Source organism: Nipponia nippon, unplaced genomic scaffold, assembly GCF_047370975.1.
Source record: "Nipponia nippon isolate SJK-2023a ecotype South Korea unplaced genomic scaffold, ASM4737097v1 scaffold_9, whole genome shotgun sequence".
NCBI classification, from domain to species: domain Eukaryota; kingdom Metazoa; phylum Chordata; class Aves; order Pelecaniformes; family Threskiornithidae; genus Nipponia; species Nipponia nippon.
In genome coordinates this window covers 47,225,652-47,369,830 of record NW_028262413.1, presented here as the reverse complement: position 1 = coordinate 47,369,830, position 144,179 = coordinate 47,225,652, and the positions used below count along the sequence as shown (strand labels likewise).

At 48.8% G+C, this 144,179-nt stretch overlaps 1 protein-coding gene and 1 long non-coding RNA gene across 4 annotated transcripts; both read right to left on the bottom strand.

The window, feature by feature from the left end:
• Nucleotides 1-35,431: 35,431 nt before the first annotated feature.
• LOC148050324 (uncharacterized) lies at nt 35,432-96,295 on the bottom strand. The gene is made up of 3 exons (XR_015701413.1): nt 96,038-96,295; nt 61,458-61,540; nt 35,432-38,001 (listed from the first exon to the last, which is right to left on the bottom strand). It is a non-coding gene; the product is annotated as an uncharacterized LOC148050324 (long non-coding RNA).
• Nucleotides 96,296-98,673: 2,378 nt separating this feature from the next.
• On the bottom strand, nt 98,674-143,862 carry SMAD6 (SMAD family member 6). 3 transcript variants are annotated; one of them, XM_087745085.1, is made up of 5 exons: nt 143,461-143,862; nt 142,085-142,872; nt 139,742-139,798; nt 137,842-137,919; nt 98,674-99,623 (listed from the first exon to the last, which is right to left on the bottom strand). In XM_087745085.1, the coding sequence occupies exons 1-5, from the start codon at nt 143,712-143,714 to the stop codon at nt 99,082-99,084; spliced, it is 1,719 nt and encodes a 572-aa protein (XP_087601211.1). In that variant the 5' UTR covers nt 143,715-143,862; the 3' UTR covers nt 98,674-99,081. The 3 variants fall into 3 exon arrangements, with proteins under 3 accessions (XP_087601211.1, XP_087601212.1, XP_087601213.1); XM_087745086.1 differs by having other exon boundaries at nt 142,085-142,836; XM_087745087.1 differs by having other exon boundaries at nt 98,678-99,623; nt 142,085-143,603.
• Nucleotides 143,863-144,179: the final 317 nt, after the last annotated feature.

The window sequence follows — 144,179 nt, the reverse complement described above, 5'->3', positions numbered from 1 at the left end:
AGCTAAGTGGGCTGGGAACTGTGGAGCTAATCCGAGCATCCCTTTGCGAGATCTTCCAGACCAGGGCTTCTGGAGCTGCTGAATCGCATTGGCTTGGGCAGCATCTGATCAATTCTGAATTATCATCTTCCCATCTATTAGCACACTAAATGATTGCCCTGCACCTAGGCATCTGTTTCTATATGTCTTACCATGCCTTGCACAGACTTGTTTTCCCTTATCGATTTTTATCCTCAAGCTTTTCCGCGGTGATTGATTCCAAGGGAAACGTGCAAATGAGGAGTCAAACATCTTTATGACCTGAGAACTTATCGAAGGAATTCACTGTTCTTAATAACCTCCCTCCTGCTGTTGGGTAAGCATTTAACAGTCGATACGCTTTGTCAGGAGGAGCAGGCTGGTCATCCAGAAGGATGAAATACTTTCTTCTTTCATTTCATCCCACTGCCTGTAGGCAGCAAAAGAAGGTGCCTTGGTTTTATGCCTCTTTATAACCTGTTTCTGGTTGTTTCCCCCACGGCCCCAGCTCAGGTGCTGCTCTGTGGGGTTACGTGGCAGTAAGTCCAAAAGAGCAAGCTCATTTCAACGGGGTGTCCTGCAAAGCTGCCAGGAACAGGTAGGCTCCTTCTGCTGCCTGAAAACAGCTCTCTGGTATTGCACGAGGTTGGAAGATGATATTGCGTATCATCAGCATCGGTGCTTCAAGCATGGCAGGAATCAGCCTCTGGGATAAGGTGCTGAAAGAAGAGAGAAAACATCTACAGAAGTATCCTGCAGCGTGGACTAATCCTGTGGCATCTACAGGGGGTGGCTACTGAGTGCTTCGGTAGGTTCCAGCTATGCAAAACTGCCCCTGGTCAAGAAAATCACGGTTTTAAAAGCTATTGAAACCACCTTTGCTCAAAATACACAGTTAACTAGGGATGGTTGCATAAAAATAGCAGAATTTTGATGGAGGCAGGAATCTATCAGTTAAATCTGCTCAAACCCAAGACACAACCACCCAAACCAGCCATGGGAACAGCTCCCATCTCTATATTGAGCCAAGCCGTCTCTCAAACGTGGACCTCACCCGGTTTATGGCACGGGGAATCGGCCTCCTGCAGCACAGGCTCCCTTCCTCTGTCAGCCACGGGGAGAAACACCCAGGAAAAAATCCCAGCAAGCAGTAATAGCTGAAGAACTCACAAACCCTCTCAAACTGCTCAGGATTTACCCAGCTTTAATTGACATCACGGTTTGTAAAACCGTGCTGATATTAGGCCATTGGGGACTGTTGATTTTTAGGAGTCCCCAGTGGTTCCCTATTTAAAATAAATGGGACGCTATGACCCCGAGTTCCCCCCGGTCCTAAAAATTGGGAATTACCGCGTGATGTCCCCTCCGAACCACATCTCTTTTAAAGGCTGCTGGCATTGCAGACAAGGTGCTGGTAGTACCTCAACCTCTGGGCTTTTCCTTGGCTTATTAATGTTAAATAAGAGTTGCATGCTCTTTGCAGTTACAGCTGGAGCCGGAGACTTTCAGAACGAATCTGCTGAAAATGAGTTTTATATACTGACTGGCTGAATGGATAATTAAACAAATAACAAAAGTGAAATGCAATTTTGTTTTACCTCCTGGGAACATTATTGTTAGTTTATTCTTTTTATCAAAAGACTTAAGGAAAAAAAACCAACTATGCAATTTAACAATATTGCTTTTGTAAACAATTTGAAAATCCAATAACTGTAAAACTTATGACATGTTATTAAAATGTCTTATTTTTTTTCCCCTACAAGTGAAAAAGCAATTCCAATCTCAGATGCTATAATTTAATTATACACTTTAGGTTCTAAAGATACCATAATTCTTAGCACTGAATACATTCAATTTAATGTCCTTCTGGCATGTTTAAGAAGCTCAGACATCGCTGAGCACATCGGTCCGGTTTCGCAAAAACTTTGCTTTCTGGGAGCCTCGCTCTTCCCAGCTGCGGGAGGTTCAGGGCGGGCAGGAGGCCAGCGCACACCCCCAGCGTCCCCGGGCCCGGCCGGGGTGATGCACAGCCCTGGCTGGCCACCGGAGGAAGTTTTTGGTTTTCTTTCTAAAACATCTAACAGGCACGATGCCGGAGGTGGCAGCAGGCAGCACCAGCAAAATAAATTCAGCATTGACTTGGGAAAGGGGAGTGAAGGGGGTGATGAGCCCCAGCCCAGCTCATAGGACCTTTGGTGGGGATACGATGGGATGGAGAAACAGGACACTCACTTTCCTCCCCCATCCCCGAGCAGCAATCAGAAATGTTACCCGGGGACTAAGATCACGGTGCCTAGCAAGTCTCTGCTCTAAGCCCTGAGCTGCGGCGCTGCGGATGCTGCCCCGGCAGCAAAGTGCAGCACCGTGGGCAGCGTGACTTCAAGGGACAACCACACGCAGAAGCGGGGACATGCTCACCCATGCCCACCCAAATGCCAGGGCCCCGCGTCCACGCAAGTGCTGTCACGATCCCCGACCCGCCTGTGCCCGGGGTCTGCTGCCCCACAGCCCGCTCCCTTTCCACCCCCTGTTGCAGTGACTGAGCCAATACAGACTCGAGAGCCTTCAGCCGTGGCCTTCAGCAGAGCAAGAGCAGGACCTACCCTGGCAGCAAGAGTGTTTCCAACCCAAGAACTAATTTGAACAAAATTTAAATGCTAACAAATAAATAAAGGCAAGCTACAGTGAACTAGTAATAAGATACCTTTGGAAGTTCATTATGCTGGATTTCCAGGCAGTTAAATAGTTTAATGCATTTCCCTTTGGCTTGCATATCAATCTCTCAGCCTGTCTGAAAATAGCGTCTAATATCTTCCCCCGTTATACATTATTGGCGAAATGCCTCAGTGGCACCAGCAGTGACTCTCCCACCAGGTAGGGGCTGTGATTCATTGACAGCAGCGGCGTGTGGATAATTGATGGCAAGTGATTGTCAGCATGTGATGATTATCTCTTCGGGTTGTCTGCAAAACAATTAATGGCAATGAAAAGAATTTATTTAATTAATCATTTCCTGTAAATAAATGCATCAGAATAAAATAAATCACTGCGTTGTTTCTAAAAATGGTTTGCTGTAAGAGGCTGCCACACGTTAGCGTGATGGAGCTGATGGCGTGGAAGAGGCACCAGAGAGGCTGAGACATTAAGTGGATGCCAGCAGTCCTTCCTCCAAACTTTGGAAATGTGGGAAGTTTCTCAGGGAATGGGCTTGCTTTAGCTACCGAGGGACCCCGAAGTGAGCGGGACGCTGGGGACTGGGTGGCTGAGCCACGGAGCAAGAGCTCCTCTCCTTGGGTATGAGCTCTCCCTGCCTCTCTCCTGGGGGAAGCAGGTTTAACTGAGCACCGGTGCGATGGTCCTCACTGGTCTTGTCTCCACCACAGCAGAGCCCCAGGACTCCCACAGGGACCAGCACAGGCTGCTGCTTGGCTGCTGGACCCGCTGGGTTATCTCTGCTCTAACCCACCTCAGTACAGACTCTCTTTTGGTCCTGTTCAAGCTCCATGTTGCCCTGAGGACTCAAATTTGCACCATACAGTAGATCTCAGTCCAGATTCACCTGCAGCAGAGCCCCGTTAGCTGCTTTCTGTGTTCCTGGTGCTCAGCCTTCATCCCACACAGCGCTACCGCAGCATCACCTAACTGCAAAATTCCCCTCAAAGGCATAAATCCTGCTGCACACAGATGTTGCCCCCTTCAAACGCTGTATGTCCGTGCTGGAAAGCTGCCGATGCTGCCTGGGATGAGTAACTGAGAAAGCCCATCCAGGCAGGATGGTGCGATCCTGCATCCCGGCATGACATTTGGGTGTTTGAGATGCTTGACGGGCTCCTGCCTCCCAAAAAAGCTCATGATAAAGCATCTCATAGGGATGAGCCTACCTTTAGCTGCTGCCAGACTACGGGGTGTAAATCAGGGCAGAATTTGGCCTTCAGAGAAAACAATGGGCAATAGAAAGAGAAAACAGGTAGGTGTTAAAAATAATACCGAGGATAGATTTCCATACCACCCATAAATAATCCCAACCAGAAAAATACACAGGACGTATCATAAACCGATAGCATTTTAAGAATGCTGAAAGTTTCTAGAATTAATTTTCTTCATTTTACTTTATTAAAATTGCTTTCATTTATCTCCTGTGTTAAATATTTTATTTTTCCATATTAATGGCTGCAATTTCTACTGCAGCTTGTTTCTGTCATTAACACTGTACAAACTTAATATCATTAGTAGTTTTTTCCCTTAATTATGTGAGTGGAGAAGAAAAACATCAAAGTTTCCGTGAAATTGGAATAGTATATCTAAATTGCCTCATGTTTATTTTAACATTAACAGTAAATGAAGCTAATGGGCTTTTATATTATTAAAAGCAGCCATTTGTGTCCTGCCTGCTGTAATATATAGCAAAGCTTTAAAAGATGTTAAATAATTAGTTATTTAATAGGGATGTGCAAAATAGATCAAACAAAAGGCAAACTTCCTGGTAGCAGAAGCTTCGGTTCAAACCGGGGCCCCTTTGTGATGCCTTAAAATTGGGTTTTTCCTACGCACATCTTATGTCCCACTGTTAATCTGATTGCTTTAATTTACAGCAGGCCCAGAGGGTTCCTGGCTTGGCAGCCTGGGGGACACGGAGTCGCATGCCCAGCGGCGATGGTGATGATGGCATCGGGAGGATGCGCGGCTGCGGCTCCGCATCGCCCATGGGGGCTCGGAAATGGCTCCTGCCCCACACGAGGTCTTTCGCGGTGAGCAGTGACCTTTCCCTGTCCCCGGCCAAAGGCTTCTGCACTCCAGGAGGTGAAGGGGGTGATGCCGACGGAGAAAATGCCGCTGGTTTTCACAGCCACAGCATAAGGGCAGGAGCCCCCAGGGCACCCTTGTGCTTTGCGGGTGCACGTTGTCTCCACACAAGCCAGCACTTGCCAAGCATACGTCAGGAGCTATTTACTCCAAAATTCACACCAACAAATGCCTTCTCCTTTCCCGGGAAAATCCTCTGCATTGTAGCAGCAACAAAACCTTAACAGCAAGATAACAGATGTAACGATGAGGAATGGTAATGCTCTCTCCATCACTCCTCCATCAGAGGAAGCCTGTGGATTTCAGCACAAGGGCAGATTCAAGAGCAAGTTGCTAACTTGTGGCTAAATTACACCACTTTCCTTTCGGGCAATATTGCAAAAGCCTGCCCATCGAATGGGAAGTGGTTGCGTTGTTTTCCTGTGCTCCCATAAGGCAGCACAACCTCAATTCTTTTTAACAGCCCATGCTCCTACAGAATAACAATTAAATACCTCGTGGTATCGCCTCTCACTCTCTCACACTCGTACTTCGGCACCTGAAAAACACTGTTAACAGCCTGTATCTTCCTTTCCCATTTGTTTCTGTGCTGGGGAGATGCACGGACTTAAATCAGCTACAGCCAGCCTAAAGAAAGGGTGTGCAAATGAGAGCATTTCTCTCTTTCAGCCTATTAGTGCTATTAAAAAATGTGCCTGGAATTAATAATAATAACAAACTGCTGCAGCTTAAATAAAATCGATAACAAATGGCAGATTTGCAGAAGGCCTTGGGAAAAGACTGGAAGAGGGAAGGGAGGACGTGGGGAGGGACGTGCTGGGAGAACACCTGGGAATGACAGAAAGCACTGGCGCTCCTGAGCTTAACTTAAGCAGCGCTTAACTCCCAGGCGTTATTTTTTGTTTGCTGCTCACCTCACAGCATCTTCGCAAGGGCTTTTTGAGTGGCGTGCTCCCCCGACACCAGCCTCTAGTGTAACTGTAAGTCTTGGCCGGCGAAGCAATGCTATTTCCTGTGCCTCGGAGAAATGGAAAGCCGTCGGGATAGGGATCCCTCTGCTCCCTGCAACATGGGCTGCACATGTAGGACTGGGAAAAATAAATAAACTGGCCCCATATTGCAAGCCACAGGAATTTGTCATCTGAGGAGCACTGGAGAGGGGAGATATCACTGTGTGGTTGTCACTCCCATCTAGGAAAACTAGTTCACACCAGCAGACTGTGAGTTTACACCAGGCTATAACGTCTCGGTTGTTCTTTCATCACCCACGTGCACATGGCTGAATTTTATAAAGTAGCCCCCAGAAGTCAAATGCAGCTTCAACAAATGGGTACAGCAGCCGAGAGGCTGGGGATATCAGCGTGGATAAAGATGAGGGATTATGTTGAGTATTTTTGCTTTAGCCTTCGTCTGGGTCAGGGAAAGTAGGAGGTAGAGTGGGAGAAAAGAGGAATTGCTTGGGGAGATACAAGGTCTCTCTAAAACATCCAGATCTTGCACCTTGGGATGACACTAGACTTGGAGCTTGCAAGCCCGAGAGTTACCTGATTCAAAGCACCGGTTTTACACCCTGCTTGGACCACAGGGGTTCAGCAACACCACGGTCTCCCTTGGTGTGAGCCAAGGTCACACTTGCTGACGTCCAAACTTCAACCCAACACACCTCCAGCAGCAAAGACAACACCCAGGAGCAAAAGTGCAAACCATCACCCATGAGCGTGAAGCAACGCTGGGCATCTGCTTCCCTCCCCAGCTGCAATTTTGGGGAGCTTCTGTGCTTCCATCCGCATCCATGCTCTTCACCCTCCCCAGTCCGTGACGGGTACCACCGTTCCTTCATCTGAGACGACAGCATCCAACGAGCCACTGCGGGAAGGCAGGTTTGTCCCCCCTCCAGCCCGCACCTCCGGGCAGAAGGGACGGGAGGAACGCGTCCCGCTGGCCGAGGGAGAATAATTACAGGGAAGTGGCAGCTTTCCTTCTGCTTAACTTGCTTTGGAAGGAACAGTTGGGGGTACTACAGAAACTAATGTAAGGTAATGTAATCATTTACAGAAGATTTGTGGTAAATGAATGTTTGGCCTCTGTCCAAGCGCGCAGCCAGGACTCATTACGCCGGAGGAGATGGCAGTGAAAGCTTTCCACGGCCACTGTTTGTCTTTCATTTCATCTCATGTCTGACCCGCCTGACCTCGGCGAAGCCGGCAAAGACTTTGCTTTTCGCTGGCCGGATTTCAGCTGCGGTAAATGCGATTTCTAAATGACAACTCTGTAAATGCTGGGCGTGCTGGACCTTTCACACAGTAATGAGCCACGGCTTTTTCAAACTCCAGTACTTTAGTGAAGAACAGATTTTTTTTTTAATTTTTTTTTTTCCACATGAAAACAGCAGCGAGGGCCCTGGGATAGGGTAACTTAGCAACTCCACCGCAGGGATTAGGAAAATTGACTCCAGACCAAACTAAAACAGCAGAGTTTCCTGTTTTGAGCCACTCTGTACTATATTAAAATTATTTATGAAAAGGGTAAGAAGGAGGGGAAGGATGGGGAGCAGGGGCTGCTGCTGGGGGAGACGAGCCTGGGGGGATTTTTTCATCCTGCTGCTGAGCTTGCAGCGGAGAGGGGTGGCGTGTCGGGGGCTGAGCCGGGTCTCAGCAACAGGACCATGGGTCACCTGCCCATGCAAAGGTTGGGTCAGCAGCTCTGCCCTGCTGACCTGGTTAGCGAGGCAATGGGGAAGCATCCCAAAACCTCCCGGCACTATTGTATGGGGTGGATCCACCGTCATGGTGAAGGAGGGAGAAGCATATGGATCTGAGCTTCTGGGACAAAACGGACAGAGCCCACAAGCACGCGGCAGTCAATGAGCAAACACCGTCCCTTTGACGTATTTGCTGATCTCTCGACTCCAGTGCCTGCATTCAAAAGATTTTTTTTTTTTTTTCTATTTGAAGGAGAAAACTGCAAGACAAGCAGTGGATGCAAACAAGGGCTGCTGTCCTGCATCACCCAGATCCCCCCTCGGCCAGGACAGAAACACCGGTGTAGCTTCAGCACCGCACCAGGGCTCCGCTTTGCGCAGCAGCATTGAACCAGAGACCGGAGGGACGCGAGCGTGGAGGTTTTGAGGGAGACCTTGCTCCCACGCTTCCCCTAGCTGTTTCCGTTCTGGAGACATGCAGGGAGAGCTGTAGCTCAAGGTCCCCCAGCTGCGGACATGTCCTGGGACCCACCGGCCGCGGGAACGCCCTGGCCACCCCCGGCGAGGTGTGGGTGGCAGGGCACAGCCCCCGTGCCCCCCGTGTTTCTCTGTTGGAAGCCGTTCCCTGCTCCTCCCGTGGTGCCCCTGCTGACAGCATGAGGCAGCTCCATTTTTTTGGCACTTGCTTTTTTTTATTGTTACAGATTTCAAAGAGCTGCTTTTGTTTAAGGATTTTGGTAAATGGAATTAAGCACAAAACATTGCTGGTTTCAAACTTCCCGAGTTCGCACGAGGGGAAAAAAAGCCAATGAGACCGAAAGGCAGCAAGCAGCTTGCTTAAAATCATCAGCAGGTTTAAAACAGCCCCAGCCCACGATTGCCCATGTCATGGGCCTTGCTGTGAGCTACTGCGAGTCTCTTCAGGGTATCTAAATGATGGTTACTGCGCTGTGAGTTCCGATGGAGCTCCCTCTTTTTCTAGCAATGCACAGACACCCTCAGAGTCCCGTAGCTAAAAAGACCCACAGATGAGGTATTTGCTAGAAAAGCGTAATTGCTCGTTGGCCAACGTGGGCTGAGGACCTTGCCGGGGCGGTCGGAGCCGACCTGACGATGGCTCCCTGCTGGGGTGGTCGTGGGCTGCCCCTGGGCTGGGTGGGGATGAGCACATCACCGGCTCTGCCCACGGACGTGGGTGATTTCTGTGGTCCTTGAGGCTGGGTTGAAAGCTCTGCCATTGGTCAGCGCCTGAGAGGACACCTGAAAACTGCTCGCTTTTCCACGTGACGACTTATCATTTAAAAGGAGACGTGCATTGGACATGCAAGAAGAATATTCAAGACACGCCTTGGACGTGCAAGAAGAAAATTCAAAAGGCAGAGAAAAAATACCTTGTCAGAGCCCACTTCTCCTGCCATTTATCTTCTAGTCCTTAAGACATATTAAAATAGATTTAAAAAGCCACTTTAAGTTTTTGCTCTTTAAGGAACGCATTAGTGCTACATAGGCTTTTGTTTTAATTAAAACAGGTATTGAAATCCTCCATGAAGCTTCAGTGGAATTGTTACAGACTGCAGTTTTCTTATGTGCAGCGCAGCGAAAATACACTGTAGCCGTTATCTTGCAACAAGGCAGAAGTCTTATTAATTTAGTTCAATCAAATCAAAGCCGCTTTAATTTACAAAGCAATAAAATCTGCAAGCATCACTTTAGATCAAAGAACTAAAAACAGCCTACGCACAAGTGGAATGTTTATTTTGTACAATGGTCCATAACTGCATTTATGTGATTTAAAAGCTTTTTGAAGCACGTGATAATATTACATGCATATAGAATTGTGTCCTTGTTGTGGATCATTACTCCCCACAGAGACCAAAAAGCATTTGCTGTTCAACTCCTACCTAAAATATTTCCTTTTACATTTTTTTTTCCCCCTTGCTTTAAATGGGATGTGTATGGTAATTTTTTTGCGGGGTTGTGATGCAAAATCATTTACTAAAAGGGATGGGAATGCTGTATGGCATAAAGAAGATTCAGGCAGGTTTTTGGCTTTGGATGAAGGGAATATTTGATAGTTTTCTGGTGCTGAAGGAGATGCTTCATTCAAGGGGCGACAATGGCTGGGCACCTCTTAAGAACCCAACTACACCACAGCTGCTCGGAGGTTGCAAGGAGGAGCCCAGCACCAAGCAAAAAGCTAATTATGCTGCTCGGGGGCCACATTGCCTCCTACTGATACCAGCCGTATCTGGATGAGGTTTCTGCACTATGCAGAAACAACACGATGGGGAGAGCGGGGTGGTCCCGTCCTGCTGGGATGGACTCGGATGCATGTGGGATGCTCCAATCTCCCTGAGTTTGAGGGGCGTTTGATCTGGGGAGAAGCCTGCTACGGTTACCAAAAAAAGACTAGAAAGAGCCCTGTGTTTTTAGGTTTCAGCTGTGTGTCTGTAAATAATTTGGTGCAACAATGCCTGCTCTACTGTACTTCGGAAGGAATGAAAAGTATTTGCACGTTAACAAAGGAATTTAATGGATTGGAAAATGACTGTCGTTTTGAACATGAGGCTTTCCACTGTATTTGAGAAATCGCACCAAGTGCTGAAAAACTGGATGCTGTTTCTCACCTAACTGTTAAATCCTTCCAGATGTGGGGAGAATGAAATATCTGTAAAACTGAATAAGCCACCCCAGTGAACGGCCAGCTCTTCGCCAGCATTGTTTGTAATACGAACATCTAATTTTCTCCATGTTGCATATTTTTATAGATTTGGGAATATTTCTGCCAGAGTTTTTTGGATGATGCTTTACACCAGTATCACCGATGTTTAACACTCGGGGTTTAAAAAAACCCACCGAAACCCAGAACTAAACATTTTCTCATCTTTCTTTTCCTTGACTTTTTACTCAGGCCAGGAGATGGTGGCAAAAACACAGACTCTCACGGAAAATAGTTGAAATACAGAACTGAGTGTTTGTAAAAAGAGAAAAAAAAATAATACTGAGAAAATCAATTGTAGTCGAAAGATGGAAAACTAATGAAACTGCCATGGCTTTCTAAGAAGAAAACCAACTCAGCCAGAGTCCTCCGTGCCATGGCTGGGTTTATGCAGCAGTAACTCAGACTACCAGAGGTTTAATAAAGGAGAATATACTACCAAAACTGCTTTTTAGCAGTTACCCAGCAAAGTCAGATGTTTCTGTGGATTGCTATCGACCACCCCATCCAGACCCAGTGCCAGGCGAGCCGGTCCCCGGGAGCCGTCCGTGGGTTTCGCAGCCGGAGCAGTCGGCTCGCGCCGCCCTCTCTTGCTGACATCCATGCAGGAGGAAAGGCAATTAAGCTAACTGGATTTTTTAAATTTTAGAGTCACTGTAAATAATATGGAGCATGAGTTATGCGATGAGGGCGACAGTAATTGCCGGCTTCTTCACTTTTTATTACCGACAGCACACTGGGAGCTGTTTTATTGGCCCATTTGACTGTATAACAGCCCTGCTGGGGTACGTCTTACCCTCCCTAAATCTGCCTTCGGGGCCGGGCTCTCCGGAGTCTCCCGCAGGCTCCGTTTACCTGGCTGTCATTGCTTCCCGTCCCGCCAGCACCGAGGATGATTTAAGCACTCGTCAGGCCACGAGCACTAACCGTATTTTCCATAGTAAGACCTGCAAGCACCGTTGTTCGCCTGGAGATGTCTGGGTATTTTAATCCCCGTTTCTCTGACGTATTGACAGCAAGTGCTGCTGCTGCCTAACGTCCAGGCCTGACTGCAATTAGTGCATCCTACAGGGTTTCATCCAGCACGAGACGAGGTCCCATTCAAGGATCTGTTAAAAATCATCTCTGCTTCGAAGCCAGCATCCATTCAAATCAAAATCTTTCATTCACTCCCCCTGACTTGACTGTGGAGTGAATGAAACCATCAGCACAATCCTTCTTCCCGCTTACCCCGGTGTAAATAGAGGAGCATCCCACCGCTGCGCCTATAGCACCACATACATCTGCTGTATCTGTTTCCCTCTACCATGTGCCCACGTTTGCTCCAGAAAAAGCTCTTATCACAGTGGCCAGGATGTAAACGACACACTACACACAAGTACCCAGTCGTTTATAATACTCAACCCTCGTCCTGGTCTGCTACCTATTAATAAAAAGCAGGAGAATTTCCCCCCCCCACACACGCTTGTCCTTGAATCTGTTCCTTTTCTTGTTGCTGCTTAAGATGGCTTTATAAAGAAGAGGAAACTTCAATGGCAGCAGATGGCAGATAAGTAGGAATGGTAAATAGTTTTAATTACTGCATAATGTAAGTGAGACAATAAAGGGGAGAGAGTGGGAACAAGCTGCTGCCATGGCAGCCCTGGAACTGTTGCGGGACCCAATTTGTCTGGAAGGCAGCATGTGTTGCTTTTAGTCTTAGGAGGGCTTTAAAAGAGAATGCCGAAAAATATTAATTGCATGGCTCATCTGCCCATCCATCTTCACAACCGAGTAACACGCTTCCTTAATTTCAGGGGAATCGTTTTCAAATGGGAATCATGCAAATGAGTATTTTAGCTATTCATTTGTTTTACTGCAAGCGCTTTGTGAGCAAATGGCCTACAGCTTGCAATGAATTAAAAGACACGGGCACTGGAGACCGATTTTTAATACAAAGTCTTGACACAGAGACGACCCCGACCGACAACACAGAAAATGTTGGCATAGCAACTTTGGGCATTTTCATGCAAATTGGCTCCTATATAGATGATACGAATGCAGTGTTTTCCTTCAACTAATCATCATAAAATTAGTTTCACTATATTTAAATGCTTCTACTTAATGCATTATATCCATATGCATGAAATTGCCTCAGCTAATGCAGTACATAAAATGCCAAAGATACAATGAATAGCCAAATTGCAAACAGTTATGTTATCTCCCATAAAAACTCCTTTTTTCTTATTGAATGTGTGGGCCCCGAAGGCATTTGTCACAAATTGCTATTAATGCACACATACACATACGTGCGTGCACCCACACACAAAACACCTACATTTAAGTAACATTGAGGCTGTTATGCAACCTAACACAAGCCAAAAATCTAAATTCAAGCCGGGCTCTTTGCTTATTGTTGTCTCCATTGTACGTATATATGTACTTATGAACACGCTTCTGATTAGCTTCACAGGGGAGATGACCCTGATGTTATATTACTATATATGCAGTTTTCTAAACTTCAAAGAAATGACATTTTGCATGAAACTACCCCTGCGCAGGTCCCTGGACTGCATCCCACTGGTTCTTGTAATACTCAGGTCTGTTGGACCTGAGGAGAGGGAGAAATTGCTGCTGCCACTTTGAATTTCCTTGCTTTTGATGATTTTATTCCAAATCCTGCTACTAAACTGCACTTAGGGTTTTTTTTTTTTACTTAATTTATTTTTTTTTAAGCTGGACAATAGCGGTCTGAAGGGTGGGTTTATCCTGCACCTGCCCTTCTTTAACACTTGCTCTTCAATTTGGGACAGGATCTCCCCAGTGCCTCTGCCTCCTCCCCTCCTTGAAACCAAGTTTCCCTGAGCACGACCTGACAGCAGAAGAATGACCCCGTCTGCATTAAAAGCCTGACCGAGCAATTGCCAGAGTCAATGAAACGGACTTCTTGGACCTCAACTGAACCCGGTCCGATGCTCAGATAACGGAGGTTGGTGCAGTGCTTGCATACAAGACGTCTCTTGGGCTCAAATATAAATAATGACTCTGCTGTGCTACAGGAGCATATGGGGCTTGGTCCTGGGTTGCACAAACTGTGATGTGCACTTAGACCAGAGACAGAGAGGAGTTCATGTTTGCTTCCCGAGAGGCTCTTAGATGTCTTCAAACAAGACGTTCTTCTCTTTTGGAGGGCTCAATACGCCAGCCCAGGTTTTCAGTGTCAGGCAGGACAGACTGCAAACATATTTTGTCTGTCTAAAACACTAGGGACAATAAATCATTAAGAAAACTTTACACCATGCTAAATGCTCCTGAGGGAGTTATATATTCAGAAGCATTCAGCCGTTCATCTCCTTCTCCAGCAAAGAATCCAAAGGGAAATGAATGGTAAAATCTCTCTCCCGCCTTGGAGATATTTCGGAAGGTGCCTGTATCTCGACTTCTGAGGGTGCAAGTGTCACCAGGGAAGGGACAAATGGGACCATCACACCCACATTTGGTGCGAATGGCTAATAGTCTCTCACTCTGCGCTCCCCGAGTAACGCTCTCCAAAAGTGCAGCGGAGAGCAGAGGAGCAGAGCCAGAGTTCCACAGCTGAGAAAGAGGTCTCAAAAGACCAAATCCAGTATCTATACACAGGGGACGCAATGTTGTGCATCCTCCTCATCACAAAATATCTGATTGATGGCATATTTTAATTTGTCTGTGTATTTTGCCACAGTCCTTAGGGCCCAAATGCACTTCCAAAAAACCCTGATTTTAATTGAATCAGGTTTTCTAATGCTATCTAAATATGGATGGTCCCAAGCAATCAGCAAAAGTAACCCCCAAATAGCTGGCTGGCTGCTTTTAAGAAATCTCAAATTGTTGAACAACTCATCTGATTATGATGTCCAATTCCAGAATTCCCTCCCTGTGCATCTCCTCGGTGGTTTGGTACCACTTGCACAGAGATAAAACACCTTACCTCATCACTCAAGGACTAATTGCAAGATGATTTAATTAAAGTATACCTCTCCTTCCCCCAAGTTAGTTGTATTTCATATTGCTCTAGTAGGAGTAATTTGCAGAAATTAAGCATTGCATGTCGTCGAAATGGTACAGGTGCAATGGAAGAAAAAAAACCCTTCATGCAGCAGCAGGCAGTGCCACCAGAGCTCAGTGAAATATCTGTAATGACTCATTAATTCAGCAAATGCTGCACTTTGCAGCAAACATTCAAATTATCCACAAAAAGGCTGTTTTAAAAACTTGTAGGTTATTCATAATTGCTCAATGAACACTTCATGCAAATGTATTTTAGCCCATTGGGCAAACTGTTCGCTTTGAATATTTGCTACATAATGCACAATTAGCCCCAAGAATTTATTACAGCATGATATCTTTAAGGCTAAAAGCAGGATGAGGAGAGGAAGTCAATGCGGATAATGAGAGCATCAAGAGCTCTTTTGGAGAGCAAGAAGAGGCACAGAAGCAGGATAAATCATCAGGTTTTGGCCAAATGGTTGGGGAAGAAGTCGGGAAGAAATGACTTCATGGGTACAAAACCATCACGGCTGCTGTCACGCGTGTGTGCCCCAGGGATGCTCCCAAACCTGACCTGTGAAAGCAGATTTACACACCCACAGACGTCTGTGCATAACGTGTCCACATTTGCCAGACATTAAACACTCCAACCAAGCCCCACGGACGCCCATGATGAAGGGCTTTACACAGCCGAGGGAAAGGGGAAATGATTTCTTGTGGGGGCTGGAGAACATCCCCGCTTGCACCATCCCCTGCTGACAGCAGAGTCGCAGGGGAAATAATCCCAACATTTACAGCTTTGCTTTCTACCAGGGCCAACAATTTTTCAAGCTGTTAATTCACTTCATCTTACGATTCACAAGTGCGTGCCTCCCAGATATTGGCAATCATAATTTTTATTACTAGTTATTGTAACAGTGAAGTCATATTTGTCTCCATTTCACCCTGGAGAGTCACGCAGCAACAAATTAACATGGTAAGCAAAGCAAGATAGGCAGATACTGATGGGGTAAAGCTATCGCTGCTCTCCGAAGGTGTCACTTCTTGCAGATAAAGCGGCAGCATTGCCGGTGCCAGCTGCAAGTCCTCTGAAGCCACTGCGTCACGGATACACAGGGGTCCGTGCACGCTGATGACCAGAGATGGGAAGGGGGTATGAGTTCAGTCCCAACGCACAGACCAGGGCAGAGCAGGGAAAGGCTCGTGGGACGCTGGGGGAGCAGGAGGAGTTCCTGGTCCCCGTTCGTCTGACGCAGCTTGTGAGCCAGCGCAGCGGGAGCTTTGGCACCGACCCTGCCCATCATTGAAGCCTCTTCTTTGCTCTCTAGCTGACATGACACTAATTCCCTCCTCTTTTGCTCACATGTGATAATATACATTTAAAGACCATAAAAATTAGAGCCAAATTTTGCTGAAAGTGAAAAAGAGCATTTCTTTGACTTGATATAAAACACGTTTTTGTCTGCAGACGTGCACCAAGTAAAAGAGAACTTGGCAGGCACCTTTTAAAATGAAATTAAATCTTGACGCAGGCTGCAGGACAGGCTTCGTCTGGAATTCCACAAACACCTCCTGCCCAGGAGCAGGGTGCCCAGTCCCACACCCAGTTCCCTGTTTGCCCATGCAAATTCCCTACTCCAGGCAGGCATTTCTGGATATGGAGAGAACATGCCTGTCTTCCCAAGGATCTGATGTACAGATTTAAGTACATTTCACAACATCCATTTTGTAGGGTTTGGGAATGCACTCTTCCAGACCCTACTGACTGCTGGGCTGGGTTGCATCAGATGGCAGTCAGCTCTGTATCCAGGTAATTCACATAATGAATGTATCATCATCATTTTAAGTAGGCAAGGAATGACTTTTTTAGGAAAATTTCACACAATCAGGGTCACTTTATGTATTATCTCATAGGCCAGAGCTTTCCTTGGTTGAAGAAAGCATGACCCTTCTGAAACGTGCTGGTCAGGCTCCCTCCAGCCCCAAGCATCCCATGGGAGCTTGTCACTCATCAATGAATTGTCATCGTCACCATGGAGGAGCAACCACGTGTCATGGAGGAAACGGGAGTCAGAGCCCGTGTGCTGGCCAGACCTTGCAGAGGAAGACGATACCAAAAAGGATGGATGGCATCCGTGAGAAAATGAAAAATAGAAACAAATGGGGAAAGACAGCATCTACCTGCCCATGGCTCAAGGCATGGCAGGAACCCACTGCGCTGTGCTGTGCACACTCCTGTAATGCTGAAAACCATGCCAGGTGGCTTTGCAACCTGAGGTTTAATTTTTTTTTCACCTTTTAACAATTGGGAATGGTTCATTTAGCTGCTGCTGCCTTAGGAATATAAAATTAATTGGTCTTCTCCTAATCCTTTAGCCTGGCTGTGCCCTGGCTCTCACCGTGTAGCCAAGGCAATGGGATGGTGAATGAACCTGGAAAGGGGAGGACTGGAGGGGCTGCTCTGCAGGGTGGGCTGAGACCCCGAGCTCTTCCACCATCCCCACTACGGGGCATCCAATTGCTGTTGGATGCTTCAAGTGAGATGGGATGCTTTCCTCCCTGGAAAGCCTCTTTCTTGATAGGCAAAAATAGGTAAAACTGTAGGTAAAACTGAGCCAAGTCCCTCCCTCCCTCCCACCCCTCTGTGCTTGAGCCGGTCCAGCCCAGGTGAGGGGATCGGGGCAGCTCCCAGAGAGGCATCGCTGTCACTTACTTACGGCATAATTTGATATCTAGTAGTTCATTAATTTTTTTTTTTTTTTTATTTCCTCTCTCCCCTCCCCCAGATGGGGAGCACTTATGCTTATCTTCAGCTAAATAACTCAGGTCATAAAAGGTAATACCATGGGTAGCAGAATGTAAACAAACGCATTCTACCTCAATAAACATGCTAATTTCCAGCTATAATATTCACAAGTAAAATATCCATCACACAGACCCTATTTGGCGAAGGCAGCAGCCCTCATCAGTCAATGAAGTAGGCTCCTGCCAGTTCACTGCAGGAGGCAAATAGTACAACTTAACTCACTTGATGATGCCCTTGGGGGGAAAACATGAGCCTCATAAATGAGTCTGGAAATGTGATAAAAGGATAATCTTGCATAAATGAGTCTATATCATCATTACCTGCACAAACAGAAGAGCGTGGAGATTGTTTGAATGATGTGGCCGTATTTAATATAAATTAAGCTGGGGAGTAACCATGCGCAGGAAGCGTTCGTGGTCCGACTCGCGCCGGTAGATGCTGGGGATTGTGGAGCTTGGATGCTTCCCTTGATTCCCCCCTTATTGCCTGCTGCCGTGGCACCGTCCCCCAAATCTGTGAGCACCCATACTGTGGGGCAGGGCTGAACCCGGGGCTGAGCCTGTTCAGATGGGACGGCCGAGGTTCTCGGGGGATCGGACCCATGAGGCCAGCGGCAAATCCTGGCGCTTCACCTGTGTAGGCTCCTCCTGGCACTTGGCCATATCTGGATGTGGCTTTATCTTCTGTTCCAACCAGAGGATAAACAAATGAGCTCCCAAAACGACATTAGTGAATGGAAACAACCTAAAAGCACCTTGCTATGGAGCCAAAACCCCATAGAACAAGCAAAATACCAAATAGCCTTCTACAATACAGTCAAAAATACACAATGTTGGGGGGCACGGCTTCATCTCCCCCTGCGTTTGCCAAGGCAGCCCAGAGCTGCAGCATGTCCTGCAGTGCCCCAGGCTCTGCGGACCATCATGCCCGTGCCCAGCTAATCTCAGGAGAGCCCCAAGGTCCATCCCGTGCTGGTGGGAAGCTGGGGTACAGCTCCCCAAATCAAAGCCTTTAGTGCACACGTGCAGCATCGGTGCGGCACCATGCAGAAGGCTGCTGGGGGCCAGTGGTCCCACGGCCAGGGGGGAACGTTTTCCCAGCCTTCCCCAATAAAGCATCTTTCCCACCACCCACGCAAGCACTGGCACTGGGCTGCTTGCGGCTGGGTGGGCACAGCCCCTTCCCAGAGACAGGCGAGGACGGTGCCTAGCTGAGCATCCTGCTGTGTGCTTGGGGAAGGGCAGCAGGTGACAGGACAGCTTCCAAGCCATTGGTTTATGACGTTTGGTTTTCAGCCAGTTACTTTGGTTAAATGCCTAAAAGAATAGCCAAATAGGATTATTTTTCCAAAGGATGCAAAATCTTTCATTTCAGCTTTTCAAGCGAGAACGCTGATGTTAGGGAACATCCAGTTCATCCGAGTTTAAAAACAGGCTGCTTGGATCATACTCTGCTGTGACACTGCTAGATAACATTGCTTTTGGGAAGGATTTTAGTCCTACTGGGTCAAACGCTTGAGCAAAGGAAAAAGAAGCAAGGAGAGCTCAGTACTCCTGCTCCTCCCCAGATAGCCTGGCCCATAGGACCTCTGTGCCTCAGTTTACCCAAATACCACAACATTGGACTCACACGGGAGCTGTGAGAGTTTAAAACAGTTTGGTTCATCTGAAAGCATAGCATTTGGAAGGATAAAGCCCAAAGCCTTCGAAAGGATAAAATCAATTGTGCTTCACTTTACCTGTCAGGTTAATCTCTTGGGTATCACAACCCATCCACACAGCGATGGTTTGCAGGGACCCCCCCCGGAGCTGCCAAAAATCTTTCACAAACACAAGGCACTCACTTGTCTTGTTTGGATCAGTCTCTTCGCAGTTTCAATGCGTCTCTCAAAAAGAAATGTATTGCAACTGTTCCCTATATCAACAACCGCACGGCTGATTTAAGAAGAAGCATTTGAAATGCTTGTTGAAAAGGCACAATTAAAAACACGATTCTTAATTATTTGGACTATATATTGATCTTATGGTTCCATCTGTTGCTAACTGCTACATAGTGTAAATGAAAACCCTTGCTCACATCAGACCTGTCACATAGCATCAGCCTGGGAAGTGTGTGCAGCTGTCACCGCCGGGATGGGGAAGCGGAGATTTGCTTGCTGCTTTGCAGGGTGAGGACCGCTGTGATGCTCCTCTCCAGGTGCGCTGTGAAAGGGCAGCTAAGCTCTGCTGCTGCTGGCATCAGGCAGGTGCAGGGGACAAACCCCGTCCTCCCAGACATCCCCAAACCATGCCCTGCAGCCACCCAGAGACGCAAAGCCCCGAGGCCACACACTGTCCCCTTTATTTCTGCTGCTCAAAGCCCTTGCTCAGGTTTAACCTGGCTGCGCCAGTGCAGCTTTGGTAACTGAACTCAACCAAGGACACACTTTCTCTGTTTTGGTTAATTCCTAGTCTGGGATAACGACGAATGTGGGTGTGTGTGTACATGTATTTATTACCCGAGGCCACAGAGTTCAAAATACAGCAGAGAAGCCTGGAGAAACCGTAAACTGCACAATAGGGTTGTGTTTTCTACTGCATGGGCCAGGAGACAAAATGTTCTCTGTGCAGCATGTCATTGAATATACTCCATTTCCAACCTCAACATCTCAACCCACTTTGCCTGACGGGATCTTCCCGTTACAAGTCTTGCACAAACACAGCGCAGGTGCAGCCAACAAGCTTTTCATATTCTCTTTTTTTTTTTTTCCAGCTGCAAATGAGCCATTCATGTTTGCAGCTATGATCCCTCTTTTAATTACACAGTGCATTAAAGGCTACAACATCTGAGAAACTCAGAGGTCCTTTGAAATGAGATGCTAGGATATAAATTAGCCTCTATTTACAGAGGATTCAGAGCTTTCTATTTAAGAAACCCATATTTGCACCTGGAAAAACTCATGACTGCTGAGGGACACCTCAGGTGGAGCCATCAGCTGGTCTCAGCCAAAGGTGAAGGACCTGAGACAATTCGGAGCAGCTGAGAAACTTCACATGAGCCACCATGGTATTGGAAAACACTGTGGATTAGCACAAAACCCACGCCCCAAGGAAGCAGATGGAGCAGTTGCTTAGGGGTTAATTTTTTTTTTTTGTTAACTGACTGTGCTCTTGGAAAGAAAAAAAGAAATCAATAAAATAGAGGAGCAGAAATCTTAGTTGCAAGTCTTGGCTGAGAAATGAGATGTCTGTGCCAAAAAGTGACACATTTAAGCTGGTGTGTAATTTTGATCTACATGTTTAAAATACTTTTCTCCTTTTTTTTTCTCCATTTTTCAATTTACAATTGAGGGTTTGAATGGGGTGGAGGGAAGGAAAGTACATTGTCATTATTGAAAACATACATTTCTAATCACAACGATTTCGGTCCATAAAATATGTTGGCTGAAAGCGCTGTGTTAAATAATAGGGGGTGGAAAACATGACTCACAAGTGCTGTGGACATATAGCACTTGGAAGGCTAAAACGAAATGCTAACACCGGTCTCCCACGGAGGTGCGAGGCTTTGAAACAAAAGCCCAGCAGCTGGCGCGGCAGCGCGGGCAGGGGCGGCTGCGCGGGGTTAACCTCCTGGCCTGCCGAAGAGCTTCGGTTGCTACTGTTGATGCTTCGGTGACCCTGGTTGCATCTGCAGCGGTGGGATCCCTCTACTCCATCTGCTCAACACGCAGGAATCATGCTCATGGGATGAGGACCTCAGACGGCATCATAACACACACCCAAGGAGGGATGCTTGGGGAGCGACCCAGGCAGAAAGAAATCATACGGACGCATTCCTTGCTACCTATTATTATTATTATTATTATTTTTAATGCAAGCTGCACAGACAGTCACCAAATGACACTCATTCGGGTCACTCTTTTACAGAAAAAAATGAGGCTTTTCCCTTGTAATTCCTCAAAACTCCCATGTCAGCAGTACCCGTATGAGTGTTAACTCAAAGGTAGCGGGGACGTCCCAGTCACGACCCCACGTGCAGGGTGCTGGGACAGGCTGCGTGCCACCGCAGCCACTGCCCAGACCCTCCCAGGACGCTACCCACAACAGTGACAGAGCTGAGCCATGCACCAAACCCAGAGTAATTTCAGGTCAAGCACTGAGAATTTTTTTTATAATAAGGAACCACTTGCAACATGGAGTGTTGCTGAAATAAGATTAAAAATGCTGCGCTCTCATCCTTTTATAAATCTGCAGTGGCTTTTACCAGCCTTTTCATTCCTCACATCATGAGCCAAACCATGTGAAAGGGGAACTGCTCATTCTTTGTCCTGGCCATTCCCCAGTGCTAATTCCCACTTGCTTAATCAGGGCCGTTTGGGCAGGGTGTTATGTGCTATTTCTTGATGGGGTCTCAAGGCAGAGGGAGCTCCAGTTCACGCACTTTGCAGATGATTGATTACTGCTGTGTCCTCCTCGGGCTCACCTTGGGCTGCTGGAACATGAAAGCTGAAGACACTGATCCGTCTTCATCACCCCTTTGTGTTTCAAGAGATTCTGTCACTTGCTGTTAGGCGGGTCAAAAAATTTGTCCAGCCCCTTCCCCTCTTCGAGCTTGGGGAAATGTTTGTGTTTGCACCAGTCCCAGTGATTCCGATGCCATGAAGGGCAATTCTGGAGCAAGCAGGGCAGCTCCTTGGTCGCAGCTTTACAATTGCATCTTCCCATTACAAACCTGTGGCTGCAGGCCCCTGGACACACAGGAAAAAAACCCCTAATACATTTCTCTGTCCATCCCAAACTCTCTTTGGAGTTTGCCTTGGTTTCCTAGCAAGGATGCACACCCGCTTTTGCTGGGACATCAGTCCAGTTTGCTAGATGAAAGAAGAGAAAGGCCAAGGGGATTTTTCAGTTTTGCCAGCAGGACTTTTCAGCAGTGACTGCAATGGCTGTTGGGCCCAAGAAATACCTCTCTTTCTCATCAATGCATTAGGAAACCAACCCTTCTCCTTCTATTCAATGCATATCGTTTGTCTTGGCATCATGTCTCCTTTCCTCTTGCAAATTTTATGCTGAGGGATATTTATATATTTTAAAAAAATGATCCTGTCTCACAATATCTACCATTTATGATGCCCTTTGCACGCCTGCTACTTTCTCTAACCAGGTTCCACCATAACTTTTGGAGGGCCTGCCACCGGGTGCAGGTCTGTGCTGTCCGTTATGACAGGATGGAGATTGCTAGACATGGACCTAGCCCAAACACGCTGTTTGGATCGGGATCCCAATCTGAATTTCGCCACTTGGGCCCATCTCTAATTTTATTATTTCCGTTGAAATAAATTATGGACTTAATTGGAATTTCTGATTTGATCTATCTACTCCCCATGCTGCATAAATACCCCTCAGCATTTATTTTTCCTCTTGCCCATAGCTCATTATATTTTCCTGTCTTGGGATTCCTTTTTTTATAGCAATTTTATCCCATCTGTTTGGGAAAGTCCTTGAGGAAATGAAGCTATTCGGGGGCTCCGCTTCCTTCCCCGCTCTCGGGGGCGAGGGCTCCCCGCGAGCACGCTGGGACGAGGCAGCTCCCCGGGGAGACACCCGCCCTCGCTCCTCCACATGCACAGACGCTATTAATTACCATGTAAATGACTCTGCGCAAAACCTCACCCCCTTTCTCACAAGCAGCCCGGGAAGCCGGTACACGGGCTCTCCGCAGCCGCATCTCCCAGTTTGCTCCATGCTTTAAGGCATAGGCTGATCTGTGTGGGGAAATTGTTACTTCGGGTACCTAAATACCAATTTTCTCACCTATTGCTGCTTTGTTGCAGGAGCTTCAAGCCGTCTATCAGACACTGCTCAGTTAAGCTGCACACTTCAGTTCTAACGTCCCAGTTAATGCGTTTTATAAAAGATTTCCCTGTGCTTTAGGAAGCTGGCAATACAAGGCAGAGGGTGGTAGGGATATGAAGGCAGATGTATGACACAGCCTTAAAAATCCCCTAAAATACCAGTTACCTCATTCCTGCGCATTCCCTTTCTGCAGAGGCACCCCGGGTTGGGGACGGACCTGCCTCGCTCTCTGCCACCACCGCACCAAACTCCACATGGCCATCACTCGATGCCATTTTTCCAGCAGGTTATAATACTGCTCATTTATAAAGCACCATTTATTGCACTCAAAGCATCTGACCTCCTTTCTCGCAGCGGTTTCTCCAGCCTCAGCTCCTGGGGTCCTTGCATCCCTAAATCCTCCCTCTCACCCCCGTCATCTCATGAACGCACTGGGGCCTCTGCCCATCTCAGGCCTCCCCAGGTCTCACAGGAATTTAGCGAATGTATCTGTGGAGGCTTCAGCCTTGAATTTAACCTCCAGAGCATCACTCCTGCTCTTCCTTAAGGCATCGGCATGGACCATGACTAACGCTCCGCTCCGCATCCCCAAGCAACCTGCCCAGGTACCCTGTGGTCCCTTGCACCCAGGGCATGTCCCTCCCATGAGTTCTTTGGAGCTGGGGCAGAGACCGTCTGTACTCACTTCTTCTAGACTGCCTACTCCACCAACCCCTTTGTTTTGGTTGGAACCTCTACTTTCTGCTATAATAACACTAATTGCCCCCCTTCAACCACCAGCAGCACCCAGAGCCAGCTAGAGGCAGTTTTTGGCCGAACACGCGTGTAATAGCTCAGGCTTGCCAGCAGATTTGCCTTGTACAAACTATACATTACAACCTATCGTGCATATTTTACAGAGGCAAAATTCCAGCTGTCGTAGCCGAGAAGTGCAGGAACGGGTCGGGAGACTTTCTTTTTAACAAATGCATTAAAGTAATGGAGATGAAGCAATTCCAGCAGACCCACACTTCTCAGTCTTTAATCTTGATGCACAGCTATTATGGAGACCTTACTGGGTATCTGGTGTTTCTGTCATTTTTCTTAATGAAAAATTAGCGAGCATAAGGAATAACTTGTCAAACTATAGGGGAGCATTTCATGCATGACATATTTTTGCAGACGCTGTAACAGCAAGAGAAGCCAAAACAAATAGCAAGAAGTATTTTCATTGCCTAAAGTTGAATATGATTAGGATAAAGTGCACACACATTTCTAGGAGAAATTTATGTGCTGGCAATAATCAGGCAATTACAGCTCTCAAATCACCGCCCCTTTTCCAAACGAAAATCAAATTAATTAGTAAATTTTCCCCCCTCAGAACAATCTTTTACGCAAAGCTAATCCCCAGCCCCCCTTTGCCTGGAGATGAAATGAGCTCCCTGACGCTGCTGACAGCAGTTCTGGGCATCTCCCCCTTGGTCCTGGCTGCCATTTCCTCACTTTTCTTTTTTAAGGGGCTTTTCTTGCGATCCAGACAACACTGTGGTTAGGCTCGACCTGGAAACTACCAGCATGGAGGGCTGGGAAGGGTTCCTCAGCTTGGGAGGAGGCAGGAGAAGCTGCTCAGAGCTACTTGAGCAGAAGCCTTCGTGCTTCCCATAGACCCATTGTTGGGTCTTGTCAAAGTATTTTACTCCTTGTCATTTACTTGCAGCAACTCAGATACTCCCAGGCCCCACTTGGGGGTGGGAAACTGAGACAGAGACATTTGCATCACTCACATTGACCTAAAATCCCTAGGGACGCTCCCACAGCGAGCGCGGTGCTGCTGTGCTGGCACCTTGCAATGCTCTTACCATGCTCCGGTGAGATGGGTAAGCCAGCTAAAACCTGATTCTGCAGCTGGCAGAATCAAACCTGGCTGGCAAACCTGGTTTGGGGCAGCCAGGTTCCTGCAGTCAATGATTCATCCAAGAGGAAGAAACATGATGTGATCCCTCAATAAAAGCTGGGACCTTCAGGGAGATCCAGCACACGGCCAGGGTTATCATGTGCGCCGTTGCCTTCATAGCAGTCATTTGATGGCCACGCTCTGAAAAGCCCATATGTAAACGATGTCCTAGACTTTTAAAACTAAGGATCATTAGTGCTATTTTATGACAGCCTAACCTTATTGATTTTCCTGTCCTATTACTCCCCTTCAGTGACTCTGAAGCATAAACAACAAAATCATCACGGGGACTGTTTACATGACCTGACTGCCTGGTACGGATTGCGCGGCTGCTGTACCAGCATGGCTGCATGCCCATCACACCGGACAGAAGGTACATACTAGGTTTGCTTTGCTGGTCCCGGTCCCTTTACTAACTTCTTCCCTTTCCAGCAGGAATGCTTTGGGCCAGGAGTAAGCTCCGGGGATGCTCCAAGCCTTGCTGCGAGACTGCAGACTCAGTGGTGGAGAACATATTGTATTTAACAACAGTGCCCAAACAACTTTATGCTGCTGAGGAGCCAGTGAACCCAGAACAAGTCATTAACGACCCACATGGTCGGTGGGGGGATTCGTCAACTGCTTGGTACAAGTGTCCCATGTAGGCACAGAAACTTCTTAAAACAGCTGCAAATGCTTTGAAACTGTGCTGGACAAACAAGAAGACAACAACCAAGACATGAATAAACATCCAACTGACATGGAGAAACATCCAACTGCCCCTTCTGGTCCAGCATTGGCTTCTCTTTGCATTTCCAGGTGCTGCGGGGAAGGGGTATACCTCTCCGGGACCAGCACATTTAGACCCATCAGCAAGAAGAGTTGATCTAGTGGAATATGTCCCCGCTCATTGCAGGGGGGTTGGACTAGATAGCCTTTAAAGGTCCCTTCCAACCCAAACTATTCTATGATTCTAAGAGAAAATGGTTGGCCCTTCACATTGATTTTCGTGGGAACAAGAGGCACGTGACCTCTTCCCGGCATGCCCAATGCTGTTAGCAGCAGCCAGAGCTGAACAGCATGCCCTTGTTGAGCCATGAATTGTGCCAGGTGGGGTGGGACGGTCCCACCAGCTCCCCAGGACAGGCGTTTCAGTCCAGCATTGCCAAAACTGCTGCTGAGCGATGGAGGGCAGCTCCCAGTCCTATTAATTAGTCTCTCTGATTAACTTCCCATGCTTACAGAAACCTTCGAACCAGTGCTAAATTAGATTACTGAGATTAGTTTTATTATTTTCTCTTGGGTTCTTTGCTCAGCGCTGACAGAGGAGCCTTTGTTTCAGACTGGAAACGCTGCAGCAAGACACGGGGTACCACACACCGGTGCCTACCACGCCAGGTCCTGGCCAAGGCCACCATGAGCCTTGGTGGGCAGGATCCCGCCAACACCTATGGGCACTCACACAGTCCTTCGATTCCCAGCCTGAAGGCTCTCCCAGCACCCTTTTGGGTGGCACTTTTGCAGGTCAACAGCTGGCTTTCCCCGCTGAAGCAAACACTTTTGAACTCCCTTTCTCTCTTAAATGTTATTTCTTATTTCTCTGCAGCAGAAGCACGTTGCGTGGATGAGCACGGCGCAGTCCGGCTGATTGATGCCCTTCTTTTTTAAGTGTCGGGTGCATGTACAGTTCTGCTAGTAAATAAGGATCCACCATGCTCATAAAGTTTCAACACAGCCAAGCATGATGGTGCCATCTGCTACTCGTTCGGCGAGACATCACTTTATAGCAATCAGCAGCAGTAAGGTACCACGCTCGGTTATTAACTTCAGTGGTGGCTGTTAAAAGGGCTGTCGCAGCTGGGGAAGGCAGAGCCTGAGTGGGTTTCTCCATCAGCCCTCGAAGGGTATCGCTCGGTCTCGATGGCTTCGGCAGTCACGGAGCCGCTTTCTAAACGGAGCATTTCTGCAGGGGGAACGCGGGGCTGGAGTCAGGAGTAAGGGCTCAGGATAACACACCCAGACAGAAAGATTGATTGTAATTGTGTAAGATAGCCCTTAGCTCACCCGTGATTATAATTACATTAAATTGCTATTTAATGGTTTTCACATCATCTTTGACAGTAGGTTATTTTTGTAATCTTTATTTAAAATAAACTCTTTTTTTGTCTCATTGCTGAAACCCTTCTCCGCTTCCTTTTGTGCTCAGTGCATTAGGCAATCAGTTTGTCTTCATTATCCCCAGACTCCCGTATCATTTCATTATTACCACAAGATTAGAAAATAAGTAGCTCCCCCAAAAGGGCTTCTGGGTGAACAAACTTTCTGGCTAGAGTAAAATGAAGTGTAGCCTTTTCCCAATGCTACCCATATGCCACAGCCTGTTGTTTCCTAACACTACCCTGTCAGCGCAGCAGGAAAATCTGGGCTTGAAATATCCTCCCTCTGGCTTTGGTGGACCCGTTGTAGCAGGGGTTTCAAAGGGAAGGCCAGGCGCTATGGGAAGCTCTGCCTGCTCTCGGGGCAGAAACAAAATCCAGACCAACAAGTGGAAAACACTATTAATATTTCATCTCCAAAACGCTGTGTTAACGGCCGGGTGCTGTAATCCATCACTGCCGGTGGACAGCAAACCAAAGGGATAGGCGGACTGACCCAAGCAGAGACGCCATGCTCCAGCTGCTCCCAGAGCTCAAGACCTGGATTTTGGCTAACGTGCACCTCTAAATCCACTGCGGGTCACACAGACTTTTATATCTGTCTGAACCAAAACAGGAGGTGAAAAACTTCTGGGTGGATTCAGCGGCACGGGACCTGGAGGCCACTGAGCTGGAGGAGTCAGAGCATCCTCGCAGCTGCATCCCCACATCTGCTCGTCCATGCCATGCTGTCACCTGCTTCCGACTGGACTTTCCCCACGTCCGTTCCTTCCTCAGCATTGACCCAATCTCCCAGCTGGGATAGAAACCGCCTGGATCAGAAGCTTTATCATACCTTCCCACTCAGAGAAGTCAAAGGTCCACTTCTTGTCCTAAGATTCAAGGATCACTTCTTTGAGTAATTTACTACTAACTATGTAATTACTTTATTATGCTGCCTTAGTAAATAAATAAATAAATAAATAAGCACTTGCGGCCCAAGGGGTCTAGCTCTAATTACTAATAAAAAAAGCTGGGTTCAAGTAATAGTTGCCTTTTTAAAAAAATTGCAAAAAAGTTTTTTCGGTGACTCCTTGCTATGACTGCATGGTGAAGCATTTCTGCAATGAGCATGTAATGATTTACCGGGTTGAATATCTCAAGCGACTTCTGAAAACCAGACCCAGGTACCTCACTGCTCGAACCCCAAACTCAGCTGAGAAAAACTAATGGTGCATTTAGTGGCCTCTGGGATGGGTTATCTGAATTAAACACTGTCTGTGGCCACCCAAAAGCCGCTCTTGGGCTGGAGCAGGCAGCGCTGGGAAGAGCAACCGACTTTCCTCATCAGAGCAGTGTTCCCGTGGTGGCAAGAGAAGATGTGACACTTTTCCCCACTTTGCTTAACAAAATAAATCAAAAGGAAGGGATCTTGTGGTTGGCCTATTTTACACTGGAGGAAAAGGTGGCGTGGTGATGCTCGTCTCATCCAGAGCTCCCCACTGTGAAGCCCCACGGCCAGACGCAGCCCAGGATTGCTCTGGCAGGAGGAGGGTGATGGGCAGGACTGCAGAGGCAGCCGTGGCCGGGGGTTTGGTTGGGGGCCAAACCCACCCCCTCCAATGCGGAGGAAGTTACCTAATGAAGTCCTGTGACCCGGCCCTCTCCCTTATTGTCCCAAATAAACTGCTCTCGTGTTGTTTAAACACTCCACTGTCAAAACCTGATGGTTCTGGGACAGAAATGACCTCGCGGAGACACGCGGCTGGAAAATTCAGCTCGGGCAGTTTGTGTAATTAATGGTCCTGTTCCCAGAGAGAGACAATGATGAATCTCTGCATGCCGGGCATGGTGGGCAGGCCTAATTCAGCAAACCCAGTCACACTTGTCACCCGCACTTCGAGGTGTATCAACAAGCCAGCCGGACTAATGAGCCCAACTTCAACAGAAAATGACCTCATATGGGGCAGGACCCCGGCCGTGAATTTGCTCTTTGTTGTTGCAGCCACCTCCCTCCAACACGGCAGACTTGCAGCGTAATCCCCTGGTATCCCCTTGCTCTTATGTGTATTTTATATCTCTGAGAAATAGGCTTTGTTTGTGCAACGAAGGGCATGTTTAAATTGCTGGGCGACTCTATTAATAGTTTATCCAGCCAAACGGAAAAAAGTGTTTCCCACCTATATGGAAATGTGTGGGATATACACGGCTCTTTCTTTTCAAGCTAATGATTAATTTATCACTTCTCAGGTTTTTTTTCCTAAATGTGATGGAGTAATTAGCAGGGCTTTTTCCTAACTAAGTCCCAGTGACGTTGCTCTGTGCACGCTTACTAAGAACAGCTGAGCGTAGAAGAAATACCTGAGATACCAACAGGAGGCATTGAAAAAAATATTAAAATGGAAGGAGGAAGGTCCTTAAATATTTCTAGAAAAGTGTTTTTTTTTTTTTCCAGTATGCTTATCAAACCATAAGTATTTACAAAGAATAACCACAGTCCTGCTCAGAACCAAGAAGGGCAACCCCAAGCCATGACGGTATGTGTTTTCTTGATGCACCTATGCTTTCTTGCTCCTTGCTTTGGCTGGATTTGCCTCTCAGCTCCTCCGACAGGTCCATAACACTCCGTGGTACCATACTGGACTGTATCATTGTTGCATCTGACATCAAACGATTCCCGCTGGTTCAGAAGTACCCCACAATAGCAACCTCAGTTTTAGGGGGCTGATAGACCACTTCCAGCCCTCAAAACTTATCCCAGGCTGCCATATGTCATCTCTGGCCAAGCCTCAGTTCTGGGAAGGTGACACAACCACCACAGGACCACCAGAGGACCACAGCTTGAGAACTGCTGATACAGGAGGTGGGCTCATTCTGACCAAAGCAATACAAATTGGAGGTCAGGTTAGATTTAAGTCATGGGTGATTAAAAATAAACCACTGTTTCTTAAGATGGGTTAATGTAAGTTGTACACCCAGTAAGGAAAGAAAGGATCCTCTTAATTTGGTATGCTTTACTATAACAATACTCTTAATATCTTGGTTTCAAAACATCATTCAGGCGAAGTTAGCCAGATTAGCCAACTCCCAGAACCAGTGGATGTTAGAACATTTCAACCCTTTGAAATAGTTTTATTCTGATTTGGAACTAATGTTTTCTTAAGTTCCCTGTAGAACAAGAATTCCCTGTACTTTGCTCTCAAGAAACACAGAAAAGTGGTACCCCAAAAATGCACTCTGTCCTTTGGGGACCTGGTAGCTGCTAAGGGAAATGACTGAGAATCATATGAACCTTGCTCAGCACCTGCCAAGGGATCAGTGTTGCAGTCCAGGCTGTGCCAAAGCTGGGGATCCCCAGGGTCCCCAGGCGGCTCCGAGCTCCCGCAGGGCTTAGACAACCCCTGTTCTTGTGGTGGGGTGTGACTGGAGCCACCCGTCGTGTCCTTGTACTTGTGACCCTGAGCCCTGCCCCATGCAGAGCCCCGCGAGAGGAGAAGCTACAGGTTTCCACTTAGAAACCCCAAAATATTTATCTCTGAGGCATGATGAGCCAGGCCCCTGGGGAGCTTGCGGTTCAACACCAGTTCATTGAAACAGATAAGTCTCCGTGTAATATGTGCTTTGAGTAATTAACATCTGACATAATTGTGCTGGGATGGAAAGTGTCCAATCTGCAAATAAAGTGCAAGGTTTGCTTGTGTTTTGTGTTCACATGGCACTCGGACGTTTGTTGCTTTGCTGTGCGTTGTTACGCTATCTGGTACGATGCATCTGAGCTGCAGAAAACTCATCGTCACTGCTAGGTCGCCCTTCGTACGCTTCTTTTAGCCTACTGACTTCGTATCATTAAAGCCATTAGGGTAATGTAAGAGATAAGGTTTCAGTCAATGTGTTTGTCCTCAGACCTAATGAAAACACAGTGGTGTTACATTTATAGCTCCAGAAACCACAGTCTCAAATACTATATGCCCTGGAGAGACCTTATCTGCAACCCAGGAAGCAGAGATAAAAATCACATTTAGATATTAACTTCCCCTTGTGCAGGATCTCTTGCTGCTGTTGAGTCTTCTGCTCAGCCCAAGGGCACTGGTGCTCCGTGGCCATGGGGGTATCGCACCGAAGGGGGCTGTATCAAGGCTGCAGTGGCTCTGCCATCGGCCACCATGGCAAAACCCTGGACATGTCCCACCAGATTTGTCAGCGAGTCCTCCCAGCCACCACCGCTGTCTGTAGTGTCACGATTTCCACGCAAATACACCCGTAGAGGGAAAAACCCCAATAAAGCAGGAAATTCACCACCACCCCCCCCCCCCCATGTCCCTGCTCAGCCCAGTCCCCCCAGTATCAGCCGGGAGGGTCTCTCTGCCCTGCATGCTGGCAGCACGGCACAGGTTTCCAGGCTCCAATTCCCAGGAGCACTCGTAGGCATTTGCACCATCAACCTCACATACTACATTACTAAAAGATGCAGTTCTGGTGATGGAGCCATGGCCTGAGAGCTAACCCCGGACCCAAGCTGGCAACAGTTAGGATGCTTACGGGTCATTCACCCCTGCCTGAGCTCTCCTCTTCCTCGGACACGTTTGTCACCGAGGGCTGCATCATCCTACCTGCACACCGGGCAGTGCCCCGCAACTCCACTTTGCTCTTCACGTCTGCACTTCTAAACTTAACGCCCCTGCAGGTTACTTAAGGTGATATTTCTGTGTAGATAGAGATTTGCTTAATACTGCTCCTACTGTTAAAATGCAGAGATATTTATTTATCTCCCAGTGGTGTCAAGGAGAAGCGAACTCAGAGGCACAGAGCAAGTTAAATCTGCTGTAAGCAAAAGGGAATAGAAAGGGACTGAATTCATATTGCAGAACAGCAGAATGGTTTTACGTCCACCCACACTGGTGTGTATGGAAAGGGCATCCTCACAGAAACCCTTGTTTGTAATTTTGTGATCTCCTGTAGGTTTTGGAGCGGTATCACCTAGTTTTACCCAGAGGCAACTGCACTGCCTGCATAAATCATAGAATCACAGAATCATTTAGGTTGGAAAGGACCTTTAAGACCATTGAGTCCAACCGTTAACCTATCACTACCAAGTCCACCACTAAACCATGTCCCCTAAGCACCACACCTACCTGTCTTTTACATACCTCCAGGGATGGGGACTCAACCACTTCCCTGGGCAGCCTGTTCCAGTGCTTGACTACTCTTCTGGTGAAGAAATTTTTCCTAATATCCAACCTAAACCTGCCCTGGCGCAGCTTGAGGCTGTTTCCTCTCGTCCTAAATCTCCTCTTCAACCATGAACTTCCCTGCTGTTTAGCGTGAACCGGTCAGGAGGACATCTAGACAAATTCTGCGTAAGAGGAGAGCGAAGCAAAGCTGTGCACTGTTTAAATCCAGAGATATGACCGCATAGCATGTCCATTTTACAAGCGCAGAGGTGTGTGCAGAGCAGGAGCGGACACAGAGCACAGCCCGAGGGCTGGGTGCCTTGTCCCAGCCACCACAGAGCTCCCCAAAAGTGCCACAGCCGTGATGAGTCTGAGGACCACCAAGGACTTTGCCGCTGTTTACAGAAATCTTCTTTCTTACCCAAGAAGCCACAGGACAAAGAGCACGTGAGTGCTCCTCAGTCCACTGCTCGCTCACAGCCTCCCCTCTGTTCCCCGCAACGGTTTATAGCATGATATCGAGAACTGCCTGGTAAAATCCCCATGTGCTCAGTGCAGCCCAGCAGCACAGAGCTCTACCAAGGAGAAACCACGGGCAGCATCGAGATTTCAGGTGGTACCGAGGCACCTCCTGAAGGCAAGTCTATAAGCTCAGTGCTGCTTTTCATTAAATACATGTAATTAAAAAGGTATGTGTTTGGCAACTCCTGTTCCCTAAGCCTGGGGAGCATCCAGGACAGTTGTGGGCTCAGCAAAGCGCCCTGGCGCAGGTGGGCTTTGGCCACTGCTTTCATGCTTTTTTTGTTTGAGCTAGAAGAGTCCATTAAGCAGACCAGCCTTTGGCTAGATCTTGGCTTATGGGGCTCCATGACACTTTGAACTCCCCAGACTTGGCTCCAAGAGTGCCCAGGAGTGCTTCGGACATGTCCCTGGCTCACACCTTCCAGCTGCACTGCCTCAATATTTCCCCTTATAACCCCTATCTGGAGGCTCCCTGGCAGCACTGGGGCTGAAATAAACTTCATGCTCTGTTTTCCCCTTGGCTGCAAACTGGGAGCAATCACAGCCGCTGCCATCATCCGTTACCAAGATCCCTGACAGCCCGGTCGATGGACCCGCACGGCCGAGGACTGGCTCCTCCAGCTCGCGTGGAGCCATGCACCCCACGCCAAGGGAGCTGCAGGGGATGGAGCGGTTTTCACCACTCACCTGCCATGTGGAGAGGCTGTCAAGGTAGCAAAAAATGAGAATTTGCATGTTGGCTGGAGCCTTCCTGCTGTCACTCGTTTGGCTTTCAAGTTTGACAGCTTCTTGTATTTCCATGGGGTTGGCACAGCTTGTGCTGTGTCCCAATCTACAGCTCCACAGGAAAAAATACAGGATTCGTTCCCCATCACCCATTAACAACCAATGCCGCCTTTTCCCAGTGCGTTACCCTCTGTTTCACAAGAGATCGCGAAATGATGTCAGCTTGTCCATACTTGAAAATTCAAATACAAAACATCAGAACATCCAAAATCAGCTATATGAAGCTTTTTTAAAGGCCTTTGATTTGCAGAAGGGATGTGTCATGGCTGAAATCTGAAGATTGCTGAGCGTAGCAGGATGAAAACGCAGGATCCCCACGCTGTAACATGAAACACAGGCTGCTGTACAAGGCTAGCTCAAAGGGGCAGCAGAAAGGTTTTGTGCACAAAGGAAGGGGCTTTGCACCCTGCCAGCTTCATCCCCAGTTGCACAAGGACAAGGTTAGGGTGAGAAAACACAAGAAAATATTTTTAAATAATATTTTTTGCAAGTAAGCTTTGACACAACATGTAAAACCCAGGCTGTGTATTAGGGGAGATGCTGTTTTCCCATGCTGAGGCGGTACCCAGAGGAGCAGGTGGGTGGAAGGCAGCTCCCACAGCAGGCTGCATCCCATCTCCTTCCCACCCACGTATTGGTGATTTAACGCACTTAGGGCACGATTGCTCTGTTTCCTTCAACAAACATTATTCAGCTCAACGTCAAAGTGTCGGTCGCTTTATTGTGCTATCTCTTTGCAGTCCCTGCATTCATAATAACTACAGCATAGAAATCTGGGGACAGATTGGGGCACATTTTTCCATGATCAGCGGCACTGATGGAACGTGGCTTCCTATGCCTTCCCCCCCATCCCAGGGGACTCCTCGGTGTGGGGTGGGATTTCCTTCTGTGGGGCTTGGAGGTGGCCCCAACATCTACTTTCACTCTGCATCTAGAAACCCACGAGCCTCCAGATCCATCCTCTCCAGCAAATTTGTTTTAAATCAGCTGTAGGTTCAAAAGTCACCGGGGAAGGCTCCACAGACACGTGTGGTCGCAAATTGCCCATTTCCTTGGGATAAAGGGCTTAAAGGAAAACCCCAATTTTTTTTCTACCTGCTCGTGAGCTGCGTTGGGCTGTGGGATATCAGGTCTCACAGTGGATGTAGTGATGCCCAAGGGGGCTGTGGGGAAGCTGCTGCCAGCTGAACTTCTTTTGCCCTCTTCCTGTGTGGGGGAAAGCAATGGCAAGGAGTGACTATGGACCTCAGCTGAGTGGTCATGGTGGTTGGTGCTGGATTGGGATGTTGGGTACCAAAATCAAAGGGACAGGTGCTCCTAAACCACATATATACTTTGGAAAAAGCAATTGCTAGAGTTTGCACATGTTGCTGAACCTTTATCCTTTAAAGCAAAACATCATTACTGCCTGTAACCAGAAGTTAAGAGCAGCGAGGTTGTGCTGAAAGCTTTCCTATCACCCACAGAGGCATCTGGGGCCAACACGCCATCGTGTCCACCATGGGAGAGCCCACTGATGCACAGTTATGACAGGACTGTTTCCTGACAGATAAAGAAATAATAACCTGGATCCACTCATGTTATCACTAATTAGTACTTGCAGGGCTGAGTGTGGGGCTCATATCAGCTTAATCAGTTGGGACTGTGATTAGAGCACAACTCTTTGGCTGGAAATCTTTCTTTCCAATAACTTTAATACCGTATTCCTCGCTCTTTCTTTTTTAAAAACAGTAAAAAGGTGGCAGGGGATCTTTCAAACGTGCTGGAGGTGATGCCGGTTTGCAAAGCATCAGGACAAAACGCGTTTCTTCAGCCAAGCACCCAAAGGTACTGAGCACCCTCCTGCACCATGTTGCTGCTGTGTCTCCCCACGACCTCGGTTGTTTCATCAACATGCTGCGGACAAGGCAGGTAGCACCTTCCATTTCACGTGACGAACCAGTAAAAAGAGAGACTGTAGGTCTGGGGCCGGGCCTGGCTGATGAGAATAACGTGAATATTTAACTAAGAGCTGGAATATTTAGGCAGTGAAGCCCTTTCTGGGCTCAAGGGCTATTTAAGTGGGCTTGGAATGAGCAAAACGTTGGGTCTTTGCCAGCTCCCACTTGGGTGCAAAAACTCCCGGCATTTTGCCCAAAATTCTCACAGTAGCAAGGGAGGACTTCTGGTGATGGAAAATGCCAAGGAGGTCCCTGCGGGCACCAGGGCTGAAGCCCCACTGAACTTGGTTTGTGTAAATAAGCCGAGTAAGCCACGGAAAAGAGTGACTAAATGATACGCTAAGCTTGAAAACCAAAACCACAAGAAATTTAAATTGTAGGAGCTTGATAACGATACAATGTTTGTTGATTCTCCACCCTTGCCTTACTAGAAAAGTCCCACGGAGTGCAGGAGAAAATTATAGCAAGTGGAGAAAGATTACATGGAGGATTTAATGAAGAATTGTAACTTTTGGATAACAAAAAACCCTGTCGATGGAATCCTGGACTCAACAACACCAGCCCAGGTCCTCCAATAGCATCAGCAGGACCAGGAGCTCAGCACTTGCCATGCCCACTTGGGAGCGACGACTTTTTGGCCAGAAAAGTGGTACATCGCTCACCTCCCACAGAGCCTGGCCATGCGATGGTGCCACCACCAGCAGGTCTGGTAGGAGATTGCTGACATCGGGCACCAACTCACATTTCATTACACCTAAGGTTCTATTTTTGGGCAGTTCAGCCTTAGGAGCGTTCTTTTAAAGTGCAAACCTTGCCTTTGCTTTTAAACCGCAGAGGGCTGGCGTGCCTGGGAAAGGGCACAGGCTGTTCCCATCAGGCAGCCGAGGGGTTAAAAGCAGGAGAAAGTCTTTGAAGAAAAACTGCTGATGGGGTTGAAGGACTCCTTTGAGGACGGAGGACAGAAACCAGTTCCTATAAAAATGTTTTTCAATATATTTTACAGACTAGGCCCGTTTATACGAGTACCAAAACTGCCATGCGGGATGAAAGCCACTGTCTAGCTGGTCCAGCATCCTGTCTCCGAGAGCAGCCAGCGCCGGATGCTTCAGAGAAAGGTATAAAAACAATGGAGTAGTCAGACATGGGATAATCCAGCCTCTTTCATCCAGACCTCTAAGAAAGTTTAGTTTATATCCAGCAACCTGAGATTAAATGTACTTTAATAGTTTGCCTGGTTTTCTTTACTGACAGATCTCTATATTCCTGCCATGGCATTTTCCATTTCTATTTTGGAGTAATGAATCGGAGTCACAAAGTAACGATTCACTGTTTGATTTTTGGGGAAGCCTGGCAGTTTTGGTGCAAAGGGTGGAAGAAATGTTTGCTTGCAGGAGTCGGATGGGTGATGCTGTGGGCTTTAACCAGGATAAAAATAGGAACTGGTTACTTTCCAAAGGGAAAAATAAACTACTAAGTTTCCACTGACTTGGAGTTGCAAAAATGCATTTTGGATTCTGGAGCACTTAGTAAAATATTGTGGTTTAGGCTCGGTAAATAGCAGAGAGCATTAGTTTAGAAATAGCAGTGTAAATACACAGCTTAATGGGATGGTTTGTTTCAGGTTCTTTTTTGGGTCACAGACTCAACAACTTGTTTTAGTTTATGTGCAGCTTGTGTTTCAGTTTTAAGGGCAGCCCATGGCTGGCCATGTACCTTAGCTGCTCATCTGCCACTCAAAACTGAGTTCAACTGCTCCATAGCAAAAAGATATATCATATCATATCAAAGAGGAGGCCAGGAACAGGGTTAAACTGTGAATCTTTGGACAGCATCTTCACTGCGGGCTGCTGTCAATCCAGGAGGCCCGCTCCCACTCCTGCAGTCAGACAGGTTGGGAAAGCTCCCTCAAGAAAAGCATGGGGGAAAAATAAACGATAAGAGTGTGGGGTGACCTCTTCTGCCAGCCCTGGCATGCAGCGCTGAGCGCGCTATTGCCAGAAAGGGCACATCTAGGCTTTTGTTTTAAACTTCATATTTGATCTCAAAACCAAACGAACTTCCAACACATGCTGGACGATGCGCAGTGCTGCCAAGCAAAGTTGAGTTAAAAAGTCATTATCAAAACTCTTGGGCCGTCTGTGCCCACGCTGGACGTGCTCACACCGTCGGTGATGCCCACCTTGAGGGTGCCCACCGGCAGCCTACAGCTTCAGAGACCTGCCTGGTGCCAGGATGCTGCTTTGCCATCAGCTGCAAACTCCACATCAATGCAATCTTCCCTCCATGCCAAGCTGCAGCCCAGGAGAGCCGGCTGGAGAAATCCTTGTGGAGGCGAGGGCAGCTATATATAGATTCTGGGTTGTAATACAGAGTAATTATTTAAAAACCTTTTCAAGTGATGCCTCTCCTATCTCAGCACACGTCCAAAGCAGAGCTGAGAGGTGCTGGGATGCTGCAAGGCTGAGCGTGGGTTGTCCCACGGGTGTCCCCAGGGCGCACAGGCATTTAGAGCAGGGCAGCTCTTTGCTGCTGTTGGAAGCAGGGTTGTGGCCCACATCACGGGTAAGACATACAGCAGGCAGCCACCACCACATCTTGGCACATGCTCCCGCCTCTTCTCTTCGAGCCATGCAAGGCATGGCACCGAGACTGAACAGAGACAGAAAATTAGGTACATGAAGTGCACACTCATAGTGCAAAGCCCTAAGAGCTGCATCCAACACCGGGCGTGAGGCTTTTTGCAGAGGGGACCCACCAACAGCACCATCCGCAGAAGCAGGCCTCCACCAGCGTGGTGGGCACCCATGTCACCACGATGCTCTCGGCGCACAAACCCTGCGGTTCCTCCGGCTCCAGCTCTGCTTTGCCACTAGATGGCACAGGTCATTGAGAAATGCTTTATTTTATCAATATTCAGACTTATCCCAGAGCCAGATCCAAGCAGCAGCCCGAGCCCTTGTTTCGGTGGTGGCCACAGATACCTACAAGCTTGCAGCAGAGCAGGGGGGAACGGCATCCTTGTTCAGCCAGAGGATGGATGGCTCAGAAACCTGCCTGGTGCTAGCGCACCTCCGGTTCAATACCTTCCCCATCCTGCTATCTTACTTCCAGTAATGGCACTTCTTTATTTTTTGCCAGCTACAGTAATGAAATATCTTTGTAAAACTGCCAGCCCATAAACCCTGGCTCATCTATTACATAGGCCTTCTAAAATTATTTTTCATGGTGTAAAAACCCAAATTAACAGGTGAATACCAAGCTGGTTCTTTTTTTTTTTTCTATTAATTCTACATATTCCAGATTTCACGTGCATAAATTGGACCCAGGACTCAGCGTTAGACTCCTGCGTGTCCAGATCACACCTGAGTCAATACCTGTTGATAGCAAAGGGGAGCAAAACTGAAGTGCTTTGGCTCTGAACAGATATACAGCCAGTACCTATATAACGTGGTCACAGGTGAGCCTAGGTGATAGTATATCTTTGCTATCAGTCTGGATTTTAAAGCAAATTCCCCCTTGCTCTGCTCACAGGCCCCAGCTCCCAGAGACCTTCTCGGGATCAGGTTTTACCAGCAGGAACATTTATGGAGAGTGAATTTCAACATGGAATCATGGAAAATTAATTTCAAAGCACATGCCTGAGCACTTGCAAGCATCCAAGTGTTCATCTGACCAGGGACCGGGGCTGCTTCCACGCAGCTCGTCTGCTCAGCCCCACTCAGCCGAACACTAACTGCTCCCCAAAACACTTCTTGGAGCTTCAGACAGTTTAGAAATACAAAACACACTCAGGTCACCCTGAACACTGGTTACACCTGGGGGACAGTAATCATCAGGGGGGTCAAAAAATATTAAATTAACTTGATAAGTCATCTACCTGCTCATTTCCAAGTCATGTGTGCGCTTCAAGATTGCAGCCCCTGACGTTCCACCAAATTCAGGGTTTGCAGGGAAATGCAGACACAGGGATGATGCTACTTCCAAATACACAAGAGCTGTTGAATAGCATATGTCTGAGTGTTGCCAATGTTATAGGTTTGAACCTTGTAAAAACTACAATGGGAAAAACAGTTTTCTGCTCAATGTGGAAGAAAAAAAAAAAAAATATATATATATAAAAAAAGTACTTGCTATTACAGTCCTGGGCCTAGTAAATGGAAAAGGAGAAAATTAAACCTGGGAACGCTTCTGTGAAACTGAGTCTGTCACTTTGATAAATATAAATACATGTAAAAACCAAGCACCATCAGCTTTCCCCGAGCAGGAAGATTTATAAATCCCTGACAAACAGAGAGCCTGCCCAAGCGTGGGGAGCAAGCAAACATCCCCAGCCACCTCCGCCGAGCTGCATGGCTCCGGCCTCACCGTGGGGTTGCCATTTCGGAGGAGAAGATGAGCCCCAGGCTTGACTCCAGAGCGGATGCTCTGCGGTGCAATAGCAGCCACCCCATGCACTGCTTCTCTGGGGCCAACCTCCTGGTTTTATCCTGCGCTGCCAGCGATGGGAAGTGCTTCCCTCCCCGCTTGTCTCTCTAGAAACACAGCCAGCTCACAATACTAGCCTCTCTTTGCCAGTTTTGCTTTACAAGAATGAAGGAAAATGTGATTTTTGTGTGATTTCTGACCAGCAAAGCGTCCCATGGCACAGTGCCTCTCCCACTCCCTACATCCTCCCTTCGCAACCTGTGTTTGCCCTTCCAAGGTCAGGGCTGTTACACCCTGACACAGTTCAGCTGTCTCTTCCAGCTCAACCCTTTCATTTCTTCTTCCCTCAGGCTCCACTTTAGCCTTTGACCAAAGCCCTATGGACAGAAGGAGCTCTCTGGGCCTTGCAGAGATCTTTCTACATGGTCGTCTTCTCAGACCCAGCAGCCCAGCCTGGAACGGTCTTGGCAGAGCATCTTCCCTGCCTGAATTAAAAGCATCCTCTGAATCCTGACACCATGCAGGTACCTGGGCTCAGCCCCACAGCTGGCTCCTGCTCAGACAACCTGGTCTCAGGAGACCACACTTTGGATGAGGGCTGGTGGCCACCAGGAGCACTTGCCAGCAGGAGAATCCACAGTGCCCTGTTACCCCTCCCAGAGGCTCAGCATTGACCTGTGAAACCAAAGCAGCCCCTTGAAACACCATTTCTTATGTGCACACCCCGAGCAGCGCTGGGCTGGCTCTTTCTGTGAATTACTGGCACCAAACGACCTTGTATTTAAAGGCAGCTTCTATGCATATATATCCATCAATTATTTACGCGTAACATCTCAACGAGCACAAAAATTAGCTCATTTGAGCACAGTAAACAAACACTGAGTAATGCAAATTCCTAATAAATCTGCTATTCAGCTCCATTTAAATCAACAAAACAAGTCAAAACAATGCAGCTAACAAAATACACCGTCCAACAATGCCGAAGCCCAGAGTCACTCATCGCACGCTGGACTTTGCAGAAGTGCTCTCTGAAGCCAATTCACACAATAATTCTGATATATGTTGCAAATCAACGTATTTTATGAATGATTTTTGCAATTCTTGGTGTTTGATCACCAAGCAGCAAAGGAGTCCTGAGCAAACAAAGCTGGAGGGTTCATCCTGATGCTCTTGTTTCTACTTCGAGGTGATGAAGCATCATGCCACGGGACTGATGGGCTTGGTAACTGTGAACCACCTCCATTGCTTGGCTCAGGGTGCCCATGCAGCCCAGTGGAGTTTGAGGACTCTGCAAGCCTTGGAAAGCAACAAAAAGGTTGTTTTCAGGCACCTAAAGAATGATGTTTTCAGATATTCTGGACCTGTAACTAGAAATTCTTCCATCTTCGAAGTGCAAATCCTCTTTAATATAAAATACCTTTAGATCAAATATGTTTCAGGTTACAGCTGGGTTTGGAGTTTGTTTTGCTGTTTAATAACTCTCCTACCAATAACATGTAGCGCTTCACCAGAAATGTTTGTGGCATTAATTGCAACAACAACAACAAAAAAGTGAGCCAGCAGTCCAAACCAAAGTCTTCCTGGAAAGGCTTTAAAGGAGAAAATAAATAAAATGGTTCACAGGCTGCACCAGTTCCTTTTCGCGCCTGTGCGTGGAAAACGTTAAACATGTCCACCAAGCAGGTGAGGGTCCCAGCGGCACCTACCCCCAGACATGCCGGGGGCAAGCAGAGCATCTGCGGGTGCACGTTCATATACCTTTTTGCAGAATCCAGAATAAATCTTTCCTTTTTTGCCTGGATATTGCATACAAACTCCACCTTTCAAGCAGATTAAGAAAACAGATGTTAAACTGAAAGCCACCTTTGGAGATTTCCAGTTGTGCAGGCATCTTGCTAACCCAGTGGCCAGGGCTGGGGGCATTGGTGGCCCAAGGATGGCTGTGAACATGCCTACATCCCTGGGACAGGACTGCAGGCAGGGGATGGGCAGGCGGGACAGGGACCCGTGGTCTGCTGCCGAGGTGCTCCAGAGGTCCAGTCCAAAGACTCAGTCTTTGCTTTTCCACTTGTAATAATATTTGTAAGGGTAAGAGCTCAATAAGCATAAAATACACATGAAAAGGTCATTCACAGCGTAGGACGTGGGTGATAGCATAAAGAGATGTTCAGACAACAGCAATTGTTTTTTCTCATGGTCAAAACAGGCCTGGATTACAAGTACCTCTAGCAAATATAATCCCCACTTGGTACTAGAAGAGAAATCCACTCATCACTTGCCATAGCAGCCATAAACCCTATCCAGACACATTTATATTCATTTCAGCTTGAATACTTTCAGACACTCAGGTTCATTAGAGCCCAGTTGACAAATGACTGGCACTGGAAAGAAACACATAACGAACTACAGCTATAGACTCTGCATCTTCTGCAAGCTTAACTGCCAGCGAAGGTCATGGAGTACAGGCCTGTGAAGGTTTTTTGCATGCAATGCTCTATCTTCCATCAACCTAATAGCACCATTTGTTGAAATAAATCACAGCAAGAGTAAAGGCAGGGTAGAAACCGTGAGAGTGAGGGCACCGCTGGAGAGCAGAATCCACCTCCAGCCATGGTGGTAACTGGAATTACGGGATTTTTTGGATAGGCCAGGCGGGGACAGCTTTGGAGCCAGACCAAGCGTAACCAGCCGCTTCGGACTTCTCAGCCTTTTTTGTGTTAAGCATCGTTATACCCACAGACGCAGAAAACCTCCACTTGCTTTGCCAGGCTCAAGTCCTGACCATCTCGGGAGCAATTTTTCCTTTTCCTACACACCTCTGCAGCCCCTTCAGTGGGATGCCCCAGCTGAGTGCTGGCGGGAGGAACAGCACAGAGTCCTGGTGAAGGAAACAATTAATTCTGGCATCTCTTTCTGTGCTGACTACAATGGTGGTGTCATCTTTCCACCCAAAATGGGTCCTTCGGGTGGGTGCTGGGGCCAAGGGACATAGCTAAATGAACACCCATCGAATTGGGAGTACATTGCTCAAGGGGTAGCTCTTATTTCACCTGCCTCTCCAGCAACATTTTCACAGCAATGTAATTACACAGATGGCAAAGGCACAGAATAAGAAAAATCAAACAACAGACGATTAGAAATGACATACCGTCAGACACTGGGAATTGCTGTTAGCAAGAAGGTCAAAGCCTTCATTAGAAATACGCTTTTTTGAGTCACAACTGAATTTCTGTTGTCTGAAATGAATTTATTAGTAAATTATAGAAGCAAACATCACACATACAGCATCAGATTGCATCAGTTAGCAGTATCCTCAATGCTGCACTACAGCAGCACTTCACCTTTGCAGATTTAAAGGCTGTGGCTAAATTACAGCAAAAGGAAGAGCAATTTATGCAGCTTTACATTTAGAACCAATTTCAACACTTGCTCAGAAATTTCCTTGTTGCAGACACTGGTTGGACTGCACAAACCCTCTGGTGAAGCAGCCAGAATGGGATTGCAAACCGCCGCGCCGCTTCCATCCCTGGATTTTGGATGTGTGAAAAGCGGGTTGGGATTTGGTCCGACGGTGGTTGTGCACAGCAGCCACCGTGGGAAGCGGAGCCGAAACCATCGTGGAAACACCGCAGTAACCAGAGGGAGATCGCATTCCAAGTGTTTTGCTCTTGCTCGTGACTGTGGGTCCTTGCCCACCCTCTGCCCCGTGCTGCCCATCCCTGCCTGAAGCTGCCCACCACAGGGACCAGGCACCTTTCAGCCCACCCTGGGCCGTGCAGCCCTGAAGCAGCACTTCTTTAGCCACAGGGATTAAGCATCATCCAAATGAAGGACTGAGTTGGGGGAAGGCTCAACAAAAAAAGGCTTTTTTCAGCAGACTTAGGTTGCACCCAGAGCAGGATGATGCTGCAAAAGGCAACGTCCTCAGGCCACAAGCCCCCTTTTATTTTTATTACCCTTCAATAAAACCAAAAGCAAAACAAAAGGCACAATAAAGGGAGATCCAAGCCTCTCCTGATCGGATTACTTTCAACCAGCTTCTCTCAGATTTTCCCCTACCAAAGCATTAGAAGGGGAAGGGGGCTTTGCAACAAGGCAGCCCCACAGTCCAGCTGTGGGGATGAAGGGGATTGCTGTGGAGACACGGCAGCTTAGGGGAGGTCACACAAACAGCATTTGGATTGGGGTTTTTTTAATTGATGCTGCTAAACAGTTGCACATTTTTTTAACCAAATTAAGGAGCAGAAAGCACACAGTAAAAACACACAGGGACCTTTGAGGGAAAGGACAACTCTCGTTTGCACAAGCAACGAGCATGGGAGATGCTGGTACATCAATTAACCGTACCATGAGAGCCTGACCCAACCCCTCTAAGACCTTGGTGACCATAAACACCCACAGCTCAAGCAGCATGAGGGGAAACTGAGACACGTGAAAGCAAAGTGATTCCCTCTGGGTCCCTCAAGCCCAAAAGCAAGGCAAACCCCAGCCCAGGGCGCAGCCCCAGCGCCCTCCCCGCAGCCAAGCTCTAATTGTTTAGAGGCTTAATAAGTTGTAACTTAAAACTAGTTTATAGCTGTACATAGAAGAAAAAAAAAAAAAAGTCCTGTCGTAAAGTATTTATTACACTTCCTTTGGAAACGATGACAGTCCTCCAGTGAATGTTTTTATTGTTATTCATCATCTTTCGAGAGGGTTAGACAGCTCTGAAATACAGCTTTAATATGAGAGCCAAATGAGAAAGTGCAGATTTAAGGGAAACCTCGGAAGATCAGGTTTCACTCAGTGCCTGCAGCACTTACAACATGTGTTTCTGATCTGCAGCTCGACTTTGTTGTACCCAAACTGAAACTGCATTAAATTCGCTCTGCAGGAATTGCAAAAGGACAAGAAACGCGCACGAAACCCAGCTCATTTTACGCGCGCGACTCCCGCCTAATCCATCACCTGGAGACGGAAACAGGGTTTATCCTGCCGCAGGCTGCGACATCGCTTCAGAAGTAAAATAAGCAGAATTGGTTTCCCATTTTACCGAGTTTGTGGTTTGAGCAAACAAAACTAAGGATGTGATTGGAAATGGTAAAAACCCTGCCAGGCCCCTGCAGGGTGGTGCTGCAGATGAAGCCTTTGAGCACATAATCTGTTTGGAAAAATATGCCAAATTTTCCTCAATTAAAAAAACTCCATGCGTGCACAGCCCATGTCGCCCTGCCCACAAACGGCATCTTGAAGCCCAAAGCCCAGGAGGAAGGGCTCACCTCTCACAAATCCCCCCTATCCCTTCACACCAGCTCTTGGGACAAACGGGGCTGGAGTGGAGGAAAACCCATAACAACTCAAGGAACATCTTTGGGCTTAAGATACCACGATATTCTATGGCTATTTATTAATTATATGTGTTAATGCAAGAGTGCCCACCTCAGAAACCAGCTGTTTTACCAAGCCCTGGAAACAAGCTTCCCCTGGCTGAAAACCTAGAGAAATACAGTTATACACCTCTGATGAGAAACACCCATTGAATCCTATGGCATTTTATCACCTCCTTCCCCTAAGGCATCCCCATCAAAAGCTGGAGCAAGGGTGCACGGTGTGCTCACCCACGGACCCAAGCTCCACCACCCGCTCCGGCAGGGCAGGGATGGCAGGAGACAGCAAATTCCTCCATGCCTCATTTAAAGTGGGGACATGATGAATTCCTGAGCTTTATAGCTCCTATAAATACTCGGCAACATAATCATGTTACTCTTCCCCGTAACAGGCTGCAACAAATCCTATCAAAAAAGCTGTACTCAAAGCAGCCAAACCAGACAGGTTTTCTTGTTATGGGTCCGTATTTATCCATCCGGACCCTATCTCCACTTGCGGTTTGGGCAGAGGATTCCCTGGGTGAGGAGGAGAGAAAAGAAAAGAAAAAACCCATTAACCTGCAAAGGTTTGCTCATGGGAGCGCAGGGCAGTGGTAGGGCAGCACCCCAACCACACCGCCCTGGGTACCACCGCATCGCAACGCAGACCCTGACAGCAACTCCGGGCCCACACCGCCCTCCTGAAAGCCCCAAGCTCCTTTGTCTGCTTTAACAAAGGACTGGCCCTGTGGATGCTGGGGGAGGAGGAAGGATTCCCCAAGCGCTGGGCAGCAGATGCCGGAGAGCCGTGCAGCCCGTTGTCTGTTTTCACTTTGTTTAACAGCTGCCCTTTGGATCACGCTACTTCACAGGCTGCGGACGACGAGGCCGTCGCAGGAAACGCAGCCAAATGTTTACCTACCCCGCTTTGATTTATAACAGCTTGAGGAGGGCTGAAAGTCTGTATGTCAACATTCAGCTAATCCAACCTTTCCTCCTGCCAGAGAGAGCAAGCGCTGAAGAGTTAACGAAAATAACTCCTCTGCCCTAAAGAAATTGTATTTTGAATGTAGAGTCATGCAAACTCCAATCACCCTCGCTTAACACTTGCACAGAATTATTTTAACACTTGATTTTAACTTAAATAAACACGCTCAGCACTCCAGACAGGGGGGTGGGAGCTCCCTGCTGCTGGACCACCAAAAAACAAGGCAGGAGGCATCTACTCTCTGGACAGGAGAGGTCAGCAAGATCTGCATTCATCGGGGGCAGACACCATCCTGAACCCAATAACATTACTGTGGCTCCGCTCCGTGACAGCTCATGCTTTTTTTTTTTTTTTTTTTAAGCTAGAAATGAAAAGAAAAAGCCTGTCTAGTGATAGCCCAGAGTCCTGCTGCACTGCTGAAAGGATGCAGCTAATTCAGAGCCACCCTGGAGACATCTGCAAGATGAGAGGTTCCCCGGTGACTTCTCTGTCCAGGATGGTCCCAGGCCAGCGACCCACTGAGAAACGCTGCCCTGCTGCCCCAGCCGGCAATCTGTACAGGGCCTTTTTAGGGAAAGGAGGAGGAGGAGGGACTCCTCTTGCTGACCCCAGGACTGGGATGCTTGGAGGGCAGGTCTCGCCTCCCATCTGGGCTGCAAGCTCAGAGCGGAGCCAGTCGGTCTGACAACCACTCGCTCTTCCTTACTTATAAATGCTGAGAACATCAGATAATCCAGGGAGGTCGGGGTCAGCCGTTGCAATTGCTTTATCCCGGCCGCAGAGCAGCTCTGCATGTGTCCGGGTACTGGGGATGCCGCAGCCTCTGCCTTTTTATGCTCAATATTATTTTGAAAATACCTCCTTTATTAGCTCTTCTCACAACAGACCTGCTGAAGCCCAAAGGGAAAATGCTAAAGATTAGCAAGCACCAACCCAAGAGATGTCCATGCTTTTCCTGACTCCGCACAACGGCAGAAATCCAGCTTCCCATCTCCCAGCCCCTCTCTGCCGCTTCCCCACTCTTTGCAAACAATAAGTTGCTCATAAAATTTAAGGTCAGGGCCCTTGGCTCATCTCATCTTCCCTGCTTCATATTGCAGAATTACATTGCTTTACAACATCTTCCCTACTATATCATACAGAATAAGACTAAGCTCTGCTGAGCCCAATAACTGTTTGATTTAAGCGTCTTTTCCAGATAGCGTACGTATTGTTGCTGCTGTAGCTCTATTGGCAATTCCTCCATGAGCAATGGCCTCAAGCCAGAGGCTGCAGAGGGATCTTTCCAGGGTGCAGATTAAATGGTGAAGCTATTTGCCCCATACGCTGTAGATTTCACACACCCTTGCTCCATACAAGGAAGAATATTGGTTGGGGTTTTTTTTGTTTTTGTCTTTTTTTTTTTTTTTTTTAAAAGCCCTTGTGCTAGTTTTAAAACCCTGCTGTGGACAACAACTTCAGTGCCTGGGATGGACTCTTTGGGGAGCCCCCTGGCCTGGCCTGCATGGCTGGTGAGCAGTAATGCACTTGCCCCAGGCCATGCCCAGCAGACGGGAGCCACAGCTTTGAACTTTGTGTTGGGCCGAGTGGCTATTTAGCACAGTCCATTGATTTTACAAAGTTAAAAAAAAAAAAACAAAAACAAACCAACAAAAAAAAGACCCCAGGCAGTCCTCAACAGCATAGAAACAAATGTCCAAACCTTGAAATTTTTCACAAGACAACCCCAAATTCTTATTCTGTAGCCAGTTGTGCCATAGCATCGCTCCCCCTCCAACCAGTGCCCATGCCAAGTTGCCGCTAGCCCAACACTGCAGTGAGGGAGCCAGAAACAGCCCCCCCAGGAACCCAGCTCTGCCCCACACCTCCTGTTTCACCTCCTTCCAGGTTTTAGACCCATTTCCTCAACAGATTTTCAGTCAGAATTCAGCTTTCCTCCAGTACACACCAAAGCAGCATCGGTGGGGGGTTTGCTGCCGCGGTGGGTACGTCAGCCCTGCTGCAGGGAACAGCCATCCTTGGCCGGGTGGCTACGATGCTCCTGCTCCTCCATCCTTCACATGCAGAGGAACCAAGGTCCAAAACAATGACTGGTTTTCCCAGCTGGGGTCATGTGTGCTACTGGGTGCAGCATTTGGAAACAGATAGTCAGACCCCCCAGAATCACACAGTTTCTACAAGGCAAACTATTGAAAAGAGAACAAGGACTTTAGGGAATAACAGGTTGGCCTCTGGGTTCAGAGTCAGTCCAGCACCCACAGGTCACATTTTAATGTTTTTCCCGGAAAACAGGTAGAACGACAAGTTTTTCACTTTCTAAGCGGGACCTGCATTCACATGTGATCTTTTCCAAGAGTCACTTGGTGAAAAACAACCCTCACGTGATCTGCAAACCTCCCGAAAGAGCAGGTGATGGGCAACAAGCAGAGGACGAGCCCAGGGCCACGAGACAGGGTGCTCGTGGCCTCCCCAGCACCCGGCTGGTTAATTCATCTGCCACCATTCAGCCAGGGTTGCCCCCAGGGAGGTGGATCAGAGCTGACCTCCTGTGAGCCGGGCAGTGGCACAGCCCTGGCCCAGCCAAGGTACCATCACGAGCATCGCTTCCCTCCCACCACCCCAGATACTGGGCAGATAAGACCCACTTTTCAAATATTTATGGTATGTGAAAGCAAAAGGCACATTTGCAAGCAGAAAAGTCAGGACTGCTAAAATAAAGAGCGACAGAAAGAGCTGAGTTAGAGAAAGTTTAGCCTGGCTAGGGAAACAGGCAGACCCTGCAGCCTCGAAGCACAGCGGTCCCCAGTCCCGCACAAACAGAAAACCTCCGTGTCGCTCCGAATCCCTCATCCAGGGCACTTGGCCTTGAGAGCAAGCCTTTCTCCTCCGGGCGATTCAGCACGGCCTCGCTGCTCATCAGCTGCCTGCCTGATGCTCTTGCTTTTCATACAATTAAATGTCTGTCTTTGCATCATTTTCCCTGGGATAAGTAAGAGCAGAGCTGTGCGGGCTCCTTGTAGGCTGCAGGGTGACTCACTTTTGTTTCCAGGATCTCACGTGCACCAGCTGCCTGCACGCATATTTACTTCTTTAAAAAGCATTTTCCCCCGTAACTTGGCACAAAACCTGATTGTCACAGTATCTTTCCTTCTTTAAATAAACAGTGCAACGTGCGATAATTACACTCTATGATTGGAAACTTAAAACGACCAAATACAGACTTTGGGGTATTTCTCTGTCACGTCAGCTGTGGAACAGCTTAAAATCTCACACGGACCAACCGATGTGCTGCACCCCAAAAAAGGTGTATCCTTTTTTTTTTTTTTTTCCCCAAAAAGGGTTCATTCCTGAAGGAATCATAACTTGGTTGCTCTGTAGAGATGCAACATGTCCCCTACGGCTACAGTTTTTATGCCATGGCAAGACGAGGCTGAACAACACTTGTTACGCACACAACCCTCTTCAGGTATTTTTGGTGTGAAACCTCATCTCTGCAGCAAGTCGCAATTTGCATTTTTGATGAGCAAGCAAGTATTTTCAAAAAAATCCCCTTTGTACTGACAACTATCCCCCTGCCCATCACTTCGGCCGCAGCGGACAGATGGGGCTCCTTGCTGATGCAGCACCAGCAAGGGAGCGGGCGTTGCTTTTGGCCTGGGACGAGGGACCCCGAGGCTGCATCCTTTGCTCCGGCTGCTTGCTGGAAGCAGATGGCAGAGTATTTTGCATTTCCATTCAAGTCAAGCGTGAAGGAGAGCGTGTACTTTACTAACAAGAGATCAGCTACTATTTATCTTACACGGGTGACTTCATTGTTGAAATAGTACCGAGGAGAGGTTTAAAACTTCAAACAAGCCACTTTATCTAAACAGCGTTTGGGAAAAGAGCAGAGGTCAGAAAATAAAAAGGAGAAAAATTTAGATGTGCATGCTCTCGGCAAGCTGTTGTCGTTTTACTAATTTAAGACTTTTTTTAATATTAAAATAGGAAATGTAGAAGTTGACTGCCTTGCATCACTTTTTTAAACATTATATCTCAATTGTGGATTCTCAAGCAGCAGTTTGGTTTCTTTTTCTTTATCACCAAATGCTGAAACATTCGTTTAAGCAGTTGCCGCCAAGGTAAGGGCATTTTAAGAAACCAGCCCCTGGATCTGCAGGTGCAGAGATGCTCTCACCCACAGGGTCACCCCGCAGCTCGTGTTATTATTTTTAATGCTTCCTCAGAGCGCAACAGGATGGACCTGGCGGAGGATGCTGATGGATGAAGCTGTGGGCAGGAGGGAAATACCTGCTGACGATGCCTGGACGCGCGCCAGCCTGCAGGACCGCGAATGGAGCGAGGCCTAACAATGTCAGGAAGTTGTTGGTAACCAACTCGACACTTGCTAACGACATTCGCTTCCTTTATTTCCCACCTTTCGCTACCCCAGGCCCGGCGCCTCTGCTATGCAGCACTCGTTTCTGTGTAATAATAACACAATGGCAAAACCTTGGCATTTGCCTGGCTCTCGCTGCTAGAAAACAGCCCACAAGAGCAGGAGGCAAGAGCCGTTGCACTAATGCATGAGAAAGTTTCCACAGATTCTTTAAAAAAGGAATATATTCTAAAAATAGACAAAGATAGACTTGACTAAAAATTAGACAAAAATAGACTTGATTCTATTTTTGCAGCGAAGGGATACCCTAGCATAAGCTCTCCAAGGTATAGATGGTATCAGCTCCTGCCATGGCATAAACATCTGTCATTTCAGAGGTGGGTAGATTAAAGCCTCCCTAAAGGCCACCGCCAGAGTCCCTATAACGCGGGTAACGTTACCGCAGCACAGGGAATGCCGCGGGGACACCGAGATCATTGCCGCAGGGTCAGGGACTTGCAGAGGCACTTACAAAGGTTTTAAATCTTTTCCACGATTCAAACCATGGCACTGTCTGGGTCTGACCCATGATAAATCCTATTTATCATCCCTGGGGACTTAGAGGAGTGCAGACAACCTTACAAACAGGTTCAATGTTCACCGAGACCAGAAGTTTGTTGAAGACAGTGGTAGAAACAGTAAGAGAACCCCAAAAAATACTACCTTAGGTACAGTTTTCTTTTGATTTAGCTCATTCTTACATGCTACAGGATGTACAGTTATGATATCAGGCCAGTGCACAAAGCAACTCAAAACCTGCTTTTAACACTAAAAAACAATGATTCAATTTTAAATTACATTGGAGCAAGTGAAGAGCACTGATTCATCCCGCCCAAGGCTTATGACAACTGCTGATTCATCAAGTGCTAGCATCAGTTCAGAAGCAAGAAAACCAGCTTGTTAGCATTTAAAGGAAAATTTCTGAGAAAAAAAGGAATTAAAAAAAACACAACAAAGCAAAACAAAGGTTTCACTAGATTTCAGGATCTTTAGCAAAATCAAACTGGGTGGAGGGTGAAAGTAGGGATGCGCAAATATGGCCACACAAGAGAGTTTTCAACAGCTCCGTGGCGCATTTACTCACCCCTTATTTCTAGAGGTGCCTTGCATGGTCAGAGCAAACCCAATAAATCTCTGCCAGTGACTACAGGATACTGGAGAGTTTCCTCAAGGAAACCCTCCTATATCATCCTCAGTCACCCAGCAAAATTTGGCAGTTCCACTTCACAAGGTTAAAGGCAACACTGAGGTTTAAATGAAGACATCCTTGGCTGGACTCTTTTCTACTTTAATTGAAAGATTACAGCCCCCATCCACAGGGAGGTATAAAAAACTGTTTTTGTAATGATGCAGACTGCAGCTGCCATTACCATTGAAAAGGTCTGAACAAGCAAATGGGTGAAATAAAACTAGAAATGGTGTTATGCTTCTCATCTGCCCCATCGCTGCCCCTGGGCCACGGTGGAGGACCCAGAGCTTCAAAAACCATGTTGGAAGTAACACAATTATTATGGGTTTGTGTACATCCAAAGACTTCTGAGGTCTTTCCGACTGCTGGAAGACTTGGAACTGGCTTTTGCATGTTTTGGATGACCTATTTATCCCAGAATTGGCAAGGCTGGGGAGCAGTTTTCCTCACCAGGCAGGTCTGGGTCATGGGGAGTTGGTAGGAAGGAAGGAAGGAGGTGGAAACTTTGCATAAATAACAGTCCTCGCCCCTTCCAGCTCCCTGCCTCATTGATCATGCCCGTTCCTTGGCAGGGAGAAGGTGGGACATGGGGCTTTGGTTTTGTTTTGAAAAAAGTAAATCCCTTTTTCAACTGAATTACATAGCCAGAGGCTCAGATCTCCCGCCAGAGGCATGTTCTCACTGTCAGTAACAGACTTTAAAAATAAATATGCCCCATGTCTGCCAGTAACGGGTCTTCTCTAATTCACCAAGCATCCTGGACTGCCTCTACTGAACAATTTTGGGTCTCTGGCGCTGGGCAGCGGCTGCCTTTAGGGACTGCTCTCCATTACATAGGGCCTGGATAAACTCCGCTAGGTCCCTCCCAAATTCATCTCCTCCAAGAGCACTGCCCCCATTTCCACAGAAGAGGGGTGGCAGGGCAAGGAACTGCCATTAATGCGTTAATGGGGTGGCAATGAGGCAAAAAGGACACACCACTGAGGTCTGCACTCAATCACGATCAGCACCATGAGTCCCTGTGGGTATGTCGCACAATGTGCTGAGCGTACACAACATCTCAAGGTGTTTTTTGTACACACATATGCTGTAGAGTATCACATGTACTGTATTATTCTTGTAGTAGACCCTAAAGATTAATTATTAAGAGCAATTTGGCTTCCAAGAATTCTCCACACCAGGCATTTACTAGCCCAGATGGATTTGCTAAGGCAATGCATGCACTGAAGAAAGGTGGCCATGCTGGATCACACCCAACCCACACACCTCTCTCAACCCGTCTCCTGGAGCAGACCTGACAGGAGCACAGGGAAAACCCCAGGAATCACCCCCAAAAACAAAGCAGGCAGGCTTCTTGACTTCCCGGTGAGTAGGCTAGGGACAACACTGAACCAAACCAACCCCATCCCTGCCTTCCCTTCCCTATCCCTTTTCCTGCCTAGGAACTGCAGGAGAGGCCCAGGACATTGCCACACCAGCTCACACCACACCAGCTTCTGATACTACACTCTATAGCATCCCACGGCCCAGTGCTTGTTGCCTGCTTTTGCCCAGTTGCCCGAGTTTTGACATGATCAGTGAAACTCTGGGGTGAAATCTCCCATACAAACTTATTACTGTGACTCTCTTCTTCAGCTTTGCTCCAAGTCCTTCTCCATCTGTGCCGCTGCACAGGGGAACCCTGGCATCCTGGAGGCAGTTTTCCTCCAAGAGGAGCACCACTTGAAGGAACAAGAGTGCCTGAATGCGTCCAACCTCTACTTTATGCCTGGGTCAAGCGCAACATCAGCATTCAAGATGAAATCTGGTCTTTACCCTCTCTTTTCCCAGCCCCTCTCCTGCTCCAGCAGCCAGAGCCCCACTGCACCCACACAAGCCCCCAAGAATACTGATGAACTTTCAAGTGGTGTTTTTCTAATTTTTGCTCCTTTAGTTGTACCTGCCTTTTTCTTCTTTAAGCTATGCAATTCACATTAAGAAGAAAAGAAAAATCAGGTTAGTGCTACTGGTGAGCTGTCCCAGAGGTAAGGCCGGTCCTTTATCAAAAGTCCGTGCTGGTTCACTGATGTACATTGAGCCCTGCTCTGCATCTTTATCTTGACATGGGATGAAAATACTATAACACATCCATTTAACTCACACTACTAAATTCTCCATGCTTAAACTGCTTGCAAATATCCACAGACACTGAGCATAACGCTGTCTTTAAGTGTTAGCACATTTGTGTTTACCTCCACTCTGACCATTTCCCAGTTCTTTGCTCTCTCCAGGCAAGCCTGTGAACTTCAGCTCCAAAACAGCTACAAAGATGTAGGGGCCACAAAGATGATCAGAGGGCTGGAGCACCTCTCCTATGAGGACAGGCTGAGAGAGCTGGGGTTGTTCAGACTGGAGAGGAGAAGGCTCCAGGGAGACCTTATAGCAGCCTTTCAGTACCTGAAGGGGGCCTACAAGAAAGCTGGAGAGGGAGTTTTTACAAGGGCATGTAGTGATAGGACAAGGGGTGATAGCTTTGGACTGAAAGAGGGTGGATTTAGATTAGATCTAAGGAAGAAATTCTTCACTCTGAGGTTGGTGAGGCACTGGAACAGGATGCCCAGAGAAGCTGTGGATGCTCCATCCCTGGAGGTGTTCAAGCCCAGGTTGGAAGAGGCCCTGAGCAACCTGGTCCAGCAGAAGGTGTCCCTGCCCACGGCAGGGGGGTTGGAACCAGATGATCTTTAAGGTCCCTTCCAACCCAAACCATTCTATGATTTATATGCTTTGGACACCAAAACCAGTTAAAGAGTTGAAGGAATAGGTAGAGGGCAGATGCCCCTGCAGCCACACGATGCTGCGACCATGTCCTGCCATGGCTGCTCCATCCCCAGTTGCACCTGGCCCTATTTTTATATTCTTATTTAACATGGTGTCTTTTTCTCACTGGTTATATTTTTGAAGACCTCAAGTGTGATTTTGGAAAAAACACTGTATTTTCCTAGGTGATGAGAAGTTCAGCTTCCTCAGCTGATGAGTTTTCCTCTGCAGACGGAGCGCTGGAGGGGGACGGACACCACTAATACAGTATCTGGAGCACACGCGAGAAGCCAGCAAGAACAAACAGACGACCAAGCCTCCCATTGCTCCAGCGCTCAGAAGAAAGTGAAATTATAATCCCAGAGATAATAAAGAGGCTTTATTCCAGCCGTCAGTCAATCTGCCTCCACTCCTCGCCTGCCCTCCAGAGAATACTTTTAAAGGCCGCAGACTTGTAGGTGATGATGTTTTATTACATCTCAAAAAGAAAGAGAAAAAAAAACCCAACACACAGAGGAATGCAGTTTCATTTGCAGTTTCCTGAAACCTGAGCAGAAAGTTTATAAAAACTTTGGGTCATGTTTGGAGTTAGGAAACAGAATGAGAAATCACTCTCCTTTTCCTCTTTCTGTTTGCTGAGCAGCACCACCAATCCCACAACCTTCCCACCACTATTTTTTTTTTTCCAGCAGCATTGCAGTTCCAAGCTTTGCTCTGTTGGCTTGGACATAAATCAGAAAGCAAGGGTCTGAACAAGATCCTTCTTGTAGTTCACACACCCTCCTATAAAAAAAACCCAAAGGATTAAGAAAGCAATTCGATCCCCACTTCCTAAGTCTGAATTATCTGGAAACTGCTGTTACTTCAGGTCAAAAGAAAAGCAGAAAAAAACCCAGCCTCTGACTGTCAAAACAACAACAAAAAAAGATGTTTTCTGTAAAAAGTAGGAGCTGATGTTGGAAACAAGGAGAAGAGCCAGTCTGAGCCATCCTGCAGTGTGTTTTCCTTGCCCATGACCCTCAACAGGACTGTTGCAAAACTGCTTTGGGCAAGAACGCACACAGGAGAGCCTGTCCTGGAAACCCCTTGCCTGGGCTGGTTTGCACCAAGGAGAAGAGCAAGAGGGAAGGCCACTACTAATGAGACCTGGGCACCTGCACACTGAACATGACCAATGATGGGCACAGAGGGCCCAGGTGCAAAGCAGGGCTCGGGAGGCTTCCCAGGAGCAGGGATTAGAGAAGGCAGCCCGTTGCAAATGGCCAAGCAGAGACCAGGTCCTGAGCACCCTGTCCTCTTGCGGAGGTATCTGAGCTCACATTAGGCATCATCCAGTCCAGCCGCCCCACTCCATTTTCACTCCCAAATAATTCCATGTGCTCTGCAGCCTCAAACCTCCAGCTATCTCAGGGCAGATGCACAACAGCCATGAGGTGCCATCTGCATCTCTGAGCATTTCCCCCACACCCATCCAACAACCCATCAGCACCTAATACACCATTCCCATGGCTACACACACCATAAAGCAAAGATGCAGAGTCCAACAGGAGTGCCCCCTCATCACATCTCCCAGCTGCTGGCAGCACTATGCTGCCAAGCATGAAAAAGAGAATAAAAAGGCCATATGGCCTCTTCTTCCATCACTTCTTCCACTCATATCTAGCAGCAGCAGAGAGAAGAAAGCAGGCTGTAAGTCAGGGTGGGATATTGCACAAGAAGGCCGAAATAAGTTTACAAAAGCAGCTTTATTCTAGTATTTCCCAGTTTTAAGACCTGAACTTCACATCCTTCACATTCTCTTTGACATAGTTTTTTGAGTGTGGTTTTAAAGCAGAGAATAACAGAGGTGGCACGGGAACCAAGCCAGAGAAGCTGTGTCCGAGCGCTGGGGGCGGGTGCGCGATGGACCTGTGACATTTTGCTTTGGGAAGAATGTCACATTTCTCCTTCAGGCCAGGAGCACTTCGTTCTGGAGACCAGTCTGGCCAAGAAGGAGACAGAGCTACTGAGGAAAACTAATTTACTATTTCTTGTTGCTAGTAAGTCTTAAAGGCCAGATCACCAGTGGCTGTGAACCCACAGAGCTGCACTGGCTCCAGCGCTGGCTCTACCTGCTGCAGCTCAAGTCCAACAGTCAGTCATTTAGATAACAAATCAAGCTCAAAGATCTCAGCTAAATATCAACACTGGAAAATGTTAGCTTTTAAATCCTTGGCTTTCCATACCAGCAAGCTGCTGCCAGCATCAGGACAAGCTGCTGTCCCTGCTGGACACATACTGTTGACCTGCACTCACGGTGGATCAGTCCAGCCCAGATGCAATGCCAACATGGTCTGAGAAGTTAGCGGGTAGGTGGATTTTAGGGTCCCAAGTCTACGGCACTCCTGAAACCCCATCTCTGGTGCTGTGTTGACTACAACCAGGGCCACGTGAAATCCCAGCCAGCCTATTCCAGCAGGCAGATAGAGTATCCAGGTGCCTTTGGATTTTGTCCCATTTTGCCACATTTTCATGACCACTTTACAGAGAGAAAGCTAACAGACTTTAAGGACTCCTGTGATCACTTGGTCCAACAGCCCATCCTTGTGGTTTCAAAAAAAATCTGAAAATAATCAAGAAACACCCTGGGAAGGCTGCACTTGGAGAGCTCTGTGCCACAACTGTCCAACCCAAGGAACTTAATGATCCTTGTAAGAAAAAGGTATTTTCACCTCCTTTCCCCGCAGGAAGGCACACCAGCCTGGCTGCAGAGCCCACTCCTTGACATGAGCACCACCAGCCCACGCTCATCATTGCTTTCCAGCTTCTTCACGTTACACCCAATTTGTTCCCATTTTACCATCCTGCCAGAAGAAGAGCCCAGCCTTGCACTCAGGTTTCTGAAGGCATCAGCATTTTTCTTCTGAATAAGCCAGGCCAAGCTCAGCTGGAGAGCTCTTGGACATTGGAGAAGCAGAGATCTGAAGGCAGAGCTAAGCCAAGCTGGGTAATTACAAGACAACTTCCCTCAAAGTGAAGCTAGGTCACATCTCATCACACCCCCAGCAGCCACCCATGCCAGGCCATGCCCACACAAACTGCCACAGCAGCTACATCAGAAGAGTCGGGAAGCACCAAGAGGTTCACGTGCCCAATCGCTCAACAAGATACTTCAACAACATCCACAGGTTTGTTTTTTTTTTTGCAATGTGGGACCTGAAATGCCATGAAAGCAGCTTGGAGCTTCTCACAAGCAGCTCCTCTTCCCCAGGGGATGAAAATCTCCAGCTGGTTTCAAGTAGGACCGGGCAAAAGCAGATATTCATGCAAGAGAAGCAGCATCTATTTCTCTTGAAGTCCACTTTTTTCCACTACCACCCCAAATATCCAACCCACCAACGTAATGAACTGCAGAGAAAGAAAACATTTCCATCTCCTCACCCCAAGAGACGTATTACCCATTGGCCCCTGTGTTAACTCCTAGAGATTTTCCAAGTATTTTACTGTGTAGGGTTGGAAACGAACTCAACCAGGCATGCCACGTGCCTTGGATTGCTGCTTTTAGATGGACCACAGCTGTCTCTAGGAAACTAAGCTAAAAACAGTGTCTTAAGCAAGAAGTGTTTCTGACATTACAATATATTTTGCTTTTAATTCGTTTTTCATCTCAGATTATTAGTTGCCAGAAGTTTTGCTGTCTGAACAGGTCCAACCAGCTTTCACGGCATACCTCTACTGAAACCAGCTCTAAATGCAAATGGTAATTATGCATTGAGGGCAGAGATCATTAAAATAAATTACTTGGATTCTGAAGCCTATAAACTGTCCTCCTCTGCAATTAAAGTAATTTCATATTTCAGTTCACTTTGTCACCTTGTCTATCTTTCCCCAAGTTGTAAATTAAATTCAGAAATGTATATTAAAAGCCTATGAAGTTCTCTGTAATAAATGGCATTGTAGCATTGGCAAGAGGAGCAGATGCAATGCACAAGACACTCTCCAGGCTGCAAACCTCCTCAGCCCATGCACCTTGCACAGGTGCAGCGGGCCACCAAGCTGCTGGTATTGGCCCCCCAGCATGGATGCAGGGCTCTGAGGTACTGTCTCATTTGCCCTAACAGCTTCACATAACTCCTTTTTCCTACCAAGTTACCCTGCCAAAGGGCCATGTCCCTGTATCATCACTGCAGTCCCCACGGATGGTGAACACCACACTGCCTGTATTTCATGGTCCACATGGGACTGGCACTCTTGTTTCACAGGTGCTGTTTGCTCTCTTCCCAATCCAGTGAGAAGCAGCATCCATGGCCCTGGATGCATCCCTCCATGGGCAGCACTCACAGTCAAGTGGCTCCAGACAAACATCACAGGCAGGTGGCCATGTCCATGGACAGCCAATCCCAATTTCCCACAGGTGGCACTGGGGTGCTGATTAAGTTTTGGTTGGTTGGGGTTTTTTTGGTTGTGTTTTTTTTTTTGTTTGTTGTTTGGTTTGGGTTTTTTTTTCATTTAATCCAGAGCCTGATGAAGTTAAACAGGAAAAAAAAAATCCCATTGACTCCACTATGCATCGGAGTGCATATTTACAGTGTGTTAATGATGTCTCTGTACCACTCAGAGATCCACCTCAAAGCACTGCCTGGGCCATTGCAATGATTTCACCACATACCCTGGCTGCAGGGTGAACAAGAGCAGCTCGTACCTATAAACAGTGTGGAAACCACTCCATGCACACAGCACAGACACCTCTCCAACCACCACCGCCCAGCCCTTCATCCTAGCCAGGACTGGGGCACCTTCAACACATTGAAAGGTGTTAGGATGGACAGCAGAATTAATGACAGGTGCTTGCACTGGTTAAGTGAAGCCTGAGAGAGGGTTTGAATGGAATAATGGGATCCCCATAGCCTTTCAGCACCAACTAAAATGACATCCCTCTTTCCTGCTAGTGCTGCTGGCTCTGTATGAGATCTGGTTTTAGCCACAAAGGTGGCAGAAGAAAAATAAAGACCCAGGTTCACCATAGCCCATCCCACCAGATTGGTCCTGATGCTCCTATGGCAGTTTTCACTGCTCAGAGGAGGAACAGGGGCATCGGTGCTCGTCTGACCACTCCGTGGAAACCCAGAGTAAACATTTGACATCCACTAGATCAGCTCATTCATCCTGCGACAACACATCCCTTATTGTCCACCAGACAAGCTCCGCTGTGTTTCATTTGCCTGACCTTTCCAGCGAGACCCCGATTGCCTTTGGTGACGCCGCGCCCCGGGGCTGCATTCCTCCTGCGCTTCGCCATACTGGTGCATTGTGCGGCAGGACGCGCCGGCCCGGACGTCATGGTGAGGCCGAAGCATCAGACCCCGCGGTACACACAGCCCTCGCTCGTGTCAGCAGACCTGCCGTCGCCAGGACGGGACAACCGCCGCCAGCCCGCGTGGGCAGCGGCCAGAGAGGTGCCAGGACCCCACCAGCCCTGGGAAAGAAATGCCCACGGGTTTGAATACAATTAGCAACCTCAGGCTGGCAGCGCATCCATGGCATTTATTGTTCCAAGGCACAAGAGCTCTTTAGGGAGAAAAGTTTCATGAAGTGCCTTCGCAGAGAGATTAGACCATTTCCCTTCATTGCTATTATACTCCGAGATAAAACTGGCGACAGCGGCTGATGGAGCATCTGACGCTGCCTTTGTGTGCTCCAGGGCCTCCACTGTTTAAAGCTGTTCCCAGCAGGGAAAGTGACCCCACAATTTATAAAAAGGAACATTCTCCAGATCAGCGACAGCTAGGCTGCAGCTCTGGGGCCGTCTCTGAGCAGTCAGCAGCTTTGGGCCATAGCTCAGCCAGGGATGAGGGTGGGAGCAGTGATGCTAATGGCTGAACCCCAGGGGCAATTGCAACCATTTTGGGAATCCCTCCCTGGGAGCAGGGATGGATGCTCCAGGGAGATGGCTGCATCCTGTCCTGAAGGCACAGGGGGACATGGACAGCCTTGAGCATCCCCAAGCCTAGAGATGAACTCCCCTTACCGAACACCCCCAACCCCATCACTTCCAAATCTCTGCTCTCTAGACGTTTACTGCGACCACCCACTGCAGCATCCTCAGTGAAGGCACCAAGGCGAAGTACATTTAGATGGGATTGTGTAGGAAAGCTATGATTTAGTTATTAAAAAGCAGCACACAGGGACGATGGAGCTGGATAGCTCCAACTCAGTGCATCAAAACATCTTCCTTAACTTTGCCAATAGCTTGCTGTTGACCCAGGACAAGTCGCTTCACCCATTTGTTTCTCTTCTGTAAAATGAGCACACACTGACCTCCTTCATTGAGATCTATTGTGAATCCCTGTTTGAGAGCTGGTTTTTGGCTCCACACAGAACGACGCTCTATTTTGCACGTGCTTACGGAAAAAGCACGCACCATCTCGGAGACACCTACCCCACAACATCAGTTCAACTCCAAGCCTCTGCAGCAACTGTGGAGGCAGAAGAAAGGGAGATGAGACCAAGAGCAGCACTCCTGGAGAGCCGAGACCTGCCAGGAGCCACCTCACAGACAGACCTCTCGGCTGCCAGCGCCGTGCAAGATCTGTCTTGCTGCCACCCACCCCAATTCTCATTTTCTCTTTTCATGGTTTTGCGATTAAAAGCAATTACAGTCTAGTCATATTCATGGATTCACAAGGCACCGCGAATGAATGCATCAAAGACAGGGTTACACAGAAAACGATCGCCAACTCAAAGCCACAACACTTCCCGTTGCGTTCCTCGCTTGCGACGGGGCGCACTGATGGGGAGCTTGGGTGTCTGGAGAACAAAAGCGCTACTCAAAGTATTCCTGCCTGACTTGAATCACAGCCCTGACTGCTGATACAGTCTCAAATGCAGTAATTATTGCTGACTTTGAAGGCTAATGTGTGCAGAGTGCACTTTCCACACCTATTTCACCCAAATGACAACACTTACCTCATCCTCCGCGTACCTGCTCCTCCGAAGCCCTTTGTAGTCCTGCCAGGGCGGCTCATTACTGCTCTCAAATGCAGCTTCTTCTGGAACAAGAGACAGTAACTTTATGCAGGAAAGAATGCTAAATGAAAAAGGTTGCCCTGAATTACAGCTCACATCACCATGAGAAAGCCTTTTATTTTTATTATTATTATTATTTCAACCCACTTGATGAGGGGAAATTAAAGGATTAAGTTTCCAAATGGATGTCTATTGTGCACACCTCGCGCATGCCCAGCCCTGGCTGATCCCTGATCTGCCACTCTGACAGACCCTCCTCTCCCCAGTCTTTTCTCATCTCCTTTTCATGCAGACCATCTGCATGCTTTGTCAGCGCAACCCAAAGCCAAATCCAACAAAGTCCCTCGTTGGAGATGAAGGCTTCTTGCCATTTTACTGTGGAAACGGCAGATCCAGAGGAGTGCTATATAACCGAGGTGGGCTTTCAGCCTTGCAGGACAGCAACCAGATTTAGAAATCTGCTCTGCTACCCCCAGCAACATCCCTGAGGCAAAAACGAAGGTAAACTAACTTGGAAGAGATAACATCAGAAAATCCAAATAGCTCTGACCTGGTGATGCAGAAGAGAAAGCATGTTTGCCCAAGAAAATGCTCTAAAGATAACTTAAAGATGGTCTCAACTAAGTGGAATTGAGCCCAGGCACTTCATTACCAGTGACTATAAGCTCTGCAGGGCAGCCGCATGGCACCAGCGAGCCAGAGCAGCATTCATACAGCCTCTGCACAGCAGCACAGCCTGATCCCCCTTCCCAGAGGGTGGTTTGGGCCAGCTGATCCCCACCACACTCTGCTCACTCACCCAGTGCATGTTCAAACATACAAGGTGGCCCTAGCAGACAAGCCCCATGAGATAAGTCTGCTTGATCAGCTAAACCAGAACAAATAAATTTGGTTTATTTGGTCCTATAGGACCTGGAAGAGTCCCTTGCAAGAGGCTTAGCGTCAATGCACCACAAGTGCCACCAGAATGGGAAGTGCAGGAGGTGAGAAAGCAAAACACCAACCGATGAAGGTGTTTTGTTTGGTCAGCACACCTCACTCAGGTGCCAGTATGGGTGAAGACACAAGCGAGTGTCCACCTGCTCTATTTGCCAACAAATCAGCTCCTCCAAGTCTGCCAACAAGTCTGCGTTCTGCAGCAGACACACATTTCGGAGTTTTAGGCAGTTTGGAGGCACTAGCACTCAGGAGCAAGAGCTCCTTTGCCACATGGGACCAAACCCTAGTGAGGGACCCAGCCATCTCAATCAATGTAGGGAAGCTCTTGGGAAGGCAGTGGCCAGGCTTGCAAGCCAGCTGTGCTCCACAAGCTCCATGGTTTTGCATTGCTGTGGCATTAAAGCTGAGATTTCACACAGGTGCTGGCACATCATAAAAAGGAAGAAGGTTTTAAGACCAAATGCCCAGATGCTCTTTGCTCTGTTTAGCTCTCCAGTGGGGTTGGCACAGGGATCAGGCTTTGCTTTCTTTTCCCCAGAGAAGAGCAGCCGTGCTGGTGGAGACCCTGCAAAGGGGAAACTGCAGCCATTTACCACCAGCAGTGACCCCAACTTGAGCCATGCCCTAAGGGAAGGAGAATTTTGGCATTATGTTTAAAAAGAGAGAGCATTGCCACTGCCCACGGTCAAAGCCAAAGCCAGCAGAGGAGCCACAGCACCCGCCTGGCACCAGCCTGAATGCAAGCTCCAACCACAAACAATGTTGTGTCTGTAAAGCATGATAACATGGGGGGTGACACAGGAGCAAGACAATCCCTGCAATTATTTTAGGCTTTTTCTGGCCCCACAGAGGCTTTGTTAGGGAACAAATCCACAAGCATTTTCCTTATTCAGGCCAATGTCTGGCAGCGCTGAGAAGTGCCCAAATGCTGCTTTGCACAAGCAGAGGCTGCACCAGCTGCCCTGAATAGGTGCAACAGGTCAGGTATGTTGTGGTGTATTTTTCCTGCTGCCTGGCCAAGCTTCATGAGCAACCCCAGTCCAGCAGCCTCATTTAAGAGCATATCAGCCTATTTCCGCAGCCACTCATGCAGGCATCTTGGAAAGGCACCACAGGTAGCTGTGGGATAGTGCTGTTGCTCATTGCAGGGATTACAAGTCAGCATAACCTACTCCAGATCCTCCTGGATTCAGACTCCCAACCCTCCGACTCCTCTAAACACAGGGGCCAGCTCCCCACTGAAACTGGAGTTCAAAGCCATGCGAGTAAGAGGTCAGCAGCAAGCCTGTTGCTCTCTGCTTGCAAAACCTATAGATGCATGGAGGCAGTTGTGCCTGCAGAGAGCTGAGCCCCAGGAATCTGCAGGGCTCCAGCGTCCACAGAATGCACACCACTATTTTCAAAACCAAAAAAAAATATTGGGGAAAAAGCCCATAACTCACTCCTAAAAGGGAAAAGACTCCAAACAGGTTTCTTTATTATACCGGTGCTTGTGGAGACTCTCAGAAGGGCAGAACATCAGCTCTCCACTGGTTATAAAGCAGTACAACAAAACAGATGCTCTTTAATATGATCATCTGTCCCCAGCATCAGCAACTGTGCTGGCACGTTAATGAGCCAAATTACCAGAAGCACTGCCGATCCACTACATCTAGCAGTGCTCGACTCTACATTTTGCAGTCTTCACTGATGTTTGCTTTCCAGAGCATATTTAAAAAAAAAAAAATCTCCTATTGCCCCAAACAGTAAGCACACACTATGTCATTCAGAGCTACATCAAGAAAAAAAGGAAAATAGCTTTGAGGCACAATTCTGTTTAACATTTTAGAGACAGCACTTAAGCTATCAGAAGTCATCTTTGCTTGCTAAGCCCAGCACCTTCTGAAACCAGCTCCCGTCCCTGCAGCTCTAATCCATGCCGACTGAAAAAGCCTTTGGGTGTCTATCAATACAATTTCAGCCTTAATTACAGAGCACGATTAAAGTAACACTATTATTCCCTGAAAAAGTCTGTCGAGTTATTTATTAAGAAAGGATTTGGCAGATTGAGCCAAATCGCCAAACCTTTGATAAACTGAAACCTCATTTTCCCTGTGATCTCAATGAAACAATATTTTTTTTTTCCTTAATGCTTTGAAATCTGAAGTCTGAGTAGCTGTCACTAAGTGATGATGACAAAGGGCTATTTTCCTGCCACTCAGAAAAAAAACAAAATTTTGCTAGTCTTTGCAGTGAAAACTAACCCGGCCAAAGCAACAAGGTTGGCCACTTCTTTATTTCGTGTCTGCAGTAGGCAATACACTCGGATATCTTTCATCTCAGGGCACTATAGAAACCAGAATACATCAGCCCCGCTTTATAAGTTGGGGACCACAGAGAAATGAACCAGAAGCCCTTTTTTGCAAGGTGGCTCCTGACTTTCTCAGTTGCAATTTATTCTGATACACTCCCACAGTACATGAGAGCAGAGCTGCCCTGTGTCAGAGCCTTACCCTCCCAGTAGGGTGCAAACCCCATGGAAAGCTTCGCCTGCAACTGCCACAAGCCAGGACCACGCACATCCCAGGGATTCTCTGATGTCTGATACAGAGTCACACTACAGCCTGGCACAGATGCTAGCCCACTACTTGCCACCGTAGGCCCAGACCTGGCTAAACTCACATCAGGAATGAGTCCCTCAGACCTGCTGCAATAAGGAACTGGCCCACAATGAGGATTTCTAGATGACATTGCAATCCAGATTGCTCCTGCTTTCACCAGCAGCACAGTGGCTGGAGACCAAACACCACTTCGGTACTGTTAGAGAGGAGCTTTCCCAGCAGGACAACCAGTTTATTCCATCAGAACGTGTAGCATTAAGTCACAATTTAACTTCCAGACCATTGCATTCTTTAAACATTTTTAATTATAAACTCCCCCCCCCCCCCCCCCCCATCATTGTAGAAAGATCTTTTCCACCCGGTACTTGCTGGGATGATTATTGCATTTCTAAATGACACAGAGATGATGCTTGTGGCTGATCTAGTCAGCATCCCATGATGAATCTTCAAGTAACTGTCAGGAAGACAAGTGTTAATAGATGGATTTCCCTTCCTACACCGCACAGGACAGTATCGACCCTGATGGGCTTGCTCTGTTTCCATACAAGGAGGTGCTTTTCACTGCCAACAGCTAATTCCTAAGCAAATTCTTTTCAAATGTTAATTACAGTAGAACATGGTTGAATTTTACTGACCCCATCAAATTTGACAGGCAACTTCTCATCTTACCCAGAGCCACTTAAAAGGAAAAAAAATCAAGCTGAATATATCTTCAGGCTAAAATATTTGTTAGTCTAAAAACCTGCAAGCTTCAACCATAACCTTGCAACTTCCCTTGTATGTATTTATGCTGATAACAGGTTCAGGACAGTAATTACTGGGCTTGTAAATACAAGCAAATATCAGGTCTCAGGGCCAAAGGCCAAAACAAGAGTGTGTCTGGTGCTCAGGAAGACTGGTAACTTATTGTTACTCAATGACACACAGACAAAAGCAATTTTATTTCTAGATCAAGGCAAAGTACTAGACAAGAGGTTGCTTGAAGATCAGGCAGCAATGTTTTTTAAGAGTGGGCTCTTAGAGTTGATCTCTCCTCTTTACTCCTTCAGGAGCAGAAGACCTGCAGGTTCCTTCCCACTGGATAGCAGCAAGGACCTGTGATATTTATTCTTCCTGACTGGTTTCTTCCCAGCCTTACCCATCCTTGTGTAGCTCCAGCTGCCCAGGCACATGGGAAGGCTGCCTTCCCCTCGAGGCAGATTTCCCATTTGCAGCTGATGGGCTGACCACAGTGTTTGGTCACTGCAGGGGCCAAGCATTCGACCCACAGCAAGGATCAGACAGCATCCTTTTTGGTTTGTATTTTTTAAACAAACTTGCCCTCTTGTCACCTGCCCATTTATCACCACCATCCCACTGGGCTGCAAAGCCCCAGTAAGGCAAATCCAGCAGGAAACAGGAGTGGGATAATTGGGAAGCGAGTGCCCTGGATAAGAGCCAGGTTGTGCAACTCTTCCTTCTGGGAGTCCTCCTGTGATGATTCACAAGATCTCACTGTGGCTGAGGATTACAGAAGAGGAAAGACAGACAAGTTCAGTACCACTAGGACTAGAGGTGCATAGCATCCCATTTCCAGACCTGAATAAGTTCAGAGCAGTAACAAGACACCAAGATGTTCATCCCCATTTGGACGAGGTGACCTAGGAACATTCCAGCTTCCCCCATCTAGAGCCTGCATCAAAGATTTGCAGTCTGCAGCCAGAAGGTACAGCCCCTACGTAACTGGGGAGGTCTACAACCTACACCAGAACAGGCTAGACCTAATGGTTCCTCTGACACGAAAATCTATGAAACAGCCCCAGGGAGACAGTGGGTGCACTAGGGACACTTCAGCACTTTAGGTAAATAGGACAAGAAATATCTCACAGCCCAACTGCAGCGGGCGGCCCAGGTCCAAACAGGCCAGCATGTGCCCACCACACTGGTCACACACACAGCCCTCCCACCACAACGCACAGCATGACCCTACAAAGCCAGAAGTTTCTCCAGGTGTTCACCCACATGCATCCATATTTGACACACTTCAGCACGTAGGAGGAGAGTGCCAGAATTCCTCCCCTCCACCTTCTTTTTTCCATCTTTCAAACAAGCTGCTCTGTGCAACTGCCCTAAGCCACCCAATCTCCCTGATGCTCACCCAGAGCACCCCACGTTCTCTGGCTGACCCAGAGCAGGGTGCCTCCAAACCCTCTCCTATGCCTTGGGCTATCAGATCAAGCCCCAAAATCTCAAATATAGACATGCCCTGTGCTTAAACCACATCTTCTACCTTTCCACTAGAGAAAGCTCTCTGCTTCTCCCTCTGAAGCACTACCCCTGTTATTTTGACAGATGTAATACAAGCCTGCTCCAATAAATCTTACTCAAACTGGCCTTGCAGCTGAAGTGCAGTAGCTACATGACATACTTCAATGGAAACAATTAATGGCTGACAAACATTTAAAAACAAACAGGACATGACATCACTGTAAACAGCTTCTCACATCTGGTCATTGCTACCCCACGGGAGTTCACATGAGATCGGCTATGAGCTGCTGCCCCATTCGAGGGGCTCTCCCTCCCTGCAGGCAGCACAAGGCAGCTCGTTCCTGCTGCTATCTGTCCCCACTCCTCTTTGCTCCCAGCTTCTGGGAGAAGAGTTGCAGGAACTGAAGTCACTTCACAGGGACAGCAGTGCAGATGGACACTGTGACAGGCAGAGCTGGCTCAGAGGACACAGCCACCACCACCTCCAATGAGCTCAAGCAGCTCCAATGCTTTTCCAATGGGTTATATTTCACCAAAGTGGGAAACTGCTGTGAATCCCATGATGTTGGTTAACCCCGATGCCACCTTCTCAGCCCATCCCCAGCACAGCCACCCCACCACCACAGGGGTAGGGTTCACCACATCTCCACCAGATTATGCCAGTGAGAAGCAATGAAATATTTTCCAGGAAGCTCCAGAGAACAAGCAGATTTTAAGCAGGACCCTATTAGCCAGGCCCATCTCCCCATCACCTCTCAAAGCAGTCAAACATTGCTGCTCCCTCCTGCATGCTGGGGACACACCAGCCCTCCGCCTTGTTCCTATATAGTTCTCTCCTAACATTTCCCAGCAAAACCATGGAAAATTTCTTGTGTTTTGAGCACTGAGGGAAAGCCCTCGCTCCCCGCACTGTGCTTGCATTTGTGGCTCCAGAGTAAGCACGGTGACACTATTTCCTCAACACATTTTTTTCAGCTTCACATGTGGAACAAATTAGCGGCCACATCCACCCCACACATGCTCCTTGCTCCTCTGGGTGTTTTCCACAAGCTCCTGACAGTTAGCAGTTGTCTGGATGCAAGTTTTTGTTCCCTCCGCTGTTACGCTACAAAACCTGAGCTACCCTTCCAAATAAAGGCAAGCACGGACACTCCATTTCAAATGCCCTTTTGTTGTTTCTCCTGGGTGTTTTCTCCCCAGGCTCCCTTTGATCTGAGTTGGGTCCTCCCTGAAGCAGGGGAAATTCACCCTTCCAGCAGGACCAGGGAGGTGATCATGCCCCTGTACTCAGCACTGGTGAGGCTGCACTTCAAGTACTGTGTTCAGTGTTGGGCCCCTCACTACAAGAAGGGCATTGAGGTGCTGGAGCGTGTCCAAAGAAGGGCAAAGTTGGTGAAGAGTCTAGAGAACAAGTCTTATGAGGAGCAGCTGGGGGAGCTGGGGTTGTTTAGCCTGGAGAAGAAGAGGCTGAGGGGAGCCCTCATCACTCTCTGCAACTGCCTGAAAGGAGGCTGGAGCCGGGGGTGGGGGGGGGGTGTTGGTCTCTTCTCCCCAGTAACAAGTGATAGGACAAGAGGAAATGGCCTCAAGCTGCACCAGAGGACGTTTAGGTTAGATATTAGGAAAAACTTCTTCCCCAAAAGGGCAGTCAGGCACTGGCACAGGCTGCCCAGGGCAGCGGTTGAGTCTCCATCCCTGGAGGTATTTAAAAGACAGGTAGGTGTGGTGCTCAAGGACATGGTTTAGTGGTTGACTTGGCAGTGATAGGTTAACGGTTGGACTCAATGATCTTAAGGGTCTTTTCCAACCTTAACAATTCTATGAAATCTCACCCAGATCCCACACATTTCCACCTCCAGATGGAGCAGCCACGGGTAACACGCTCCCATGTTTATTTAAACCCCAGGGCTGGAGCAATGCTGGTGGCCATACACAGCCCTGGGGGCTCCCAGTTGCTTTGAGTTTTGTCTAGGACAATCCTCCTTCTCCCTCCCAAAAAATCAGAAGAGATGTATTTGAAGGTCACAGCTTCCCGCAGAGAAGCAAAGTCACTCTTGGTGGTATTAAGGAGGTACCCAGAGCATCAAGACACATAGCTACCAAGGACCGGTGGTCTCCAGGTCCAGCCATGCCTTGGACAGAAAGGTCCAGCTCTCCGGCTCCACAGGACACAGCTTTGGCCATGCTAGGTATGTTTTCAACTCTCAATTCAATCTGTGGCCTCAGGCTACTGGAAACAAACCCCAGTAAGTGGCTTTTGCAAGAGCAGCCAAAAGCATCTGACAGGCATTATCTTTCAGCCCAAATCTTCAGCCACCATTATCTTTGTCAATCAGGTTTCTCCCAATGACTGTCAGAGCCCGAGCAAAGCTTCTGGTCCTGCAGGTAAAACTAAAGCCCAGAAACATACCTCTCCCAAAGGAAAAAGCACCAGCTTTTTTTTTTGTAGCATATCACCGTTTTGAAACACTAATCTAAGCAGCTCTCCATTTCAAAGGCTGGCGCGCTGACAGCTGCCACGGCCAGTGGAATCCCACCGGCTCCTGGGGTCTGCAGCACAGCTACAATCAGGGTTCCCATCTTGCCTCATTTTATAAACAAAAATTTAAACTGTCCACAAAGTTAACAACTGTGAGCTAATGGCAAGTTGCAAAACAGGTTCCTATTTTATCTTGAAAGCTTCTGGCCTCAGTGCGAGTCATTGAGCATCACCAGAGCTTTGGCACAAGCATGTGCAGGCAGAGTTTTAGACATATATTCAAAACACTACTACTATGAACACTGATTTTTCTAGATCTACTTCTTGCTTTCTTCCTGTGCTAGCTATCACAGCACAGACAAGGGTAGAAGCTTGCTTTTTCCACCAAAAAAAGTGCCCAGCAGTGCCTCTGCACATCCTCCAGCCGCACAGCCTCAGCTTTGCTGTTATCCCTCCACGGAAAATTCAAGCTGATGTTTGGAGGCATCGGGCAGCTGGTGCTTTGCCTTCTGATCCCCTGCAAAGTCTAGTTTTTGGGCAGTCCTGGCCCACCCCAGCTAACATCCAAGCTCCTTCCGGGGCCCACAGGACAACCGATGAAATCCGTGGCCATTCCCACTCCCCTTCCTTACCCATCCCTCCCCTCCAGGCAGAGATTTCAGCAGAGCCTCAATCCATGGTTTCAATCAAACCACACATACCAGGGGACAGCACCTGCTTAAACCAATTCCAAAACTGTTTTAAATAAGTTATTACAACTTGCATGCAGAGACATGGCTTGGAAATTGGACTTTTGGCTTTATGACAGGAAGAGGAAAGGCAGAACCATAAGATGCATTTTTTTAATGCTTGATTGGAACAAATTTGGGAGTGGTTTATCAGGCATATGCACAGCACGTGGCCTCTTGGGTACGTACGTTTTTGTCATGGCTGAATCCTTTATTGAGGTTTTTGTTTTGGACTGTGCAGCCTTTGAAGCTGCCAGCTGAGGCTGCTTAACAGGAGGATGCATTCGGGACCCAGAACCTGGGGGAGCTTAACCCACTTTGTCAGAGAAACCCACATCACAGGCATCCCAAATGCCACTTCCATCATCTCATAATCCCCCCATGCAGGATGCTGTGGCCGTTAACGTGGGGATAGTCCCGCACGTGCGGGAGGTTTATCTCTAGCCACTTTGGGTCTTTATCCAAGCTTCTCCACAGAGAGAAGGTTTTCCTCGAGTTCATTTCTAAAGGGTTTTTTGAAAGCTGACCACAACTGAAATGGGGCAATAACTCCCCAGGCTTATTCTAGCTGTTTCAAGTGTCCAGGCTGCTGCTTAAAACTCATTATGGCTTCAAGTTGAAAATGGGAAAACTCCCAAAAGTCTGTATTTCTAATAATTAATTCCACTGTGGAGCTCTCTAACCAGCCCCTGGTTAACCTTTCTGGATTAGCACCCGGGAGGAGATATCTTTTACATCAAGCTGCAGCTTCATTGTTCACATTCATATGATCACAAATGCCAGCCTTCACCCCAGCATCTTTATTTTCCATGAGGGAACATAAACCCTCCCAGAAAGCAGGGTTCATCGCAGGGTGCTGCTGAGAGCATGGGGAGAGGATGCTGCTGGGCTTTCGGCCCCAGACCTGTTGCAAGCAGAGGTGGCTGCCTTCTTCCATCCCTTCTGTCAAAAGGTAACATTGCTTTGCTTTTTGACATTGCAGCCTTGCTGTACAAATAAATCTTTGTTTAAACTATGCTGAAATGTTTTGTAAACAGCTTCCAAGAGAAACAGCATGTTTTCACTGTTGATTATATCTGAGTTGCTTGTCCACATGAGCAAGTTCCTAAGAACTGCAGAGATTTGCAGCCTTAAATAGCCCAGATTTTTCCTGTCAAGCCCACTAGCCTCAGTGAAGTTACTCCAGGGATGACTTTGGTCCAAGAAAAAACATTTTAGAAGGAATGTTTCACAGCAAGGCAAAGCTCAAAGCCGTTTAGCAGTGCTGATGTGCTGGTTGCTGGGCTATATCTAAGCTCACAGGGTTTCCTGGCAGTGCTGTGGACATGACCCAATCCTAACGCTGCTGCCCATCACTCCAGCCATGCGTGGGACACCATTACCTTTTCCTTGCAAAGTCCCCCAGCCATTGCCTGGTTTGTGGTTCAGCTGCGGCTGAGCCTCCAGCCCGGGTCTCAAACACCGCCAGCTTCGTCTCAGGCTGGCCCATGTCCCCAGGACGGTGGCTGTCCCCTCTCCACCACAGTTTGCACAGCTGCAATTTTCCTCAAGGTTTCACAAAAGCTTTCCAGCAACATCTGGATGTGCTGATTACAGAATATATTGATGCACTTAACATCTTCACATCCTTCACCAGGGCACATGGAAAAAGGCATGTAAGAAAAGCCAAATTTATTTGTCCAAAATCATCTCTGCACAGAACTTCTCAACCCAGACAGAAAACAAAGAACATTTACCCCAGTGCTATGCTGGACTCCAGCACATTTGTATGCAGATATTTTAAATCCCACCCCACAGTGGAAACCAGCAACACTATTACCAGTTTGCTCCAGCACAGATATGCAGGCTGTGGCTTGGCAGCTGGAGAGTCCCCTTGCCCCAAGCCCAGCCACAGCCAGACCCAGCTACCAATCTCACGGCTGCACAAACATCTGCAAGTCATGCCTGTTCACCAGTGCAACATCTACACATCAACTCCCCAAGCTCCTTTGGATGAGAAACCATCTCGCACAGCACGAGGCACTGGCATCCTCAGCCCGCTCACCCATAGCTGCTGGTCCCTGCCTGCACCCCATGGCAGTGAGCCCTGCCCAGGCCACCTGGTCACACTGCCATTCTGTGCCTTTATAAAGGCCCGTTACTGCTGAAACTCTCCGTGCCAGATGCAGCACAAGCCTGAACCTGCCAGCAGGCTCGCAGGAAAACAAACTTAGGGAAAATGTGTGCAGTTACTCAAAGCTTGTGGTCAGCGAAACAGTTTCGGCAGGGGAAACTCCACCATCCTGCTGGTGGGCTGGCTCCAGAATATTTGTGTATTTGCTAAACAAAGTCCCTGCCATACCAACAGCATCTAAAAGGACAGTTTTGACTCAAACTTCTGACTATTTTTAGCTTGGGCTACTTCTCCAAGTGCATCTACTTTCTCACAAAGGCAAGAGGGACAAGACTAAAACCCAATGCTTTTTTGCTTTTGGGATGCAACTCCACACCTATCTACAGTGATGGGGAAGCCTTGACAGGCTGAGCTTCACTGGCCAGAGCAAGGAGCACTTGTCCTACCAGGGTGCACATCCAGCACATCAGGGACCTCTCCAGGATGGGGAAAGATAAGCAAAATCAGCTCTTTCCTCACCCTGATACTACCATGGCAGCCCTCCTGAATGGGCCCTAGCTGTTTTCAATATACATAGGCTAAAATTGAGCCATGTAATTCTCTATTGCGGCCAACAGCAGAGACTGAGTCACTCTTCCCATAGGTAATCCAGTCCCCTAAGGCATCCATGCAGCTCAGCCCCGCAGCAGGTTTCCACACTGTCCAAGGCCAAGGGCTGCCCAGCAAAGCAGGGTTTGGGTTTTCACTCTGCCACCTTCCCAACCACCTCTGCCTTGCCGTGCAACCCGGCAGCATATTGGCATTTACGAAGCAGAGCATTATGCTTACCAGATGCTCTCAGATAACACTGGGGCTCATTACAAGTAATACTTTTATCTTGCACGAGTTCACCAAAAAAAAAATCATATGAGGGAGCCTGTAAAACACGTTGGCTGCCTAACTTAAAGACATGTTAGGCTTTAAAAATACCTATGGGGACAAGCAAAGTTGTGAACAATCGCTGTCAGCATATCGGGATTTCACCCTGAGCCACAAAAGCCAAGATGCTGCAGTTTTAGCCTAACTCATTTGCTGAGCAGTCATTCTGTTCAGCTTATGGCTCAAATTGGGCCAGTTTATATCCATTTTGGAAACACAGCCTTCTCTGTGAAACTTCATTTTTATCACCCAGATCCCAACATGAATCCTGAGCTGCAGGAGCAAGTGCAAGTTGCCCCGTTTGTCCCTTCCATGGCAAGGGCAAGTCCTTTCATCCATGACAAACCCATAACTGAAAACAAACCCGTAACTGAAAAAACATAACTAAAGAAAAACGCAAGTAAGGTTTGTCCCACATATTTGCTAACCACGTAGCATCCTCTGAGCAAGGAGCTCTAAAGCAAAGATGACATAGAGGTACCCTCCCTGGGGCAGTCTAGCATCCTTGCCACACACAGAGGACACCAGCATCACCCTGACCAAGGGAAGAACAACTTTTCAGGGATCCTTTTCCAAAATATAGCTGGAGAGGAGTTGTTTCAAGCATAAATCATCCCCACTAGGTCCATCACAGCCTCCCATTCCCTTGAGCTCTGCAGCTGGTTACACACAGCAGCTTCTCAAGCATCGCTCCCTGCTTCTCACTATCGGCGAGCTCTGCCCCATTGTCTGCCTTTCCAGCTAACCTGCCGAAGCCTGCATTAGAAACTAAAGGTATTTTTTCTGTAATGAGGAAGATTTTTCAGTAGAAACAGCACAACTTTCCCCTCTGTGTGTCAGCTGTTGAGAACAAATTGCAATAACGAGCACCAGAAGGTCAAACCCACTGCTAAGCACAGGCCAGAGAAGCAATCCCCAAGCACAGCTTTGAAAGCCCTTGTGAAATGGGAAGGCTTTCCCATTTCCAAGCTGTCCGTATTTACCTAGACAAACTAAACCACCATATCCTGTTTGTAAACAAAAAGAGCAACAGGATTTGAAGTCCAGCACTGCCACAGCTCAAGAGCTGTGATCCCACCTCTCCTTTGCACACCCAAGTGCCCCAGCACTCCATCGCACAGCAGAACTGATCGGCATTAGCAACAGTGCTTTTCATCAATGTTACACTAAACTGGATCAATACGGCATCCCATTATCCTCTTATCTTCTGCCCCATTTATTTCAGATCTCGGTCTGCAATCAAACATCTTTAGACACTTGTGCTATTCAAGTGTTAAAATATTTACTGCTCACACACCTGAGGAGGTTAAGACAGAGGCTTTGGTGCTGATTAATCATTAGCAGTAGTTTCCTCAGCATTTCCTGCAGAGTAGTACCTAAACAAACATCACACCAAGCCTGGCTCCTCCAGGAGCCTTGTGTGATACTATAAATACTTAAAATAGTACATCACTGCAAGGGCAAAAGCAGCTCTTTTAGGATAATTTAAAATGGGTTAACCTCCACATAGGGCCATATTAAGTGAAGCAAAGTTTGGGTAAGATAATGCACCTTGCAGAAAGCCACATACAAAAAAGCTGAGTAGCACTGCAGAAAATAGACTGAGTTGCAAAACCTCCTCATCAAATACAACACAGCACGGAAAAGACAAGTCAGCCTTTGATTTACAAAGCAGATGGGTGCACAGAAAAGGGGCATTTTGCCCCCTTCCAGGCGACCGTTCGCTGTCCTGCCAGGGGCTGTGGCACCGGCAGCCCAGCGCTGATGGCACACGCTGAAGGAAGCGGCTCTGCTCTCTCCATGCTGCGTCAAAGCTAATCTTTGGGAAAACAGGCACAACTTGCCCTGTGACATTTTTCTGTTGGGCACGTCTCCAGTAAATCCCTGCACAGGTCCCCAGCTGGGGTCAGTGGAGGGTGCCCAGGGTGGCCACGGAGCCCATGCCCCAGTGAGGCAGCTCTTGGCTCGGCAGCTCAGACCTGTCTGCTTTCCCTCCCCTGCCTTGTCCAGGCTCCTAAAGCCTGACTGCAGGGTCGGCCCTCCTGCAAGAGACAGTTGTGCTCTGGATGTTTCCAGTCACTTCTCACACTCCTAAAGGACCTCAGAATGTGCAAACAAGAACAATGAAAAAAAAAAAGCTGTATGAAGAGGAGCTTCACACCATCAGAAAATGCTGTCTGCAGGAAGGAGCATCACTTGTCCTCACTAATGAGCTTTTGCAGGAGATGAGCTGCAGAAGCTGCTCCACAGTGGGTGTGTTCATTGTGGTGACATCCCTTACGGGACCTGCTTGGGCAGGACAGGAGTTTTGTCACCTCCAGGACCATGGCGTTCCCACCACTCAGCTCCATGCCCCGGGGCGGGCAGGCACACTGACCTGCCGCTTGGCAGAGCAAGGATGCCAGTGCCTCAGCCACGTCTCCAGCTACCACAGCGCAGGAGAGCCCGGGTGCTGCAGGTGGGGACATGGGACCGGGACACAGATGCTCCGGGCTGCTGCGTGGGCTGCATTCAAAGGCCTCCAGCAATGAGGCCGCAGGGGTTTCCTGTGCCACATGCTCTGATGCAACAGAGACATCTGGCAGAATTACTGTTGAACGGGCCGTTAAAGACACATGGGGACTGATGGACTGTCTCCTCCAAGAGCCACACACAACAAACCACTCTCCCAAGACCCAACCCAAAGGGCAACAGGGCTACTGCTCCTGCAGCAAACCCTGCCAGCTAAAGCTTCTCCTCGCCTTCCCCACAGCCTCCCAACACATGGGACAGGGGTTTGGGGACTATCCCACCCACCCAGCCCCTAGGTCTTTGGTATTAAATACCACAGCAGTAGTGTCCTTGGAGAGCTAGAGCAGCCCCTGACTTCTCCTTAAAGCTTGGGGCCAGACCCTCCTCCCAAGCCCACGGCTGAGGCCCATGTTCCTGCATAGCACAGCTGGGAAGTTGGTTTCTCTAATGTCATTCTCAGGATGCTGGCAACCATCACACCACTCCCTTGAGGGCACTGAGGAGCTTCCAGCTCCCCCTCACAAACTATGCTTCCCTCCAGCATTTGTAGGGAACAGCTTGTAACCTTCTCGAGGACAAGCCACCATGACCTGTTGTGGAACAGGTTCCCTCCCTTCCCTCTCCTCCAGCTTTTCTGGCTGCAGCAACAGCACCAGCGCAAGACTGATGCCAAGAGGCAAGGGCAGCTTGGTGAAGCAGAGGCGGAAAGTCACCTCAGCTGGATGTAAGAAGGGTTAAAGCTATGGAAAATTTGCCCTATCGACTCCAGTCAACGGCTGTTACTTAGGGTTTAGCAAAGCATGGCAGCCTCTCCCTTTCACACGCACTCCTCCAGGCTGCTGCAGCACTTCCCTGCACAGGGAATTTGCAGGCTCTAACTACAAACCTTTCCTCCAAGGGTGACCTTCAGCATCCCTAAAGGAGCAAAAGCATCTCAATGGACTCCCAAGATAAAACTAAGAAAAAGGAGAACTTTGGGGGGGGGCAGTGGGGGGGTGGGGAGACCACAAGCAGAGACTAGTCCTGGGACTGATAACCATATCCCCAAGGCAAGCTCTTATACCCAGCATGGGGGTATATATTTATGCCTGTGAGACAAGCCTGGCAAACTTGAATATAACTCAGTGCTTTTGGTGTACAAGTCAGTGTGAGCAAGGTCCCAAGGAAACACAGGCTCTGACACTAACACCGTCACAAGGCACTTGCCCTCCCAACACCACAGACTGCACACCAGGGCAGAGCTGTAATATTTACCTGTCCCTACGGGCACAGGGAAAACAAGTTAACTGATCTTATGAAATCCGATAATTAATGTTTGTAAAGATTCAGAGATGAGAGTTGCTATATAATTATTTTATAGCACGCCCAATTCCTTATCAAAAGGACTGGTCATAACCTCAAAGCCTAGAATGATGCCTTGGTTTAATCCAGCTCTTTTCCAGCCCGATTTAGCAGTAGCCAGGCTGATGCAGTGCAGAACGTAACTCATCCAAGCCCTTGAAGGACAAGTCAGGGTTTCAGAGCCCAGCCTAGGCCGGGAAGATAAAAACTAATGTTAAAATGCAAGAGACATTCTGCATGAACAGTGCTGGGACCACGTAACATCACTTATACTATCTAAACCCACCAAACTCTTTCACAGTTGTTTTATTCCCAGCCAAGACAAGCCTGGCATGAATTAGGAGCAATTCCACCCCAATGCCTGGGGTGGCACCCCTGGAAGACCAGTACAATGTCAATCCCAGCTGTGCCAGAAGCTCACAACACATGCTCAGTGGCAGAAGAAACTGGAGCAACTCAGCACCAAAGTGTTACGGCAGGGAAGAAAGCACATCCTTACTTGTCATTTGCTGAACTGCTTGCTAAGCCAGGGAGGGCAGCGAACGGGACCTGCACGGGTAAAATCATGTATGTGCTATCAGTCCCCTCCATGTTGCAGGGCCACGAGAGCTGGACACCCTGGAAAGCATTAGTCCGTGAGCAGGAGGTCTCTGGGATCGCACATGGCACAGCATGCAGCAGCAGCAAGGTTATTCTTAGGAGAAGGTGGTTTCTCAGGTTAAGCTCTTAATACCCAATTAATTTTTTTGCACATTGCTCCGAACGCCTCTCCCTCTGCTTTTGGAAAGATGGCAGCATCAGATTTTCCAGCAGGAAAAGTCTTCTGTGTAACAAACGTTTTATTTCAGCAACGTGCTGAAGAAGTGCAAAGGGTCACGGGAGCTTTGAGATGACATCAGCCTCTTTACTATTAATCCTGTGTTGAATATTATCCAGGAGAGAGTAATTTTTAATGGGGCCCTAGTTTGTCTTGTTTAAACTTGCACATACCTGAGCTACTTTTAGGCCTAAACCCACAGAAAAGAAAATAATGCAACTTGGCTTTAGTGCAAGCAAGAGAAGTGCTAATTCCACCTTCTTTTATCTCCGCGTTTACTCAGTAGTACAGAGTAAATACACGAAAATCGAGATTGTTACATTAAGGCACACCTAATAATACTACACCATTCTTAATGCCAATTAACTCTGGGGCCTTTCAACATTGCAATCACTCAGAGCACACTTCAGATAACACAGCTGATAGAGTAAGTAAAAAAAAAAGTGGCATGATCAGCAGCTATAGGTAAGGCTGAGCTTTAATGAGTGAAACGAAAGCGTTTATCACAGCAGCACACGGCACCTTTGTTCTGCAGGTCTCCAGGGCTTTATCGATAACTAACCAAGCTTGGATGCCATTATTAAATATTATGCTTTTGTATGTACAAAAGGCAAGCCCCAAGCAGCCAGAAAGAAATTGAGGAACCCCATTTCAGTGCTAAAATTTCAGCTTATCCCAGATTTACACATAAAACCAGGTGTAAAGGAGCTGAGCAACTGGGCTAGGCTTGCCCAGCAAGCCATGGCGAGAGGCAAGGAGAGGCAGGCATCCTGCCTCCAGCATGGCTTGGAGCTGGCTCAGGTCCTGCTCCACATGAGCAGAAACTGCCAAAGGAGATGCAACTGTTTGTGTGAGCAAAGGACTGAAATCCAGCCCATGTAAAGGACACCATTGCTGCCTGTAGAGATGGGTTTTCTCTACCAGGATGCAGGTTACACAGGTTTCCAGCCCATTTATTAGTAGTGTACAGACATAGCTCTCTGCTAGTGCCCCAGAAAAGCCTACCGAAAGTGTAAAGTTATATTAGTAATCAAGAGAGACTTTTACTTTTTTTTTTTCATGTGCCCAATTACACAGCCAGACACCAACAGAAGCCAGTGCTGGCAGAGAGGAGACACAGGTCTGTGGTTCACGGTCCTGCTCCCAAGTAACTCATGAGATGCCCAAAGCCAACTGAGAGAAACCTACAGTCAAGTGGGGAAACTCCACGGCCGGCGAGCAAGCAAGAGGCTCCAGAAGCCTGAACTGCCCAGCAGTTCAAGAGGGAGCTTTTAATTTTTGTGCTCTAAATTAAGTCATCAGGTTTGGTTATTTTTGAGATGGAAGGTATGATCTTCCTTTCTAAATATATGCGTGGAAGGCTGCCAGGGGGAATGCGGGCCTCCAAAACCAACAGGCAATTCAGCTTTCAGGAGAAGAGAAGCTCTCGGAGACCTCGGGAGCTGTTTGAAAGGTCTTTTTCACAGCAGGGAGAAGAGACCTCGGTAAGCTTTGCAGATGGGGAGAGCCTACGTTTCTGATGCAAACTGAAAAGCAACAGAGCCTTCAAAGCGGAGAAGACATGTGTAAGCAGAGCAGCCCTGCAGTTCAAACAAGCCACAGCACTCTTGATTCAACAGCCTCCCGTTAATGAGCGGGATGGTGCCCCGAGGAGAAAGCAAGGAGCTGACGATACTCCCTGTGCCTTTGGATCACTCTCACACCTTTGAATTAGCTCAGCTTGTTTTAAACCTGTTTAATGGCCAGACCGCAATGTTGCACATTGTCATTAGCTACCCAAGGGTGTGGGACCTGTCTGACAGGTGCTCCGGACTGCGATGAAGCCCACCAGGGCTTTGCTGGAGGAAGGCTTGGGCTCCTCACAAGGGTGGGATGCTTCTGGAGCCAGCGGTATTGCCCACGTCATGAGGGGCAAGGCAGTGCTGTGGGCATCGTAGGAAGTCCCACAAAGCAAAACCACCAACTATTTCCTTCTCCATCAACCCCAAAGAGTTATTAGATTAATTAAGGGGAAGGTGTACGAACACCACTTGGGCACCAGCACCACCCAGGACACCAGAACACTCCAGACTTCAATGCACCAGAGGCAGACAAAGATAAAACCCTCTACAAGGAACCAGTCTCACACGTACAAGCGTGGCATCAGCCCACGGGACAGGAGCTCTCTCCAAAGCACACCAGCAGCTCTGAACAAAGGTTTTGAAGTTTCATAAAAATTCCAGCTTCCAAAAGCATTGCTTCTCTGCCTTTTGCCCTGAAAATCCAAGGTCTCCAAATATTGAGCAGTTCTAAATTTTCTACTGGGGATCAAAAAGCATTTAGGAAAAAAAAAACTGGGAAGGATTATTCAAAAAAGCATTTCAATGGGATGGGGGAAGTAACCTGCAACACTTATGCCAGGTGGAGAATTGGCTCAATGTTCAAAACCAAGGGTTTAGGAGTTACTAAATTTAAGAAAACACCTTGTTACACCTTATAAAGGCAATTGATTAAATCACAGAATCTGACACTATGGAAAAATAAGTTATTGCTTGAGGGGGAGGGGAAGAAGAAATTTTTTTTCAAATGCAAATATAACTAGACTGATTTGTGCCAAAGATTTTTTTTTCTTAAACCTGCACTGTTTGTTCTGTGGCACAGACCAGGGAAACCTGGTTTCAGCTCAGAGCTCGTGTTTACAGGGCAGTCACCAAGCCTCAGAAGGGAAGGTCTAGAGCCCTGGGACGCCACCCCACCGAGCGCTGTGCAAACTGGGGCCATGTAACAAGAGCAGCCCGATGGCCTCGAAACAGCAAAACCACACTTGCCTGGATTAGCGCTTTGGACCAGTTTTGCAAGTGCAATGACTTCTGAATAAGTGTCTAGAAGTTTTCACTGGAGCCATAACGAAGTTAATCTAACTCATTTCAACAGGCTTTTCCCAGCTGCAAAGACAGGCTCACCCGTGTTTTATAGGGGAAGGAGCCTATCAGGGGAGATGCAAGTTAAAAGAGCAATACCTGCGAATTTTAAAGTCATCTGCACTGCCTTTTATCTACATGTTGCTGAAAACATGAGCAAGATGATGGCAAATCAGGTCATTTCACACCACGGAGCCATAAAAGAGCTCTCTGGGTCTTGCTGCTCTGGTTAAAGATGGCTCGGGCAGAGCAGCGCTCGCAGACAGATGACCCACCAGCCCTTCCCAGCAGCCTTCCCCGTGCTAATCAGAAACAGCCCTATCCGACTTGGAGACTAAAACCAGTCCCCATTGCTGCTTTGCTGAATGAGCAAAACCCATCAGCAGGTTTCAAGTGAATTTTTCTTCTTTCCTATCAGGCTGGATCTAATTAGGAAAGGAACAGCACCATCAGAAAGGCTAAAATTAAACTGTCCCTTCAATTAATGAAACATTGCTGGCAGGAAAGCAGGACCTCTGGACTGCTGGTTTGCTGTCTGTGTCTTTGGCTTGGCTGTCCAGGAGCAGCAGGCGCTCCCCTGCCTTCAGACCCCACTTGGTAGTTGGATGCTAATTTAATTAAACCAGGGTTTCAGCAACAAAATAGGTGACTTTCTGGGAAATGCATGAGTGGGGACAGGCTGACTAGTACTGCAGTCACTGTCCTAAAGCCAGAGCTGCTTCTTATCCAAGAGATGGAGAAGGAAGGGAGATGGAGGTAAAACAAGATTGCTGGCCATGCCAGTGCTCCCCAGCATCTTGAACCTCCACCAAGCATGGAGGGAAAAGGGCCAGCCTAGACCCAAACTAATCCCTTCTTCTGCCTTACCCCATAAAGGAACCTCCCAAGCAGCCCAGCTTAAGCCAAAGGAGGGATGCTCTCACACTAAAATGCATCAAGATTTCACCCAAACCCACTACAATCATGACAAGAAGATTAACAGGTTTAATTACTAGCTCCTGGATTTGGCTGTTGCTGCCAGCTCCTCAGTGCAATACCACATACAGAAGTCCATCATGAGCATATGCTCATGAACATCAAAAGGCTCGGAGATGCTGCCTGGGGAAACCAGGTATTCTGATGCAAATACATCTAGCCCCATTACCCAGAGCTCAAAAGCAAGGCTCAACCAGAAATACAGCTTCTTCAGACCAGGATCCATTGCAACATCCAGTCTTTCCTGCTTCTAATAAGATCTGGAATTGCCCTGAAAGAGCCTTCCTGAAGATAGTTCAGAAGAGCTGTTTTTAGACTTCTCCACCTCTCTGCACACACAACTCCACTGAAGGTCATGGGACAGGAGGTGGTCACAGTCCCATCACCTCCAGATGTCTCCTGCCTTGTGACAGGGAAGCCACAGGAACCACACAGGGATCATAAAATTTGAAGCATCATCTTCATTTTGCATTCCCTTGAAGACAAGTGACTTGCCTGAAGCAGGATTACAGAACATGACCCACTAGTTCCCAGTTTACCATACTGGGAGACTCCAGGTTTCCTATTGCAAATTAGCAACTCCCCCCACCCGTGTGGCAAAAAAGCTTCTGCTCAATGTTTCAAAATGAGTGACTTTAATGAGGAACATGTCTATTTTTCACACACAAAAAAATTCTCCCCAAAGACTGCAAGATTTATAAAAAAGTAGACCCAAACAATGGTAAGAGAAGAGGCCATTCCTGCACTCTGTTAATGGGGTGTTAAATTATCCCAATTACATGTTTTGCAATATCACATATTTAGCTCTGTAACAAGCAGTAAAATCTTGGCATTGCTTTTGGCCAAAGGCAATTGCTTATCAAATGCAGTGCCAGAGAAAAATGATAACTATTTCCTAATGCATTAGCGGAATTTTGCACTAGATGCAGAGCTTCATTAGCCATTGACAAATCCATTGTGACTGCATGGTTTTAATCCATGTGGGGTCTAAGCCGGCACTGCAAGAGCACGTTGCGGCAGGGAGGTCTGCAGAGAGAGGCTCTTGTTGAAAATAAGATGAGCAGAGCGCAGCCAGACACATGCACTGATGCGCATTAATTTACTTGTGCTGCTTTTTATTATTATTTATTTAGAAAGCTTGCTTTCTACATTCAGTGAGTTGCAAAGAGGGAACGCCAGCAGCACAGAAAGGATTTGTAAGCGTTCATTACGCTATGGGAAGGATTTATAGAATCATTTAGGTTGGAAAAGACCCTTAAGATCATTGAGTCCAGCCATTAACCTAACATTACCAAGTCCACCAAGACTACCAAGTCCACCACTTTGGCAAGAAGAGCAGCTGCAGGAGGAATCAGCAAAGCCGGGACGGGTGTTGCAGGCATGGCTGCCTCCAGCCCACAGGATTACCCAGCGCGGTAATCCTGCAGCGCCAACCAAGCACAACCCTACCCCTCCAAGCATCATACCCACCTACAAATGGGGGAATAAAGATGATCTGCTACCCTGAACAACATCCAGATCTTTGCTGGATACACGACACATCCATTTATTCTGTTTGGAGAGCCAGGAGCACTGCAACGTCAGGATCGCTCTAAGTCACACAGGCACTCTCAGATTTAGGTTACTGGCTTGTTTCAGCCTGGTTTGGAAATCCTGCAGCAACAGCTACAGCCTCCCCCAGCGCTTCAGCAGCTCCATATCCCAGCCCTGCTGGAACCTGGATGAGAAGAGCCTGCACTGAAGGGAAAAATAACAGGGGAGAGGAAGAAAGTTAGCTGAACTTTCTTTAACCCCAGAAAGAGTGCAAAGGGATTTCTTATTTTCTTCCCTCTGGTTTGTCCATCCCTAATTAGTATCTCAGAGAAAGCCATGTCAGTATTTCGTAACCCAGCTAGAATGGGGAGGCTCAGCCAGGATTGCTTGGTGTTGCAGAAATTTATAATTTACACTCCGTCCTTGCAGCACTTCTCCCAGGCCAGACCACAGGGTGTGCCAGGGGCCAAACTGCCAGACATGAAAGCATGCTTTGGCCCAAAGAGTCCTAAAAAGGTGACTGAAACAGGATCTTCTGGGAGCTGGAGCACCCTGGCCTGAAGCCAGCTCTGGGAACGTGCTGGATCGTACCAACCACAGAGGTACGAGGACTTTGCCATCCGAAGGTTGGCCCACAAATGAGATAAAGCACAACTATTGCTAGCAGCTTCCAGTGGGGACAATTCTCCAAAATTTTGTCCATTGAAGCTCAAGGGTGAGAAGCTCAGCTTGGGAGGTTGCATCTACCCAAGGCACAGCTCCTATAGATGCAAGAGACTGAGGTAGAGCAAGAAGGACCCAACCTGCTCCCTCCCAAAACTGCGCAGCTAGCAGTTGGTTTGGGGGAATGCAAGTACTTCTGCCATCAGCTGCTAGAAAGCAGGATTTCTACTCAGAGCAGATATTTATAGGTGTTTCCCAGGAGTGCTGTGGCAGGGAACCACGGACACAGTCTGTAAGTTTGGGGAAGACTGAAGCAAGTTTAGTTGCATTCAGACCTTAAGGACTGGAAATGGGCATGTCAGGATTAGTTATTCATAACAGCCAATTTAAGCCAAAAACATAACAAATTCTAGACTTGCCATTAAATAGTCACAACAGAAATCAGACCCAAGAGCTACACTCAACCCGTTCAGGGAAAATCAGTGCTAAATGATCTGTTATGCAATCAAGGGAGTTAAAAAAATGCCATAACTTACTAACAAGCCAAAGTATGAGATTGCTCATGCAGAAACCTTGCTGTTCTCTTGGATCAAAGTTAATCTTGTCAATTCACCAATTCCTCCCACTCATGGGCTACCAAGACCTGGCCAGTACACGCCTTTGTGGATGGCAAAAAGATTTTAGACCAGATGTTGTCAACCAGCATAGCTCCACTTCGTTCATCTTCAGAGCAACAACACGGCTTTACAACCTGTAGCATCTGGCTCGCCTGGACTTCCCACTGACTGGAAGGTTGTAAGAGGTGTCCTTAATATATATCCCACCCCGCAGAGCACACCCACCACAACAGGGCTCGCAGATGACTTCTCCTGGAGAAGTGCAGTCATTAACAGCTCAAGAAGGGGTCTCCATGGGAGGGATTTACTCTGAAGACGACATCCTTCATGATAATGTGTTCCAGTTTGCTTTTTCCTATTAGCAGCTGGTGTATATTTATATGTAGCCAATTTAGCTCAGTGATTCCACCTATGGTACTGCAGCATCACCTTTTTCAAGCCCTAGCACTTGCTGCGTGCGCTCAGAGCGCAGAGAAACCTTTCTTCTGGAAAGCGGCGAGAAACGATCCCCAATGCTTTATAAAGTTGAACAAGGAGTTGCTAACACACGAAGAAACAACAGGAAAAAGGAATATAACTTTGAATAAAGTGGTGCAACAGCTCTGGAAAAAAACAAGCAAAAATTATCCAGTTCGTATAAGATATTCCGAAACCGGGAGTCAGTCCATCATGTTTTGTATTAAACGCAGATGTATATCATCTTCTCATCAAAGAGAAGTGGCTGTAGTTGTTACAGTCGGCCAGCTGGTTTTAAGCTCCCCTTTTCCCCGTAGTGTAATATATCCCGTGCTCGTTGGAGCTTACGTCCCATGGAATATCTTTGCAATTTGTAACCAGCGCACAATACGGCTCAGCTGTAATTTCATAAATCACCCTGGAGCCTCCGTTTAATAATAAATCTTCTGATAGCTCTGGATTGCAAGGGACCAAGCAAAGGTCTGTAAGGGGATTTTTTTTTTTTGCCTTTCGAAGAGAAAAAGAGATGCAAAAGACATTTGCAAAATCCACAAGGGGTCAGTGTCTTGGCAGAAATCCTCCTTCAATGTTGAGGAGCACAAGCATGGTCTCAGCTCCAGGATGTTTTTAATACTCCAAGACAAGGGTAGGATTTGTGGGGGCAGGGGGTTGATTTTGATGTTTCTCCCTCCCTCTGTTTTTAATAAACAAGCAACTGAAGCAACAATTCTGCTTTGCTGCACTATTTTTCTGCTTGCTTCGGCACAAGTGACCTCTTAGGAGTGGGAGCACCCAACCAGAGCCCCAAAGGGGGGATGCCGACCTTAGACCCGCGTTGCTCAACCAGGACGGATGTTGGGGCTGGGCAGGGAGGGGGCTCAGCACCACCACCCTTCCCAGAGGAACTTCCCAGCGCTCAGAAACATCCTCTAGGGTGGGAGAGCAATGCCACAAAGGATCTGCAGGATCACAGCTCCTTGGGTTCACCCAGTTCCTCAACACTGGTACAACTCCACGGTGAGCTCAGGGCTCACCTCTGGTGCCCTGGTGCTTCCCAGCACCCCCACTGTACCTGGGGACACCAGCCCAGCCTAGCCACGAGTCAGGATGGAGCAACACGAGGCTGCACAGCAAAGTGGCAGTGGACCAGTAACAACTCAAGTCTACCCAAATTGCAGCCCAAACCCATATAAATAAATATCAGCCTCTAAGTCCTCCCCTCTCCTTGATCCACTTCAGTAGCACGTTACCAACAGCAGGTCTAGAAAAGGAGGGAACAGATCATTTCCCAGCTTATCTCAAAACAATAGTCCCAGAGGTGGTTTTAAAACAAGGGAACATCTTGTTCAACATTGCTCCAGTAGTTTTCATTCACAACATGTAAAAAGTAGGCTGAGCTTTGAAAGTTCATCTGCTACATTTCCCTACACCATTTTCCTGCCCACATAGAAGATCGCAGGATTGTTTTGCAGATGTTTTCTGTTGACTCAAGGACCACTGCTCCAAGAGGTGATGTCCGGAGGCTTTATGAGCCTTTACCTTGTTTCCCTTTCTCTGGTGCATTGTACTGAATCAGCTCAAACACACGGGGGGTTGGGGGGAGGGGGTCTTATGGGGGAGTGTAGGCTGGTGAGAGAGAGAGGATTGCCCAAGTCTTACTCAAGGAGCAGCTCTGACCTCCCACCTCCCCCTCCACACACCATCACTTGTCTTGAAGGAAACATGTTTCACAACATCACATAAAAAAAACTACCTCACAAGTTTCTTCTACATTTAACAAACCAAAGTTTAAGAATGTTAAGCTGATATCAAAAACCTTCTGGAAATTTCATCTCAGCTTGCCTAGTTTCAGAGTAAAAAGGTACAACCATCTTGGACAACTCCAAAAGCATTGCACAGCCCTGTTTTATCTTGCTTGATACCAGCTCATACATGCATTTTCATGAGATACTTACTAATGCAAGAATTCAAGGGCATGGCTACCAAGGTTTGTTTGTTTGTTTTTTAAAGAAAAGAAATAGAGCTCAGTTCCCATCAGGGCACCCCACACTTGAAGTCACCTCCGTTGCCGAGAGGTTTCCTGCCCAAGTTACTACGCATGCACTGCAATTTAACAGGTTACTTATACCAACAGCAGCATAAATACTGTTTATTTAAGGACTGCCTACTGAACCCAGCACAGGTTTGACCCAATTGGGTGATGCGTCAGATTTCAGGGACTGATAGAACTGGGAAGCAGAAAGGAAGAATAAGGTCTCCCATCATCTCCCCATGGATGGAGGGCTGCACTCCTGCAGAGAACTTCTCCCTACGGGAACTGCTGGAGGTTTACATGCAGGACGCCAGTGGCACCTTTGAACTTTGTGCCCATAAAAGTACTTTGGGTGAGCACAGGGAGAGGGGAACCCGTGTAAGGACATGACACCTCAATCCCCAAACCCCACGTGCAGAGGAAGATGCTCTCAGGCCCCCAGGGAGCAGAGCTCCAGCAGCAGCTTGCACCAAGTGAAGGACCTGTGCACAAGCAGCAGGACACAGGATAAAGATATAAAGTTATTTCCAAAGCAAGTTTAGTAGGCACTGGCTGCCCAGAATAGAAATAAGTATACTCATTTTATTAAACATGTAGCCCACTGGAAGTGGAACCTCCATTTTGCCATCTGTTATCCTGCTTCTTGGGATTTGCAATAACTTTACATACAAGACAGGAGAAACCAGAAGTGGCAACTAACTACGCATAGATGCCACAGATTTTTCCCCACAGACACAAAGGGAAAAAACAGCAAAAGCAGAGAACACTAAAACAATCAGCTGAACTAAAAGAAAAGCCCATGACTTTTAAAAAAAATCAAAACTTTTTGATCAGAAAATTCTGATCTGATGGAACAACTTGCAAGACTGCAGCCCTTTGGGCTAAGCTGTAGGTGAGAACTGGGAAGCTGAGCATTTTTCAAACTAATCAGGTTCTGACTTAGTTTCATCATGATTTTTAAAGCAGGAAGGACAGACGAACTCCGGTGCTATAGGACAAAGGAGTTCTTGGTTCATAAGAGCATTCTGGGCATCCTTTCTCTGGAGAAGTAATTTGGATGCTGCTTTGAGAGTTCATCCTCCAGCTCACAGGTGAAACCCTCCAGATCCAGTTTGGTGGTGCTAACAGCTTGCTGATCCAACTCATTAGCTCATCACCACGCCCATGTCAGAGCCTAGTGACAGGTCACACAGCAAGCTGCACCCCAGCCAGGCATCCTGCTCCCAACACCACTGATCCCAGAAGATACAGGTGGATTTGTCTCCTGCTAACCCATGCCTTCATCTTCCATTTTTTCATAGTGTTTGCCTCCAACCTAAAGAGAAGGAAAGCCTTGCCAATGAACTGAGGCAACATCTCAAGCAGCTGAACCCCCTTCTACTTCCCCTTGCCAAGTATCATAACCCATGGAGGCAGACTCCAGATGCCAAAGGTGTGTTTTGCCAAGGAACTGGTTCCTTGGCTTGTCCAAGAAGCTCCAACCAGGCACCCGAGCAATCTGTCACTGGGACTACATGGACCCACGAGGAAGCAGCAGAGTTTTCAGAAGTACTTTAGATCAGTGATGTGAAAGGTTCCTTCCAGCCATTTTCCAGAGCAGAGCATAGGTCCTATAGAGGATTACTCTGCAAACACACAACCAACTGGAGGAGGAAGAGGAGGATTAGCCCTTGTGAAATACCAGAAGCAATGACCAGAGGGGAATCTTGTGCAGTTCACCACATGCAGCAGAAAACTCAGCAGGGACTTTCCTGGTGGGAGACATTTTGAGCAAAGCAGAACAGTCTTATTGACCATCTATGTGCAACTGTTCCCTGAAAAGCTGCAAGTAAAACAGCTAAAAATCAGATGAGCATAGGGAAAGAAGCACGAGGGACATTTTAGAAAGGCATCAAGCCCCCAAGGTTAGAGCACTGAAGACATTCCCACACACTTAACTTGTTTCACCAGAACTGAGGAAAAACATCTGTAGGAGGAAAAAAGCTTCTTAAAGTTTCCCATGCCAAGGGTTCAGCTCCCAAAGAGTGTCACTTTGCAGGGAGCCTCCTCCGCTTCACAGCACAGCCAGGACTGGGGGAGCCCCACGAGTGGCTGGGGGGGCCCTGAGCTCCATGGAGCAGCTCAAAGAAAAGCATCAGGACACAGGTCACTAAAGGATTTCTAAACCATCATATGCTTCAGTTTCCAGCTTCATCTATTTATGAGACTTCAGAGATTTGAACTGGAAGAAAGCAAACAGCTTCAGACAAAAAGATCACAGTAGTTCAGAACAGGGACTGTTCAAATGAAACTCTTCAAATCACCTTTAGAGACTGCTTTCCATTGATACAACTGTTCACCTCCACCACCTTTGCCATGAGATGTGGGACTGAAATCCTGCTTGAAAGAGGCTGAACCCCAACCATTCTGGCATAGATCATGGTGTTCAGAGGGGTGGAGTAGGTAGAAGCTCTTGAGGCACCATGACTTCTGCTTTCCCAGGCAGGTACAAACAGGTTAAGATCCAGAAGAGGCTGGAAAGGGACCACATTGGTCTGAAGAGGAGAGAAAAGAGGATCCTGCGGAATTCAGATTTTCAGCAGAAAACCTAAGCAGTTTCTGCCAAAACCTCCAATGTGTTTTGACTTTTTTCTTGGTCTTCCAAGGCCAAAGAAAAGCTCTCCATAGGAAAGTAGCCCCCTTCCTTGTGATAACTGTACGTATGTGAGCCCAAAGAGTACACAAAGACCTCCGCAGAGGTGAGCAGAGAGAAGGGCCACTGCAAGGTCCCAGCTGCAGTACTGCTAAACACATCACAGAGAGATCTACAGATCCAGCACCAAACCCTCGTATCCAGAAATTCACACACTTGGGACTTTTAAGAAGTAACAATGGGTTAATTATTGACTCACCAAAGCTATTTTTAAACAGCTGCTGTGACAGAGAAGAACTGCAGAAGCTGTTACAGCATCAGCTCCCCTGGACTGATGGTCCCACTCAATCCCCACCATGCAATCTGGACCATCGGCTGGCTTACAAAGTCCTCAGAAGAAAGCGAAAAACATGCTGAATTCCCCAGCATTTGAATCACATAAGTGTTTGCCAAGAATGGGCCTCCCTCGTTACAGTTTCATAATTCTTCAATCCTTTCAGACTAACTCAGACACCATTTGGGTAATAATTAACCATTCCCAGCGCCTGCTCAGTTGAGCTCTGCATGTTCAAGCTTGGCATACAAGACCTTCAAAATTAACAGCATTGCAAAGTTTATTTCTGTTAATTATGCTATTTTGGAAGGAGAAGAGGAAGGAAAGCAATTTCCAGAGACTAACGAGGGTTTTCTTCTCACCCTTCCCCCCCAGCATCCGTCGGGAGAAGACACTTCACACTCATCGTGTATCTTCCCCAGAAACGGGTTGTGGTTTCAATTCTGTGTCCCCAAAGCGAAAACAGCGGCTTGTCAGATATCCCTGCTGCTACGGGAGGAGGCACAGTGCATGCTCCACACAAAGCCCTTCAGACGATGGCATTGAACCGCAGCTGGGGTTTCAGTTAGCTCCCCAGAGCAGCTTGTACCGCCTGCCTGTAAAGCCCCATGTCCCACACGCCATCCCACTGCAGGGCACCACACCCTGGCTCAGACCGGCGCTGAGACAGAGAGCATCATCCAGCTTAAAACATACAACCCAAGTTGGCAGATGATAGAAGACATGGGTGTCAGATGGAAGAGACAGCCAGGGACAAGGTGCAGAAGTTTCTCCCTCTGAAACCCACAGCCAGGCTGCAAAGGATGCTCTGGGGACTCTTCCCTTTCTCTCCTATCACGCATGCTCTTCCCTGTGATGCCAGACGGGAGGGCACGCTCTGGGGGCAGAGCCAGGCTGTGCCCTCCTGCCACTGCAACTGAGCGACATGGCGACACAGCCCCCACTGTCCTCCAACGCTGCGGTCACACAGGCAGGACGCTGAAAATGTTTTGTGGCTGTTTCATTTGGTTCCGGCCCCATCACGGGTCCCTGACACAGAGGCACTGGGGACTGAGCAAGTGCCCACGTCTCATGCGCCACAATCACATACTACATACCAGTAGCAATGGGCAACCCTGTCCTGGCCATACTGGGAAGCAGGCAACAGGTCAGAGATGCTCTCAATTTATTACTTGAAAAAAATAAACCAATAAAGACATTTCTGGGAGCCTTTTATATGGACAGAATAATCCCATTTCCTCTTTCCCCTGTGTCACAGGTTGATGTCCACTCTCTACAGGAACTGTGGAGAACTCAGTCCCATCACATACATCACAGGGCCATCGGCTTGTCACCCAGCTCAAATTGGCAGCTGGAAGGTGCCGAGGTTGCCTGCACCCACAGGGCTGTCACACACCAGGGAGCCACGGAGGGAAGGAGCTGGGAAGCACCAACATGCAGATGAAGAACCTCTGAGCAAACACTTGGCAGCAGTTGTAACGCAACGGAGAAACCATTAGCTCCAAGGAGCCTTTATTGGGACCACAGGCTCAGAGCGGGATGGGGAGATGCCACTGGTCCATGGGCCCTGGCAGCAGACAGTCTGGCATCCCCAAGACCAGTTCCCACTGCCAGTGCTAACCCCCTCCCACAGATGCAATAATCATGCCAAACACAGTCCCATAAACAGCATCCAGATGTCATTTGGGAGGCTAAATAATAGTTCTTGATCTTCTGACAATAGTGCCCAGAAGGATTTGGAAAACTGACAAAAAGCTTTGATGTTTTATGTAATGTGCTAGGACTTCTACAGTGACAGCTCCATCATCTCCATCCCACCCAGCTAAGGCGCTGAGCACCCTTCCCACACCCAGAGGTGCTGCCGCGTAAATACGAGCCCAAAATTTGCAGAGGTCTTGTGCTGTGCATTCAGGAATCGGGAAGCTTGGTGCTGCTCTGGTGTTTATCTCAGTCTCGCTGGTTACGCTGAAGTTACCCAAGGAAGACTGCACTTAGGACATTTCCTCTGTTTCCTGGTCCAGGCTGAAAATACTCTGGGAAAAATTGTTCCCAGAAAACATTGGTAGCTATAAGCCTGGCCCAACAGCTAACAGAAAGCAAGAGGCAGGAGGAACAGCAGAGAAGCACTTCTCAAACCTAGAGAGTAGCTGATGGGGTTTATTTTTTAACCGAGCTTCCTAAGGAAACATGGAGCGAGCTGCCCTGTCGGTCCCTCCCCACAATTTTTGAACCATTTATTTGATTTTAGCAAAACCTGTGTGAAGATGAGCAATGACAAAAGCCATTTCACAGGGTCTGGCATGCCATCTCACATGCCCCTTGCTGTCCCTGTGCAGGAAAAGGCTGTAGCAGAAACAAGACACATATTTAAAAAGGAGCCTCCACAAATGGGATGCACTTTACCTCCCAGAGCTCCCTCACACACACACCAGCTTTCATCTCGCCTCTCACAGGTTTGTTTTTGGCTTTGTCCCCCAAACCCTGCATCCCCCCAAGCCGGGGCCAGAGGGCGGCTGCGAGAGTCACATTTCCCCAAGAAATTCCGGGAAAGGCACTCCTGCTTTTAACAAGATTTTTTTTCTGCCGACTTCCATAGCCAAGCTAATAAAAATGGAAAGCAATAAGAAATTCCAGCAGAAGAGAGGTGTGGGGGAGGAGGAAAGGGAAGATACCACTCATTTGAACCTATCCTAAATAGAAGATAATTAGCCACATACATCCCAGAAAGAATAGCAACAGTATATGCAATTATTGGGAATGCACACTTTAAGAGCATTTGCCAAAAATGCCTGCTTTTATTAAAAAGGAATGGTTTCACAAAGGCCCAACTGTAAGAAAGGTTGTAATTTGCCCAAATAAAACTTAATTTGATCCATGAAATAGCTGTGGTTTATTGTGTAATATATGTGCTATGTGTTTTAATTTAATAGAATCCAATATAATTGTAAGCCAGTTGAGTTTCAGAGCAATTTTGGGTTGTTCCCACAGTGTATGTAGTACAGATGCTACTTTGTGCATCGCACCAGCACATACATAAATCAGGAATACAGAAAGGATTATCCACAAAGCAGCAAGCAATGCTTCATCACACACCAAACAGAAAACAAGACCTTTGAGGAAAGCAAAAGAAGTTATTTACAGGAAATAGCTCTGGATGCTCCACAGTTAACTACTGCATCTCAGACTCCTGGACTCAGTCTTGGGGTGCCAGTACTGGGACAGCAGCTGCAGGGACCAGCCCTGGGATGCCACCCAGCACCAAGCGATGCTGCAGACCCTGTTGCAATGCCACATCACCCCCAGCACACCTCCCTTCCTGGGGGCTTGCCAGATTCAGCAACCCAGTCCACCTCAAGCGAGGGGAAATGGAGATGAATATTTTTGCTTTCTAGGAAAGTTGTGGTCCATGTTGGCCATCCGTCAGACCAGATCCACGTTCACCCACGAGGCAGCTCCTGCTCCCAAACAGCTCAGACAAGGGACAGGAGGGACACGATGGGGTGAAGGCACCAGGATCTCTCTTGCCCCCCCACACAGCTCCACAGGCACCCCACACCCAGTTTCTCGGAAAACTTGAGCTTAAAAACTAGCTAGGGCAACCAGGTAGCAGCAGATTCACCACCAGCCCCGCTCACCAAATTCAACAGCTCAAAACCCAAAGCAATGCACAGCACTAACAGCAGTTTTGCAGAGCCCACAGCCCCATCCCTGCAGCTGGCTCCCTCTGCAGGGCCATTTACCTGGGTGAGCCATTTGATTTTTGGTCCTGGCATTCATCAGGGAAAAAACAAAACAAAACAAAACCCAAAACACAACCAACCCACCACTCTAGCTCCTGAGGCTCATTTCACACCCCTCAGAGGCAGCAGATCAGCAGCTCCGATCACACAGCTGCCTCATCCTCTGACCCAGGACCACGCCATGTCCTGGGAAGCTGTTACAGCTCTTCCTCCACTTCAATCCCACCCGCTGGCTTGAAGCTACACACAGCCACACCACCAGAGCGGGCAGAAGGCCTGAGCCCACAGGGCCCATAGAAGTTTTGGGAAGTGCAGGTACATGTACAAGCACTTCAGCAACTCTGCTGCTCTGTTAAAACATTAATTCGCATCCCAAAGAGCTGGAGATGTTCCATTACTTACAAAGGCTATCAAAGTCAAGCAGCATCACACCCCGAGACAAACCTCCAGCTCCTTCCTCTGCACCAACAGTGATGTTTTTCTTTTTCCTTGCTAGCCCATGTGTGCGGGACAATATTCAGCTTTTAATTATACATTGAGCAAGTGCCCCGCACTTTTACTGTGGAAATAAAATCCTGGAAAGGATTATGGGTCTGAAGACTGACAGACCCTGTAGAACCGAGGCAAAAACCTGTGCCGCAAAGGGATCTTAGCCTCTCTTTTTAACAGGAGCTGAATGTGGTTCTTTTTAGCATTCATTTCTTTTCTATTCTGGCTAGTAAAAGGTATTTCTCAGTCATTGTAGCAAAAAATATCAAGGACAGGGATGATGAATGTCTTCTTGCAGCCTCTGGGACCTACCAGCAGCAACCGGCTGCTTCTCATCAGCCTATTGCACAAACAGTTTTAAAATGCAGTATTACTCAAATTAAGAGGATCTTATCAAATAAACACGCTGCACAAATCAAAGCCCATAAGACCTGGGTCCAATACTAGAAGAATTACTAATTCAGGACTTCCACTTGAGCAGACTTTGGGTATATTTGGCACAGGGAAGCCAGAAATAGACTGTACAGCCTTCAACCTCCTGGTTGCACCCGTAACACCATGGGGAACCAGCTGATGCCTCGGTCAGTGCTTTGGCACTCTATACAGATAAAGGCATCCAGCAAGTTTCACTGCCTGAGTAACACCTTAGAATATCTCTGTGTCCCACCACCTCTGCAGATGAGCCATAAAGCAGCCAGGGTGAGTCAGACCATTCATCTCAGGCTCTCCTGCAGGATCAAGATCTTACTCCTCATTGACAAGGAAATTTGAGGGCTGTGGTCTGGGGAAACTCCACCTGAAAAGGAGTCACTGCCTTGGAGGGGTGAGACTCACCAGCTTCACATCAGCTGAGGAACAAAACCCACACAACACCCCCATCCTCTGTCCTCTCTGTACAAAACCATAACCTCTCCATACAAATAAATTGATGAGTTGGAGCAAACTCCAAGGTCAGTGCATTGCTGAAGCCCTCCAGCACAGGTGGAAAGGTGGGTTTGCTCAGGGATTTGCTGCCCCTGCACCTCCTCTGACCACGCAGGGCCAGGGGGTGCTGCAGGGATCCTGCCATGCTACCAAGTGGCAGCGCACCCAGCTCCTTCAGCTCAGAGTTTGACCCCCTGTAGCAGCATGATGGGTGTCCCAGCACTATTACAGGGAAAAAAAGCACTTCCCTGCTGCACTGCCCAACACATCCCTCCAAAAAAGCACTCAGTAATAACACAGCCACATGGGTGGCCCAACAACCTTCCTACAACAAAGCTAAACCTGCTCCAGCTCAAAAGCAATCACATGAAACCTTGCAGCACCCCAGTAACCCAAGAGCTTGGTCCAACCACAGCCCAGGTGGAAACACCCCAGCACCCTTCTGCCTTCATTCTGCTTTCATTTTTGCCCTTAAAATGGCGTAACTCCATATAGACCTTAAAGGAATGAGAGTAAAGAACATGCCACTTACCTCTGGTGTTGGAAGACCATGACTATTCCAGGAAGGAGAGGCAACCCCACATAGAAGACCCCAGGAGGCTGTGCAAAAAGAAAGGGGTTGTGGCCCTCCTGTTTTTATAGGGCTGAGGCAGATGAGCAAACACCAGCAGCTGTGGGTGTGGGCACATGAAACCCATTGGTTCGTTAGCAAAACCCAACGATGCCCAGCTGCTCCTGCAAACCCTGGCAGGGAAATAACTGTTCTTTCCCTGCTGTAAGTGCTCTCCATCCACAGGCACCCAAGGGCTGCTCCAAGTGCCAACCCACCAGCCCCCAGGTTCAAACCTAGCGTGGGGGATCGCACGGGGAAGGCTTCAGGTGAGCTTCGTGAGGGTCCAGCGTGGATTTCAATAGCTTGGGAGTTCTAAAGCTTCTTTAAAGGGTCCTAAATTTGAATGATTACAGCAAGATATTAAAGGGAAGAAATGGGACAGAAAAGAATACTTGATGTCTTATTTCATTGCCTCACCATAAAATCCTTCTTTATTCCCTTGAAAGCCTTGCTGTCAACTGAAATAAAACTCCAGATTTATTCCTGGGGAAGCGTGTGAGTAATAAAAAAAAGAAAAATTAAGCACAATCAGTGGATTGCACAAGGGAAACCCCAAAGTTAACCCTCGTATTTCAACCCACAAAAATCTCTTTGCTGATGCAAACTGTTTGCATTTGCAAATGCAAAGAGTTAAGTTAGGGAAAACCAACGGCACGTGAACGACAGCTTCCGTGGGCACTGGGACGAGGTCTTTTGTGGGCGGTACAAAAGCAAACAGCAATGCCCATTCTTGGTGCTATTTTGTCCAAAATATGCAAGAAGCCAGTGGAAAGTGGAACATGCCGGCACTGCTGCATCTGTGTGTGCACATGAGGAGGAGGAGAGGGAGGAAGGCAGCAGCCAGCTCGGGGCGCGAATGCAAAGCCTTCTGGGAGGTGGTGGGAAATGCTGGGAAAGAGGAGAAAAGGGAACAGGGAGAAGCAACTCAGCTTTTGGCTGGTTCTTCCCAGTTAAAATGAGGACAGTATTAACAAAAATCTCTTTAAAAACACCCAAAACATAAAAACAGCCTTTTGACTGACTGCGTGAAAGTGATACAGTGAGTGATGTAGGTGGTATGGCAGGACACACCAAATCTAAGCCAAAGGGGATAAAAAAAAACCCTGCAAAGCTCTTGAAAGCTGGCTTTAAACGGTAGTGACATGTTTTGACACCGTTCCCTGACAACAATGGCCGTAATACAAACAAAAATCCATGATGTCAAGTATTAATACTGATGCTGCGTGAACTCAACCAATGTGGTCCCAATTAAATATCAAGTATGGTTATAATTTGAAAAATGACTGCGGAAATGTCATTGCAACATTCCCTGCTCGGGTCTCTCCCCGACGTCCACCCCGGGCCTGTGCGTTTCCCTGGTGGGATGCGGTTCCCACCTTCCCCACCCTTGCTGGTGGCTGCTGTAGAAACACCAAATCCAGTTGCCAAAATGCATGACCCTGACATGCATCAGGAGGGCTTTTTAATAGTAAGTTTATGTCCTATTTTACTCTCTCTCTGAGTTTTGAGCCATTGAGGAGGTGTCGTTGCATGTTTTCTCTGCAAATACGAGGGCTACAAAAACATCCTCTGTAACACTGAAAGCTGAGGTGCTTCTGCAGTCACCGGACTCCAGACGCTGAGACTTTATGAAAATCAAATGTACAGGGATTTGTAACACAACTCTAAGACTTGGCAACGCTACTCACTGGCAATAAATAACTACACTAACCAAGCGAAGCCAGACAATGTCCAACCTGCCCATGCAAGTGCGTGGGTGCCACAGTGCTGACAGCAACGAAGCTCACGCAGAAGTCAGCGAAGTGCCTGATTTTATCCAGGATTTCCAGAGAGAGTAAATCAGCCGAGACAAGCTCATTTCACCAGGACTTCTTCTGGCTGCAACTGCTCCTCAGAGCAAATGGATTCTTCCCAAACCATTCTGTATCAGTTTATTCCCTGGATGACAGACTGGGAGATCTACAGGACAGATCTGCACACAACTCATCCAACTCACCTCTGCCTTATTTCAAGTTACGGGAGAGGCTCCCAAAATTCAGGCCACGCTACGGTGTCTCCAACTGAGGATCCACCCCACCATGAGTTGTCCAAAACCACCATTTGTTTCTCAATCATCAAACACGTCCGGGAGCTACCGGACTCACAGACAACCCCTGTGCAGGGCTGGTAATGCAAACTGGTCCTACTGGACAGCTTTTAGGGCCACAATCTATTCTGCTCTTCCCACCAGCACTGATACCCATTGATTTGCGCTGATAACCATTAACTTACACAAACACAAACACGCACGCTCATCTCCATGATGTCTCCATCATGTTTTGTGTCATCAGAGAGATCACAGAGCCCTGAGCAAGAACAGCTATGGGAGATTTTCCTCTCACCTTCTCCATTCGCTCCCTGGCTCTCAAACTGTCCTCATTTACCCTCCTCCTGGAGACAACTGCAGCCTTCCAGCAACTCACTTGTTTTTCTAAGGATCGTGGCTGAGATGGGAGACAGCAGGCAGCCCTCTGGAAACCCCCCCTGGCTGCAGAGCACCCGAGCAGACACTGCTGCGGACTTCGGTCGGGGGCGGGGGGGGAGACAATTAAACACCCCCCCCTATAATGCGAATACTTTATTATCAATGAATGACTGGTATTAGCTTTTTGTCTGGGTATTAATAATATTTCAAAAAACCATACATCAAAATTAGGGCTTTCTCCTATTTTTGCTGTATAATTTTTCTTTTTTAAAAAAATCTGTATTGAAAGAATTATATAAGCCAAAGTGCATTTTCTGTTTTTTTGTCCATATACACATTGCACCATACATAAATAATTACATTGTAAAAATGACTCCATAATTACAAGTATAATATATATTTTCATATAATATATAAAACTTTATATTAAATCTAGGTAGATGATATTTGGGATAGTCTGTGTCTTTTTTTTCTTTTTCCTTTCGTCAGAGGCTGACCGTTATCGATTGTTACTGAGTAAGATCTCCAGCCAACAAGGACACGATGTGATAAACTGTCTTGAGTAACATGGCCCCCAGCCTTTGGCGAAGCTAATCCGCACGCTGTTCGGGTCGTAGGGCCCATCCGCGTAATCCAGATCGGCCGTGTGCTGCAAGAGGCAGGACTTCTCGTAGTCAAACACTTTGATGGAATAGCCCGGCATCACCTTGCGCACTATCAAAGTCCTACAGTTGGGGATGTCCAGTGTCGGGGAGTTGACGAAGATGGGATGCTCGCTGCGGTTGTAAGCCCACACACCGTCCGGTTCTTTGCTAAGTAAAATCCCGTAGCCGATTTTACTTCGAGTCCTTCTCACAGTCTCGCTCCTGTTTTCCAGGTTTAGCTGTCCAAGGCAGAAGCCGTTTCCTTGAGGTAGGTCATAAAATATACTGACAGACTGTTCGTACACTGTGTAGAGGCGGCCGACGCGCGTCCGGTGCTCCCAATAGGCCACGTTGCACCAATGGCTCCTCTTCACGGCATCGGGCGACGTACTGGCATCTGTGGGGGAAAGCAGAGGAAGAGTCAGGGTTTGCTGTGACCGCCTGGGAAAAGACAGGTATGGAGGGTAAGCAAATGGCTCCCCCCACCCATCGGCTTTGCTCACGTGAGAACTGAACTTGTGTTCAACCGAAAACCATCTCTAACTCAAAGACCATCTCCAACCCGAAGACCACCCCCACCCAAAGCCTATCTTCAATTATGTCAAATGCCACCAAGAAAGAAGTCTCAAGCAAAGGCTGGTGACCCAACGGGCCACCCACCAGCTCCCATGGAGCTCAACGCCTCTTTCTCTCTCTAATTTAATGTCCAATCCTGCATCCAGCAGCCGGGACCCTCTGTACTCAAGATATGCGCATTTCTACCACCAAGAGCTGGCATGGATACTGTACCACTGCAACTCAGCCACCCCTGAGCTTGGTGGGTCCCCAGGCTCCTCCAATGGTGTACCCCCATTTTCAGAGGCCAACTTGTGTTGAGCTGAAACACAGGGGATGTCCATGAAGTGCATGGATGACTGACACGAGTTTTATCTCCGCTATGTAGTATTCTTTGACAGTGATGCAAACAGTGGAACAGCAACTCTGAGGAGGCATTTCATGCCAAGGGGGAATAGCTGCTATGAACTATACATGTCCTCCTACAAAGCCATTGGAATTCTCTCCAGAACAATGAGAAATGTCTCTTCTTTCTAGGAATTATATTCAAGGAAGACAGGAGGGACACAGATTGCCAGAAATCTGTTTAATTTATGATGCCTCCAGAATTTATGATGCCTCCAGAAGGAAGATGGTAACTCTCAGCCATAAAAGAGCCCCAAAGAGGGCAAATTAACCTCTTGCTGAACATCACTCCTGCTCCTACCACACCAGTTAACAGAAATCCACTCTGGGATTTCAAGCAGGGAGCTCTGCTTCGAGCCAGCCCTGCTCCGTGCCCGGCATTAAGCTCCCTGACAATATATCACGCGCCTGCGGCCTGCTGACCCCTCTGCCTTCGTGCCATCATGTCCGATTAACTCGCACGCAGGGTGATGCCATTATTTTGCTTCAGAGACCCTATTGACGCACCGGATTTCAAGTGCAGCCCTACAGCCCCGTTTCTTTTCAGGCTCGAATTACCCCGGAGGGGAATGGGCTCTCCTCCCCATTAGCAATCTTTGAATTAAGCGGCTTTGTTAGAGTTTAACTTGAGTTGTAACTATACAAATTTAAGGGGAGGGAGATGGGGGGAAGGGGGGGTAATTGGGCAAGCAGGGAGGCAGCGGCGCCGGCGAGATGCCCTTTGCTGTGAGCAATGCTTACTGTCTTGCACTGACCCCTTCACCCGTCACAGGTCTAAACCACCCCCAAAATGCCAGGTTGGCCCCTTCCTTCCCCATCGTCTGTTTAAATAATTTTTATGACCCAGCACAGCCGCCAACAGCCCCTTTTCAGTTTGACGCGCATTTTATCCAGATCTAGGAAGGAAAACCCACAGCAATCAGACATTTCAACCCCACTAGGAAAAGAAACACCATTTCCCTGCACTTATGGCAGTCCTCCATGGAGGAGCGAGCCAACAGCTTCGTGCCCCCTAATACTGGAGGTGATGTTCTGGGCCTCCTAAAGGCATTGGAAAAGCCCTGCTGAACACAAATGGGCAAGATGCGCCCCTTAAATTCAGAGTTAGTGGCTCTGCACAGCAGGAAAATGGGTGAAGACCGCTGGTCAGAGCAACAGCAGCATCCCGGAGCCGGGTGAGGCCACCCCTTGAGTACTGTGTTCAGTTTTGGGCCCCTCACTACAAGAAGGACACGGAGGTGCTGGAGCGTGTCCAAAGAAGGGCAACGAAGCTGGTGAAGGGTCTGGAGCATAAGTCTTATGAGGAGCGGCTGAGGGAACTGGGGTTGTTTAGTCTGGAGAAGAGAAGGCTGAGGGGAGACCTTATTGCTCTCTACAACTGCCTGAAAGGAGGCTGTAGCGAGGTGGGGGTCAGTCTCTTCTCCCTAGTAACGAGTGACAGAACGAGAGGAAACAGCCTCAAGCTGCGCCAGGTGAGGTTTAGGTTAGACATTAGGAAAAACTTCTTCACCGAAAGGGTGGTCAAGCATTGGAACAGGCTGCCCAGGGAAGTGGTTGAGTCTCCATCCCTGGAGGTATTTAAAGAACGGACAGATGTGGTGCTCGAGGACATGGTATAGATGGACTTGGCAGTGATAGGTTAACGGTTGGACTCGATGATCTTAAGCGTCTTTTCCAACCTTGACGATTCTATGATTCTTTCCCCCAAGGACCAGGTCCTGTCCCCCAGCCACAGCCCTTCTGGCAGGGTGGGACACTCCACCATGGCCCAGTGGCACTGATGGGTCTTTGTGCCTCTGTGCTTCTGAGGCATCCTCAGTGGAAACCACTCAGAGTCACTCTGTAATAAGCTCATCCTAATGCTGCACTCTGCTAACGGCAAAAATCAGCAAAACCAAAGGCTTTTCCCCATTCTTACCCTGGCCAGTAACTGTATTTCCTTTGCCATCTCAAATGATCCTCCTACGTCCAGACCGCCAGGAGTTAAAGGAACAACCCAACTTGCTCCGAAAGGGTAATAACTTCATTGGCAAGAACATGATGGATATGTTGTACCCAAGTACCTCATTAAATACTGACGACTGGACTTGACTCCTCCTGAAGTATCTCATGATGCCTTGCCAAGTACCAGCCACGCGAACACTAAGTTTTAGGGAAGGAAGAGAAGATTCAAATGTAATTCTGGGTTACAAACCCCCCCAGCTGCCGAGTGCCAACGTGATGCACTAAGATCTCCACCAAGAATGGAAACTTTGGCGAAACTGGTGATAAAAAGCTTCAGAACCTCTTTGCAGTATTTCTGCAGCAGTTGCAAAAATGATGTTAACTACGTTTATGTCATTAACACACAGCTGACCCAAACAGTCTTATCTAATTGAACGTTACTGAAGCAAGACCATCCTTAGCTACATCTGTACGACCCCCTGAAATCAACAACTTGGCATGGATGACAATGGTTTGACCTTCTCTGATAACATCCCTTGGTCTACCACCATGCAGACTGCCAGCACCCTTTTGCTCTTTAAAATGCACTATGGCACGTAATTCCTTATTCTTTTTTTAAGAGGTGAAACAAGATGTAGTTCATAAATGATGAAAGCGGCACAACAGCAGAAAGAAGAGGTACTGAGCAACTGAGCTTCATCTGCAGGTACATCTTCCACAGCGTCCAGTTTCCAGTCATCTTTCCCCTAGGACATCATATAGTTGAGATGCCCACAGTGCCTTTCCAAAACTCTTCTTAAATTTTGCTGTTGTCCCACTCAAGTGATGCTGGGGGGGGTACAGACAAGCTCACAGCTTTTCATCTGCCGGCCCAGAGGCTGGTAGCAATTACTGAGCTCTGCATCTGTTTAACCTCCCAACCTCCACAAAGCCCTGCATGCCCATTAGCTAAGTTGGTTTTGTTATTACATTTTTTAGAAACTACTACTCAGCCCCTGAATTTCCCTTACAGACTAAGAATGGGACAACTTCAAAACTCAAGTTTCCCCAACAGTTGAATTAATTAGGGCAATAGTCAGCAATAAACATTTAAATAGGTGTTTCCCACAGTTTATTGCAAATTAACATACCTAGTGGGGGAAAGCAAAGCAGGGGGAAACCAGTGTCCATTCTACAAGAGCATCTCGCTGTAGGTGCCATCTCTGCTTTCCAGAACTGGCAAATATTTTGGCAAAATCATCATCTCCCCATATGCTGAAAACAGGGGGAGGGTTTTTTTACACCTCCTGCTTTCACGCATCTGAAATAGCGTTACTAAAATTGCTTCCATGCAATTTATGCCATGAGCTTCAGCCCATCCATACATGCATGCATCTTGGGGGGTGAAATCCCCCTGGCCAATGTGCGTCTCATCTCTGTCACCTCGTCGCAACTCCTGCCCGGCAGTGACAGCTCCGCCAGCTCAAAGCACTCCTGGAGAGATGTCCTGTGCTCCTTCAAACGGGCAAGGACATTAGGTTTAGGTAACTGCACATCAAGCAGCTAAAAGTTTCCCTTCCACCCTGCTTTTCCTGGCCAGGGGTGAAGAAAGGCTTTAAAAGCCATGCACCAGCTGCAAAAGCAACCTGCCCGTGGCCCGCAGGCAAATAAAACACCCTGAAAGGAGACAGTTAAAAGGCTCATCCGAAAAGCCTCTGCCTCCGGAAAGCTTTCGGCAGGGTCCCTCTTCTCCCCCAGCCCCATCCATCGCCGCCCTTGCCGGCTGCGGTGGGCTCCTTTGCCTTCTTTTATCTCCCAGTGCACTCAACCAAATCCTGAAAAGATGAACTCATCTCGCAGCCCTGACATAAAGCAAGCACTTTAGCAAGCCCCTAATACAAGGGGGCCTGTGCTGTGTCTTATCCCCTGCCAAGTATTAGTTTCGCCTCCAGCTATTAGCCACTACCACTCAGCAGACAGCAGGGGCGGCCGGCAGAAAAGCATGTCCTCTGCCTTTTAAATAAATATTCCATTTTTTCCTCCTCTATCCACGCTGCCCTTTACACACAGACAAGAAAATCCTTTTTTTTTTTCCTTTTTTTTCCCCTTTCTGCTGGAACAGAGGCAGGCTTGTTAGCTTTCTTTTTGAAGAAAGAAAAATATTTTAGTCCTGCAGTGCCTCCCTCCATGGTATACACCACATTTTTAACAACTATCATTGTAGGCAGCTACAACTTCTAACAGCTACATTTAGGCTGGCGTCAGGGCTATCTCTTCCATCAAAGCCACCTTTATCGATCAGATGGACGGGCTGAAACTCTGTCTCTTGTTTACTCGTTCCTCCGAGTCGCCGTTTCCTCCGCCGCAGCGATGCCTCGCAGCAGACACATCCAAAAGGAAATTCAAACAATTTAAGATAAAAAAACAAGATAGGAAGCAAGACGGAGAATCAAAACCAGAACTTAACAGGAAAACAGTCTTGTATGGCTCAGGCAGAAGGAATACGGGTACAGGAATAAATGCAACGAGCAAATACTGCAAATCCTCATGGCGTTAGCAGCACTGCTGCTTTCGCTCCCTGCAGAGTGTGGAGGTACAGAAAATAACTTGAGGTTTTAGATTATTTATGATTTGACAGTGCTTTATGCCAGTAAAGTTCAAAGCAGTGTGTTAAAAGAGAAAAGAAAGATGCTTTTTTCCGAAACAAAATGTTGCACAGTCCCACTGCTTGATGTTGCACTTAAAAGCAGGATGGAAAACATGGGCAGATCACAGAACACACGATTAAAATATCTCTGATTCATGCTTCGGCTCTTCCGAAGCCACCAAACCTCTTCTCAGCAGGTCAAACACTCCCCACGATATACGGCTGCAAGTAACATCTTGCTGGGCAAGGAAACGGGGGTGAGAAGGGGAGTTTGCTGCAGTGCTTTGAGGAATATTCCCGTTTTTGCACGGACGCCTGAGGAAACAGTCACAAGTGGTGCCGTGTTGTTTTTCCAAGCAGAGCGCCCCGTGAGGAATGGGTGATGCCAGCCCCCCCTTCCCCACCTAACCCCAAACCAGGCTCATGGGTTTTTCAAAACACATTTAAGAGGCGCCCACAGGGAAGACGATTGCATGTAAAGAAAAAATCACTGCATGCTCCAAACGTGACAGGGACTCGAATGCACATCTGGGCACCTGAAGAGATGAAGTAGGATATTCAAAAGTGTCCCCACAACTCAGCCCACACCCCATTTTCATGTCCCACCCTCCTGTACTCCTGCGTCTTGGGGCAGCCTAACGCTCCTCTGGCCATGGAGCTCAGCTACATTCTTTCTCAGTGGCCAGTTTTATTCTTTAAACTCTGTAAGATACATCCTCAGTCTTTCTTCTCCCCTCTGCTGTAGCACAGACACATGCTTACACTACCCAACGCGCAGGAGCGTGGAAGCAGGATGGCTATAGCCACACATGGGTCACTGTGAACAAGGTCCAGATAAAAAGCCCAGCACGAAGAACACGCATGTTTCCCCAAAATCTTTTAACAGTTCACTGGGGAGCCATCGGTTCAAACAATCCCCCATTAATACCCTTAGAAACAAGGCCCAGGGTAAGGAAGGGGTTAAAACTTCCCACAGCAGAAATGGAATTTTTATGGCCCTGCAAAAAAAAAAAAATTAATTGTCAATCTGCCCCAGCAAAGCCCACAACCATTTTCGTTAAGCCAATATACTTAAAATACCTCTGCCTTACAAGTTTCAGCTGGAATGCATCACTGCGGCCCCCCGAGAGCCCCCGTGCCGCAACCACCTCCGGCACGAGACCCTGCCCGTTCGGGTGGGGGAGAAGCTGAGCATTGCCCCCAGCACGGGGCTCTCCCATGCAGACGCCCTGCAGACACAGGGCCACAAACTGGCCACCATCTGTCTGTCCAGCCTCATTGGGAGTGGTGGGGTAGGACTTTGAAAGCACCTTCCCACCCTTGGAGGAGCTGCAGCCATTGGTGAGCCACATCTCGGCCAGCATCTGCTTTGTCAGCCCATGGGAGTGCTCCAACGTTGGCTCCACCACATATATTTCAGGCAACATCCCAAGCCCACCAGCAAACGAACGCAGGAGGCTGGGCAGGACTTGGGCTACCATCCTGCGATGGCCCCGGGGACACTGGAGGAGCAGAGGCAGCAAGAGGTTCACCATGCTGTCCCCCAGCGAAAGTCAGGGAAAGTCCTAAAGAGGACAAGGACACTTTAGTCCATTTTTCTAATCACTTCTTGGTTTCTCCAATGAAGCAAGAAGCTGCGTGTTATGGAAGAACGGGCTTGTGCCAGGAGAAGGCAGCTGGGCTGGGTGCAAGCAGGAGATTGAACAGCCACAGGCTTCTTCCTGGACCTTCTCTTTAAGGCCCAGAATCAACTGAGGATCCTTTAATGTCCCAGCTTTGACCAAGACAAACGTGCTCTCTGATTCACAGAGGTCCTGCATAGCTGTCACCAGCTCCCCAGCCGATGGCTGAGGTCAGCCGTAGGGACAACAGGCTAGACCTTCCCCATGCCGCAGAGCATCAAACTCTCTCCAAGCTGCTGTTTGCTCTGCTGAGAGAGACGGCAAGACTCAGCCCAGTTGATACCTCAATTATAAAATAAGAGTGTGATTTCATATTACAATTAATCTGGTGTCACCGCTGTTGTGGTGCAAAAGGGTCCCAACTGCTCCAACCCCAACACGGTTCCTGGCGTGTTCCTCCCATTGGATGCGGCTGTTGTGCAGTCACAGAAACCAGTTCAGCTCACTCATCCAGCAAAAAAACAACACCAAAGAAAGCACCGCAGACAGGCAAAAAGAGCCCTCGCTGCCACCATAACCACCATGGAGGAGGCACCTTCCTCCTCCTCCTTCACCTCCTTCTCCTTCATCTCCAGCCTTTACCTTGGAGCAGAGCTCTGGTGCTCCCCAGCCTCCTTCCGTGAGTCGATTTAATTCATTAACCCAGTAGATGATTAACTCAGAAGAACACTTGCACTGGGTTAATTAATTAAATTAGTTCAAAAAAGGGTCTGACGGGCAACAGAGCCGGTGGAAGAGGCGCGTGGAGAGGCCTGGGGGGAAAGGGGGACATTTCCATGGCAGCCCAAGAAACAAAAGCAACACAGGACAGGAGCCAATGCCAAGAATTAGGATGAAAACAATTTTCTCTGCATGAAAGAAACCACTCTGCAAAATCATCAGCTCATGCTAATTTTTTTATATCCTTCAAAGAAAAACACAGGCCATGTTTAGTTCTGCCTGGAAATTTGTAAGCCCTCATCAGTTAGCTTATTTTCAAGCTATACTTAAGGAGTTTGTTTCTAACGTACCTTCTCTGGCCATTAAATACACAGTCCAGAACATGATTTTAAGGTATTTTAGCAGGTTTTTTTCCAGCTCCCCTGCATGGTTTACAAAGGTCTTTTCAGCCAAGGGTGAAAAGTCCTAGAAAGTAAGGAAACTGGAAAAACCCAACTCAGGTATTTTTCACTGACATTTTTATGCGTTACTTCTGAAGGCCAATGTTTTCAGAGATTTAGGTGACTTTTTTTTTTTTAAGTCAAACAGTCTCCATATAATCTCAGCTTCCCTTGCTCACAGCTTTCGCAGGCACATTCATCGCTTTTAAGTTCCTGGGCTGTGCATGTAACCGCTTTATACCTGGCATGTAAAAGTTAACACAACAATGTAAATACGTCTTCAAAAGGAGCCCAAAACGTAATCACCTACGTTGTCTGCCAATTATGAAAGCACCAGACCTGTCATCAACCAGAATTTGGCTGAGACTTCTCTGCTGCTGGAAACCAGCCCTGGGTAAGTCCAAGCCCCGCAAAATCCCGGGGTTGTGCTCGGCACCTCCCTGAGCACCCGCAGCATCCCTGCTGCCCGGCCGTGGGTGTCCCCACCCTGCGCCCCAACCAGCTGAAAAAATGGGGAGAGAAAAGAGCTGATGAAAGACATGGGGGACAGGGTGGGGGGAAAGTCTCCACTAACTGACTTTCCGTAAATTCAGGTTTGCTGAAAATCTTCTGAGCATCATCTAGCTGGGGTTGGCTTTATTCTCCGCCTCCTGCTGCTAGCTGGGCAAGGGACGGACTGCACACTGGGGAAGGGGAAGCCTCATTCCTTGTGTGCCCTCTGCAGGGCAGGACTGTGAAGGTGGGGGATGCTGGGACAAAAAAATGGGGAAAAAAATCCCCTTTTTTTCATTTTTAGGTTGAGAACTGGCACGTTTTCAGCTGCTCCGAACAACTGTGCACGCAATCCTCTTTTTTTTTTTATTCCCAGAGCCTTAAAAACACTGAGAATCCAGGAGAAAACACCCCATAAATCACCCGATGGCAGATTTCCCTTTTAGCCGCCGCCGCAACGTCCAACGCTCCCTTCCCCGTGCCGCTCCCGCCTGGCGCCGTGCCAGCCCTCGCTATTAATTAATCCGGGGGCCGCCTGCTGCAATCCCGGCTACGCCAACCGCATCCGACTTGGGCTGGGCTAGTGGGCAGAAGCTGGGCCAGCCAAATCCCGTGGGACCTCCTGAGCTCTTCTCCCTTTTCAAGCTGTTTTGGCTTTGCCAGAGCAATTTTGGGTGCTCTTGGGCATCCCGACTGATGCCCTCGGGGAGGGAAATAATCTGCTCAATGACCAGAGCTGCGGCAAAACGCAGCATCCCACGGTGGAGGAGAGACTCTGGAAAATGGTATAGATAAATAATACTTTTCGCTCATAGAGGAGTTTCGGCTGAGCGCTTCGTAGCATTTTGAGAGCAGAAACTAATTAGTAGGTCCCTCTGAAGAGAAACAGGACCACCACCACTTTCCACCTCCATCATGCCTCTTGGTCAGAGCATGTTGGGTGCCGGACTCAGCTCCCGGCTGAGCCTGGGAATCACCTTCCCGGAGGGCGATGGTCCAGAGGCGCGAGGCTTGGGCTGTAACCAAACCAAAGCCCTGCCTGCTTCACACGGGCATTAAATGAAGGGGTTTCTGCTGGGGTGGAGGGGACACTGAGGTGATGGAGCTGTTTTGGGAAGCCAGATGCTGACTGGGTGAGACCGTTGCCGATGTCGCTGCAGAGATGCCTCTGAAGATGCTCGAGCCTCTCCCATAAGAGCATGGGAGCATCCCTGGCAGCAGTAGGACCACTAACCCAGCACAGGACACACATCCCTCCAGCCACTACAGAACACCTTCTATGAAGAAAAACAGCAGATTAAAAAAAAAAAAAAAAAAAGCCTTTTTCTCCTCCCATTGTTAGATAACACGAGGGCATTGAGCTCCTCCGAACAAAGAGGGCTGTCCTGCAGAGGCCACACAGCCAGGCAGCACACCATCACCTACTCACACCGCTCTCGGCACAGCCCTAAGCCCAAATTACAGCTCAGCTTCCTCTGGTAGCACCCAAAATTTGGCATTTGCAGATGGTAAATGCTCAGCAGTTCCCTTACACAAGGCCTCCTTCAGATGTCCCAGGCTGGTCATGCAAAACCTGCTCCCCAAAAACACCAGCAAAGCTGGAAATTTTGGCTTAAGAGCTTGCACAGGACATGGGAAACGAAGCAGGCTGAGACTGCAGCAGCTTTGCCGCGCTCTTCTGTTTTTACTAACCAGAAAATGAGTGGAGATGCTTCCCTGGGTGGAAAATCAAAGCAAAACCAAACAAAACGTCACTGTCAGATATATTTTGAGAGCCCGCAATTGCGCTCCAGCCCGAGTCGTTCCCTTCGGAGTGAGAACAAAGCCAGCCTCGCCCCGCTATTGCACCTCTATAGGATTTACAACTGAGAACCAGCCGTGGGGTTTTGGAGTGGAGGCAGACGACGTGAGAAACAGCGAGCGGGCTGAAAAAACCCAAGGCCACCCTGATTTCTCTGAAGCGAGGACGTCGCGCAGCCACAAGCAGCATCCTCGAGAGAAGACCGAGACGCTGGAGACAGATGTCTGTCGGCTCGATGCCAATACCACTGCAAATATCAAGGACTGCAAAAGCTTTAGGAAACTATCACCAACCTGGAAAACAAGCTACGACGGAGGAGTGCCAGGCTGGGGAGGCTCCCCGGGGGCCACAAACAGGAGTCCATCAAATGTTTTCCTCCATATGGGCTGGGAATGAGCTGCTTTGCTCCTCCATGGCTGGCTGGGTGCAGAGTCCGGCCCCAGGCAGCCACGAGACCCCAGTCTGGGATCCCTGGGAGAGCAAAAATCTTGGGCTTTCATCCCAAACCCCCACCAGTACCCAAACCAGCTGTGGGTCCCCCGTCCCAACCCATCCTCTGCTCCCCAAAAAGGGCTCTGGCTGATGCCTCCCCTCACCTGATAATTCTCCCCCAGCATCCTTAAAAAGAGCTTTTTTTCCCAGCACGGTATCAGTGCCCTCACATATATAGGAAGCAGACAGGGGTTGAGAGTGAAATGGAAATGCAGGCTTTGTTCTCGCTGGCCAAAGCCCAAGATCCTTCTCCCGATAAAGCTCTCCCCGAGACTCGCTGTCTGAGCAAGGCCCACAAGACGGGGAGCCATGGCTCCGTGGTCACCACCGCTTGTCATGCTGCCTGCGGTTGCTTCAAGTCCTCTCTTGTGGTGGATTTGCTCAAGTTTTACAGGGAATTAAAGGATTTTGGGTGCCAGTGTGGCCTTTGCAAGGAAACAATCCCCTCGGTGTGCAAGCCAATTTGGTCACGCTAAAAGGATAAACCTATACGGGGAGGTCCTGGGGCTCATATCTGTTGGAGAGGAATTAAAAGCAAGGGGGACTGAGTCCGTATGTGGTGTGAGCAGCGTGGGAAGAGCCCAGCAGTGGGCAGCTGGCGAGGCAGAGGCAGGTCCCTGGTCCTGCGGCGCTGGCGGGGAGCATGGGGATGGCTCCTGCCCCCCAGCTCGCACACGCACGCACGTCTGCAGCCGGGCCGGGAGGAACGTGCAGAGGGATGCGTGCATGCGTGTGCACCCACACATACCAGATTTTCCGATAGCTAGTTCATGTATTTATGTGTAAACATTTTCTGGGTCTATTCCAGCCCTTACTCCAAGCAAGCAGCTCGCTCCACTGACAACTTCTTGTGGCCAGCATCCATGGGCTCTTACTCCCACTTCAAGCAAAGACTAAACAATGACTTAAGCATCTCAGGATTTAAGCCCCATAGTTGGTCCCTCACATTCACAGTCAAAGCAGCGAGGATGCCGCACTGGTGGTTTCTGCTTTGCAGGAGGACCTATACCACCATGAACATGGTAGATAATAATCCTCGTGCCATTTGTGTGCCATGGTGGATGCACCGGGAGGGGTCTCCCGGCCCTTTTTCTGTAAAATCCACAAATCAGCAACCCAGAGGAGCAGATGTGGCACAGGGCATGCGTTTCTGCTAGCCTCGGATAAGATCACCCCCAAAACCCAAACATACCTCGTGTTGTTTTTATACTCCCTGGAACGGCACTGTGAATTTATTTATGTTCAGATAAACAGCAAGAAAATTTGTGCAAGGGAGAAGGAGGGGATGAAGGATGAAAACCAATGTATTTGCATGAAATCCCCAACATTCGCAAGCATCGCTGCAGCCCAGCGAGGCAGTGACATGTGGCCTCCAAAAGTTCCTGAAAGCATCTTCACAATCATCTCCCAGATGACAAAATTCCTAACCCTGTATTTGCACATGGAGAGTGGAGGTGACTCATGCTAATTACCCTCCCTGGCCAAGAAGGACTTGTTTTCATTTCTAAAAACCACAGTTTCGTATAAAAAAGGGGGGGAAAAAATAGGAAAATACCAAAATACACACACAAATCCATGGGCTACATCCTGTCCTGCTGCACTAATACGAATCCCAGACACCCCGATACTCCAGCTTCACTCAGGATGTTCAAAGAGAAAAGGATTTATGAGCTACAGCATGGACACAGCCAGAGACGCATGGCAGAGACGCTGCCAGCATTAGCTCTGGGTCTCCCGATTTCCAGTAACGCTCATTCAATATAACCCACCTAAAGTAATTTGTGGGTGTATAAGCGGAGCTCAGGAAGGGTCTTCGTTCAGATTAAAAACCCTCCCACCTTTCTTGGACAAGCTCTCATCTTTCTTACAGGGCAGTGGAAATTTGAAGCTAAAAATAACCTTTTCAGGTTCAGGACTGGCCTATGCAGGGTTCGTGGTTGCAACTCCTCCACGAGCCGTTTCGGGGGGAGAATGCACAGGCTGCAGTTATAAACTCTGCAAATTAAGTACCGAAGTAAATGACTTTCCCATCGAGAGGAAAATGGGAAGGAGAGCAAGTCGGGCTCTTTGTAAATCAAGGACAGGGAGATTAACGGAGCATGTGAACGCTTCGTTATGGCTAGCAGGTTCAAGACTGCACACCCTGAACACAGCCGAGCGTTAAAAGAGAAACGTCAAATTCTTCCCCTCCCCTCAAGGGAAATTTATTTTAAAAAATAAAGCAAGGCATATTGGGGTGAAACATGCCTAGTATTATACATTAAAAAGACAGCCTGTCAGCAGCCCGAGAGACTCATTTCTCCATTCTCCTGTAGGTCATATATATATAAAATATCCACATGGACGCAAAGAACCCCCCTGCAAGAAACCTGAAGAATAACTGAGTGTAAAATCAGGGTCAGTATTTTGCAGAAATACATTCACAAAGCTTCAACAAGCAACACAGTTCCCACTTTGGACAACTTTTGCTCATTATTGCAACATTTCTGACTATTTCTGATGGAGCTGAGGACGATGTGGAAGCCTCACCGTTCAACCCCAGTATTTGCATGGTACAAACAAACCAATGCTATCAACGTTATAAACTCTGTGAAGATCCTGCACTAGAATCCTTAAATTGTTAAAAATAGGAAAGAAACTGCACAGTTCACATATTTTATAAAGCTGGGTTAAATCAACATCTGCAAAAAATATCCCTGTTAAACGAAATAGCAGGATTTCATTAAGTAAATTGCAAGTTGGCAAAAATTCTGAAAGAAAGGGAAAAAGCCACAGCCAGCCCTGTAATTTAAACCTTATTTTAACTGTGACAGCATGACTGCGAGAGGCTGCATTTCCAAACGAAAAAATAAAATAAAGTCTAAAAAAAAGTACCTGTTGCCCCTGTTTCCCACCTCAGTGCACCACAGTGTCTGCAGTCATTATGCTAACGAGCTCTTCCCCAAGGAGATGAAGAGGGAGTGGGACCCGCTCCCGGCCCTGCATCTTCCATATCAAACCAGGATAAAAAAAAAATAATATCGAACCCGGATAAAAAATCCAGGGTTTTCAACCATGGGAGCACCCGGACGCCTGCACGGTGGTGGGGGAGTGATGGGTGACAACGTCTGTGAAGCCCTCGGAGCCAACTGGGCTCGGGTACACCCCCGTGGGTCTGCAGCCCATGGGTCTGAGCCAGCACCGAGCAAGCCCTTTGCCTGGAGGCCGAGCAGCCAAAAGCTGGGATTAGACGGCTGCAGGGCTGGGAAACAGCTCAGTCTGGGTGACACTTCATCACTTTCTGTATTTTAAACGCATCCTGCTCCCCTGCACAAGACCGGGAGCCAGCCAGGGGCCGGTGCCTGGGGAAGGGCTGGTGGTACCTACCCTATCCTGTGCGGGCAGCGTGGTCCTGCATGTGATAGATCTGGGTGCCATGGGCAGGGTGGGGTGGCAGCAACTGAGCTCCTGGCTTTTATATCCCAAAAAGTCCCTAAAGGGACAGAATGCGTCCTGCTACTGAGCAGGACAGCGGTGCTCACTGTCACGGAGATGCTTTTGGGTTTTCCTTTTCGACTGGTGTTTTAGGGCAGTTGTGGCACCATCTGCACAAACTCAGGGTGCAATGCCACCCCCAGCCCCAGAGCTTCAGGGCTAACCTCAGCCCGAAGGTGTGGCTGCCCCCAGCATCGCCTGGGGCAGGCACGGAGCAGGCAAGGCATTGCCTGCCCTTCCAGCCAGTTTTCCAAACCTGCTGAGCGCCTTTCCTGCCCGGGGTGACTCAGGCGGGCTGTGCTGGGCTGCTCGGGGAGGCTGTGCTCTTCCCACAGCATCGGCCAAGAGCCTCTGCAGGAGCCATCCCCGCAGGGGACGGGGACAGCCGCTGCCCGGCTGGGTGGGCTCCCACTGTAGGGACACCTGGAGGGCACTGTCCTCCGGGGCCACCTCCTCCAGGGAAACACCCAGCACTGGGCACTCAGAGGCCAAGTATTAGCTCCCGAATTACAGTAATTACAATTTCCCGCCCAAAAACTCTGCTGTCCCAGGGAAATCACCTGGAAGCAGCATTCTGGGATCAGTAAAATCTCTTGTCCGGCACATAGTGAATCTGTTTGCTTTGAAAATAATTGCAAAACTTCAAAACAAAACCTAAAAACAACTGGTCCGATATGCAAACTCAGAACTGAAGAGGAGACCGTTAACAGAAAGACCGATTATTTGCTTACAACATTTTGGCTTCGCTATTTTTCCTGGCACTTACGACGCCAGAGTTATTTTGAAGGGCTGTTTGCTGCATGCGGAGCTGAGAAAACAGCGATCCTATTTCCTTTCTGATCTAAACATCCGTTTGCCGTGCAAGCGGGAGGAAAAAAAAAAAAAACCAACCAACAAAACCCCCGTGCATCTCAGGAAGCCCAAAGAAAGGGGTGGTGGGTGTCAGCGGGGAGGAGAGGAGGCAGGCACCCACCCTGTGCGAGCCAGCTCAGCGAGGTTTTCACCTATTGCCATCCAAGGGGGCATCCATCCTCTGCTGGCCCTAAATGAAAGAGAACGGCCGCCCCAAGGGGTCTGGGCCACTCTCCTCGATGCAGACCAAGTGAAGGACCCCTGGCCAGACCCTCGCATCTTCCTTAACATGTCCATGAAGGCAAAGGCTGTCTGGCTCGTCACCACCAGTGGCTGCAAAGCCACCGTCTTACTGCAGGATTCAGCAGCTCCTGAGGCTGAACAACAGGCAGTCATGCCGGAAGAAGCAAGAAATAAAAGCTGCATGGGCACCTCATAGGCACGCTAAAGATACAACATCGCTGGAGCGTTGCAAAATTGAATTTAGGAGCGAAAGAAAGGTGCTTGTCCTGGGGGGCAAATGCAAGGCAGAGCAGGCAAACCCCTGCCTGCTGCCAAAGCTCACCCCACGTCACATCCAGCTGCGTGGCGTGAGTCATCTCACCACCCAGCAGCAAGTGGGATGCTGCAGGGGTGCAGGACTGGATGATCAGAGTAAGTGCAAGGGCAGGGTGAAAGTGCTGGAGATTCTCATGCCTCCCCGAAAACCACCCTGCAACGACTGCCTGTGTCTTGGACACCTCGCATGTCAGAACACACCCGTGTCAAACCAGCCACCTACAAACCACGATGTGAGCACCACCTGAACCCCCAAACCTCACAACAGGAGCCCCCAAGGCTGCAAGTCACAAATCAAACCCTGCACGGAGACGAGATCTTGCCCATGCAATTGCTGCACCTCTAGCAAGGTGCCTCCTGCCAGGGCTGGTGGCTGTGGCCATCGTGCCTCCCTGTTCGGGGACACATACGTGTCACCCCCAGGACTCGTGCTGTCCTTGCCACCATCTCCTCCCAGCTATGCTTTCCACCCTTCAGTGAGCTAAGGGCCAGCTCGCCGTCATGTTCCTAAATTTCCTGGCTTTTGAGGATACAAGCCAGGTCATTAACATTATTTATAGGTTCCTGTGTATGAGTTTCCATTTGTTTGTCTGCTTAAAAACAGTTAGGTGAAAAAAAGAAATTCCTGGAGGTCAGACGGTTAAAAAAAACCCCATGTCCATGGTCTGATGGACCCAAAGGATCAGCAGCTCCTTTAGAGACAAAACTGTTTCCTTAAATGCTTCTTGTGTAAATATTTAAGCTACTTTATAAAATTTTTACAATGTACTTAGGAAGCATAAATCTCCCCATCAGAGCACGGCAGGCTATCGCAGCGGTGCACGCTTAGACGGTTTTAAGAACACAAACAGGGACATTTCCAATGCTAATGCTGGACCCAAGGGGCCCTAAGGTCACAATCTTACGGAAATAATTACTAAGCTGATCCCCTTCATTCACCCCAAAATGGAGCCTGGTTATGCGCAACAAGTCGTTGCAGTAAGTCTAACTCCAGTGTCCCTGCTTTTTAAAAAATCTATTTACAGTTACTGTGTAGTGGATGGCATTATGGATAGAAGTCCTGAGATTCTTCTTTGAAATGCAGCACCAGATTTAATGTTATACAGGCAAATGTAAGTCCAAAATCATCCACTAATACGCATCCATTTCAAGAATGACATGATTGGCTTTTTCCGAATGCCATGTGTCAGGTTTGAAACAAAGCCTAATTTGTTATGGCCGACTTCTGCATCCCTCACCGGTACGAATGACTGCAACCAAACCAGCGCCAACCATCCACCGCAGCCGCTCTCATGGGTGCTGTTTGGAGACATGCACTTCTCAGAGGTGAATATTCCCTTGCATTAGAAAAAAAAGATGTGCTGACTGACACATCTGTGTTCAGGGTGGTTTCCATATGGAAAGCCTTGCAGCTTTATGAGATTTGCTTGGACGTGGTGTTTCCCAGCTCGAATTCTTCAAAATAAATGTAGATCTTCCTATCTAATGCACGAAATAATGTCTTTAGCAGTTTTTCCCCAGAATGGTTTCTTTACTATCATTTAGGTGTGTTTGAGGCAATGACAACAACAAATGCAAAAGGGGAACTGGAAGTTTACTCACTTTGGAAAGCACAGCTTTCTGTTGTATATGATGAAGTGCAAAGAAAGTCCAGAAAAAACTTGGATGGGAGTTCAAACACCGATGCCTTAAAGATGAAAGCACGCTCTTCGATTAAATGTTTAAATAAAGTTTTCTCATACTAAATCACTTAAACGTTTTCACATTCTTCGCATTTCTAGAAGCGCTGTTCACTTTTATTTATTGTCATAACCCAGTGCCCTCAGCAAGCAACCATGGCTATTTGAGGCAACCTGTTTTCTAAAGGGAAAGTTCTTGCAGGACGGTAAAAACTCATGACGAGCAAGGTAGCCCAACTCTTATTCTCCAACCCACACTTTTTCTCCAACCACCATCATAGTTTCCTCTTTTTCTTACAAATAAATTCTTCCACACTGCACGTGGGGACAGCCATGTTCTGCTCCAAATATTGACCAGAAATTCAAAGGAACTCAACTGACTGCACCATGGTTGTATTTAGACAGCTGTAACTCAGAGCAGAAATTGGCCTGGGCATTCAAATTGTCTTTTTTAGAAACGCTTGGGCCGTTCCAGTCTGCCGTCAGTGATGAAGTCAGCCTTACTCATCCGAATACGGAGTACGGCTCTGCCATCAGCACCATGAAACAGCTCCAACAAGCTTAAAATTTGCGTGCAATTCCTTCTTTTAATGACGCAATTGCATCCAGTGGAAGGGTCTGCCCACAGATATTTTGGCCATCCCCTGCTTCCAGCGATAGCATCTCACCAAGGTCATTTTAATGCTTGCAGACAACAGTGAGGGCAAAGAAACAAGTGCCCTGCTGCCACCATCATGTGAGATGCTGGGAAAGCTTTAAAGTGACTGTGAAGCCATGCTCAGACCATGTAGACCTGGGATGTCTCAATCACTGAGGTGCCCGTCTGAAGTCCTTAAGTTTGTTGAGGAGGTACAACTCTTGCAACCATCAAGCACAACGCTCAAGCCGTGCGATGCAACAAAGCTCTAACCTGCCCTCTCCCAGCCTATGCTGCAAAGCTTAAAGGAACGAGTAACTACAGAGAGATCCAGAATAAATGGGGATAAACTTGCCATGGGTCACTTCAGAGCAGAAACACTGGAAAGGTTTTTATCACAAGACAACGCAGCAGTAGCAGAGGAATGGAAATCTGAATTTCTTTTAAGATAGACCTTGATACACATCATGCAATTTCCAAAGACAGAAGGCAACTAAGTCACCCAGCATGTCGTTACCAGCCCTTATGTTCTTACTTCCTTGTAAATCCATCATTAAAGAAAAAAAACAACAACCCAGACCCAAGGGGACATTAGTCTTCATGAATCCCAAGTCCTGCTCAATGCTCAGGGTACCCTGATGGTTTCAACCCCGCTGTACTCCACTGAACCTCTCCCCACGAGCTCGCAGGGCTGTTTGGTTAGCACGTCCCAGTATAAAACTCCGTATTTATTTTGGCACTATTCATTTAGAAGGCCCTAAAACCCAAATAAAGTCCATTCCCCTTTCCGTGTATCTCCAGCTATTGACACTGCTCATGACCAATTTGCAAAACCAAACAAACGCGCGTTGTGTAATGGAGCTGGAAAAACAATCAGGAAGGGGCTGGAGATCTGCTCGCAGGTTCCCGCGGGGAAGGCTGGAAGGGGCGGCAGCCCAGGAAAAGATTACAAGAAATTAAACTTTTACTCTGATAACAACAGGCGCTATTTTCTGCCCATGACATCATGCTCCCAACCACTATTAAACAATGGAGATAGTCCAGCGCTGGTTGAAGTCGTGGAGAACTTTGCTGTTCGTTTCAGTGGCCAGCGCCGTAAATTTCCCTCTTTTAAAAACAGATTTTTTTTTTTTTTCCTTTCACATGCCTCACAACCACCCAAATCCCCTCCGCTGGCTTGGCTGACACGAGGATAAATCATGGCATTCTGGGTCCACGCGAGCAAGCCCAGACCTTTGCGGCTGCACTCCCCAGCAGCAAATGATGAGAAATAAGCATTTTTGGGGCACCACTCATCTGACTTTTAGACTTCTCCCTTACAGAGAAAATGAATTGTGCCCGACAAATGGCTTTTTCTCCCTGTTGGCTGCAGTTAAGTATCTTGAAGAACAGGTCAGACATGGACATTTGTATTAATCTGAGATTAAGTGTGAGGACTGCTACCCAGGCAGCATCAAAATGGCCCCCAAAATTACCAGCTCTTTAATTACACATAACAGCAACACCTCACTAAGGTAATTCAAATCTTACGGGTAATGTGTCATCCTCGTAGGTTACTCTGAATGTGAAATCAAGCTGGAAATGGGACTGTGAATGTAAATACGTTAGTGGATCCTTCTACCTGCAGACACAAAACTGATGTGTAATTGGTGGCATTTAGCTGCACCTGAGTAACTAAAGGATATCCTCAGGATTCAGTATTTTTCAGCATTGCTAAAAACAACGCACACCCCCATGCCTTGAAGAACGTAAATGAGATATCCGGATGGTCTTTTACAGCTACAACCTGCATGCTTCAGCTTTGCAAAAATCGAAGTGGCTGATATAAGATTAAATGGACTATTTAGAGGAAGCAGGGGCTGAAAAAGCACAACGCTGTGGTGTGCAGGAGATGGTAAAGTTACAGCTCATATTCACACATCCCCGATCTGAGAATCAATTTTTAAAAACAAGAGCTGCCACTCTTGCAGCTTGAAGGACCCTATGATGGTCAAATCCAGGCTGCTGCCCAACAGAGACCCATCCCACCCAGGAAAGGGTCTCTGCATCAGCAGAAAAAGGGTTTACTCTCATGTGCAATGTAAAAGGCAGAGCATCGTTTCTTTTTTAGCCCTGTTGCTAAGAACAACATCTACAAAAATAAGTCCTGCTTGCACCCTCCCTTATGCACATCCTTGTTCCACTCCTCCACAGCCCGGAGACTGGCAGAGGACGGGGCAAGCGATGCACAGCCCCACGCGCCTTCCCCGGCGAGAGCCCAGCCTCGGCCAAACTCACCTGGTTTCAGGTTTTCTTACAAACCCTGAAACATAAATACACTCCTAATTCTGCTGCTGAAGCCGAGCCAAGTTTCTGGCAGGGCTGCGTTTGGGATTGAAACAAGGGGAAAAAAACCACAGCGGTTTTGACCCAAAACCAAGATCTGCCCCCCCCAACTTGGCAGTTCCCACTGCCTTTTATTTTGTCTCAAAACTCAGGGCTCAAACACCCTCCTTTGGGAAGGGGTGGGATTTTCAGAGCCCTGCGAGACACCCAGCTCTCCATCTGACGTTGGACATCTTGATGGATGTGTGCTACAACAGCCAGCACTTCTCCAGCGCAAAGACGAGGCAATCACAGCTTTTAATGCAGCAGAAACCCCAAAAGGATGGGAGCCCTTTCCTAAGCCCTCGCTGCAAACCCCATCCGTGCCCAGAGACAAGCGCTCGCAATGACGGCAGTCCGAGGCTGCACACAAATATAGCTGCAGGCATCTTTCCGACTGCTGCAAAGTCAAGTTTAAAAGCAGGATGTTTGGCTGAGCTGCTCTTCCCTCAAATAAACACCCACAACCTTACTCAAAACAGAGAGGCACCGCTCTGGGAGTACTCGAGTCGCCTGATTTCCAAAAAACCCAGCCTTGATTTTTCCCCCTTCACTGTAGGAATGCCACCAGGCTGGACGGCACCTCGGGAAGGGAGCGACGGCCAGAGCACTCCAAGGAGCACGCAGGCATCCCGGCACACATACGCAAGTGTTTTCTCATCACCCTTTTTGCAGGGAGCTGCTTGGTTGAGCTAGCCAGAAAAATCGTGTTTCTGAAGCTCTGAAGTGTTGAATTGTTGAGAATTTCTCCCTGCATCACAGTCTGCTTCATCTCACCAGAGGAGAATAATTCAAGGTATGAAGGTGACCTGATACTTCAAGCTGGGTCTGCGTCTGCGTACAATGCTTGGTGCTGCCTTTGTAGCGCTGATTCAAGTCAGTCTGGAGACCACAAAAGTCTCCAGTCGTGTAGGACTCCGCACCACTCACAGCAGCGGCACTGGAGCATCACGCCGAGGAGACGCGCTCCCATCCCTGTACCGTCAGTTAGGAGGGGATGAAGATACAGCGCTTTGGAAAACCATTTCTGCTGCCTGCGTGTTACACACCTTACACAGTATTTCAGCTTATTCACATGACACAAGCACTAAATGCAATTTTAAAAGAGAAATAAGTAATAAAAGCTCCAAAATAAGCCTGTGCTGTTTCCTTCAGGTGAATGCACTCACCCAGGCACTGGAGAGAGGTTCTTTCCCTCTGTTAGGGCAATGAACCTCCCGTTCGCGGCTCCCTTTGCCATCTGCAGGGCTCGACTGAAGGGCACTGCTGGCAGAGACCCCTGCCTAGGCGAGGAGCCGAAGCCAAGATGTTAATCCTGATATGTGTTTTAGCTACAACCCCCAGTTTTCCAGTTTGTGCTGCCTGCACCAACTGGGCACTGAAGGACAAACACGAGCAGGCATTTTGGTACTTAATGAGGCAGACAGGTGTGAGTTGTTAATGCTTTAACTAATTTTACTTGCAGTTAAATCCTCAACTTGCTTGCCTACATTGGAAGCATCCTCTGAATGTCCAAGACCTTCCTGGGTGTTTGAACAGGGTGAAAAACATGGCTTGAAATCCCAGCGGAGGCTTCCCGTGCTCAACACGCCATAAGCACTCAAACCCAGGGATCTGCACCGAGCCAGCCTGACCCACAGAAGAGCTTGAGAAACAAGTAAGCGCCATGCCTTAACAAACCTCTAATCAAAGCAAGCTTGTGCTGCGATGGCCGGAGGCGGCCAAGCCACGGCAGCAAGCCGGAAAGCCGTGCGGCACATCCCGCATCCCGGTCCTCCCCCCACACTGCCCACACGGGCACCCAGGCGATGCTCCGACGTGGGATGGCTCAGAAGCCAGCCCAAAACCCCAGGCGTAAAAACACCATGTGTTTCGAAGAAGACAGAGCCAGGAGAAAAAGCATTTTGGAGGCTGAGGGAGAGCCAGGCGGCAGCAAGAAGCAGGGGCCGAGCACGCCCCGGCACCGCGCGGTGCCAGCTTCGCCCTCGCCCGGCCCCTCCGCACAGCTTGCTCCTGCCTCCGAGGGGAAATTCGCTTTGCGAGCCAGCTGTTTCTCATTGTGTGCCTCTTGCAGCCTGCATGGGGGGAAGAGAGCCTGCAGGGAAGGGGAGAGGAAAAAGGAGGGGCGAGAGTATCGTGATTAAAATAATATTGTGTAGAAATCTCAATGAGAGGGAGAAAAGGGGGGCAGAGGAAAGAAACAAATGTTTTCTGCAAGGCAGCAATGGAGCGGCGGCTATTCGAGCCATGGCTGATCTGGGATTATCTTCTGGCTCTCAGAAACGTTCCAGTGTTGTTAGTTTGTCCTCATTTAAACCCTGATTGATCGTATCGCATACATCCAGCCAGGGCAGCCCCTTCCCATCGCCGACATAAAGCATCACCAGGAACGAAGCCTCTGCATTTAACGTGGACAATGCACTCTCCACTTACAGAAACCTTCATTGGTTTTGTGTTGGGCTCTGAAAGCAACCCTCTTCAGCAGCCCAAGACTTTGGGAGATGACAGCCCTTCCATTAGCACCCTTTTTTTTTTTCTTTTTGCTGCTGCTTATGTATTTTAAAATAACAAGTAAAATTTGCAGCACGCTGGGATGTGCACGCGTATGTCAGGCTGGATGGGAAAGGGCTTCCTGCCCCACCATGAGCAAAACCTGTCTGGTGACAGACATGATCCAAACATGCAAAATGTCACAATGTTAGACAGGTTCTCGCAGTTTTGCTTTTGAGATTAAATTACTTTTGGAAAAAATAGATTTCAAGCCAAGAACTGGGAAACTTTGCGATATTACTCTTGCTGTTTACCTTTTTTTAAATAATAGCTACGGTCTGACTGCACCTCTTGTGGTTGGCTTCTGACTGCAAAGATCTCAGTTGAATTTTCTGGGACTAACTACCCCTAAACCTCCCGACGCCACGCAGGTCACCCACGGGCTCCTTTTGTCCGCAGCCAAAGCAAGCAGGGAAGTGGCGGGGAGGGAACCACGTTTAGGACTGTATCAATCACCCTAAGTGACTGCAACCATGCAAAGACCTGGGAGGAGGCAAGCCTGGCGGCTACGGCAAACACCGCAGCAAAGCAAGCTACCAGTGACCCCTCCAAACCACCCGGGGACAAAATGCCCATCTCCCCAGCCCCAAACACCTCACAGGCCGGGTGGCCAACCTGCCCCAGTTCCACACGCCTTGTTTTGCATGCAAGCCTCATTTAGGATAATTAAAAAGCCAGCTATACCCCCTGCTGCATCTACATATATATACATATCTGCTTGCCTCCCATGCAGCCAGGGCATGGGAAGGCTTAAGTGCATCCCCATGCGTGCGTTACAGGACGGGGCGGGCAGATTGTACACCAGCACACGCGAGTCCCTGACGGAGCTCTGGCACTAGTTTCCCATCAGGAATGAGCCCCAGGCATCCAGTTTCCTTGATGGCTTCAAAAAGCTATGCTCAGCTTTTCCTTCCTGCAGGTTTTAACGAAGTCATTAGCTGACGCTTCCCTGCGAAGCAGCGGAGCTTCACAGACAGCAGAGCTCAGCGTATAGAACACCAAGTGCAAGCATCCTTTGAAGCAAAGCCCTTCAAAGACAGACACATACCAAATCCACTGAGGTTTTTTACACAAACAAATTCAGCATGGCAAGAGCAAAACTAATTTGCAAAGACCTTTAATGTTAAAAGTCTCAAATGACCGACCCTTTCAAGCACAGCTGAATTCAATCCAGCTCTAAAGGTCCGTATTGATGATTCAACATGGAAAAGACCATTGATATTTCAAAATATGTGGCCATAATTACCTGGAAATAAGAAATGATTCTAATTTTCTTGTTTCAGCAGCGAAGAAGCTGCCCAGAGCACTCCTATTCTAAAACCAGTGATGTGTGAGTGACTTTTTTTTTTTAAACATACTTTTGCTGACATTTCCCTTTCATTAAAATAGCTCAACAATGGGGGGAAGAGCAACTCACCGCACGCATAGGATCTTTACCTTACTTTGTACTCGCAAAGGAATTTCCTTGCTCTCCTCTGGGGTGGAAGTTTCCACAGTCACACGTGAGTGGCTTTAGGAGAGTGTCCCGTGGCATCCCAGAAACCGAGTCGCTCCCTTTTTCCAGGAGACAGCCATAAATCTTTCGAGGCCAGGTATAAATCAGCTTGGCTAAGAGAAGACAGATGCGATGCGCTGCCCACGGGGCACAAACGGCCGCCCCCCTCCGTGCTCACCCCGACGGGACAGGGCGGCCGTCGTGCGGCACGGCTGCCTGCAGACCAACAGCCGTCCCCAGCGCTTGGCACGGCTTCAGATGGACGCCTGTGCGCCTGCCAGGGATGGACAGAGGCTTTGCCGACAGGCGGCACAGACACCAGCTTCCAACACAGACCATCCCTCCGTGCAAGCGTTGAAATAAAGCTCAGCATAAATGGAAAAGTTGGATGGATTCCCACGCTGGGAACCTCCCATGACATTTAAAGACAGGCCAAATCAGAAAAGGGCTTGTTCTGGGGTCTCGTCCTCCAAACAAGCCATCACCTGGCTCACTGGGAAACAACTTTGGGTTTTGTGGGGCTGGTATGTCCCCACCAGAGACATGGGCTCGGGAAGCAAAGCACACACTGTATCACCAGCTCACTGAGGGACATGAAATAGCCCAAGAGCCTCCTCTCGCCCACCCCTTGTCCCAGGATCACCCCGTCCCATGAGGACAAGAGCTCGCACCACAGGAACACTGACGGCTTTGGCTGAACTAGGAGGACGGGGACCGAGTGATGGAATAAGGGCCAGACGGGTCCCACCCTGTGATCGGTCCTGTGGCTTGGTCCCCTCTGGGGCTGCGCAAACCACTTCATGTTGGCCTGTAGAAAATGCCACTTCCCCAGAGGCCACGGCTCCGCGCTGGCAGACACCAATGCACGACGGCCATCCCACCACAGGGATCTGATGGGCTCATTCCCACCACGTTCAATTGCCATCCATTGCCATTGATGGTTATAGACTGCAGCAGGTCAATGAGTTAGTTATAGCTACCGTTCCGACTGACCGACCTATTCGCTTCCTTGCCCGCAGCGTTTCCCTAGACTCCCTACAGGAAAACTGAACAAAAAGGGCAGAAAACATGACGTGAGCAGAGATGTCTGGGGCATCAATGTCAAAGCCCCGGCTAAGGCTTTCACCACGTGCTGTTGAGCTACTCAACACATGGCACCCAACAGCATCCAACGCTCCCTGCAACACCCCTGCATCGGCACGGCCACCCCGATCCAGCTCTTCCCCTTGCACTGGATCCAGCGAGCAGACTGAATGTGCCATGGATGCAACGCTCATCCAATGTCCTCACCTGAACAGAAACCCAGCAGAAACCCACCTGAGATGGAGGAGAAAGCCCCCAACCAGGTTTTGCAAACTCCAGAGCTAGTGAGAGCTGTCACCCTTGCCCAATTCAGGCCCCAACCAAGAAACAAGCTCCACAATAGTGTTATTTATTTTTTTTAAGTCACAAATTATTTCCAGCAGCAGGAAGGTGGAAGGATGCAGCGTGCTGGACCCTGCTTGCCGGCACCCAGCCAGTCTCATAAATGGTTGGCAGCCAGCAGAGCAGCAAACCCATTTCTATTGAAATGAGCTTGTTACTCCTAATTTTTACTGGCTTCCCGGTTGATTCATAAAGTTTTGTTGGGTTTTTTTTTGTTCAGTTGGTTTTTTTGCACATCTCAGAAAGCAATTCCTGAGACACTTGGGGAAAACAAGCCCTGGCCTCCCCACGAAGGGCTGCTCCTGCACCCTGGGCACAGGCATCTACATCCCCCTCCAAACTACAGCGGCTTGTTTTCAGGGCTTCATAAAATCTTACTAGAAAGAGTTTTCCAGTTTTGAATAGGCCAAAATCAAAACCTCATGGATTCAGTTTTACCATTATTAGCCCTGTGGCAGAAATAGCGCGAGACTTCAATGGCAGCTGCAGACACACATTTTATGGGGACAGTTTGGGTCTGAGACATTAAGCTCCCCATTTTCACATCTGCTCCCTCTCTCCACAGCTGGATGCACGAAGCAGTTGCACTAGACAAAACCAAGCAGATCTAATCTCGGAGCCTGAGCTTTTTATAAGTACCAGCGACTATTAGCTGTGAGACTCGGTGCAGCTGTGCTCACTGATCTCAGCACCTGCACGGACGAGAGCTCCTCTTTTCAGATGGGCAAGGACAGCCAAAGTGATGCGCCCTGCAAACACCAGAAGCGTTACAACAGTTGTACTCCATCAGAAACCCCAACACAGAGACTGTACAACACAACACAGATGCACTTAGCACTGAGATGGGCCCCTGGACACGAGCTAAGATCACCGTCAGCCAGGTCAAGCCCTGGAGGAGGATGCTATGGGAACAAGCCCACGCAGTGTCACCTGCCCCAGCATCATTTACGTCTGTGTGATATTTCAAAGTGTCTTTAGCACTTTAGTACGGCACTTCCCGTATGCTTTCCTTGTTGCTTAGACTTAATTACTGTAAAGGCCTTTCCCTACACATTTGTTTTCCTTTTCCAAGTGTTGGACCCTAAAGAAACCTGCAGCACAAGGCAAGGGGCTACTCAGTGTAATTCCTCAGTTCCCTTTTTGCAAAAAGTCGGGTTATGCCACGGCTTCTCTGGATCTTAAGAATGGGGGGAAAAAAATATATATAGCTCATTTTCACACAGCGCTCACTTTGGGGCTCCAAGAGCAACAAATATAAAAGCCACAGGAAGAGTTCAGGGCACAATGACTGTGTGTGCTACAGAGCTCGGGGGGAAGATGCAACGGTGCTCCCAAAAGCATCGCTGGGACCAGCGACACCAACGGCATTTAGCAGAGCCGGGGAGTTCCCAGCCACCCCTGTCCGTGTTTGCCTTCCCTGCCACCGGTGCGGGACGGGGCAGGCAGGGATGCTCTGAGATCCCACAGCCTTTCCGCGGGGGGAAGACGAATCAACCGCCTCATTCTTCCAAGTGTACAAACTTGCATTTTGCCGACACGGGATCTCACAAACGGAGTGTTGTCTGAGCGCAGCGCCAGGCGCTCGCCCTCAGAATAGGCCATGCTTTGTAACAGCCAGAAAGGGGGGGGGGGGGGGGGGAAGGAAATAAAGGAAAGAAAAGTGATGTGCTCTGAACAGCACATCCACCCTTCCGGGACCCTCCGGAGACAGGTGGAATAAATCTAAAGACAACGCAGCGTTATCATCACCCACCAACCAGACACCCAAGTGTTATACCTCCGTGCAGGTATGTACGGGGCTTTTTTGCAAACCCTTCAGTCAGTGCTTTTTTTCTTTATTAAATAGACAACAGTGGTTTGCATCACTGTGTGGAAGTGTAAGGCAGCTGGCATTTTTTTAAAAGTCTTTAACATTCTTTGGCTCCTCAAATGGAAAAATCTTTAGCAAATGAGACCTTAATAAATGGAAAGAGCTGAAAAATAGCCTTTCTGCTGGCGCGTTTCACTCCTGCTAATGGAATATGTAGATAAAACTGACACAGTTGGGTCTCAAAACCCTCCGCAGTGCTGCCCAGGTATCCCCAGCATGGTCCTCCTTGCATCAAGAGATGCCTCTGCAGCAGGATGAATCCTCCAACTCCTCCTCCAGCCTCTAAAACACAGCCAACATGAGGAAAGGGCAGCCTGATCCTCCTCAGCCGCTGAAGAGCACTGAGGAGGAGGAACAGCTCCAAACCCATAAACCCGAACACAGGCGGAGGAAGGGGAGTGCAGTGACCAGCACAGCTCTTCAAAGCCCAGGCAGGGAGATGGCCAAGCTGCAGTGGGTCCAGCTGAGCGTTGGTGTCCAGCTGGGAGAGCAAATGTGACACGAGGGCACTCGCATGAATTGCCATTTGGGGAGGGGAGGAGGGCTTTCCTCCAGGGCTTGCTCTGGGAACCGCACTTGGAGCAGGACAGGGAGGGCTGAGGGATGCTGCAGGGCAGGACCACGCAGGCTCCGCTGCAAGGGGCCCTTGTACCATCAGAAAAGGCCTCCCACTCCCCCAGGAACAGAAAACTGCTGTGAAGAAAAATACAAATTTTCTACTGACCCCTCTCTCTTGCACTGTTGGGAATTTGACTTTTTGGCAGGTTTTGTACATGGACTTTTATAACTTGAAATGCAAAATGCCGAGCGCACAGAGAAGCATCGCAGCCCATCTGTTCTCAGCCAAAGTTCGCATCCCTGTGGAGAGTTAGGAACAGGTTTTGTTGTATGAAGGAATTCAGGTCTGGTCATCAGAGCTAGTTCTTAAGTACCACACGGCAGCGCCGGGGAAGCAAACCGCCGTCACCAGCACGAGCTGCTTGCCTTGAAACAGCTGAAAAAAGGCTGATTAAGGAGATGCTTTGGCAGGAACAGGGCTTTGGTTTTAATTGCATTTATATCCTCTGATGCTGCTGGTGTTTTCCCATAACCAAAGCGTGGGATGACGAACCAAAGCGATGCTCAGCTTCTCACCAAAGGAAAAGCAACTCCGGGAAGGAGGCAGTGGGGCAGCAACATGTTCCAGCGCTTCAACACTGGAGACCATTTAATCCCTGCTCCAGCCCCAGGAGCTGCAAAGGCCATTATAAGTCAGCATTTAGCAACTCTGGAAGAGGTCAGCCAAGACAGGCATTTCCACATGAAATGTTTTTGTTCTTATGAAAAAAAAAAAAAAATCAAACAGGAATTGAACAGTTCACAGCATCTGAAGCCCAGACCCCAGCATTGGCAATGCATTGCACAACTTCTCATCGACCTCCCCTCTCCGAGTGCTCAGTCCCCATAGCAATGCTTTTTTCCAGGCTAAACACCCACTTTCTGGGGGAAGGAACCAAGGGAAATGCGTAAAACAGGAGGGAGAGCGAGTACGGCCCACTGCTGGGACAAGCACCATCCAAACACGACGCCCTATGAGCAAGGTGGGACCTCAATGAGCCAACGTCCCTCCTCATCCTCAATCGCCACCAAACACCTCGATCCCCACACAGGACAGGGAAGCAGCACGCTCCCCTCCTCCCTCCCGGAGCCCACGGCACGGCAGGACACATGGCAGCGCTCGGCAGGGCTGGGAATCACAGCAGCCGCGTGCCTAATCCCCTCCGATCCCAAGCACTTTGGAAGGACAAAGAGCCGAGTCTCCTTTGCCAGTAAATTGAACCTGCGGTTCCAGGGGCTCAAGGCACTTCAAAGCCTGCAGCAGCCCGGCCAGCAGCAGTAAAGGGATGTACTTTTCGGCTGTCGAGCAGCTAAGTAAAATCCACACAAATAAGCAGTGTTCCAGAAAACCAGGTTTAACCAGCAGCAGCTCCGAACGACGGGGGATGTTTTTCCTGAAGGGTTTTTTTTTTCCCTCCCCCCTCCTTTCCAGTTTGTCTTAGGGTATTTTTTTTTTTTTTTAATTTCTTACTAAAACACATCTTGAGCTCCCACACCGCACAGCCCTTTCGGGTCTGAGCATCCTCCAGAGGTAAAATGCTGAGTTAGGTATTGGAGTCCGGGAAAGGAGGTGCCTTTGATGAATAGCAAATCTACAGACTTCAATCGTTTCGGTGAGCGCCACAGATTTAATAAGTTATTTCCGTGGAAAACCTTAGTAACTCAGTTATGAATCAAGCCTATAAACACCTCTCACTCATCAAAGTGCCACAAAAAAATCTATTACTGTAACTGTGAATACAAGCCTCTCTCTACAGGTCCCTATAAGAAGCCAAAATTCCTCCTTCAAAACATTCACCATTTTCAAAGGTCATAAATACACTATGTCCAGTATTCAGCAAATCCGTTTAAAAAGCAAAACACAGGCACAGAGAAAAAGTCAAGTTCAAACAAAGACATACCATCAGATATGCACTGTTTAAAAGACACAACCGGAGTTACATCAAAAGAACTTTTACTACCTAGAAAGCCATATCCAACTCCTAATAGGGTGCAAGAATGTAATGTTTTGGCTACAAAGATTAAACTAATTTACTTTTAAGTAACTTGCTTACTTCCTGATGTTTCTTTTTTTAAGTGTGATGCTTAGGTGCTTGGAGAAGTGAGGGATGTGATTATTCTGTGATTCAAGGCCAAACATCATAACTACTCAATGAACCACAGACAAAAACATATTTTATCTGGGTGTTGTACTTACTCCAAGAACTTCTAGGCTGAAAACATCCCGGCTAGCTGCGAAAAGCCATCCCAGTTCCAGGTAAAGGGAGGGAGAGAAAGGGCAACTCTCTCTCCTTCTCTGTAGAAACATACTGAGAAATTCAGTGTACTGCCTACAACGAAATGGTGCTCCCCAAATACTGCCCGTGGTACATTCATTTTAGGGCAGCATCGTTGGCTGGCTCCAAGACAGCAAATTCTCCTTCGGAGCCAGGGAGCTGCGTGTACACACGCGAAGGCAGAGGTATCATCTGCAAAGCAGCTTTAATCCCTGCATTAGGCACGGGGCCAAATATTGATAAGACCAACCCTCTTCCACCCCTTGTGCAACAGGCACTCTCTGTTACTCCAGACAAATGATCGTAAGGCGCTGGCAGCCCATTCTGCCTTTATTTTTTTTTTTCCCTCCTTCCTCTGGACTAGGGACAGCTCTGATTGTCCACATTTTTCTAAGTGCTGCCTGTGTTGGAGGGTTAGAGCCGTAGTATCAGCCATCATAATAATGGAAGAGGAAAGCTGTTCTTGCATGTGAACCAATGCAAGCAACGGATGGCGACGGGGGAGATTTCTGCTCAATTCACAGCTCTGCTACAGCCACCCCATCTACCCCGGGAAAATCACTGACTCCCTGGCTCCTCGCAGGGAAGAGCACATGGGAAGAAGGGAATTCACCACCGTTTCATCAGTTCAGATGAAGAACATCACCAGAGCTGTCTCAACTGAAGATGCTCCTTGGGGCAGGCAGGTCCCTGGGACACAGCAGCCCCGGTCGAACGCAGGACGCTGTAGGAGCTCCCTCCTGTCCTCCCTCCTCAGCATCATCAATGCACTGGAGAACGGTGCTGCTCTTGCACGGCGTTTGTACAGCTCATAACAGAGGGACATTTCTCCATCTCCCAGTCCAGAAGATACCTTCCCCCCTGGAAGACAGTATTTTTGTAGGCTGGTGATGACGTGCTCTCGCTGCGCAGGATGCGAAGCCTCCTAACAACCTTTATTTCCCTCCTCGGGAAAAGAGCTGGTTTGTGCTGAAGGTCTCCCATCTCCAGCAAATTCCCCAGTGGTCCCTCACCCTTCACGAAATTAACTTCCCCTCCCCACGTTACTAACTTGGCTCAGCTCCGAATTAATTTCAAGACCAAAAGGCTTGTATTGCAAGCTCATAACTTGTAGAATATTTTTATGAACAGGTGTCACTTGCTTTAGAAACCCTTCTACAGCTGCACGACCACTGCCGAAATTTCATCCCCCTTCTGGAGGCCTGCGTTCTGCACGGATGGGGTCGCCGGCACCTCTCCTGCTTCTCCAGATGGGACGTTGGGTACAGGTGGCAAAGTGAAGGTGTATTGTCACCCAAACGTGGTCATCCACAAGCTCTACAAGAGCACGCTCCTGTGGACCTCAACACTACAGCTCTTGGGTTTGGTGGCCAAGCGTGAGGGTTTTAATGGAGAAACATCTGCGTACAGGGAATATCTTCCCCAGCCTTGATCTAATGTGCTCTTTCTTCAGTTGGTAAATAAGGGTGTATTTGCTCAGTCTCGATGCTCTGGGCAACATCTTCAGCTACATGTTAACAACGCCAGTGGAGTACTCTCTGCTGGGTTACATTGCTCAGGGGTGATGCACTGCCTTCAACAGGCCTTGGACACAGCGAGGAGCCCACTCAGCTGCAGGATCAGCGACCACTTCCCTTCCCCTTCTGCTCCAAAGAAAGAAGTGTTTGAACTCCAGGAGCTGCCACCTGAGCCACCCACTGTGGCAAGCACAAACATAATGCAAAAAAAAACCCTGCAGCCCTCCTGTAAATTACAGGCTCCCGTGGATTTATCATCAACCCAGAAAGACATTTGTTGTAAAATCAAACAGCACACCTGCATCCCTCTGAAAGGGACAGGCGCTAAAAGCCCAGGGATGCTGTCTTCAAGAGCTTCCCCACCTTCCCTTTCAGGGATTAATTCCGTGATTCACCCTGTAGTTTGCAAAGTTGCCTTTGATGTCAACCCCACGCAGGACCAGAAGCTGCCCATGAACAGACCCAAAGCAAAGGCAGGTTATTATTTTGAAGTTCTCCCAGCCATCGGGAAGGATGCTGCTGCGCGGTCACGCTCTCCGACGGGGATTCCGACATTCACGACCGTCCACAGCCACATGGGGAAAACCTTCACACAGAGAGCAAAGAATTCCTCTCTGAAGCACACTGGAAAATAGATGCGCTTTATTTCCCGTTGGCAAACTAAAACTATGGAGGAAAAAAGCTTAATATAAAAACATCTGACAAAGCACCTCCAGGATGTATTTTTTTGCATCAAAGAAGTAGCTCTTGGCAACAGACTCACTCCTCCGACAAGAAAAGTTTTTAGCCAAACCCTGATTGTTATAGACTGCACAGGGTAAGACACGCCAGCGAACTTAAAGTTAAATATGAAAGAAAAGGAAACCAAAACCATTACTGGCCCAAATAAACATCTGTCTGTGATTAAACTGGATGCACAGATATGCTCTGCTTTTTTTTTTTTTTCCCTTTAATGGAATTATGTTTCTGCAATAGGATGGGGGGAAGAAAGGATGAAAAGGCTTCACGGTGCTGCTGGGTCAGACCCATCCTGCAGCCCCCAGCGCTGCCACCCTGAGCCAGCACCTGCACCCAGGGCTGCGGTGGGAGCCCGGCACCGAGAGGCGCCAAAGCCAGAGGCGATCATCAGAAAGCTGCAAAACCAACATTTCACCCCCCCCCGAAGAAATTGCCACCCCGTTAATGAGAAAACTATCTTTTTTTTTTTCTCTCTATTAACAGGTAATTTCACAATCTCTCCCCCAGTCTGGAAAGGGCAATGTTTGCCCAGTTTCCACACATATCCGCCTTACATATTTATAGGCTTTTTTTCTTCCCCTATTCCTAACACACAGGATCTTCATAAATTTCCTTGTTAGCATAAATCCTTGCAGTCTGTTATTTCGGGGGGGGGGGGGGGGGGGGCGGGGAGAAGAGAGACATTCACTTTCTCCATTCAGTGGGTTTTAAAATATGCTTCCTTAAGTTCATCCTAAATATTGCTGGAAGCAGAAAAACCCCTATGGCTCTCGCTTTGGAGCTGTGGCATTGCTTCAGCGGGGCTGAGTCATCAGCTGGGATGGACAGGCACGGTCCGGCCTTCCTCCTCCTTATGGGGGTATGGGGACCCTGCTCCTAAAACCTGATACCCCCTGCAAGCAACTTCTCCACCTTCCCAGGCCTTGGGGAAAAAACCCAAAACAATTTAAATAAGCTCCAGCCCATTCAGTCTCTCTTTGTTTCTCCTCTTTCTGTTAATTCACATTTATCCTTCACCAACTTTGGAGGCGATAACACAAAGTCACTGGGCAGAGCTCATCTGTCCATGGAGCCCATCACCTTCTAGGCTTCGGCAGAGCTGCTCGGAGCAGACTCACACACGCGCTTCCACTCTTGGGTACGGCTCCCCACCACGGAGAGGAATTAATCACTCCAACAAACCACCAACTCACAATTTCTTCTTTCAGATGCATGTTCTCAGCTACAAATGGGTTCACCAGAGCTGGAACTCTTGAAGAGTTTTAGCACATGGGAAGTGAATTGATTTTGAAAAAAAAAAAAAATTAGTAATTTTGGAAAAATCTAAAGCAGCATCTTCCCTGGCTTCTCACTGCTCACCAGCCCCTGCTGTCCCCACTCTCCTCCTGCCCTTCTCCCATTCCCAGCTCTCACTTCTCCCCTGGTAGCACTTATTTCTCCTCTTCTCTCTGCTCAGGTGCATTACCGAGCACCAAACTGCTTTCATTTGTCCAACTGAATCTACCCAGTGCTGAGCATCCCCCAACTCCAGGCACTGGCTTGGCCGGTCTGTGGCAGGAGGAGCGGGTGCAGGATGCGGTCCTCCGGCGCACTGCAGAGCTAAAGGGAGGCGGGTTGGACACGGACACCCACGCTCGGCAAGGAGCTCTCTCCCTCTGGAAAACCCTGCCACACACAGGGCTCGAGCCTCGCGGGCAACATCAGTTCACAAAGGCATTTCCATATGAACAATGAAACTTTCTGCACAAACACTGGTATGACTCCCGATTAAGCAAGGAGTAACCAGCAGGCATGTAGGGACATATGAGACAGGCTCTAGTGATGAGTGGCTCTTTTTGAGGAAAAATAGCTATCATAAGAGCTTGGCACCGACTGCTGCAGGCATAGTCTTTGTTAAATACCTTCAATGGAGACTCCCAGCCGGTGCAGGACCTCTGCACGGCGGCTGGGGACTTTGCTGCCAGGCAGCAGTGAGCTGCACCGATCACTGTGTCTGCTCCTACAGCTAATTACTCATCCTTATTTATTATTGCTCCCAAGAAAACTGATGCCCCAACATTTCTGCAGTCTCTACAGGACGGACAAGCTGCTCCAGACCTGCAGCAGCCACAAGCAACAGTCCAGTCAGCATGGAGACCTACAGGAGGCTCCCAAGCAGCACCACCACCATTTGCCCTCCTACCTGTGCTCAACCCTTCCCCTCCTGCATGGTCCTCAGGACCTCCAGAATTTAATGCCACCACTAACGAGAACTCTGGTCGCCACTTGGAAGAATTCATGGGGCTTTTTTAGCCCAAAAGACAGACTGACACAGCGTGCTGTGCAAGGGGAGCGCCAAGGAGCGGGGCTATTTCATCGTCTTTAAGAGAGGGTCCCTCCCAAGGAAGGTGAGGGATAGATAGCCCTGTGGGATTTAGGGGAAGGCAGGGAATCCCAAAGCCCATGGCCCACATCTGCTCCAGCACGTCCCCACCATACTGAACCAGTTCCCACAGCAGCAGCGCAGCCCTCTACAAGCCTGGCAAGTCTAACGGGTACAGCAGCTTCTTGGCATGCAGTAGAAGAGCCAAGTCTGAGGGGAAGGAAAAAAAAAATTTACTACAAATGTTCCACCAATTATGAGTCACGGGGCTGAGCTTTTGTTCCTGCTTTGCTGGATTTTGCCCTTTCCCTGGTATTTCCCCAGCTCCGTCCAGGGGAGCCGCGGGGACGCCAATGCCGGCCAAGGCTCTGCCAGCACCCAGGGGACAGGCACAACCCCGGCCAGGGGAACCGTCTGAGCCCAAAATACAACTCCCAAACCAGCAGGGTTTCTTCACTTCTGCTTCCCAGGCATACATGGCTGCAGAAATAAATCTAACGAGGAAAAGATGGAGCCCCTCTTCGTACTCCCGCAAGCCTGAATGTGACACTGCTTGAGCTCGGAAGATGGAAACTTTGGGATCAAACACCTCCAAGTGCCTTTCCCACCAACCCAGATCTTCCCAAGCCATTGTACCTCACTGAGAAATCAGGAGCATCCCCAATCCGAGGGAAATGCTGTGGCTGGACACTGATCCTTGGACAGACAGCTTCATTTCATGACCCAAACGCTTTGAACCTCAGATGAAGAGGACTCTGGGGCATTATCCATCGATCCAGTTCATGACACACAAGGTTGCATCTGCACAACTACTCACAACTTGTGCTTCCAGTTAGCAGAGACTGTTACTCCGAATTTTATAGCGAGCCTGCTAGTTCATTGAAGACTTTTTCCTGTTTTTAAGAGCGGTATTACAGCCACAAAAAGGTCTACTTCAAAAAGAGGCTTTTTTTTTTAATTTTATGCATATGACAGAGATGATCTTTTGACTTCATGCTAAAACTTCCTGTTTAGAAGTTCATCAAGTAAACAAATAACAGTAGAAGAATGGTTCTCTTTGTTACCCAAAATTGAATTTTGTGGTTTTAGTAGGAAAAGCCTTTTTGATGATCAAAGCTGAAGCAATAAATAGTAGTGGCTTGATACTACATCCAAAATGTACTTATTTTTGGAACGGGAGTCAAACGCACGTCGAGCTCCTTCGGTACACACAAGAAAAGGCAGGGAAGACCGCATGTTTTGTGTATCATTTACACAGGCCTACATTTCAAGCAGACCTATTAAATAAGTCGAAATGGAGAACAAACAAACAAATTGAAACATGGCAGATAGACTAGAGTCTAAGTGGGTTTTTTTCCTTTTACTTCCCCATGATGACAAGCATGGGTTAACTTCCCTGAAGCTCTTATCCTCTTTCAGCAATCATGAGCACTGGGGAAAAATAAATCGCACAGCCCCAGACTCTTATTAAAAGTTACACCATTGGAAACTACACGGGGGAGAGGAGGTATCCGATTTCAGTACAATCTCGGTCACATGTTATCATTATATTGGTCAAGTAAAAGTTAAAATCTCTCTTCTATTCCAGAAAATCCACCAGATGCCCCATAAAGGGCTCAGCTGCGAGAGAAGCTAAACCATTACATCCTTAGGAACCCCGGTTTTCAAACTCGGCTGCTATAATTAATGGCAATTATCAAGTTACAATAAAAGCCATGGGCATGGGGAGCTTTACGGACTTGTATCCAGCCCGAGGAATGTTTGTTAGGAATTGCAAACACATATTTATTATAGCACAACCCTGAACGATCCAACTCCTGGCTATCAATTGTTCCCCTGCTATGGACACTTGGCAGCACAACAAAAGCAAGGCAGGCTGGCACGCTGGATTCGGCACGCGGCAGCACCGCGGCAAAACCGACCAGGGCAGGAGAACCTTAAAGGAGAAGGAGAAGGGAAGATCCCCGGAGGGAAATGCGCCACCACGCCACTGTGGTGCCATGCTGTTTAGATGCTCTTTAAAGTGCTGCAGAGTCTGATGGGCAGAAACATCCCAAGGAAGTCCAGGTCTCACCAAACCGTCCGTAAACTCTTGCAGGCAGGAGAAGGAGGAGAGAAAAGCCACGGCTAACGGGCCAGTACCCCAAGGGTCCTCTCCACCACCATCGACTTACAGCATCCCCCAGAGAGAGCAGCAAACCCCATCCACACGCTCAACAATCCGGCAACTCCGCACCAAGGTGCCCAAGTCCTACCCTACTGCAAAGCCCACCCCAACCGCTGAAGGAGGTCCATGAGGCTTCACCGGGATGAAGGTTTGTCTACCTTCATCTTAGCTCTCAGACCATTAACCAGGTCATTTTTTACATAGAAATTAAACCTGGTCCTATAGACAGGTCCCTCCTCTCTTCCATGCAGCCAGCCCCTAGCCCAGGACGGGACAGCGGAGGGGAAGGACATGAAACGATCACCGCAGCCACAGCCCAACGCCAAGCAAATGAAAGCCCCAACTCTCTACCTGCTTGCAGGTAAAACCACCCCAGGCCCTCCAGAGCACCATTAAATGAATGAAAGGTTGCAGGGGTGGGGCAGAGAAAAAAAACAGGACCTAATTAAGCAAAACTTTGTTCAGGAGCTTCAATGGCATCGTAGCTGGGAGCTCTGCTCATGAAAGCAGGGTTTGCACCGTAGGGCCAGGACCCAACAGGTAACGCAAGCTGGACGGACTCGGCAAGAACCAGCACAAAGCAGCACCGTTTGACGTGGCCTCACCGCTCCCGCCACAAGAACGGTGACGGCGTACAGCCCAGCCCCACGCCAGCCCACGACCCCGGGGCTCAAGCGAGGTCCAGGCAGCTTCCACGGGGGACGCGCACAGCCCCGCAGCCACCTCCCAAACGTCCCAGCACGCTCATCGGACAAACAGCATCTTATAGCAACCTGCGGAGCGCAGACGTCTCTGAACAATCAACTCAAATAGCTGCTCTCTTTTTCCTTCTTTTCACACCAAGAACATAAACCAACAGCAGCACCACAACCCCCCCGTCTCCTCCTGCTGTCCTGCCCCAACCACGAGCTCCCCGGCGCAGACCACGCGTGCGGGAAAGCGCAAACATCTGCCAACCTGAGAAGTCTCCGGGCGTGACGTTGGGCGAGTTTGTAGCCTCTGTTTCAGTGTAAGACAACGTGGAATCTGATAGATCTGGGGGGGGGAAAAAAAAAAAAAAAAAAAAAAAGCATTTTTAGTCCTCCTGCGTTTGCAAGCACTACATGAGCACCCGTGGCTCTTTTGCTTCCCATCGCCAGCCCACCTCTCCCCAAGAGAAACTCTCCACTGGGCCACAAAGCAGCGATTAACTTTGTACCTCTACCATACAAATGCAAAGTTTGAATTGCTTCGACCACAAAAATAACTGCAGTTAAGTTGATCAAACAAGTAGGAACTTGGTGCTTACTGGATAAAGTTACATTAAGCCTCTAAACAATTCATAGTTACTATACTTAATTATCACCATTAAAATTCTTGAAGCTGTTTATTCTTGCTTCCTTCCTTCCTTCCTCTTTGCTGAAGCGAAGGAAACTTTGTTTTAACAAGTTAAGAGTCTTTGTTATTCTCTCTTGCTTACACCCCTCTAATTAAGTGCTCAACTGTTTGCTCACAGATTAACTATTATTTTTCCAATCAAACAAGCCAGTGAAGCAAATTTCAATCCCTGGCTGTTGTTTTAATAAAGTCACGTGTCACTCACTATCATCTCTCCCTGCAGCACAAGCAGTTTCTAAAGGGAATTAACTTGGAAGGGGAAGCATGGGGAGGGACAACTCCTTTTTTTCCTCCATAACTAACAACAAAAAAAAAAAAAGGAAAAAAAAACATGACCAGCAAATTTTGCTTGGCAGGACACTCTGGTCACTGCCCCATGCCACAGATCGGCTGCAGGGATGAAGGAGCCGGTCCCTCCGCCAGGCGCGCACGCACTGGCTGCACGAGCGGCTGCATCGCAGGCAGGTCGCAGGCAGCTCCCAGGCCCGGCAGGGCAGGGACTCACCTTTGGCACAGGGCAGCTCCCGCCTTCCCTCGGGGCTGGGTGGGACAGGCAGGCACCCTGTCCTGCTCCTGTCGCCCTGGCAAACCCCGCCTGTCTCCCTCTGCCACCTCCCCATCCCTGCCTGATGGGGGGGGGCGGGGGGGGGGAAGCAAAAGCAGCTCCCCTCAGCCATTACCCCCTCTGTAAATCAGAGGCACCGATTACGGGACGAAGGCAGAAATCCCACACTCAGTTGCACCGATCCTGGCAAGAAACCCAAGAGGGACATGGGATTCTTCCCTCCCACATCTTTGCTTCCCATTTACTTGAGCAAGAAGCGGATGCTAAGAAAGGATGGTCAGGATGCAGCGATGCCAATTCGGAACATCTCCAAGCCAGCGTGCACCACGCAGGACCAGGCTCCAAGGCTGCCCTGTGCCAGGCTCTCCAGCAGCCTTCCCTTCATGCCCAGCCTACCCAAGGTGCTTTCACTCGCTTTAAAACGCTTTTATAATTCATCAGGAAAAGCGAAAAGCCATTCAGAAATTATACAGTGCCGAGTTTCAAAGAGTTTACGTCTCATTTTAATAATGAGAGGAAGGGTAATAGCCGGTTCCTCCACGGCACTGCGCAGCCAGGGCTTTATGGAAATGGCACCCAGGAGCTCCGACTCCCCCTCCGCTCCGTCATCCCACAGATTACACACGCAGACAAAACATGGCGCCTGGTAACCTTTCATTACGCCTTCATTAAAGATAGCGCTTCATATTATTTTGGAAAATATGCATGTGTCTATGCAGTAATTTGGTATGATAAACTGACATCCATTTACTTCTTAAAACCTGTCAGCTGATGCTTGCTCAGAAATAATGAGCAGCCATAAAATCCCGACTTGTTGGCTTTTGCCTGACGTGCCGTGTAGGGATGCCTTCGAACCAACACCAGGACTGCACCATGAAAGAGCTGCCGGGAGATCAAAAGAGAGAAAATACATACCCAGTGGCTTTTGCTCATCATTAGGAGACAGCCGAGAGTAGGGAGGTGGTGGAGACTCTGGAAAAACAAAAAACTTTGTTAGTGCTGTGTTCGGTTTGTCAACGAAACCCTTGCGCTTTCTCCTTCAAGGCAGGAACTCTTCCAAGGTTATAAACACCCAATGGAAAAAAACCCACTTGGAAGCAACTTGAAACCAAGAGCTCTTCAAGTTTTTGAAGAATGAGGGTTCCACCTTGACCTTCCCAAGTGGGCTTTACTACTGAAAGTGCCTGCCTGGGCACCCACAACCTGAAGCACACAAAATGGCACCTTGCTCCCAAAGAACGATGCTTTCATCGTCTGCGTTGGGAGACAACCCTCCAACCATGGCTCAAACACACACAGGCTTAACAACAGCTCCCTGACCAGGTTGGAAGGACTGAAAAAGGGCGTCGGGCGATGAGAAGATGCTCCTCTCTTGGCACACTGTGACACCAGGGACTGGGCTGCCTTCTCCCAACAAGCCACCAAAGTCACTTAGTTCCATCCCAACAAACCCCTTGGCACCCCTCCCATGATCCTGCTCAGCCTGACCTCCCTTCAGCAAAGCTCCCAAGCTCGGCTTTAAGCAGCAGCCCATCAGCAGTCATGCGCTTAAAGTTAAGCAAGTCCTTAGAAGTGCTTTGCTGGACCAGGTCATCTAACTGGCTCTTGCTGTCCTTGTAAGAGTCACGACCACGCAAAAGGCTGACGAAGGTCCTCCATCAACTTCATGCACCAGTTAGAGGGTTTTTTTTCCTTCTGCATTATGGAGTGATGTGTTTCTTGAATTATAACTTGCTAGAATTGAGGAGCGCGCGGCCAGCTGGGCTATATCACAGCACTGGCATTGAGCAGACACTGACTTCAGTGAGAAATTGTCCTGAAAAGTCAATGGCATCACATTGACCCCAGACCAGTGAAACAAGGGCGTGCTCCTTGGCTCCCACACGGGTCCGAAAGCGAGGCACTCTGCCCAACAACTGCAGCTCAGCTTGGGTTAGTTCACTAGGAACAACCTCCGCAGCCCCTGTGTGATAGCTCTGGGAGGGCCTGTGGTCATTTATTGCTTCTAAGAAAAGGTTCCTCATCTCCCCTAACTGAGCAAGCTGCCCAACAGCAAGATGCTCTCCTCACAGGGTGCTTAAGAGTCTCAAAATAAAACATAATGGAGCCGATGTCCCAATCTGGGTGTAACGGCCCGACCTGGTCCCACGCTAGAGCCAGACCTGCTGCCACGGGGGACTTCTTCGAAGCACCGAGGCGTTTCCACACCGCTCCGCTGCGTCACCCCACAGTAAATCGGGTGACGAATACAGATGGTACCATGCAAACACTTGTGGAAAATGGCCTTTCCCAGGCTCCTGCCACCGTCCCCAGCGCCCGGTCGGAGCGGGTGGGACCCTGGCACAGCCACCCACTATCAAAATGATAAGGAGCCACTCGATAAGAGCCCTGCTCTCTACTACTCCCTGCACGGTGCTTGCAGCCATAGACCGCTGGGAAAACAACTACCGCTGCAGGAAGGCGACTGGGAAACTCTGCCCGTTTCTAAAATAAATGCACGGTTCCTACAAATGCACGTCTACTCCAACTGAAGCAAGAAAATCTGCTTCCAGCCTCTAGCGACCTTCGGGGGAAGCACGCCCAGCACAGAAGTTTCTTTCAAAGAAGTGATGCAAAAAGAGAGGCAGGATCCCGGATTCCAAAATAAATATTAATAATAATAATAATAAAAAAATCTCTTGCCAAGAAAGTGACCGTCAGGAGGGGGTTGGTGTTCTCCAGGACCCCTCAAAAAAAAAAAATAAGAAAAGCCCGAGGAATGCATGAGCCCCAGCTGCCCCCCTCCCACGCGGGTCCGGCGCTCCCCCCGGCCGGGGCATCCCCGCAGCCCCCTCCCGCCCCGGCCCCGCTGCGCCCGGCGGGGCCCTGCGGCTTTAAGCCGGCGGCGGTAATTGCCCGGCTCCCCGGCCGCTCCGATAAACAGCGAGCCAGGCTGGCGCCAGCAGTATGCAAACTGCATATTATCGCCCCTTCGGCACCTAAATAGCAGGGGGGGACCTCCGCGGGAAGGGGGGGAAGGAAAAAAAAAAGGTGAGGGGGGCTTTTAAGCACCAACCGCTGTCGGCTGGGAGGAAGGGGGCTGCCAGCCCGGGGGACTCCGGGCCAGGCGCATCCCGGCCGGGCATCCCCGCCGCTGCGCGGGGCCGGCTGCCCACGAGGGTTCAAATAAAGCGGCGGAAAGGGCCAGAGGCCCCGAACCCCCAAAGCGGGTGGGGGGTGAAGGACCCCGACCCCCCCCCCCCCCCCCCGGCTGCTCACCTGGCCCACAGAGGCGGCTGAAGTGGTAGGGGTTGCAGCAGACGGTGGGGCCGTCGGCGACGCCGAAGCTCTGGCACTCGCAGAGGGGCTTCAGCTCGGCGGGGTGCTGCAGGTCGGGCCAGCGGAAGAGTTTGCCCAGGAGCAGGTGGGGGGGAGCGGCCTGGCCCCCCAGGCGCAGCTCGGTGCGGGCCACCAGCACGCAGCCGCTGGGCATCCCCCCGCGGGACTCCACCGCCTCCAGCAGGCTGTCCAGCGAGCGCTCCTTCAGCCGCTTCAGCAGCGAGTAGGTGACGGCCTTCAGCTCCTGCTCCAGCAGCAGCAGCCGCGACCGAGCCTCCCGGCCCCGCCGCTCCGGGGAGCCGCCGTCGGTCGCGCCGTCGGGGCCGGGGGGGGCGGCGGTAGTGGCGGCGGCGGCGGGGGGCCGGTGTCCGCCCGGCTCCCGCTCCTTGAAGAGGCAGCAGGTCACCGTCCGGCCGTCGCTCTCCTGCGCCCGCCGCGGGCTCGCCCCCTCGGCGCCCTCCCGCCGCGGCGGGGCGCGGAGCCGGGCCCCGCTCCGCTCCGCCATGGGGTCCCCGCGGGACGCCGCCTCGCCCCGCCGCTGCTCCTCCGCCTCCCGCAGCAGGCTGCGCGCTACCGCCCGGATCTCCGCCGAAGGGTTCTTCTCCGGGATCTTGCAGCTACCGGTAGCTCCCAGGTCGTGGCCGCTCCTGGCGCTCCCATCTCCGCCGTCCCTGTCCGGAATGACGCGGCTCCTCCAAAGTCGCCGCACCAGCCCTGAGCGTTTGGACCTGAACATACGACACCGCGGGCGGCCGGGGGTCGCGTCGCTCTCCGCCGCTCCCCCCCCCTCCCCCGCCGGGCTCCTCGCTCCGCCGCCGGCTTTATCTCATCTCAGACCCGCCGCCCTCGCAGGCTGCGCCGAGCGCCCGGCGCGGCGCTTCGTTTCCCCGCGGCCCTGCCCAGCGAATCGCCGACGGCCCGCGGCGGGGCCGCACCATGGGGGAGGCGGCGGGGAGGGAGCGCGGAGCGGGCATAGACGGCGCCGCGGGGGCTGCGCCGACGCCCGCGGCGGTGCGGGGCCGCTCCCGTGGCGGCGCTGGGGCTCGGGCGCGCCGCGCCGTGCCCTACATCGGCCGCCGACCGGGGGGAGCGGCGGGGGCGGCCGGCGGGGACGCGGGACGGGGAGAGCCCGGGGCAGCGCTGGGCTGCGCCCCTCGGCGGCTCCACCATACACCGGGGTGCGGAGGGAGCGCCCCGGCGCGGGGGTGCCGCCCGGCGGGGAACTGGCGCCGGGTCGGCGCTCGGCTCCCTTCGCTCAAAAAGAGTTAGGGGGGAAAAAAAAAAAAAAAGAGAAAAAAAAAAAGGAAAAAATTTACAAAATACAAATCGAAGAGGCGCAAAACCAGCAGCAGAACCCAGAGCGAAGGCCGGCGTCAGCACGTGCGGCGTCGTACGTATCCAGGGCTCGGCGCCGCTCCCGGGGCCGCGGCTGCCGGGGCCGGGGCCGCCGCCGCCGCCTCCGCGCTCCCTCGCTCGCTCGCGCCCGCCCGCCCTCGCTGGCTTTTGTGTGGCTGGGGCGCGCGCGCAGGGCCCCTCGCGAGCGGCGGCGCGATTGGCTGCCGCCCATCATGTGCCAGTCTAGACACTTTGGCGGCTCCGCGCGGCACCGGGCCTTGCGCAAACACCGGCTCAAGTTTCCGAACTCTTAAAGGGACAGGCGCACCTCCCCCCCCCGCCGCCGCCGCAGCCGCCTCCTCACCAACGCGGGGAGCCCCCTCCCCCCCCCCGGCCCTTCCCCGCCGCTCCGGCGAGGCGGTTTCCCCCACCGCGCTTCCAGCCGGCGGGCTGCCCCCCGCGGGGACCGGGAAGGGGGGTCGGGGGCCGCCCCGCCGCCGTCGCCCGGGGGAAAGTAGGTCAGGGCGGCGCGGCGGCGGCGCAGGGGTTAAGGCCGCTCCCCCCCGCCGGAGCCGCCGCGGCGGGACACACCCCCGCGATGTATCAACTTGTCCGCCGTGGCAAAAGTTCAGGCCCGCTCCGCGCCCATTGGCCCGCCGCCGCGTGACGCGCGGCCGCTCCGCCGCCCATTGGCCGGGAC

Bases quoted from the DNA above. Each gene is read 5' to 3' on its own strand.
- SMAD6 (XM_087745085.1), bottom strand. From the start codon at position 143,714: ATGATGGGCGGCAGCCAATCGCGCCGCCGCTCGCGAGGGGCCCTGCGC. The intron at 142,873-143,460 runs GTAAATTTTTTC...TCGTATGTTCAG, and splicing joins GCCTCTTCGATTTGTATTTT to GTCCAAACGCTCAGGGCTGG. The intron at 139,799-142,084 runs GTGAGCAGCCGG...TTGTTTTTCCAG, and splicing joins CAGCCGCCTCTGTGGGCCAG to AGTCTCCACCACCTCCCTAC.